Here is a 103,028-nt window from a genome sequence, read left to right as displayed (position 1 = left end):
GTTCCCGCCCCTGCGTGCCCATCCGAACAAGCCTAGGTGTAAGAGCCGCCTGGTAGCCACACCCGCCACGCCTGTCGCGTGGTTACACTGTTTCGTTTACCGTTTCTGGGTCGCTATGCTAATTCTGTTAAGGAAGACCCACGTTGTGTGTCTGAGGGACAAGTACCCCCTCCCTCCGACTGCCAGTGTACCACCCCCACCCCTTGTTGCACCTGCCGTTGGCCCTGTTGGTCCCACCCTTCTTCCAGTTTGCAGACAGATCCGGCCTATTATTTTATTTTTATCCACATTTTTGATTGGTTTGCTTTATCACGTTCGATAAGAGGGGTTTAATTATTTTTACAGTTTACTGTTAGCCAAAAAGAGTCTAGACTTTCCCTCACCAGCTGATATAAAGGTCTGCAGGTTCTGGCTTTAGCAGCATTTCAGTTTTGTGTTTCCGTTTCACGGCAAATCACTGTGTTGAAAAAAGTTGTGCTAATGAATGTTTTTCTCTTCCAGATTAATCAAATTTTTGCATCGATATTTTGTTTGGCTACTTCAAGCACTGCCAAGGCAACTTTTTTGTGTCAATAAAAACAAACTATTTTAAATATGCAGCATTTTCTTTTGGACAGAGAGCCTCAGTGAATAGGACAATGAATCAACCACTTATTTAAAAAGAAACAAGAATCTTCCTTATTAATCCAATTTTCATTTCACCTCCAAAGAAAGTCCTCGGACTGCAACTGCTTCAGACGACAGGCGCCGCAACACGTACCCCAAGGTTGTGAAAAGGTGCTGGTTGGCGGTCCGCGGACTTCTAGAACGTTATCGCCGCGCCACTAGGAACTTATTGCCACTCAGCCCCAACACCTGAGGGGTGCAAATGCTTTCCACAAACTGGCAAGGAAAGGAACTCAGTCGAGTAAGCCCGGGAACTGTTGGGTCGGCACGCACTGTTTCTGCGGGAGGGGGCGTTCGGTCCGCAGGTGGGGGAAGGGGAGGGAGGCGGTGGGGGAACGGGGGTATTAGGAAGACCTAATACCATTACCTAGGTCGGGGAGAACCCACAAGTGCAAAAGGTGCCCTAGACCAGGTGACTCGACATGGTCATCCGGGAGGCAACGGAAGGAGAGCAAGTTTGTTGTCTGTACTTGCCAGTTTGGGGCTGTTTCAACTTTTTCATGTCACCGATGGAATGTGTGTGTGGTGCTTGGGACGAGGGGCAGTTTACACTACTGAGGCAGCATTCATATTGAGAAGAGCGAAAAAAAAAAACGTTCAATGCCATGCTGGTTAGTGTTGGAGATGAACATCATTATCAAAAACGGTGGGAAAACCAAAACTTGCAAACATAACAAAAAAGAAAAAAATTTATTGGGTGTTTATACTGTACAATATTATCTCTGAACAAACATTCAGTCAAAGGGTTTGGACCCTAGCAATTTCATAAATTAGTTATTTCCTTTGAGAAAACAAAACAAAAAAAAATCAAAATACTGCTAGAACTTCGACAAAATGCATGGGAGGAGAGCAAGCAGAGAATTTGGTTTGGTTCAGTTTGACTGTTATAAATAATGTTAAAAATCTAAAATAAATTAAAAAAGAAATTACAACACAAAATCACCTTAAATTTAAATAAGTTCATATGGAATGGGAAATTTCAGTTTTACTGAAGTTGATTTTCCACTAAATCTCTTAATAAAATTGATTTAACTTAGGAATTACATAGGGAGAAATCATAACAAAGCACAACAAAATAAAATGGAATAGCTTCTCAGAAAAATTCCTTAACTTCAAACCTTCAAGCAGTTCTTGTTAAGAAACCAAAGATACATAAAAATAATGCAATCAGGTTGTTTGACAATTTAGTTGATGGGGCACCTGCCTGTACAAACCACATAAAATTAAACAAAATAACTAGTTAAGATATTTTTCTGAGAAGATACTGCATGTATTTATAATAAGATAAACACAATATTTGTTTCCATAGAGTATGTCAAGAAATCAGTCAAAGCTATCTGGGTGAAATTAATATCTAATAGATCTCTTAACAGCCAATGAAAACTTTAGTTTTCCTTCTTTAACTTTTGGTTAGAACTGTGCTGCTTGCACTAAATTTGCTAGTCTAACCATGCTCTACATTCTACAATCAGTCCACTATCTCAAAACAAAGCCAGTGGAGAAATGACAACAGCTGGTCACTTGGCGGCACAAATAAGCAGAAGCAGGTGACAAGCGGGTTGGTGGTTGCTGACCAGCACGGTCATGCTGAAGATTGTCCGCTAGATGTCGCTCACGTCCTACCTTGAGGGCCAGGATGCTGTTCTGAAGTAATAGTGGTGGTTGTTGATGAAACCTTAGTTTCCTGCCAATTTGGTTCAACTGAAACAGACCAAAAGAAAAATGCCATTCATTATTGAAACCAAACTATGATACTGATTGGGAAGGGGTAAAGCCTGTTCATAATTAAGTTTGAAGGGACTCGTCTCCTAGATGAAAGTTGACACACAAACCTGCATTACTTTGGAATTCGGCAGGACTAGGAGGAGGTGTTTGTACCAGACCTGGAGTCAGCAAGTCTGCAAATAACATACTCTGTGTCTACAAACTTACGGGGAAGACAATAACAGCACAGCTTCCCATTGAGACTGTCAAGATAATTTTCTTATTCATGCTTGGGATTTTTAAACCTAAGGGACATACTACCCCATAAAGGTCAGAAAAAGAGGACCTACCCTGAGCTTGAGTTGGCTCTGTGATGTTCAGTCTCTCAAGACCTTCACTGACTCCTTGGAACAGTTGCGAGTCTCGTCTCTGCTGCTGCTCATCCATCGATGTTTGAGACAGTCTCTTCTCGATTTCTTCAGTCCGTTCCCTCACTGACTTTCTCTTCTCTGCAACTTCTTTTTCCTCAGCTATGTATTTTCTTTCTTCGTTATCTTCTTGTTCCCCATGCCGCTTTTCAATGTGTTTTATTTCTTCTATTCTCTCTGCAAACAAAATTCAAAATAACAGATGGAACCCAAGCATGAGTTTGAATGAAACTGTAATTAATTGGATATCAACTCTTACCTATTGAAGGAACTTGCTTTTCGACCAATTCCTCCACAGATTCTGAGTCCTACAAGTGGAAAAGCAAAGAATTTATTAAAAAATTAACTTGGAAAATCAACAAGTTTGCTATGTCACACCAATATCCTTACCCTACTGACCTTCATGATGTCTTGCTCATCATAGGGCCCTCCAGCCTCCAGACTTAAGTTTCGCCGCAGGGAAGTCTCCCTTGAGACGTCTCTACTAACACCTAATTCTTCTCGAAGGTTATCAAAACCTGATTGGTCTAGACCTAAATGGCTTGAGGTCAAATTCATCTCTTGGTCATCACAACTTATCATACAACGATGAATTATGTCATCACGGCCAAGTCGCTGTAAAGCTTGTTGGAGCTCCACACCTGTCAAATTAACAATAAAATATTGTCCAAGATCTAATAAGAATAGGCTGATGAAATCTGTGAGTCGAGCAACACTAGTTATTTACCGGAAGCCTTATTTCCTAGTTTCTGAAGCCACAGTTTCAGCATGGCCATGGCGTGTTGTGGTGCAGCTGCAGCGGGGTGGTCACTTTTTATTCTCTCCACCTGTGACCGCGAAAGGCCAAGTTCCACTGCTAATGATTCCCAATCTGAGCCTAAAGTGTTACTAATATCGGACAACCTTAATTCTGGCCTAGCTGGTGCTGCAGAGCCTGTAACCAATAATTGGTTCAAACCTGACTTGAAGAGCAATGCAAGAGAAACACAAATTGAGAGAGATACATGGTATTGCAGGACGCACCATTAGTATAAGTAGTGAAAGAGTAGGTTTGTTTTTGAGGGGTAGATTCAGCAGTACTTGATTCTGGGATGATGTCATCAGGAAGAACGATGTTGAGAACACAAACAGGTTGTTGTGGGGGATCACCTTTTTGGACCTAAAATAAAAAGTAGGAATGAAAGACACAAACTATGTTAATAAAAATCAAGTTTCACACATGTTGAGCCTTTTATTCTTTACCTTTGCCTCCTTCATAAAGAGAATCCTTCCCACAGGGTCAGCATGAGGATCTTTGACCCTTGTAGTAAACGCAAGCCTATTTTCACGGAAACCACGGAAACCGAGTTGCAGCTGATCACCAGATTTTGTCACAGGAACTAGGTTACCAGCAAATTCTACAAATTGTCCTTTGCCCTCAAGAACCTGCCACAAAAAAATTAATTTTTAAGCTCAGAACAAGAAAATCTGTTAAGTAGATCACAAGGCAATTCACACATGCACAGTTCACCACAAAAAAAAACCATACATACCTCCACATCTCTGCTTTTTGCAACTTCAGTGAAGTGTTCTTGATGTTCAAGAGTTTTATCCTCCTTATCGTCAGTCATACAGAAAACTCTCAGACGAGCTTCAAGGAAATCAACTCTTTTGGCAAATACCACAAACCTAAATTCACAAGGAAAAATTAATTTTATCTTTTCATTTTAGGGCTATGGTCATTGGTGGAAATGACCCATGTTAACTTACTTAGCAAGGAATGGTACATGAATAGCTTCCTTGTAAAGCTCAGTTGCCATTTTGGTTGCTTCTGATATATTACGACAATCCATGAGCCAAAACCTTGCAGATACAGTTGTAGTGAATGAAACACAGTCATTCACAAAAGTTAGTGGAGTTGATCCTGTGACATCCTCCCACTGGGCTCTTGTTGTCCCTCCTGTGATAGTAAATAAAACAAAAATAGAAACATAAGTCATAATACACTTTTCAATGGACACACTCTACATCAATAAAGAGTGTGATCATCAACAAAGTGGCCCATGCCTGATAAGAATTTGAAATTTTGAATCAAGGAACCATTTACATCATGGTAAGGTAAACCATTTCTGTTTACCAAAACACAACTGCCTTATAAGGTATGCTTAGAGAACTCCTGCAGAGGAACAATTAATACGTACTTGCAAAACTATAATTACTCTAGTTTCTTGGGTGCAACAATGTACAAAGTGTTGAGTGAGTAGTACAGTCAGTAAGTTGGTACTCAAGTGCTAATTGAACATAATGCGATCTAAGGACTCTAGAAAAGGTAACACATGGGCAAAGCTTGAATAATTGTGAAAAGCATAAAGGAGATAGTAATTTTATAGCAAATACATATTAAATAGATGTAAAAGGTGAGTAAAAAAACACACATTCCACGCTGAGACTACAATCTACATTACTACATTTTAATTTTGATTATTTGAGTGGAAGACATTTCTAACTGATTTTAAGAAAAACAGTAGGACTCCAAATAAACAAACACTCTTTTCCCTTGTTTTTTAATTTGATGAGTAAAGGCTGCTTTACAAATGCTTGCACTCTAAGGGTAATAAGAAGCAGAAGCCGTCAAAATGGCAAGCAGAAAAATAATTCAAATACTTGTCTAATCAAGCAAGTTTCAGAAAAGACCCTCTTTGGGGGCTACTAGGCCTATTCTCTATTCTGACTCAGGAACAGGTCAGTTGCAGAAGTGACTTATTCATTAAAAGGAAATAGAAGCTGAGATCGTTTCGATGTAGGGATAACACCAAGCCCCACAGTTTAGTAAGAAGCATCAGAAGGAATTGGCAGTGTCTAGATTAGAAAATAAAGTACAGAAATCACAAGGTATAGCTTTTGACAAAAACAGAACTTAAACCAAACATAAGTTAAAATGTGCAATAATCTGGTGCACCTCATTGTAGTGCCCAGACTGTGAAACAAAATGGAAGCATGGGACATGCTTAATAAAATGGGCAATAACAAATTTTTCCCATCCAAGTAAAATGAAGCAAAATGTTTGGGAAATTTAATTAGTGAAAGGTGAACTTGGAAAAGTTTGTGTCATCTCTCACGTAAACCTGTGAGAGGAGTTGACAATACAACTCTCACATGAAAAAGATGTTACTATTATCAGTTAAAAAACTGCATTCCAGCCTTTCAATGTACTGAAATTATACTCAGATTAGGAAAAGAGTTTGACATTAACTAAGGACAGACTGTATAGTTCCAATGGAACAGGTTTGGAAGAGCAAAATCAATACAATGAATGAAGATGAATATGAATGTTTCAAATAATACAAGAGATATTTTTAAGTCATTGCCAAAACATAAATAACATAAAAGAAAACACTTGCAGAAGTGTGGTAGCGCTTCCTTTTTAAGGAAAGAGTGATAACTGTTGGTTGGTAAAAATTCAAGACAAAAGAAAGGAATATTTTCTAGTATTCAACAATAGGAAAACAAAAATATTTGTGACTAGTTTCATTGGGCCTTTACCTTTAAATCCTTTAAGGGATCTTTTCCGAAACAGGCCTGCCCATGCGTGCAGCGTTGCGCCAGAAGTGAGTACTCGTTAGTATAGGGAAACATTGCACCAGAGCAACAAGAAGAGGAAATTGGGAGGAAAAAAAACAAGGGGCTATGCATTAGGATTAGGAGAGGCCAAAGAGAGTAAAAAGTAAATTTAGGGCAGCATTACAGAAACTGTTGAAAGAGATAAGGTATAAGATAACAGCAAAAACTGAGTCGCAGCAGAGATATACCTAGGTAATTCACCAAAGAAACATCGCTTTGAAACTTTGAAAAGTATGATGATTCACAAAAAAATTGCATTGGCCCTTCTCCAGCTGTGCTTTTTAACATCCATATGTTTACTGAAAGGACTATTACGTAGCATCATATCATGGAAGTTCACACCTGCCTCTAATTCCATATTACCAAAAATAAACGCAATGTAAGGATAAGAAACAGGGCACCATGAACATTTCGAATTGAACAAAACTCAGCATTCCAGACAAAAATGCTAGTATCAGCTCACGATTTGTGAATTTTGAAAGTACAGACTGTCTTTCCCTTCCCATATACAATGTGTGGGTGTATGTGTTTGAAAGAGAGTGAGACTGTTAACAATAGTGACCATCATTGGACTTCGTGATTTTTTAACTATTTACTTGTGTTCAAGGGAAAAGGCCAAGATAATTTGGGAATTTCTGTTCGCGAAAGAAATAGCTTACGTACAACCAACGGCAGTCTGAACTCATGGGTACTCACTGGAGCAAACGGAGAGTTCTAGAAAACAACAGCAAAGCTTAGCTGCTAACATCATTTAAGTAAAAACATAAAATGACAATAAAATCTAATATCCAGACGCGCAACAGTCTAAGATCATTAACCGTGCACAACTGACTGTGGCTACTCTGCTAGTTACAGACCATATTTACTTATTACTCAATATTGTAAAATGCTTAAGCACTTGATTCTTATAGATGCACACCATTCTTTTGGTCTGTTCAAAGTTTTAAACATTAGAGTAAAGATAATATTCCATGCATGCAAGTGTTACCCAATGGTAAAACTCCAAACATCAGCTGTGTAAATCTTGTTAGTGCTGTATCAGCACACTAATTTGGTCTTTTCTGTCTACATAAACTACGTATATGTGAAGTGAACTGCATGTGCTGTAGATCAAATTCTTTTTACAGCAAAAGCAATCACTTAGCAGTTAAGTGCTAAGAAAAATTAGGGAGGATAATTATTAGTGCTAATCTAGGGACCAGTTTTATGAGAGAAAAACATTCCTAGTAAGCATATGCATTCTCTAGAACTTTCAATACATAATTCATTTTGACAAGTTCATTTTTTCACTTAGGTGTGGGTGTGTCATTTTAGAGATTTTACTCATTTTGGATCACTTTGTTTTCAGAATGTAAAAGTATCGCGAGGAAAGACGCTTCAAACTTAAGAAGCTTTAAAGAAATGTAAGTACAGTCAGAAAATGGTAAAGAAGAGTAGGCATGACACTGCTAATAGACATGCATGCAGCATGGTAGCCACAAGTCAAGGTAATGCAAACCTAACACACTGTACACACATTAATGTAATACTTTATACACAATTGTCCTGTCTCGTCCGATGATATTTATATTGTACTAATATAAGATATTTAAGTTATCACTGTGAGGCTTTCATTAACTTTTTCAATCCTTTTCTTGAACATATTGAAATGCCCATACCAACAAATTGTTTTAACACTGATCTGTGCTTCTGCCTAATGTAGTTGAGCAACTGACTACTGACACATTTTCTACATGTACACATCACTCTAAATATTTCTCTACAATATCATACTACATGTCGATTTGCAAGTGTTACTATCAACATGCATTTCCAAAAACAAAACATAAACCATGAATGCTTTTATTTTCATTTTACCCATTAAAATTGTTTGAAGTATGGTAAACTGATCAATGGTTTGCAAGCAGCAAAAAAGGCAATGTGTACTTGGAAAACCAAATTATTAAAACAATCTGATACTGATATGGATCTGCACATTTGGTCTGATAGAAAAACCTCTGTCTCAAATTCTACTTTAAGTTCCTGAACAAGGCTTTTAATCAGAGAACCTTTGTATAGAATACATTCACATACCATGCATTTCAACCAGCACTTTTTAAAATGTAGATTCTATAGTTTTGATGAGTATCAAAAATTTTTTTCATGTCATACCGAACAATCTACAAGCCTGTACAAACTGTGATAGACAAAAGAAGAATATTTGGCTGTGAAAACACATTGAATGTGCATTCAAATAATGCCATGTGGTATGTGTATATGATCACATTTCAAGTACAACAAGACAAGTTAAGACCATTGTTCAAAATGTTACTATCATGGCCCACACTAGAATATGCAAAAAAAAATCACCACAACACGGCACATGAGTGAGCAACCAGAACTTAACTTACCTGTTATGCTACACAGCAACCGCAACGTAGGTGCATCGCCTGAATATTGATTGATCATTCCTTTATTAGCAGCTTGGGGGACTGGTATTGTCAACGTGATAGGTTTATGGAATTTCCGCCGCCTCGGTTCTACTGTGACAATGGGAGAAACCGCCACTCGATTTCCAAGAAGTTTTGCCACCAAGTCTGCAGCAATGGGCTGGGCCTAGATTTAAAAAGACAAACAACAAACAAAAGAATAGTACAAAAACAAGCAAAGCCAAAATCAAGTCTAGAGGATCGTGCAACAATTGTATGTCTCGTTTCAAATGAAACATGACAAAACACACCAGCCTGCAGAAGTACAATTAAAAGAATATTGCTTTAAAAAAAGTCTTTACTTGATCCATTTCCCATAGTGATCTACAATATTATGTATTGCAGCAAGTAATCCTATTCATTGAGGCCAAAGGGGGGGAAAGGGCAGTGCTGGCACCAGTACATGAAGCTAATGCAAAAATACATACAAATCTCTCAGAGCAAATTCCTTGAAGTAATATTTCTGTGAAGGTTCTTTTCTAACACAATACCCACAATACTGTTGGTTATTTAAGGTTTGATGAAAGTGTTCACAAGCAATGTATGTGTAAAGGAACAAAAGAAAATTGACATGATTATCACTACAGGATTCAATCATGAAGCAGAACTGCATCATCTTTGATAGCATGATCAGCAATAACCGTAAGTATGATGTTCACTCTTGAAAGCAGTACTGAACAGTACTAATGTTAACATGCATCTACAAGCGCTAGAACTAATTTTTTTTTTTTAAATCAATGGAGAAAAGTTAAAGCAGAAAATGAAGCAAAAACTTAACTAGTCAGAAGGTAAAAATAAATGAAAGAGCAGGAAGAAACATTTGAGAAGGAGGGGGTGAAGTTCTAACATGTACTCACCTAGTGTTTTATCTAAATTTGACTTTATTAATTCCAGATGTAGAGCTATGTCATTCCTTGATTTTACAAGGCAAGGAGTATTGTGTAAGGTTTTGTAATTTTGTGATCAGTTTAAAGAAGTACATGTTTCATGAGAGAAAAATGATTAAAATGTGAGGTTTATAAAACAAACAGATATTGATTCGATCCATCAAATATCACACACACGACAAGAGTCGTGTTTGGCTTTGATTCAAAAACAATCAGAAACTCCCTCTACCATTTTCTTCTTTTTTTTCCTTTTCTAAATTTGGTTTGTTTTAAAGTGTTTTTTTTTTTTCTTTTTCTGAAATAGAATAAGGTGAAGAAGGGGGTAAAGCAACCAACAGCATACGATAAGCAGGGCTCGAAAATATATCGCACACACAAAGCCAGTGCAAAGCCAAATCAAGTGACAATGTTGAGCCACAAGCAAGGCGCCCAATAAAATTAGTTAAATTTTTTAGAAGTAATGTTAGAGTGCCAAATGAGAAACAAACAACCTATTGCAGGCAGGAATTCCAAACATTGGTTTAGTCATAATAAAATGCAAAACCTTTAGAAAGTCTAGGAAATACAGTAACATGAACGTACTACATTTCTATGAATTAGAGCATATAGTTTCCAAACAGTTATTAGGAATTCCTTGATGACAGCCCGAAAAAAATGAAAATACAATGCTACTTTTCGAACCATGCTATGGCATGCTCTTGGAACACATTAGGTTCATTGAGACTGTTTGTAACAACCAACACCAACAATTGCATATCAGACGCATTTTATTTTTTTTTTCTTGGAAGATAAACATAAATAGTTTATCAAATTTAACTAATTTCATTGGGCACACAAGTTAACATGGTAATACAGAAGCATGTTATTAAAGCAAGGTGCAAAGGGAAGTGTCTACAGAAGGGGTAGAAGGTAAAAGTGCAATCAGCAATCTGTGACATGAAATAACCATCACCCATCAGGTCCACAACCAAAACACAGGAAGAAGGAAACAACATAAAAGGAACAAGTCACCTTCTGTACAGAAACAATCATAGCTAATACTGGCAAAGCCAAGTTCACTTGGTCACTCAGTTAAAGGAAATTCATTAGAACCACAAGAAGCATGTTAAGTAAATTCCAAAATATAAACCACAAAAAAATTCATCGGAATTTTCAAACTTAATTTGAGGTAGACAATGAGATATTTGGCTTCAGAATCAGACAAGTACTTTACCCTGTGAATGAATATACTAAGTATAATCTCAGATCATTTTTTTTTAAATTCCTAGTTACCACCAGCAATTTTAAAATACGCCATTTTTCAGCTTTGGATCCTGATGAAAAAATATCATACCTCCAATTTAACACTATCAATACTAAAGGGCAGTTAGTGCTATGCAGAAAACTGACTCTTCACTGATTGAAAAATGAAGGTACAGTAATTCAAAACTGCCCCCCTCCCAAACATAAGAAGAAAAAAGAAACAAACAAAAATTCCTTAACGTTCAGTTGACATACAGACCATAAAATATGTTAAAGTCTATTCGAACAAAGCTACTTTGAATACATTTTGTTCAATTCCATGTACTCATGTAAGGACGCCTTTGTTTTGAGTTTGAACTAACACTAGAGGGTATAGCACAGGAACTAAAAGTTACAACATTGTGAATAATAATGAAGTCAATAAGTAGAGTAAGGAGAAGAAAAATGTCCGATTGGAACAAAATGCTTTGTGACTAGAATCAGTAGATAATGCAGTCCCAATTAAGTGAAACTTTACTTTTATAATCATACAGACAAGTTCCGACCTGAGATGACAACCCACAGAACAGGAGGGACGACTAGATTATTTGTACCCTTAGAGTAAGGAACTAAGTAAGGAAAATGGAAGATGTTGAGATCAATGGTTCTGGATAATTAACTAACAATTGTGATCCAGGTATCACCAAGAAACCTTCACCTCATGTCTCGATGGTTATATGGTACTTTGATATACATCAACATCTAAGTGGAACACATCAAGTTTCTACATGGATAGTTTAAAATTGTGACGCTGTCCAAGGTCTTGGCACATGCCTCAAAAAAAGAAAGGCAAATTAAGTACTGTGCAACAGCAATATGAAGAAGATACCTATCTTTACAACAACAATGTTTTTCAAGCATTATGTTAGTCAGCAAAAACAAATTGTGTGGTGTCCCAAACCAGCACACAAATGTTGCAGGCATCTTTGATAGGTAAGACAAATGAACTTTATTCCAAATGTATATGAGTTTTCCAGCCACCATTTACCAAACCAAAGAAAATCGCTTCTTTTTGGGGATGTGGTTAACTGTTATCTTTTTAAGCATAGTGGTAGATGTGATACCTTTGCGAGGCTTAAATAAATTTACCTGAAGGCCAACTTTTATCTTCTTAGTCAGAGCACCTTGAGGGAAAACTGCCTGCACTTGAGGTACTACTGACGATGAAACCATTCCACCTTCCGGTCCGATTGCATGAACTTCTTGGCGAACTCGGGATACAACAGCGAAGTACTGTGGGAAGTCAGTTGTCAGGATGCGAGTCAGGCGTCCTGAGTCGCAAACCTCAAGCTGACTGAGCTCTGGAAGTACAAGAAAGACAAACATATAAGTAAACAATTTATTTTCTAAAAAAGAATAGATTTTGCAAGTGGGCAAAGAAAAAAGCGGACGCAAAATAAAATCAAGAGGGAATCGGGTTGGAATGGGAAAGAAAAAGCGCTAACTGCGCAGTGCACCTCACCATTTCGCTCACCATCTTTCTCAAAGCTCTCATTGAGGACATCATGAACAGCATCTTCGCTTGCTTCGACAGTGTGCTCCCTCCACGTCTCACCATTATCAGACCTCAGGATAACAATCTCCCTTTCTCGACCGCGAAGGGAGCCAAAGTGAGGCACTTCGATAATCACCGGCCTAATCAACAAATACAAAGGCATCCAGTCAGTGACAACAAGAAAAACAATAAAGAAACCTTTGACTTGGCAAAACTTGGCTTACCCCAAAAATTTGGCACCAACAGGACCCAGTTCTAGAATACGGCTTGCCAAAGCTTCGCCCTCCATGAGGGGAGGAGGGTGACTCAGTTTGTCTCTCTTTAGGTAGCGACACGTCACACGCAGAGGTTGAGGGGCTTTACGTGGAGGTACAATGACTCGCACTCCACTGTGGCGGCATCCTCTCATAGCTCCGCCTCTTGCATCCACCAGGAAACTCACCAGGAAGCTGTTAAGAAATAGAATAAGATGTTACAATATACTTTTTCAGTCCAACAGGGGGGGGCCAAATTATAGATCAGGACTGTAATAAAAATAAAAAAAAAACGAATACAAAAAGCCAAATAATAATGATGAGGAGTAAGAATGATCCTGAAATTCTAACTACAGAGGTCTTAGCGCATATTAAGTAAAGAACTAGTCCATGCAACAGCATGTCATAAAATGCACTATGCATCGGTTTGAAACAGTATTGCAATAACAATATGTGCAAACAACAAATAATATGAGTTGAAGGTAAACCTGACAGAGTTCTGAACTAAAGCAAACTGAAATCTTCCAGATGCACAAAGATCAAATTTCAAAGCACAACCAAAACGCATAGCAAAGAGCATGCTGCACGAAATAAAATTTGTAAAGGTTACACCACTTTGTTGAGAAAAGAGTGTTAGTGTACAAAGGCTAAAGTCAAACATATTCATTTAAACAAAAAAAAAAAAGCTGTCTAGAAAAAAAAAACATGGAAAGAAAAAAAAATGTTCATCTAAAACAGCAGATAACAAGCTCTCAAATGACTTACTTCTTCCACTTGAGCTTTCTGTTTGATCCAAATGAGGTAAGAAAATAAAAACAAGAGAAAGTTTACAGGTTAGATGGTCTTCTTAAAGAGCCTCACAATATCAAAATTAAGAAAGCATTTGTGACATTTGTGAATAGCTTTGCACATTAGTTCAAAGGAAGGTTATTAATAGCTCCAGAAAATGCTACAAAGAGACAAAGCTCCATTTTTTTTAAGACACAACAATTTTTTAAAAATAATGTATGAAAAGAAAGTGAAGCTGAGGAAATGGGTTCACATTGTTAGATTGTCGATGGGATGTCTATGAAAGAGATACCCACCCTACGTTGACAGGATGGCGTGAAATGTCCACATTGTCTGATGCATAGTTCAGCTGGGCAGTGTAGAGCTCCTTCACATGTTGAGGACTCACTGGAAAACATAAAAGAAACAACAGTGAAAAAAGATTGCCAGAGAACACCAGTTTTAAATGTTTGAACACTAGGATTGTACAGTCGAACATACCAAGATCCCTGTTAGAATCATGACGATCGTCTTGAGTCACATCAATTGGAAGAGAATCGTCACCCAAACTCTTCATTTCATCCACAGTCAAGTAGTGGTATGGTTGCTCATTGAGGAGTGTATCTTCCCCTGTACAGAACAACAAAAATTATGCCACACAAGGCAAAAACAGAGTATTCAACTCCAGCCGCAAAACAAGAAAATTAATTAAAACAAAACCATGTATAAAAATGGGTCTGATAAAATACCAATTTGTTTCCCTAACAGTTTTCAGCTGTACTTGTAAATATTAATAATAAAGATTATAAGCTAAATTAACTTCTCGAGTAGGAAACAAACTAAAGTTCAACATATGTTTCAGATGGCATCCTGTGTAATTTGTCATGCCATGCAACCTTTGGCAACTTACATAAACAATTACAATTAATCTTACATTTTGTTCAGTATTATGTGCTACATCAACATGCTCATGGAACGCGTAGTTACTGTAGAGTAGTTAAAATTGAGTATCTGGATCTAGTAGTGAAAATTTCTTAATTAATGAGAAAGTGATAGAGGAAACCTGTAGACTAAAGATGATAGAGGGAGGAAAATTTAATGATAGAATCTGTGCAATGTGCATGCAAGCATATACATGAAGTGAAAAAAAAAAAAGCAGAGCACAAGGGAGTGACAGAGCATTTTTACAGAATAATTATATTGCTTATGAAATGAACTGAAGATGGTAGTACATGTTACTACAGTTCTGTAACTTAGAACTCCATGACATTGGAACAAATTTCACTCTTGTTATGCATCAAAATAAACATTGCTTGAGCTTACTGTTCAGAGCCAGTCACCACAATATACATTACAAACAAACTGTTAATTTTATTGAAGAAATTATTTCAATGCTGTTAAAAAAAAAGCTCAATATTGTTCTCTACAGAGAATAATCTAAGTAGTAAATGCTTTTTGTCAATTTGAACAAAGACACTTGTTGAAAAGCAACTCTTGATAAGAGCATGGGAAGCAAATGGATCCAATACGTGCAATGCGCAGTTGGGATAGGGGAGATGGGAGACGACTTACGGTTGAGCAGAGATTGCCCCTCATAATACGGCAAGTAGACATGCTGAGCGTGCGTGGGTTTTCCGAAGTACATCCCAGTGCACTCGAGGTCTTGGTCCCCTTAAATCACACCGAGATTCTTAAAATTCTTATCTCGGTAAAAATTTGTACAACCCCACAATGCCCATGAAGGTGAAAGTCAAAGTGCTTCACAGCTCATTAAGTTAAACAGTGATTAAAGATATGTTAATAGATTAATGAAGTTAAATTGTATTTACATTTTTACAGGACCACAGGCTTAAAGGATTGCCAATTTTTACGCAACCCACTGTACAAGAAAGATTGCTCGGGATGTACAATTTGATGAATTGTGAACAAATGGGTCTCTTTAAGGTACATGTTGAACAAAAGTGAATCATTTATCTACTGTGAGTGCTTGAAGTGAATCGAAGTATACACACAAGTTGTATAAAGGTGAAACTGGATTTTAATACCATTGCATTTGTGCCAAATATATTAACATCCAAATTTTGAAATTTGTTCAAAATTGGACTGAGAAATATTGCAGAAAGAAACAAAAAAATAATGGAGTTGGAAGAAGAGGGAAATATAACCATGAAGACAACCAGCTGAAGCAGAACTAAAAACAAAACATCTGTGCTTGCAGAAACTCAAACACACACATAAACAAAACCAAATAAAATGGATGAGAAATGAGAATTCATAGAATGAAATGAGTACGGTGATGAAATAATTGTGAAAGAGACAAGACAGAAAGCATAGCAGAAAATATTTGTGAGTGTTCTTGGTAGACCAGGTGGAGGGAAACTTTGCTTGCTTGGGCCCATGAAAACATTGCAAGACAAGTAACTTTCGGGTGGGCTCCACTCACACCATCAGTCAATGAGACACACATAATGGAACAAATAGTCCATATTATGTAATATTGCAAAACAGGATAGACGAGGTCAATAAACAAGGGGAAACTTTAAACGAAAGTTTTTGATAAACACAGAAAAGTAAACAAAATAACCAGCTTGAAAAAAAAATCAAACAAATAAGCAGACAATTATGAAAGAATTTCAAATTCACAAGAGACTACATAAAAAGCTTGTCCAGATTTGATCAATTTATTATTATCATTTCTGTATCAGACAGAATTGTGTATACTTCAAAATTAATGAATTTACTTTGTTCTTTCACTTTCTACAAACCCAACATATATCACACAACTGGGACGAGTGAGTGGAGCCTAAACGAAAGAACAATAAACAAAGAGACACCTACCTCCTTCCTCCTCTGAGTCTGACATGAAGACTTCCTGCATTGTTTCTGGAGCAACAACTCTGTATTTCTCCTCAATGGTGGTCGTGGTGGTTGTTGTGATGGTTGTGACTTCGGTTACAACCTTCAGTGTCTCCACTACACTGATGTACCCAAGTTTCTGTGCAATGGATAGAGCCGTCTGCCCTTGCTGTTGATTAAATTAAAGTCATAACATTATCACAACTTTAGAACCGGTCAAGAAAAAGGATCACATTTGGATTCCAAATTTTGTATTGTGAGTGAATTTTACCTTTGTTGTAACATTTGGCTGAGCCCCACTGTTAAGCAGAGTGCTCACCACTCCAGAGTGGCCCTGTTGAGCTGCTTGGTGGAGTGGAGTGTAGCCAACACTGGTCACAGCACTAGTATCTGCACCATGTTGCAAGAGGAATCGTACCATGTTAACCTGACCGAAGTGACTTGCAACGTGTAGAGGTGTGTAACCAGCCTGCAAATTGATATCAAATTAAATAAAAGCTCTGAGCAGGACAAATATTTGCTGTACAGCAAAGGGTTAAAACAGAGCATACCTTGGTTGTGGAATCAACATTGGCACCACTCTTCACAAGTATCTGAGCGACATTAACTCTATCTTCTTGTGCACATAAGTGAAGAGGAGTAAGACCATTCTGAGAAAAAAGACAAATTTCAAAATCCAGTTTGCAAAAAGTTAAAATAATTTTCAAAACCATCACAAAACTGTCCATACCTTTGCTTGGTGGTTTGTATCCCCTTGGTGTTCAATTAGAAGTGTTGACATATCAGTGTGACCTTCCTGAGCACTTAAATGCAATGGAGTAAAACCCGCCCGAGATTCTGCATTTGCCTTGGCCCCATATTCTAGTAAAGTGGTTGCAATATCCATCTGATTTTTTCTAGCAGCAATATGCAAAGGAGTATGTCCATTTTTGGCAGTGGCATGAGGAGAGGCACCTTTGTCTAACAACAACAGGGCCACATTTTGGTGGTCATAGTGGCTTGCGACATGAAGTGGGGTAACTCCATTCTAGAATACATTCAAAAAGGTTTGGTTAGAAGAAATGGTATGTTAGCAAAAGGAATTCCAAGAAAAATTGGCAGCGGAGATCCTCCTGACCTTGCCCTGGGAGTCAACAGGAGCATCCTTCTGCAGCAATAATCTGGCAACTTTCATGTTGCCATACTTTGCAGCGAGGTGCAAAGGAGTGCAGCCCTTGTTGGTTGTGGCAGTAAGCGATGCACCATTTTCCAGAAGGACAGCGGCAACCTGCACCAGAATTATTTTTTTCCAGATCTACACGTTTTAAATACTTTAGTTTACGAATAAAATCCTTTAAATCTTTCTTATCAGGGTAAGCTGATGAAAAAGATATTTAAAGAAACTGTAAATTTTAAGTCAGTTTGTGACACAAAATGAAACAAAGTAGAATCTGCTTCAGTAAAATCGGATTCACTGAGACAAAATGATGGATTAACTTTCCACAATACTAAGATCAAGTACAAGAAATGACTGGTAAAGCAAGGGAATGATTGGAGAAGCAACAAAGGAATACTTGCATGCATAGAGTACAAATAAGAGCAACCAAGAAAGAGAGAGAGCAGAATGGTAAAAGGAGTGCAACAGCTACTATTAGAATGAGGGAAAGTAACAAGCTAAAAGTGCAATGCACTAATTTTTGACAAAATATATGTGAAAGCAGTGCTAATGCATGAGGTGATGGTTACTTTTCAGTTTGAGCCACTTCATGGTACCTGCTTCAACAGACTTTCCCCAGGTGGAAATCATAATTCGAATGTGACTAAAAACTATTTATTTCAACAATGACAAGAACAAAGCCAAATAAATAAGTAAATAAATAAATAAATAAATAAATAAATAAATAAATAAATAAATAAGGAAGTATACAACATAGCACAAGAAATGAAAGATGATCTAGGCATGCAAGTAGAAAGTGGTTTATAAACCATCCCATAAACCATCCTATTTCTTTCCTGGACAAAGAAGATGACACTCCAGCTAAAAATGAAATGTGCCCATTGCAACTACGTTGACAAGAAGCTAAACAACAATTGAATCTACTCTCAGCAATTTGAAATGAACAAACACAAAGAAATATTCCAAAGTGAAAAAAGAAAAGACAGTGAGGAATAAACAAAGAGACCCAACACCTACTATACTGGTTCAACAAATGCATAAACCAACACCAAAGTACATAGAAAGTAAAGGATGGCAGACACCAACTGATTAATAGTGTAATACAGTAACTAAAAATTGTACAAGAAATAAGCATGCAGGCAAGTACGAATTGAGCTTCTCGGATGAGTCAGTGAAAATAAATGAATGTATTATAAGTTTCACAATAAAGAAGTGAACATGCAGATTCTACTAAGGTCACTTGTAATCACATTTATGCTCAGTAGATACCAATCATCTTTCAAAAGGAAGGATCGTCACAACCCTAATAGGCAGTCTTGACATTTATCGTAGCTAACACATAAGATTTCAGACTAAAGGAAAACTTCTGAATTGAGCAAGTGAATGACTAGCACAGATATGTAATCTCCCAGGATATTTGATAGTTGTTTCAATATGAAACAAACAGAAGGAAAGGGAGTAACTGCTTTGGTTAAGATTCTCTTTCCACTAGATCCTCATTGAAACCAAAAAGATGTGATATAGGTATCAGCAATTCCAAGCACTGTACAACCAAACAGTTTCCCAAACAGCACACAGCTTGGAAAAATAACAACTTGGTATTGTACACCTTTGATGGACCCACAAACAAAATCAAATAAAATATTCCTGACGTCTGGTCCAAAATCTATCCATTAGATACATTGTATCAACATGGTCCATGATACGGCGGCCTAAAAGAAACCTTACCTCTTCTTGCCCTTCCTTCGCCGCGATATGCAAGGCAGTGTAGAGGTCTTTGGTGGTCGAGTCTACGGCAGCACCATGTTGTAAGAGAAGCATTACAATGTCAACGTTGCCCAAACGAGAGGCAATGTGAAGAGGAGTTTGCTGTTCCTAAATTAATTGGAAAAAAACAAAACAAACATTAGCAAGGTCGCATAATTAAATGTGGAATAAATGGAGAAAAAAATGCTGAAAGAGGCTTACTCTTGCTCTGGCATCAACTTGTGCTCCGTTTCGTAACAAGATTCGGATGATATCGGTCTGATTGGCACGTGCTGCGAGGTGGAGGGGCGTCTCCCCACGAACAGTAGGAACATCGGGATTTGCTTCATTTTGCAGAAGATAGATTACAATGTTCATGCAACCCATGAAGCTTGCAACATGAAGAGGAGTCAAGCCAGACTGTAGGAAAGAAAGGAAGAAAAAATTAGATATAAGAAATTGTTGTTTCTAACATTGTGCTTTTACAAAACTAATTACTAACCTCTGTGGTGGCTTCAATCGAGGCACCATGCTTCAGGAGTAGCTCAACAACCTTTATTCTATTTTTCTTGCAAGCTATATGAAGAGGGGTGAAGCCATTAAGGGCACGTGCATTAGGGTCAGCTTTGCGATCAAGGAGCAGTTTCGCCACTCGCACATGTCCACAGTGAGCTGCTACATGAAGTGCTGTCAAATAGTCAACAGTGATCTCGTCAACTGGAGCACGGTGGTAGAGGAGAATTCTAGCCGCGTCTACATGGTCTCCCTGGGCAGCCATGTGGAGAGGGGCAAGACCATTCTGCAAGAATCAAAGACAAGAACAGCAGTGAATCAACCTGCACATCTAAAAATCCTTGTTCCTCAACGACAAACAGATAAAGAAACCATACCTTTGTCTTACAACTAATTGGAGCGCCTCTCTCTAACATCATGTCGACAACCTGCTCATGACCAGACCTGGCTGCACAGTGCAAAGGAGTAAGACCATCCCGTGTTTTGGCTTCTATGTGCGCTCCTCTCTCCAGCAGTAATGCAACAAGGTTGCTCTTTCCCCATTTTGCCGCAACGTGCAATGGGCTTATATTGTGCTGCAAGAAACAGGACGCAGATGAGATATAGTGCTTGCAAACGAGAGGCAGAGCCAGAGAGGTGTACAGCTATGGCAACAAACCTTGGCAGAATAATTGACATCCGCTCCTTTGCTTAGAAGCAGATTAGCAATAGCCTCATTGCCATAATGCGCTGCAATGTGCAATGGAGTGAAGCCACTTTTTGAGGTAACATCTGGATTGTGCTCATTCTGCAATTGAAACAGAGAAAAGCGCCCAGATTGGTTTACATGTATTGCGAATTAAACTCTGGGTTATTCGGAGAAAAGGTACCCACTTGAAGTAACAGAGCTGCAGCTTTGCAGTCATCTTTCTTGGCAGCGATATGCAACGCAGGAAGCCGCACCTTCCCACGAGTATCGTTTTCTAAGAGAACAGCGACTACTTTATCATGACCTTGTTGCATTGCAACAGCCAGTGGAGTAAACCCATCCTGGAACAAAACATTTTACATATTCAGCATAAATAGTCAGTGGAAGTGATGTAGAATGAGCTGAAGGCAGCATCCTCAGTCTTACCTCAGTTGCGAGGCTTTGGTTTGCCCCATTAGCGAGCAAGAACTTGACAACATTGTCATGGTTCTCTTGTGCAGCCATATACAGCGGTGTGAATCCATTTTGACTTTGAACGTTGACGGCTGCACCATGCTGGACCAGCAGTCGCACTACCTCCTCTTGGCCCGCTGAATCACAACAAACAAACAACCATCATGAGACTGAGGTTCAAGAATAGGGGTAGATTGAATAGAAGAAAAGAACACCGTATCTTCTTTACCTAAGGAGGCAATGTGAAGTGCTGTGTTTCCTTTCTTGGTGGAGGCGTCAACGGTGGCTCCTCTTGAAAGTAGCTCTGTGACTACATGAGTGTGGCCCTCCTTGGAGGCTAAGTGTAAGGCATTCAAACCATTCTGCAACGAGAAAGAAAACCTCCATTAGCTGAAAGTAGTTAAAGGTAAGGGTGGAAATTCAGGAGGTTATGTCTCCAAATTTCTCCAAAATGACAAACTTAAACGAGCCCTCAAATAATTTGTTAACCTAGCACCCAATTGTAATCAATCGCAGACAACCGAAAATTAACCACATTTGATAGTAACAAACCTGACCTAACTTCACTCGCGAGTCAGTAAGCCCCAAAACAAAAACAAACTCAACTAAAACGGCGAAAACAAGGAAGGAGACACCGACTACATAGGAGAATCTTCCGTCAACAAAGCCGTCAGTCAGCCGTCCTGGCGAGGCGAGGGCCTGGAGTGTAGGCAGCCCAACACACGCGTCTGCCGAATGGGTTGCCTGCCTGGCAGGCGTGGAGGCGTTCCGGTGGTTCGAATACCAGCCCATCCGGATTTTACTCTTTCGACTCGGCTTAGTTTCTGACAGACACTTACGGCGTTGGCGGTGTTGATGTCGACGTCAGACTTGAGGTGTTCGAGGACTTTGTCGAGGTTGCCGGCTCGGGCGGCCCGCAGGAACGCCGTGTTCCCGTCGGACTGCAACAGAGAGAGAGAGAGAGGCAATGGTGAGACAGGGCGAGCGAGATCAGAAAGAGACGGCGACGGTCACACTCATCAGGCCATCGGCAGAATGGCGGTCGTTCTGTCTCTCTCGCACTGACGGGGCGTCCCGTTTAGGTGCGAGAGAGACAGGGGAGGCGGAAACGGCAACGGAAACGGATCGGCCAGTGGGACGCCGCGGCGCTCCAGCAGCCTAGTCTAGTCTTAGTCGCAACCCCCTACCTCTACCCCTACCCCTACCTCCCCTACCCCTAGGCAAGCAAGCGGCACGTCAGCGCCGGGACAGTCGGGGCGGGGCCGCTGGGGGCGGGGCCGCTGGGGGCGGGCAGGGCGGGCGCCAGGACCAACAGGGCGTGTCCACGGCGAGGGTGGGGGCGGCGCGGGGCGGCGCGGGGCGGCGCGGGGCGGCGCGGGGGCGGGCAATATCGACCCGCTGGAAGGGGCCGACCCGGCAGCAGACAGCTCTCCCTCTCTCTCGCGCTCGTGGGGCATGGGTAGGCTGGGCCGGCATGGGGTGTGGGTGCGAGCGAGGCAGAGCAACGGGAACGGGACGTCCTGGGCTCAAGGGTGTGCGGCGGCGCCGCGTCGCCAGCCAACCCCCGCGGGCCGCGTCCGCATCCGCCACCTCGCCGACGAGCCGTCCCGTCACTCCGCGCAGCCTTCGCCTAGGCCGGCCTAGGCCGCGAGGCCGTCCCGCACAGTGGGCCAGAAGACCGGCGGGGGCGGCCAAAACTCTAGACGCGTTTTAAGCTCCTGAGTCGCTAAATGGGACTCGAACCGAACGTGTGACCCCACCAATGGATTGCTCTCCGAACGAGGAATCCATTGGTGGGGTCACACGTTCGGCTCGAGTCCCATTTAGCGACTCTGGAGCTCAAAACGCGTCTAGAGTTTTGGCCGCCTCCACCGGTCCTCTGGCCCACTGTGTCCCGGGTCCAGGCCAGGGCGGGCCGGGGCGGGCAGGGCGCCGGCTAGCCGGGCTGGCGCGGCGTAGCGCAGCGCGGAGGGGTAGAAATGAGGGCCGCGCGCTGAAGGGCAGACGGCCATTTGACCTGATTCCGGCCAGACCCCGCAGCAGACTCATTCCGAGAGTCGTTTTCGTCGCTCTGCCTCTCTCGCACTCGTGGGGCGTCCCGCACAGGTGTGAGAGAGACATCGGAACGAGGGTCAGCTCGCACAACGAGACGCCAAGGCGCGCCAAGGCACCCGCTGCTCGAAATCTGTCACCCTCCCTCCAGGGTGGGGCAGCCCTGCCACCCCCAGCCAGCACGGAGTTTGGTGATAATCGTTAATCCGAGGCTCCCCGCCTGCCTTTTGCCTTGCCGCTCGGCAGACTGATTCCGAGAGTCGTTTTCGCCGCTCTGTCTCTCTCGCACCTATACGGGACGCCCCATGCGTGTGCGAAGGACACAGCGACGAAATCGACTCACAGTCCGCACGCTGTGTGTGACCAGCTGTGCAGCCCGAGATCCGCGAAAGCGGCCCACAGTGGGCCAGAAGACCGGTGGAGCGGCCAAAATTCGAGACGTGTTTTGAGCTCCAGAGTCGCTAAATGAGACACCAACCGACCGTGTGACCCCCCACCAAGGGATTCCTCGTTCGGAGAGCTGTCCATTGGTGGGGTCACACGTTCGGTTCGAGTCCCATTTAGCGACTCTGGAGCTCAAAACGCGTCTCGAATTTTGGCCGCTCAACCGGTCTTCTGGCCCACTGTGCGGCCGCCGCCGGAGTTCGAAGCCGGGCCCGAGGACCCGCACCCGAAGCCATAGCGGTAGGCCCGGCACTTTACTTCCGCCGCGCCACTGTACTACGGTACCTGAAAGAGCATGCAGAGGGCGGGGCTGTGGCGGGGACGCTTTGGGCAAGGCAGGCAAGGCAGGCATGGCAGGTGTGGTGTGGTGTGCATGCCAGGATGCGACGGCGCGGCGGGGCGGGGCGTGGCGGCGCGCGGTGGTCGATGCGCGGCGCCCCGCGGGGCACGGCACGCCGCCGTCAGCACGCCCCCGTCAACGAGCGGCGCGCGGCTGTCACCGCGTCGTCGGCGGCCACAATCATGCCAAGCCCCTTTTCAAATGTCCCGCCGAAATGGAGACCTGCTCCGCTTTGCCGGCTTTGCCGCGCATCGGCTGCCGGCGGGGAAGTCCGCGCTGCGTCTCAAGGTCGCCCGTTTTTCCGCCTCGGCGACGTGACGTAGTGACGTGCGCGAGGTGTTATTACCGCAGGGTGCGCCGTGGTGGAGAGCTAGGCGGAGCCAGGTGTCCCTAGAGAGGCTCCAGAGCGCGAGGGGCGCCACCAGGCACGGAGGGTGCCTCTAGCGCGGTGCACAGTGGGCCAGAAGACCGGGGTGAGACGCGTTTTGAGCTCCACAGTCGCTAAATGGGACTCGAACCGAACGTGTGACCCCAACAATGGATTCCTCGTTCGGAGAGTTATCCATTGGTGGGGTCACACGTTCGGCTCGAGTCCCATTGAGCGACTCTGGAGCTCAAAACGCGTCTAGAATTTTGGCCGCCTCCACCGGTCTTCTGGCCCACTGTGTGGTGGGTGCCCTTGGAGAGATTCTGCTGGAGGCTCTCTAGCTCAACAAGGGCCTCCAGGTCGACGAGAACCCCTCCAGCTCGACGGCAGCCTCTCTAATTACTTCCCAATCAAGCTTCGCCACGGCGCGGTCGGCGCCTTCGCCCCTCTCTCGGCCGGAACCAATCCGACAACTCATTTCCATCCAGGGGCTGCCGCTGCCGGCCTTCCGCCCGATAACAAACGCGCCCGGCGGTCTGTTTTCGGTCAATTTCGGTCATTTTCGGTCGCTTTGCGTGACTGTACTGTATGCGGGAGGCGCGATGGCGAGCGTGACGGACTGCAGTGTAGTGGTGCTGCGATGCTGGGTAATTTGGGCCACCGCTGCACTTGAGAGAAAAACACGGGGCAGCCGCGTGAAGCATCGGAGTAGAACGCGAAATCTTGCGAGTCCAACGATTCGCCCGATAAGTTTTCCCGCCTTTTTCTTCTCGGCAGTGTAGCCAACCGACAGAAATTCGTCAACCACTTTACTCTCCGCGGCTCCCGGCCACAAACTGAAATGAATGGCTGCGGAGCGCGCGCGCGTGATTGAGGGAAAGGGGGAACAAAACGGACGAAAAAACAACAAAAACAATGAGGGAAAAAAACAAGAATATCGGAAAGGAATTCCTGTGGGAGGACAGGCCGCATCAAGCCCACGCCGAGCACGACGAGCACGCCGAGCTGCAGCACAATTGGTCGATCACCGCGTCCAGGAAACGGTGAGCAGCGCAGCGGACAGGCCGACACTCCGACACGCCCAAGGAGGCCGTGGTCATGCCGCGGTCATGCCGCGAGGACGGCCGAGACGTCCACAACAGCGCCGCCGCCAAAAAGCGGCCGCCTCATTTTTGGCGCGAGAAAGCAACCGGCCGGCGGCGGCGAGACAGTGCAGCCACAACAAGCATCGCACAGTGGGCCAGAAGACCGGTGGAGGCGGCCAAAACTCCGGACGCGTTTTGAGCTACTGAGTCGCTAAATGGGACTCGAACCGAACGTGTGACCCCACCAATGGACTCCTCGTTCGGAGAGAAATCCATTGGTGGGGTCACACGTTCGGTTCGAGTCCCATTTAGCGACTCTGGAGCTCAAAGCGCGTCTAGAGATTTGTCCGCTTCCACCGGTCTTCTGGCCCACTGCGCGGGGCTGCGGGGCCAGCGGCAAAGGGTTTGCCTGATGGAAGTGAGTGGCTGGCTCGCTGGCTCCAGCTGCGTCCCAATGGACCGAATGGATGCGTTGGCAGCGCTGCCGCCGCCGTCGCCGTTATCAATTTGGTCAATTAAAGAGTTCGGCAGCGACGGCTCCATGAACACAACATTGTTGTTGTTGTTGTTGTTGTTGTTGTTGTTGTTGTCGGCCGGATGTCGGATAGCGATCAAGGGCGCGGCACCGCGGCCAGGGTGGGAACGCGAGGAGGAGATTCGCACTTCGCACCGCCTTTTGCATAGAGGGAGACAGCAACAAAAATTCTTTTCTTTTTTTAATTTTTTTTTTTTAAATTCGAAGTTGGATTATTTCAGATCAAGAGGTAGCCCTCGCGCTGCTCGCGCTCGAGTCAAGGCCGCCGACTCAGATGACTCGGGCGACTCGACTCAGCCTCTGGATTATGCATAAAAACTTCGCCCTGAACGAACGCGGTGCCCCCAAAAGGCGAAAGGGAGATATTGAGAAAGTTGGCGGGCTGGGCCAAGCTTCGGCCATGCAGGCCTGGGCGTATACTAAACAGGTTCGTGTACTCCTATTCGCTTTTATATTCCTTTTATCTCTTTTTACGAGATTTTTTTTCCCGGCAGGCAATAGGGCTCCGCGGGCGCAAGGCGCTGGGGCGGCGTGTCAGTGGACCTTGATTGGCCCTGCAGGGGCGGATCCAGGGACTGGTTCAGAGGGGGGCGTAAAAGTTGCCCAAGGGCAAAGTGCGACTTTTTGCCCACCTTAGGGTACCTTAGGGTATCTGTATACCTCTTACCTTACCTTAGGGTGGAGTGACCCCCCCCCCCGACTGCCTCAGCGAACCGCGAGGGCGGCTCCCGTTACCGCCAAAACGCGGTATCGGAATTGGCAGGTTCGCCGTGGTTCCCCGTGGAGCACGATGCAGCAGGGGCCGGCAGAGACCGGCCGGCCGGCACTGACCACTGACCGAGCCGAAGGTCAGAACGGCTCTGATGTCACCGTCCGCGCGTCTGCCCGGCACTGCCGCCCGAGTGTCTGCCTGCCCGTCTAGCCACATGTGCAGCGCGCGCCTTGGCGCACTCACACACTCACACACAGACACACACGGCGCGGTGCTGCACTTTATGGATCGCGATGTGATCGTTTGCCTCCCCCTTCCTCGCCGAGCGTGACAGAGGGGAGCCGAGCCGGGATTCTGAGCGGAAACCCTCAAAGAAAACGGGCGGCCTTTTGCAGTGGACTGTACCAGCGCGGTACCGCCGCGTGATGCGGCGGACTGGACCACGCGCCGCGGCGGGCCTGGCAGTGCGTGGACTCAATTCCCAGTCATCACATGCACTGCGCGGTACACTGTGTGTCCACATGGCGCGTACAGTCCCGGCTGTGAGTCACTCTTCCATTGAATGGTCCAGCGGCCGGCGCACAGTGGGCCAGAAGACCGGTGGAGGCGGCCAAAACTCTAGACGCGTTTTGAGCTCCAGAGTCGCTAAGCAGGACTCGAACCGAACGTGTGACCCCACCAATGGATTCCTCGTTCGGAGAGCAATCCATTGGTGGGGTCACACGTTCGGTTCGAGCGCCATTTAGCGACTCTGGAGCTCAAAACGCGTCCAGAGTTTCGGCCGCCTCCACCGGTCTTCTGGCCCACTGCGTGCGGCGGCGGTACAGTGGTACAGTCCCTGTGCCTGGAAGTCGTGAATCAGTCCGGCTCCAAGGACCGCGAGGACTGGACGGGCAGCACACCGCCCCCCACGGCCTGCTATCGGTCCATTGTCCAGTGTGGGTGTGCTCCATTAAAGGCCCAGCCCGCCACGCCACGCCACGGTCACTTTGATTCTTTTCAATTAAAAAGGCTGCTTTGTGTGCTCGCCGGACGCGCGCGGCGTGGGTGGTTCTGGTGGCGGGCCCTCGACGCTCATCAACACATTTTGAATATCGAACGTCGCAGCGGGAAAGCTTCAGTGAAGCGTGAAGCTGGTGAGGTTGAGGTTAGGTGAGGTTAGGTATGGTTAGGTGAGGTTAGGTGAGGCTTGGCGAAGGGTTTCGAGAGAATCGCTGCCAGCCATCCATCATTTCTGGTCCAGTTAGTTGCTCCTCATGCCTTTACGGCGCCTTTTTTACAACATCCGCGTAGCAACGCGTAGCCGGTGGCTCACAATTAGCGCTCTGATTTACGAGACAGATTACACTTCAGTCTGTCTGTCTGTCTGTCTGTCCGTCCGCGAGGAGACCACCATCGGAACTCATCCTGCCTAGAGGAGGGAGGAAATTGGAGGACGAGACACGGCAGCCATTTCCCCGTCGGAAGAAAACGAAGTGTCTCCGGAAATTATGCTCGAAGCGCGCATTTCGGGCTTGACGTTTCTACTACACTCGAAGGGGAGGGGAGGGGGGACATGGAGAGGGGAGGGGAGGGGGAGGGGAGGGGGGAGGGGAGGGGGGACATGGAGGGGGGAGGGGAGGGGGGCACCGATCGGTGCGCGTGCACGTCGACGTGGCGTGCGCCGGTTTATCACAAAATTAGCCTTCCGAATCCGGCACGCGCGAGGAGCTTGCGGGAAAAAAAACGACAGAAAATGTGAGTCCGGCGGCGGGATTCGAACCCGCGACGCCGCGCCGCAGGTCGGCCGTCTTGATGACAGCGGGGCAGCCAGCCGCCCGGCAAGGTCAGGACATGGTCAGGACATGGTCAGGATGGCGCGAGACTTTCGCTTTCGGATCGATGACGCCGTTACATCACCAAGGCAGCAGGGGAGGGGGAAGTGCAGGGGAGGCTAACGATGCATGGTCACACCCCGCCACTGTAAGCGTGAGGGAGCGGACAAGGCACGCACGCACCACTCTGCCACACACACACACACGACTGAGTCACCACAACACGCCAAAAGGGGATATACGCGGCGATAACAACAACATCGCCAAAAATACACGCTCGCGGCCCGGGACCGAGTCTAGGACGCTCTCTGGCTAGAGGAGCCCTTCTAGGGCGCGACAGCCGCGGCGGGGGAGTGGAGGCAGCGGCATGGCATTATTTCCTGGCAGCCACGTACGCCCTGCTGGCGGTGACAGGACTCGTGGGCCGTAACGACCCCCGCGGGGGGGCGGGGAGGACTTCCAGGTCGTCTAGCAGGCCAGCAGGCGGGCAGGCAGGCAGAACCGTCGGTGTTGTGGCAGGTTGACGGGGTGCTCGCTGGCGAGGGGAGGCCGCGGTGGCGCCGCGGCTTGGGCGGCCCTCCCTACACGGCTACGTACTCCCGAGGGGGAGCACAGCGAGTTGGAATCGATACCGACCAAGCGGGCCGAGGGAGCCGCAAGCCCAGCCATACCGCGCACTCCAGGGCCTCTGGAGGGCCTGGCCCTTGGCGAGGCCCTTGGCCTGCTGTAGGTCAACACGGCCGCCACAGTGGGCCAGAAGAACGGTGAAGGCGGCCAAAACTCTAGACGCGTTTCGAGCGCCAGAGTCGCTAAATGGGACTCGAACCGAACGTGTGACCCCACCAATGATGTGATTAGGGAACATTCAAGATTTTGTGGTGTCAAGAGGCCAGCAGTTTGCATTATGCTTGCCGCCAAGCTCAACTTGCACCAGCAACCTCTTGTACGCACTCATGAACTGTTGACGTCCTTTGGGTTTCAATTGGTCATCATATTCATGAACATCATCTAAAGTAGCAAATATCGAAGCATCAAGTCTCATTTTGACATCTCTGATATAGTGAGGCAAACTTGTTGTTAGTGCCTGCCTTCGTTGTTTGTTCTCTCTGATGACAACCTCAGTCACTTTACATATTCTCTCCACATCATCAGAGGGAATAGCAAGCCCCCCCCTGGTTTTTCTCCTTAATAGAGCTGATTTTGAGTGAGTGCCAAACAGGGCTTTGTCACATTCCGTGCATTTTAAATGGTGGGATATTGACCTACTGACAAATCCTGCGATGTAACCTACAACATCAGAGACATATGGGCTGAGAACATTTAGATTCTGAAGAGGACAATTAGGATCATACGCTTTCATGAGCTCAAAATCTCCATCATCCTCCTCTTCATTATCCAAAGGTTTATGTTTGCTACGTTTAGATGATGTAGTAACATTCAAGATTTTTGTGGTGTCAAGAGGCCAGCAGTTTGCATTATGCTTGCCGCCAAGCTCAACTTGCACCAGCAACCTCTTGTACGCACTCATGAACTGTTGAAAAGGCCTTTTCTGCAGTAAATCTAGAATGAAAAGAGGCATGTTTAATATAATTGATATAAGGTGGTAAAATAAGGCAGTTACAAAATGTGACTCACTGGGATCCCTGTGTAGGAACAGCATGGTGAACAAGGCGTCCAGTTAGAGTGTACAAGCCCTTCTCGAAGTGGTCCTCACACAGAAATGCACCCTTGTTAGCTTTTGTAGTCCAGCCAGTGGTGCGATTGAACTTATTAACGAATGATATCCACTCTTCTCTGATAGCATCGTCAGTAGGAAACCTGTGAGAAATAATAACATTAAATTTCAAGAAAACGTGGAAAGGAGTGGAGGTTAGGATGCCCATCAACAAACTTACACGTGATGTTTAATCCCCGAAGTCTTCTTATTTTTGACATCTCTATTCTTGCACGCTAAAAGCGCACAAAACTTCATGCTGATCTCATGCAAACTTACAGAATAAAAACATCAGAACGATCAAACGACTTGGTGCCTGACGCTTGCCTGACGTTTCGCGTCACCGTCCTCCTCCGTCCGTAGCCTAGCAACAAGAGAACGTCCGCTGCCGTGTTTTGGTCGGTGGCGTGGCGCGAGGTGGCGTGGCGTAGTGCCGACCCTGCTGCGGTGGTGGTGGCGAGGCGGTCGGGGGCTCAGCGCCGCCCGTGCTACGGGGTACGGCTTCCTCCATCCATGGCTATGAGAAATACAACATCCTTGGGGGGGACATGGAGGGGGGAGGGGAGGGGGGACATGGAGGGGGGAGGGGAGGGGGGCACCGATCGGTGCGCGTGCACGTCGACGTGGCGTGCGCCGGTTTATCACAAAATTAGCCTTCCGAATCCCGCACGCGCGAGGAGCTTGCGGGAAAAAAACGACAGAAAATGTGAGTCCGGCGGCGGGATTCGAACCCGCGACGCCGCGCCGCAGGTCGGCCGTCTTGATGACAGCGGGGCAGCCAGCCGCCCGGCAAGGTCAGGACATGGTCAGGACATGGTCAGGATGGCGCGAGACTTTCGCTTTCGGATCGATGACGCCGTTACATCACCAAGGCAGCAGGGGAGGGGGAAGTGCGGGGGAGGCTAACGATGCATGGTCACACCCCGCCACTGTAAGCGTGAGGGAGCGGACAAGGCACGCACGCACCACTCTGCCACACACACACACACGACTGAGTCACCACAACACGCCAAAAGGGGATATACGCGGCGATAACAACAACATCGCCAAAAATACACGCTCGCGGCCCGGGACCGAGTCTAGGACGCTCTCTGGCTAGAGGAGGAGCCCTTCTAGGGCGCGACAGCCGCGGCGGGGAGGCAGCGGGGAGTGGAGGCAGCGGCATGGCATTATTTCCTGGCAGCCACGTACGCCCTGCTGGCGGTGACAGGACTCGTGGGCCGTAACGACCCCCGCGGGGGGGCGGGGAGGACTTCCAGGTCGTCTAGCAGGCCAGCAGGCGGGCAGGCAGGCAGAACCGTCGGTGTTGTGGCAGGTTGACGGGGTGCTCGCTGGCGAGGGGAGGCCGCGGTGGCGCCGCGGCTTGGGCGGCCCTCCCTACACGGCTACGTACTCCCGAGGGGGAGCACAGCGAGTTGGAATCGATACCGACCAAGCGGGCCGAGGGAGCCGCAAGCCCAGCCATACCGCGCACTCCAGGGCCTCTGGAGGGCCTGGCCCTTGGCGAGGCCCTTGGCCTGCTGTAGGTCAACACGGCCGCCACAGTGGGCCAGAAGAACGGTGAAGGCGGCCAAAACTCTAGACGCGTTTCGAGCGCCAGAGTCGCTAAATGGGACTCGAACCGAACGTGTGACCCCACCAATGGATTCCTCGTTAGGGGAGCCCCCCTAGGGGCAACCCCTTCCTGGATCCGCCCTTGACGGCCTCCAGGGCGACGCCAGGGCGGTGGTCCCACGGTCCCGCGCCTGCACTGCAATGAGCACGCCGACGGGCGGCAGCCATTTAATTTGCAGAGAGCCGTTTTTACGTTTGCCGCAACGGCCCGCGCGCACGCCACAGTGTGGCCACACGCCACACCACAAGGAGGGCCGTGGGTCGGCAGGTCGGCGTCACGGCGTACAGTGCCGGTGTGGGACAGTGGGCCCGGCCAAACCTCCGGACGCGTTTTGAGCTCCAAAGTCGCTAAATGGGACTCGAACCGAACGTGACCCCACCAATGGATTGCTCTCCGAACGAGGAATCCATTGGTGGGGTCACACGTTCGGTTCGAGTCCCATTTAGCGACTCTGGAGCTCAAAACGCGTCTAGAGTTTTGGCCGCCCCCACCGGTCTGCACGGCGTTCGCGGAAAGTCGCCGCTTGAGCGAAGCGAGCGAGCGAGGCTCGCGGGGAATCTTGGCGCCCGACGGCCAGCCGGCCGGCCAGCAGAAAGCGGCATTGTTCCTCGGCAAAAATGCAGAGCGCTCTCGGTATTCGAACGGGCACCCGCCGCGTGCCGGATAGTTTTCCCTTGTTCCTGTGCGTGCGGCGCGGTGCGGCGCCAACGAGCGTGTTGGGGTGGGTAGCGGTGGCGCGGCAGGCAGGCAGACAGACAGACAGACAATCAGACGGACAGACAGACAGACAGACAGACAGACAGACAGACAGACAGACAGACAGACAGACAGACAGACAGACAGACAGACAGACAATCAGACAGCCCCGGCAGTTTGATTCGGAGTGCCTCCGCGGCCGTCACCGCTGCTGCCGATTCGGCCCCTTGAAACCCAAGGAGTGCGACAGGCTAGGTTAGCCCAAGGCCGCCCGCCCGGCTGGGCCATGGCTGGCAGTGACGGAATTCTCTTTCAGTTACGACCGGCGGCTGCGGCCACGCGGCCATCGCCGCGGCTGACTTGTTACATTTCGTAGCGCTAGAGTTGCCCGCTGCCCCAGGCCGGCCCAGGCCGGCGTGGCCTTGGCTGGTTTAGCACACGGCTGCAGTGCGGGGCTCGCCGCGGCCGGGCGGACCCCCTACACGACGGCGGGTGCCCACGCGAGCCCTGCCAGCCCTGCACAGGCGCTTTACAACCGGCTCATTTGAATTTCGACCGGCAGATTGGCGTTGGCTACACTGTACGAACGGAACGGAACGGCACGGAGTCCCCGCGGGTCCGCAAGTCCGCTGGCATCTCCAAGGCGTCGCCGGATGCCGGCTCCACTCACCTGAAAAAGGCAGAGACAGGCATTAGTTACCGCGGTCGGGAAGCGAAAGGCCCCACCCCGCCACGCCACGCCCCGCCACACACAGTGGGCCAGCAGACCGGTGGAGGCGGTCAAAATCCCGGACGCGTTTTGAGCTCCAGAGTCGCTAAATGGGACTCGAACCGAACGTGTGACCCCACCAATGGATTGCTCTCCGAACGAGGAATCCATTGGTGGGGTCACACGTTCGGTCCTAGTCCCATTTAGCGACTCTGGAGCTCAAAACGCGTCTGGAGTTTTGGCCGCCTCCAGCGGTCTTCTGGCCCACTGGGTATACGCCCACCGAGGCACCGAGGAAGCGGCCCCGCGAACTTGGCCGTGCTTCGAGCGTAAAGAAAACACTTCCCAGTGTGTTTGCACACTGCTCCGCGCTGCTCCCTCCCCACCTGAGTCACCCAGAACCGCGGAGTCGCGGCGCGAACAGCTGACTGGCTGGCGGCACGCTGATAAGGTCACTGAGTCCCTCGCGGCCACGCGGACCGACAGCCTCGTCGCTCTGTCTCTCTCGCACTCATGGTGCGGCCCGTTTGGGTGCGAGAGAGACAGAGCGACGAGAACGACTCTCAGTCTGCAGGAGCCTGTCGCCGGGACGTGGCCGGGACGGGAGGGAGGACGGGATGAGTCACGCGGCAGACGGCCGCTGGAGAAAAGGGGAGGGGGGAGCAGGCGGTTGCAATCCCCAAATGGAATCTGTAATGTGGGAAATTGGGTAGGAACGAAGAGAGACTTGTACATACTTGAAAATACTTTTTCTAGGTATCATCTGCTAAGAATAACGAGTTGTCGCTATTTTAAAACTGAATTTATAGTGTACGTACTGCGGTTGGATCTGGTCACACATAAAGTAAGTCTTGAACCACATCCCGAAAAAAATGATAATTTTTAAAAAAAGAGTCTGGTGAAACTTTCTTTTCTTTTCTTTTTTCAGTGCCTTACTTAAAACATCCTCACGCCGCAGCGGGACTCGGACAGACAGGCCCTTTCGGATTCCGCGGTTTGTTCGGTTTCTCGGAGGAAGCAGCCGGGGCGCCACGCGGTCAAGGGACACGGACTCGGCCACGGCGAAGGGGAAGGGGGAAGGATGTGCGAAGCGCCTCGCCGCCGCGCCGGTCGCGAGCCGTACCGGCTGCCTCGTCTCGTGACGTCATCCGCACGCTTTGCCAGGCTTTGCCAGGGCGTTCGCGTTCGGGGCGGGGCCGCTCGGCTGTCATGCGACGCTTTGGGTCTGTGCACAGTGGGCCGGAAGGCCGGCGGAGGCGGCCGAAACTCTAGACGCGTTTTGAGCTCCAGAGTCGCTGAATGGGACTCGAACCGAACGTGTGACCCCACCAATGGATTGCTCTCCGAACGAGGAATCCATTGGTGGGGTCACACGCTCGGTTCGAGTCATGTTCAGCGACTCTGGAGCTCAAAACGCGTCCACAGTTTCGGGGTTTGGCGAGTTCGCCACTCGACGCCGCCGTCCTGCTCTTCCAGCAGACTCATTCCGAGGGCGTCGTCGTCGCTCTGTCTCTGTCGCGCTCGCGGGGCGTGCCGCGGGGCGGCGAGAGAGACAGAGCGGCGACACGCGGGCAGCACGCGGCAGCGTTTTGCGCCGTCAAACAACACTGAGCCGCTCTTCCTGTGGGGCCGGCGGGCTAGTCGAAAAAGAGAGGGACAGAGCGAGAGACAGCGCAATGCGAATAAAAGGCTCGTTATCCACAGCCGCCTCATTCCGAAGCACGCGGGTCTGTCTTTGCCGCACGCAGTGGCGTGTGGCGTGCCCCTCGGGTGTGAGAGAGACAGGTCAGGTTCCGGGCCGGTTTCCCTTTAAAAGGCGGGGATTGGGGGGGGGGGGTCAGGCTAGGCTGGCCCGGCCACCCTAGGGACCCTCTCTGTCAGAGATGCGCACGCTGGCCGCGAATCCGGCCTTCTGATTGGGCGAGAGTAAACTGGGGAAAAACAGCCCGGTGCGAGGCCAGAGTGGAGGTGGAGGGGGGACGCCGCCCGGCCGGGAGCCTCGCAGCGCTAGTCTCGCACGGGGCGAAAATCGCCCGGTTTACTCCAGCGGTCGAGCGTGCGCATCTCTGACAGAGAGGGTCCCTAGGCCACCCTAAGCAGGCCCGGCCTCGCTGGGCCTCGCTAGGCGTGGTCGCGGCGGTCGCGGCGGTCGCGGGGCACCTAGGGGTGAGTACGCCGTCGACCTTCGCATTCAAATAGGGAAGCCCCCCCCCCCTTCTTTCCCTGGCTGGGGCACTGGGGCCCCTCGGCTATAAAGTTACAGAACAAGGCCGCGAGTGGAGGCACGAGCCGCGCTACGTTGTACGTACACATGTCCTGCGCGTTCAGAGCGCTGAGCGCGTCGCACAGTGGGCCAGAAGACAGGAAGGGCGGACAAAATTCTGGCCACGTTTTGAGCTCCAGAGTCGCTAAATGGGACTCGAACCGAACGTGTGACCCCACCAACGGATTGCTCCCCGAACGAGGAATCCATTGGTGGTTTCACACGTTCGGTCGAGTCCCATTTAGCGACTCTGGAGCTCTGCACGCGTCTAGAGGTTTGGCCGCCTCCACCGGTCTTCTGGCCCACTGTGGCCTGCCTGTGACGAGCGCGTCGTTACACTTGGCACCGCGTCCTCCGCGGCGCGGCGTTGCGACGCGTTGCGTGAGCGCCGCGGCCTTGGGACGGCCTTGGGGCGGTGGAGCCTTGGTGGAGCGGGGCCGCGCTGGGGCCACGGCACGGCAAGTCCGGGCGCAGCTTAGGCGCAGCGTGCCCCAGCATCCAGCAGAGAGTCACTCTGTCTCTCTCGCACCTATGCGGTACGCGGCGTGAGAGCGAGAGAGACAGAGTGACAGGCTTTGTAATGACCAAGCGGCTAAGTGTACACTGTGCACCGCACACACCGCCAGAGTACACCGCGACGAGCCCGCGGAGGCCCACGTCAAAAATACAGCGACGCTTTTCGGCGCCAATTTCCCATCGCAATTGCCTTTTTCCTTTCGGCCGTCGTTCTGATTGGCTCCAGCGCGCCCCGTTGGGTGGCTGGCTCGGCTGCGCGGCCCCGTCCCCGCTGGGGCTCCCCGGGGCCTGGGGCTGGCTGGGGCCCAGGCCGGCCCAGGCGCCCGCCTCGCCGGAAATTCGATCGAGGTGCTGCTGGGCAGACTTGGCGCCCCCAAGCCAGGAGAGGGGAACAACAGGAACGAGAGGGGAACGAGAGGAACGAGAGGAACGAGAGGGGAACGAGAGGGGAACGAGAGGGGAACGAGAGGGGAACGAGAGGGGAACGAGAGGAAGGACAGAGGAACGAGAGAGGAACGACAGAGGAACGGCAGAGGAACGACAGAGGAACGGCAGAGGGAGAAACGAGAGAGAAAAACAAAAGAGAGGAGCAAGAAGGGAACGACAGAGAGGAACGAGGGAGCACGGGCCGGAGGTAGGTCCGCACCGTGCTGTGCCTGGCTGCCGCCGTGGCTGCCGTGGCTTGCCGCTCCCTCGCTGTTCACTGAGGCGATAACCACGAGCCTGGCCGCGTTGGGCCGCGTGGCCACGGCGGCGTTGCAGTCATTATGGCCCCCATCACGGTCTGGGGCCCTTCGCTCCCTTCGCTCGGCCCAGCCAGCCAGCCAGCCAGTGGGCCAGAAGACCGGGAGGCGGCCAAAACTCCGGACGCGTTTTGAGCTCCAGAGTCGCTAAATGGGACTCGAACCGACCGTGTGACCCCACCAATGGATTGCTCTCCGAACGAGCAATCCATTGGTGGGGTCACACGTTCGGTTCGAGTCCCGTTTAGCGACTCTGGAGCTCAAAACGCGTCTAGAGTTTCGGCCGCCTCCACCGGTCTTCTGGCCCAACCGGGGGTCGTCCGCTGGCGTCGGGCATGACGCCGGGGCTTTTCGGAGTCGGCCAAAGAAAGAAGAAAGTACGGTGCAGCAAGTGCAGTAGCGGCACCGCCGTCTGTCTGTCTGCCTGTCTGTCCGTCCGCCCGCTCCGAATCCGCGCCATACTCCGCCGCATCCCGCAGGACCATCAAGTAGGCCAGGACGCAGTGCGGCTGGAGGAAGCGAGAGAGGAAAGGGGCGGAGCAAGGCGGACAGCGAGAGGGAGAGAGAGGGAGAGAGAGGTACACTGCCGAAAAGGGCGACTCTTCGCTGCTAACACGCGGTCGTGTGTCCCAGAAGGTCACGGGGTACTCATTTTTTATTTATTTTTTGCACCCCGCCGCGAGGGGAGCGATCTATGTACAGGAATTCCGACACTGGCTCGCTCCCCTACACCGTAACCCCGACCAGCCGGCCAGGTGGGTCGACCTTCCGAAGCAACCCCCAGGTAAAGTCAAACACACCCCGCGGGGTTGAGCCGCGCTGGCCGCGCACAGTGGGCCAGAAGACCGGTTCAGGCGGCCACAACTCTAGTCGCGTTTTGAGCTCCAGAGTCGCTAAGTGGGACTCGAACCGAGCGTGTGACCCCACCAATGGATTCCTCGTTCGGAGAGCAATCCATTGGTGGGGTCACACGTTCGGTTCGAGTCCCATTTAGCGACTCTGGAGCTCAAAACGCGTCTGGAGTTTCGGCCGCCTGCACCGGTCTTCTGGCCCACTGTGCCGCGCGATTCGGGGCGAACGAGGCCGCCGCTTTCGACACAACAGCTACACTGGCCAGCCCACTAAGGCAAGGCGGGGTAACTGGCGGCCGCCGCGAGGGAAGTTACCCGGAGTTACCCGGGACTCGGCCTGCCTTCGCTGCCTGCGCTGCCTTCGCGCTCCGCCGCCGTGCTTCGCCGCTTCGCCCCGCAGTCCGCCGCGCGGACCAATCAATAGAGGGGTCCGGGGTGTCGGTGGTGACGCCGGGGGTTGGAGGGCTGGTCGGAGGGAGGCGTGTCTGACGTCATTTTCAGCAGTGACGACGGCCGCGCTTGTCTGTCTGTCTGTCTGTCTGTCTGTCTGTCTGTCTGTCTGTCTGTCTGTCGCGGAGATTGCCAGGGGGGAGGCGCAGCATCCATAAATTGGATTAACACGTTTTCGGGAAGAAAAGCGCCTCCCTGCGCGAGGTTCGCCCTCCGCGAGGCTACGGGAGGCTAGCCAGGCCGGCCGCGCCCTGCACTGTCGTCGTGGGAACGCGGCAGGAAACCCCACCGGACCCGATGCCCGCGGTGGTCGAATGTCACTCCATCAGACTCAGTCCAGAGTCGTTTTCGCCGCTCTGTCTCTCTCGCACCCACGGGGCGTCCCGTACGGGTGCGAGAGAGACAGAGAACGACCCTCGGAATGAGTCTGCTGTCCGGCGGGCACCGGCGGGCCGACCACCACCTGATCGGCTGCGCAAGGCTGCGGCCGGGATTCGAACCCGCGACCGCGAGGTTGCCGAGCAGCTAGCGGCACCCGAGAGGAGCTCCCCAACGGGACCGCCTGCGGAGCACCGCGGAGCACCGCGGAGACGAGCCTCCAGAGTCCTTGCACCGGAACTTTTTTGTCTCGCGGCTTCGGCAAAGGCGAGAGCAGCGAGGCGCCTGCAGACTACGCCTCGCTTCGCTCCGTCCTCCCTCGCACCCACACGGGACGCCCCGTGAGTGCGAGAGAGACAGAGTCAGTCCGCAGCGAGCCGTTAACTGCATTGTGGGAAAAGAGCCGGTCTTCCCTGGAGCTGAAGTCGGCGCGCAAAAAAAAACAACGATTTTTTAAATCTTGTTTACAGTGAAAGCAGAGTGGGCTGCGACAAATTAGACACTCTGCTCGCGTCGCTTCACATCCACTTTTACGATGTGGGAGTCGCGGCAGCACACTGATTCAGAGAGTCATTTTCGTCTCTCTCGCGCCTGAAGGGGGCGCCCCACGAGGGCGAGAGAAAGAGAGAGAGAGAGAATCAGTCTGCAGTGTCGCGGCGGGGGCGGCGGGCGCGGAGGACGACGCGAACCCATTAGAGGATGCAGGGCGGCACGTAGACGCCCACACACACACACACACACACACACACACACGCGAGCTCGCGCACAGTGCGCTTCCTTGTGAGTCACGCAGCTGTCCCCGGTTCCCCGGTTCGAATCCCCCCGCCGCCGTCGGCCGCCGTGCACCGCGCGCTCCCAGCTGAGCACACAGCTGGGGCACCTTGGGGCCCTCGGCCCGGACGCGTACGCCGCTAGCGAGAGGGGGCGGCGACGCGGTCCTCCCTGCGGAGGCTGCGGCGTCGACTGTGGGACTCGAACCGAACGTGTGACCCCACCAATGGATTGCTCTCCGAACGAGGAATCCATTGGTGGGGTCACACGTTCGGTTCAAGTCCCATTCAGCGACTCTGGAGCTCAAAACGCGTCTACAGTTTTGTCCGCCTTCACTGGTCTTCTGGCCCACTGTGGACCGCCACTCGAGTGCGAGAGAGACGGCGGTAGCGCGCTGCGATGGTTAGCGTCGTTAGCGCATATCGCAATCCGGCGTGTGCCACACAGTGTGCCACCAGCAGGCCGATGTTGCTCTCTCTCTCGTACTCGCGGTGCTTGCCGAGGGGTGCGAGAGAGACAGCCACACTGTCCGGGACCAGGCCGAGGGCGGTGCCGGCACGGTGCGGGCACGTACACGGCAAACTTTGATGAGTGCGAACTGGCCGTCGCCATGGCGACGGCGGTTTATCTTGATAGTGTACACGACGACGGCCACTATCTGCACTCCGGACACCGCGGCCGCGCGCGGACACCGAGTGACCCAATTACGAACACGGGGTGGGCCGAACGCGGACGCCGCGGCTCGCATCGGGTAGCAGGGACGCACAGTGGGCCAGAAGACCGGTGGAGGCGGACAAAACTCTAGATGCATTATGAGCTCCAGAGTCGCTAAGCAGGCCTCGAACCGAACGTGTGACCCCATCGATGGATTCCTCGTTCGGAGAGCAATCCATTGGTGGGGTCACTCGTTTGGTTCGGGGCCTATTTAGCGACTCTGGAGCTCAAAACGCGTCTGGAGTTTTGTCCGCCTCCACCGGTCTTCTGGCCCACTGTGGGACGCGGGGACCGCGGCCAGGTCGGCAGGTGCGCGCTGCACAGTCCGAAAAGGTCACCATATCGATTTTTGGGCCGCGCCGCCGCGTTCTGTCTGCGGCCCCGTCAGCCACACGGGCAGTCGTTTTCGTCGCTCTGTCCCTCTCGCACTCACGGGGCGTCCCGTAGGGCCGTAGGGGTGCGAGAGAGACAGAAAGAGCACACCGAGGGAGGACCAGGGAGGACCCGTTTGTTCCCACTTCCTGCCGGCGACCGATTTAGACCTTGTTTTCGGAGCAGGCACGACACCACGGCGCCTAGCCTAGGCCTTCCCTCCGCGTCCGGCCGCTGTGTGTGTGTGTGTGTGTGTGTGTGTGTGTGTGTGTGTGTGTGTGCGTGTGTGTGTGAGTTGGCTTCGACGGCGGTAGTCTAGGCTGGTCTAGGCCCGTCCAGCTGGAAGAGGGCTGGAGCTTGGAGTTCCGGGGTGTGTTCCAGGCCTAGCCCGGGCCCGGCCAGCACGCACGGTATCGAACGCGGCGAGGCGGCGCCCTCCCCTCCAGCCCTGCAGCCACCCCTCGCGGCACAGCGGCGAGGCGGCACCCTCGCAGGGACCCTCCCCGCCGCTCCAGGGCACTTCCAGGCACTTCCAGGAAGAAGGCCCTTCAGGTGTCCAGGGCCTGTGCGTCCTCCAGGCGCGCTCGCCTGGGCCCCGCCGTCCCCGCCCGCCCCGCCCCCGCGGCCCCCGCCCCACGCCCCAGCCGCCACAGGTCCAGGGTGCTGCCTGGAAATCCCTGCGCCCGTCGCGGCTCTGCGGCCGGCACACTGGCCGGCACAGGGCCGAGGGCACGGTGGGCACCGTGGGCCGCTTGGAGGGCCGGCCAGCCGCACGCCGCCGTAGGCCCACCGTAGGCCCGGCGATGTGGGCAGGTGAGACGGGCGTAGGCGGGGCGGAAAGGGGGGGGGGCTACCAAGTGCAGCGAAGCGGCCAGCCCGAACGGTGCGCTTCACGGCGTGCTCCAGACACTCACCTGGGTGACGGGCGCTTCCGTAACCATGGCGACGGTGCCCTGTCACAGCGACCACTCGCGGTGGATGGACACTCGAAACAAACGTCACTCTAGTGTCATCCTGACGGCGGCACGTCGCCACGAAAGTCGCGCGCTGTCACTGAACTGCTGCCCCGCCGAGCTCCGGACGCACACTGAGCGCGAGCGCGAGCGGTAGTTGAGGCGACCGCCGTCGCGGAGCGGAGCAGCACTGCGCACCCGAACCACCCGAACCGAACGAGTCCTGCGCCGAGCCGAGCCGAGCCGAGCGCCGCCGAGCGCAGCCGAGCCCCGCCGAGCCGAGCCGAGCGCACTGCAGTACGGTCCGGCCGTCCTCGGTGCGGCGTTCGGCTCCGCTTCGGGCGCGCTTCGGCGGCGCCCGACCGTCCGCCGACCCTCGGCCGCCGGAGCGGCGGACGCACGGACACCGGCAGACGTTGCCAACACGCGCGCACCAAACTCTCCAGCCGCGGGCCGCGCGTAAAGCAACCCGGCGCCGGGAGTATCTCCAGCGACCCTCCAGCGACCGCCAGTGGCCGCGGACGCGGCGGCCAGCGGGAGGCTCGCGATGGCGGCGCCGCGGAAGTGGACTGCGTGGACGCACGCCTAGCGGCACGCCCCTCGCCGGCGAGACCCCGGTGCCTCGGTGACTCTGGGTGACCCGGTGGGGGCAGTCCAGGGGCTTCCCGACCTTGACCACCGCCACCTGCCCGCGCCTGCGTGGCGGCGTGGCTGTCGAAATAAAAAGCCGGGCGGGCACGCTTGAGGCGCACGCGCTAAGCCTAGAGGCCCCAGAGGACCCGAGCGGCCCCAAGCGGTCCGAGCACACAGGGGCTTAGGATGCGTCAATGTGGGCCTAGCCGGCCTAGCCGGCCTAGCCGGCCTGGCTGCAGAGCCTTGTTTGACTTGCGTGCATACACGCCGCCTGCGTCTTGGGCTTGTCGTGCTAGTCGTGCCGGGCGGCTCAAAGCACTGCTAGAAGCACGCGACTGAAAGCCCGCGGCCGAAAGCCCGCGACTGAAAGCCCGCGTCTGAAAGCCCGCGTCTGAAAGCCCGCGTCTAAAAGCCCGCGTCTGAAAGCCCGCGTCCGAAAGCCCGCGTCTGAAAGCCCACGGCTGAAAGCACGCGGCCGAAAGCCCGCGTCCGAAAGCACGCGGCTGAAAGCCCGCGGCCGAAAGCCCGGAGCGGAAAGCCCGCGGCTGAAAGCCCGCGGCCGAAAGCCCGGAGCCGAAAGCCCGCGGCTGAAAGCGCGCGGCTGTGCGCCGTTCCGATCGGCGCACCGGGCCGGTGGGAGATAGCGCGACCGGTGAGGCGGCGAAGGCGATAGCGGCAACTCATTAAACCGCGAGATGTTATGCTGGCTGGCGCTCTGCCTGGCCACCCTTCGGCCTCACCCTGAACTTTACCTGTTTGCCCTTGGTTGCCCCGGCAACGCCCCGGCAACGCCTCACCCTGCGTACTCCCATGACAACGTAATGACTCTGTCTTTGTCAAGCGCGCCAGCGCGCCTCGTCATACAGCGTGCAAAGTCTATGACGTCATTTATGTATGCACCCACACTGGCAGAATTTTAGATGCCGTATCTCGCGAGGGGTGCGTCTGACGAGCGTCGCGCGTGGGACAACACCACCGCAAGGAAAACGGAAGCCGACCAGTTATTCTGTACAGAACGTCGCGAACGACCACCGTTTAGGTGATGGCGTTTGCCAAGCGGACTCCTCTGCCTTTTGTTGGCAGTGTTGGCACGGGCTGTTGAGTTGAACCCTTCCCAGCGGAACTCCGGGGCACTCCATCGCATTGGCTGGCACTGGAGTCCGCGACGTGACTCCCGCACTGCCCCAGATTCGGCTTCTTGCGGCCCCCGCCGCCCCCGCCGCCCCTATTCCCCGAGCCTGACCCACACGCGACCCGCACACTGTGATGGAGTGCGGGCCGATCGACTTGGACCACAGAGTATGCGGCACTGCCAACGTCGGAAAAGAAAAGCACCTTGCATGTACGCGGCGATCGATAGCAAAGTAACTCACAAGGTTCAATCGTTGGAAATTCGAGTTCCTGCCTAACCTAACCTCCGTGAGGCTCTACAGGAGGCGCGTTGGGGGTCGTAACTCGAAGGTCATCATCCAGTCGGACTTCCTGGTGGGAACTGGCAGCTCCCCCTGCCCCCGCGCCTGCCCCCGCAGACTGATTCCGAGAGTCGATTTCGTCGCCCTGTCTCTCTCCCGCTTCGAGACGCCCCACGAGTGCGAGAGAGACAGAGCGACGACTCTCGGAATCGGTCTGGTGTTGGCTGGTGCATCCGGAGAGCGCCCCTGTCAGGGCGTGGCGCTCGGTGGCAAGCGCAGCGGGGTTGGAGGCGAATGACGTCATGCCCCCAGTAAACACACAGACAGACACACGCACACAGAGACACACGCACGACGCGAAAAAGCAGCGCAGAAGCCCCGCACCGCGCATCCGCATTCTAAGTCGAGAAGTAGGCGGGGGGTGTTTGCGCGGACTTTAAAAGGATGTTCCACCGAGAGAGTGAGAGAGAGAGACACGCTGGAAAGCAAACTTGTAGGTTTTTGCTGCAGGGCCGGCAGGCAGGCCAGCCAAACTTCTGGCCGCGCACTCGCACGCCATCCGCCACACAGTGGGCCAGAAGACCGGTGGAGGCGGCCAAAACTCTAGACGCGTTTTGAGCTCCAGAGTCGCTAAAGGGACTCGAATCGAACTTGTGACCCCACCAACGGATTCGTCGTTCGGAGAGCAATCCATTAGTGGGGTCACACGTTCGGTTTGAGTCCCATTCAGCGACTCCGAAACCCAAAACGCGTCTAGCGTTTCGGCCGCCTCCACCGGCCTTCTGGCCCACTGTGCGCCAGCGCGTCCGCCACCGCCACCCGGCGGCCCGGATTCTGTTGCTTCCTTCGTGCCACAGTTGCATACCGCTCGTTCCGTGTAACTACGGCGGTACACGCTGGGGGCGTGGCGGGGCGTGGCGGGGCGCGGCGGGGCGCGGCGGGGTTGGGCGGGGGCGGGGCGGGCGACCGGTATTGAGCGGGTTGCTTTGTACCCTTTCCCTCCACACCCCGCCCCACCGCCCTGTTACAGAAAAGGCTTGTCTGAAAAACCGATCGCAGGGAGCCGGCGACGCGGACAACGTGGTCACCTCGTTTTGTCGGAGGGGAGGTCCGCCAACCGGAGAGAATAGTATCTGAATAGTATCTTTGAGGACCAGGACCTCGAAATCCTCATAACTTTAACGAGGTCGTGACAGCGTTCAAACTGTCCCAGCTCTGGGGTCGCGTGGCCGCGTCTGGGGACTGACGGTGTGATAGGGCCTCTCCGAATCTGCGTTTCAAAGGCAGTGTCTGGAACCGCATGGCCCGGAGCCGCCTGGAGCAGCCCGGGGCCAAGACAAACTCCAGCCCGCTCCAGCCACAGTATGGCTCACTCACCTGAGGCGCCTTGCGCCACGAACCGAACGTCAAACGGTGGCGATGAATAAAACATACTGAACGCCAAAGGGATTTATTTGCATGGAGCACAGGTGCGGTCTGGAACGGCTTTTAGCTGAGCAGGGCGGTGACGAGATTCGAACCCGCGACCGCGCGCCAACCCGCCTCACAGTGGGCCGGAAGACCGGCGAAGGCGGCCAAAACTCGAGACGCGTTTTGAGCTCCAGAGTCGCTAAACGGGACTCGAACCGAACGTGTGACTCCACCAACGGATTCCTCGTTCGGAGAGCAATCCATTGGTGGGATCACACGTTCGGTTCGAGTGCCATTTAGCGGCTCTGGAGCTCAAAACACGTCTGGAGTTTTGGCCGCCTCCACCGGTCCTCTGGCCCACTATGCGCCTGCCTGCGGGTTGCGAAGGGGTTGCGAAGTGCGGGGAAGTCCTCGAGCCTGCAAATGCCAGCGGCCTGACATTTGCCTCTTCCCGGCAGGGAGGGGGGAGGGGCGGGGAGGCGTTTACAGCCCCTTGTCCTTTGGTCGAGCCCCCCTGCCCCTCCCTGCACCGCCAGACCCTCGGCCAGGCTGTCAGGTGGCCGAACTTGAAGCTTGTCCGTGCGGCCCTCGGCGACCCCTGAGGTTCACGTAGTGGTCTGCGCGCGAGCGGTTCGCGTGGGCAAACTGTACGTGTTGTGTTGACTGGGTCGCGACTCTGGGCGGCAGGGGGAGGCGAGGGGGCAGTCTATACATATCCCGGCGGGCCGGTCCGCAAACGACGACTAGACAAGCCGTCCGCGTCGACCGACCGGTCGCGCGACTCCCCCAAACCTCGAATCCGCCAAACCAAAACGCGGCCGGAATTCGGTCGCCGGGGTCTTGAGTAACCGAGGCGGCATGCAGGGAGCATCTTTACCTCTGTTCGTGCCGCCCCGTCGTTTGACACGAGCGTCATCGCGGAGTGTCAATAAGACGGGGACCCGGGGGTCAAAATGGCGGCCCGTGCGAATGAGTGTTCCATACTACTGAGGCTGCGACACTGTGACACTCACCCCGAGGCTGGACAGGGAGGGGAACTTCTTCTTGAACATGGTGAGGCTCGGGGCACTCTACTCGGAGATCCAGCAGTCACGGATGCTGGACAAGACACACCATCACGCAAAGCAAACACACGCACACACACGCACGCGCAAGCCGCTCGGACGCGAGCGAGCTTCAAATTAATTCCGGGCCGCACGCAACAAGCTCGCACGCCCCGCGCAAGCACAGCACGCACGGCACGCACTGCACGCACCCCAGCGCACGCGTGCCGGGCCAGTGGAGGGGCCGAAGTGCCGCGGACCCGCCTAGGCCGCCTAGGCTGCGTGGCTTCGGTTCGGAAGTCTCGCCCTCGCCGCTCGACTCGCCGCTTGACTCGGCGGTCCGAGGGAAGGCCTGCAGGCCTGCAGGGAGATGAGGGACTAAAAATACGGAACCCCGAAAGCCCCTGCGCCCCCACCCTGCCCCACCGCACCACGACGGCGGCGCGACGACGCACAGTGGGCCAGAAGGCCGGTGGAGGCGGCCAAAACTCTAGACGCGTTTTGAGCTCCAGAGTCGCTGAACAGGACTCGAACCGAACGTGTGACCCCACCAATGGATAGCTCTCCGAACGAGGAGTCCATTGGTGGGGTCACACGTTCGATTCGAGTCCCATCGCGATCGCGACAAGAGTCCCCGAGAGCCATTGGACCGCGTTGGGCGGTGGACGGCGAGCTGAAGTCCATTGTCCAGCACAAAAACGGGGCACCGAAGCGCACCGCGGCCGCGGAGACGGAAGGAAAAGAATATCGGAGAATCGGAGCGCCGGCCGCGGAGATTTTTCAAGGGCGTCCTCCAAACTGAGGGGCGGGGCAGCAGGCCTCAGTAATTCTGTAAACACGCCTTGGTCTGGAAATTTTTACGCACCACGTGTTTAACCTAGCCTAACCGATTGGGGGATTCTTTCCGTAGGGAACCGACACACACACTCGCACACACACAGACAGACGCACTCGCGTGCGCACTCACGCAAGCACACGCGCACGTTCGGGGCTTGGTTCGCGGCGCCACGGTGGAGGCGGTGTGCCTCTGCGCGCGGCCGGCTGCACTGAAGGGGCGTAGAGTCTAGAGTCGGCAGGGCAGCGAGCAGGGCGCGTTGCCCGGCACGGCGGGGCGCGGAAGGTATTTTGGTCCTTGTCTCCCTCATCCGGCCGCGCCGTGGGGAGGACAAGGATGGCGTCACCGACGCCTCCGCCTCCGAGCGCACCGGGACAGCGGACAGCGTGGCGCTGACTTCACATCGCTTGGCTCCGGATCGGACACACGCACAGTGGGCCAGAAGACCGGTGGAGGCGACCAAAACTCCAGACGCGTTTTGAGCTCCAGAATCGCTAAATGGGACTCGAACCGAACGTGTGACCCCACCAATGGATTCCTCGTTCGGAGAGAAGTCCATTGGTGGGGTCACACGTTCGGTTCAAGTCCCATTTAGCGACTCTGGAGCTCAACGCGTCTGGAGTTTTGTCCGCCTCCACCGGTCTTCTTCCCCACTGTGACACGGCAACGGTTCAACCTTCAGTTAACCTCGCGCTGATTCTTAAATTTTCAACAACTCGGTGAACTCGGAGGCACTCTTGTGATGAGGGCAACCCCCATTGGACTTGGTTCCGTGAGGCCCCCCGAGAGCTGAAGGCAGGAAAGCCGACGGGAAGAATGCCCGTGACGGGAATAGATGGCCACTGCTTCCAAAGGCATCCCTGGACCGGCACTCACGCACTCCACGCGGAGTGCACGCGCAGCGAATGCCGGGGCAGGCCGTGGCACGGGGCGCGGAGGAGAGATTCAAGGCGCGGGCTAAAAATAAAATCCAAATGGAATACGGGATCGCGTCCAGCGCATCAAGAGGTGCTCGGCGTGTCTGGGGGCGCCCCACAATGGTCCAGAAGACCGGCGCAGGCGGTCAAAACTAACTCTAGACGCGTTTTGAGCGCCAGAGTCGCTAAATGGGACTCGAACCGAACGTGTGACCCCACCAATGGATTCCTCGTTCGGAGAGCTATCCGTTGGTGGGGTCACACGATCGGTTCGAGTCCTGTTTAGCGACTCTGGCGCTCAAAACGCGTCTACAGTTCTGTCCGCCGCCACCAGTCTTCTGGCCCACTGTTCGCCCTGGGGCTGCCTCGGCTGAGCCGTCATCCGGCGGACGCATAACTCTGGACGTCGCTCGAGCAGCGCTGCCACACAAGAGGGCGAAAATACCCACGATGCGCCAGTGTCGAAAGGGTTGCCAACCCACTGGGCAATGGCTTCGCTGTCGAGAAGTCGCCTAGTGGGCAGGCTGAGGTTGGCGGCCCTTCCGACACTGGTACATCAAGGCCATTCTGGCAGGACTGGGTGCGAGTGCAAGCAGGCTCTCCGAACGAGCAGTCCATTGGTGGGGTCACACGTTCGGTTCGAGTCCCATTTAGCGACTCTGGAGCTCAAAACGCGTTTAGAGTTTCGTCCGCCTCCACTCATCTTCTGGCCCACTGTGCGGGCAGCCGCCGCAATCGTGGCGAATAATCTGGGCGAACGCTCGACCTGCTTCGACCTCGTTCTCCTCCATCTCTTGGAATGACTCCACGAATGGAACCATGATGGAACGGACGGGGGAGGGGGGGCATGGCGGCGTGGGCGGCGTCAGTCGGGCCGCGGGTCGTTCTTCCTCAAGGACAGGGGGAAATGATGAGGGGTGAGGGGTGGGATTACGACCAGGGGAGTTGCAGACTTCCAGCAACTGGAATCGCTCCCTGGAGCGCGGCAGCAGCAGCAGGCGGCGTCCAAAGTCCAGAGCACTGTCGTAATTTGCATGGCGGGCCAGGCGAGGGGTGAATCACTCAGCGTTCTGGTGTACACATGAGTACATGAGTACGGGTGAGTACACCTTGCTTAACTCATAAATTTTACAATTTTAAACGTTGTGAGGCTTTATTTAGCGTTTTTAACGGCACTCAACGTTAAATTGGTCGAAAAACTAGTACATTTTTCCCTTTTTAAACTTGTGAGTACACTGAGTACGGGCAAATTAGTACACATGAGTACACTAGTAATTCACCCCTCGGGGCCAGGTGCTACGCGGTGCACACTGTAAATTCGCAGTGTAGGAAGGCGTGCAGTCGGAAGCGGCTCGCCGGCTGGGCGCAGCGGGCGCGGCGAGCGCCGCGGAGGTAGGCAAGCCCGTTGGCAGTGCAGCGGCCCGGCTGCCTACAGTGCCAGGCTGGCCGCCGCCACAGCCATCCCTCCAGAATCCCAGCTCTCCTCGCAGTCCTGCACACTGATTCCGAGAGTCGTTTCTATCGCTCTGTCTGTGTCGCTCCTAAACGGGACGGTCCATGAATGCGAGAATGACAGAGCGACGGAGACGAAGCTCGGATTCAGTCTGCTGGGGACTTTCCTCTCACCGAGTGGGGTTGCACAGTGGGCCTGAAGACCGGTGGAGGCGGCCAAAACTCTAGGCGCGTTTTGAGCTCCAGAGTCGCTAAATGGGACTCGAACCGAACGTGTGACCCCACAAATGTATTCCTTGTTCGGAGAGCAATCCATTGGTGGGGTCACACGTTCGGTTCGAGCCCCATTTAGCGACTCTGGAGCTCAAAACGCGTCTCGAGTTTTGTCCGCCTCCACCGGTCTTCTGGCCCACTGTGGGTTGGCTACAATGTCCCGGCAAGGTCAGCCGGACGGGGTGCTTCCCCTGCTCCAGGACGTGGCGGCGCGCGGCCGGGGCGGCGAAGCCTGGCGCCGTGGCCCATATACGGCCTGGCAACGTGGCGCCGGCGGGGCGCCCGTCGCGCAGGGTAGTTACTTTCCTCGAGTATTTCCCCTAATTCCCTGGCCGCCAAGCCATGGCCAAGCCCTCCAAGGCCGCGGCATTCGTTATCCCGTCTGCAGTCTCATGCGCTCTCATGGGCGCCGCGAAGGGGTGCGAGAGAGACAGGAAGCAGTCTGCTGGCTTCAGAGCTGCTCAAGGCGTTCGAGGGCGCGGTGGCGGTGCGGGGCTCGGCCCGGCCGCGCCGCCTCGCGTCAAACATATCGGGCCAAGGTTGACGTACGGCGGGCAGGGCCAAAGGCAGGGCCAAGCGGCGCCGCCACCACCACGCAGCACGCAAGAAGGAGCACTTTTGGAACTTCAGGCGTTCAGGCGTCACGCACGCTGTCTTTAAAGAACGGCAACGCGCAGTGTTGCCACCTTAGTGGTCAAAACTCCCACGATGCACAGGTGTCGAATAGGTTGCTGACATCGGCCAGCCCACTTCTCGGTTACAGTGGCCGGCTCAGTGGATTTGACCGTAGGACTCTACTTCTCGAGACCCACATTGACTGGGACGTAGGCAGACTGAGTTTGGCAACCCTTTCAACCGAGGGGGTAACCACTCGCGTAATACCCTGTACACAAAAACCGTGTATTACGCGTAATACACGTGGTCGTAATACCTTTTTCGGGTCAAATGTGCCAAATTTTTGCATTTTTAGACCGTAATACACGTGTAATACCTCCGTAATACAGCGTAATACCGAGTAGTCTGTACACGATTTCTTGAAGTGTTTACCCCCTCGCTTTCAACACTGGTGTATCATTGGGAATTTCCGCCTTTTTCTGCGGCAACACTGGCTACGCGTGCTCTAGTGACTTCCAACGTTTTGCTTACAGTGTACAAAACAGCCGTCGCACTGCGCCTTTCCAGGTTAGGTTAGGTTAGGTCAGTTTGCCCGCGAACGGCAGCGTGGCGGCAAACAAGCGCGGCCTTTTATTGGCCAGCCAGGCGTAGCCAGGCGGGGCTTAAGTCAATAAGCCGCTGTCTTCCGGTGGATGGAAATAGCCCCGCGGCGGTTTTCTCCAAGGACAACGCGGAACCGGCAAGGCCGGGCAAAGGCCGGGCAGGCAAGGCCGCCGCGCCACCGCCTTGCATGCGCCGCTCCAATTGGCGAATTGGCGGGAAATTCGCGGTTCGCGACCAAGGCGGTGCTTTTGCCGACCTCTCCGGATCGCAATCCGTCTTCTTATCTGCACCATCCCGCCCTTTTACGGGGCGCCGGAACGATTTGGAGTGACTATCACTATCGTGCGGTGACGTCAGGCCGTCGGGCAGGCCTGCCGGGTGAGTGTTCGGGCCGGGTGCCAGGGCGCGGGGGTTGGGTCGGTACCGGGGCGCACAGTGGGCCAGAAGACCGGTGGAGGCGGCCAAAACTCTAGACGCGTTTTGAGCTCCAGAGTCGCTAAATGGGACTCGAACCGATCGTGTGACCCCACCAATGGATTGCTCTCCGAACGAGGAATCCATTGGTGGGTCACACGTTCGGTTCAAGGCCTGTTTAGCGACTCTGGAGCTCAAAACGCGGCTAGGGTTTCGGCCGCCTCCACCGGTGCTCTGGCCCACCGTGGGGCGGTGTGAGGGCTTGGTGCAGGGCAGGGTGCCGGATGGGGTCGCCAGGTGGGGGTTGGGGTCGACCGGTGGGTAGGGGGTCGAGGGGTCGGGCACCACGGGCAAGGTCTGGAGAACGGGGCCGGCCGGGGAAAGGGTCGGAGAAGCGAGCGGTGCCTGCTGGTGGGGTTGGTGGGGTAGGGCGGGAGTGGGGGTGGGGCAAGAAATGGCTTTTCGTGCAAGAGGTGCGGGGGAGAGGCACGCGGTGTTTGCAGACACGGGGCGCTGGCTGATGGGGAGACATGCCAGCAGTCGAGGAATAAAACTTGATGAGGAAAAAAAGGAGGGGTGTCCGTCCACCCAGCCAAGGCAGGCCAAGGTGACATGCGTCGCAATGGTGTGCAGGAGTACGCCAAGTTCCAGAAAGGATTACTGTTGCGAAGGAAAAAGGAAAAGCATGCAAAACCAGGAGGCAAAATAAGTGCACAGATGCGCAACTTTACTGAAGCGTTTGTTGCGCATCACCAAAACATCCTCTGTTTTGTGTATTTTCCATAGCTTTCAACTGTTTAATCAGAACCCAAAAAAAGTGCAAATCATATGAAAACAGAAAAATATTCCAAAATAACGTATACAAAAGGACGAGCCAAAACAAACCACAAAATACAAGACATTGCCAAGAAAACAAAGTAAATAAAGGAATACACGCAGAGAGGCGACGGAATAGTGCGAGGTGGCGAGGCGTGGCGTGGCGGTGCTGGGCATGGACCGATGGGCCTTCGCCTAGGCGTTGGCGGGGCTACACCTGGCGGCCTGCATGTCCTGCAGCCTCCTGCACTGCAGTGCTAGACGCAGAGACCGCCCGGGCCGCAGCGCAGGGCAGCCCCGCGCGTTCCAAGACGGTCATCGCATGCGGCGCGTCCGGCCGCGTCCGGCCCGGCCGAGAACAAGACGGACTCGAGGGCGGCCGACCTGCAGTGGCGTGGCAGGGTAGGGTTGCCACCTGCAGCGGCCTGCAGTGGCGTGGCCGGGTAGGGTTGCCACCCTTGGTGCCACCTGCTCACCTTCTGCTGCTCCGGGGCGCGTTCCGGCGCGGGCGCGCTGCTGCCGCCGCTGCGGCCGGCCGATTGCTGTTGTTGCTGCTGCTGCTGTTGTTGCTGCTGCTGCTGCTTGAGTTGCGCCGCGCGCTCCTTGTCCTTGTGGTGGTCCTTGTCGTGGTGCCGGTGTGGGTGTGGAGGGGGGTGTCGGGACATGTCCGTCAGGGACGGCTGCAGCGTGGTGACGAACTGCGCCATGCTGCTGGTGGCCGCGCGCGCCGCGCTCGCGAAGGTGCCGGCGGTCCCGGGGGTCCCGGGGGGCACGCCCTAGGGCACGCCGATGGCCACGCCCGCGACGCGGACCCGGGACGAGGTCGCCGCCAAGGGTGCGGGGCGCAGAGCAGCGCGGCACCAGCAGGCTCGGCGGCCTCGGGGCGTCTGCAGTCGCGACGCGGAGCAGGCGAAGCGCACCGCCAGCGCGGCCAGCACGCTATGCTTCCTGCAGGGCGGGAGGCGCGGGAGGCGAGCGCCACGGCCAATGGCGGCCCGGGGCGGGGCGGCCGGGCGGGGCGGTCCAGCTGCCAGACAGAGACAGCGATGCTCCTCTCCGACGCGGCGCGCTGCTACGCCGCTACGCTGCGGAGAGGGAAGGAAAATCCATACGGACCCCATCCCTCTATCCCTCTCCCTCCGCTGGATCGCGGTCCGCGGCGAGGGTGGGGCGGGGGCGGTGCCGGGGCCGCCCGGTGGCGCAGGGCGAAGCAGGGCGTCCGGAACGCAACGCGGCAACGCGCTCGCAGAAAGCCCCCACCCACAAGGTCCATCCCCCTCCCGGACAAAGGCGTTGCCTGCTCGGGGCCTGCGGGACTCAGGGCGCCGCGGGGTGTGGTCGCCGTGCCGCGATTCGCACTCAGCATGACCATCAAGGCAATGACGGCTGATGACAGCCAAATATTTGTCCCTAGCGTTTGGAAGGAGGGAAACCCTCGGGGCGCACGGCCTTACTCGTGTCGAACACGCAGCGAGCCGCGAGCGTGCAGCGTGCGTATCGGGGGCAATTTGCAGAGGCCACTTTCGCTTTCTGGGTTATCGCTCGCTCTGCACCGCAGGGTGGGTCCGCCCCGCCTGCGGGGTAGGCAAGCCTGGGCAAGCCTCGGGCGGGCGTGTCCGGCGGGCAGCCTACCCGCACTCCGCACGGCGCTCCGACCAACCCCCCCCCCCCCTCGCTGGGGATAATCTGCACCGCTGCTCACTATCAGCGGAATGGAGTGGGGGGGCATCCAAGAGCAACACGATGACAGACAAGCTAAATTTTTATTCATCTAATTTATATGAAACAGAGTACCAAAATTTTAATATCTCAATTGTTTCCTCTTTGATGACTCATAAAAGCTAGACATGACAAAACAATTGACAAGGAAGAAGTGGGATTCAAGAAGAAACGTCACTATCACAAATTATTTGAGCTACTGTCAAGACAACACTGACTGAAGCATTTACTTCACAAGATGTTTAACAGTCTTATGAAATAGGTACATATATATTCCCTATTTAGTCACAGCACGTTAGAAAGAATCATACTTTGCCAACAGAGCAATTTTGAGAAATCTAGCCAAAATATATGTCCAGACTTCAGATGTTAAAATAACAACACCCACTATATCCAGACAGTACAGGGTTTTGTTACAGTTAAAAAAGTGAAAAAAAAAAAAAAAACAACAGATAATAAATAATAAAAATGGTATCAATAAAAAGTTAGACAGAAATTTTGTTACTGGTCTGTTATGCTACATGCAATAAACCGGTACACATTAGCTCAATTTGCTAACAGTATGTTCCATAAGGTCATAATGGAAGTGGGTTTCTAATGAAACTATCATTTACAGCAGTCATAATACTGATCACCAGATAGTCACATAAAAGTTTCTCTTAAAAGGACTTTATAATTTATGCATTGTGACACTATTCAAAATAGTTTATGGTATTTAGTTAACATACACCAAAAATACACGGTGAGCTTTACAGCCGCCTAAGATTCCTCACAACAATGGTACCCCACATATTAAATACGTAGTTATCACATGAAGAAAGATGCTTTGTTTTTCTTCAACACTAAAAACAAACACAAAATTAAATCATGACTACAGAAGCAAGATCAATTACGCATTAAGTTAACAACGCCTGAAGCACTTCAAGCACAACCATCGTAGTCCAAAGTTCAGGAAGAGAAGCTTTGAAAATGTTTCATTTGAACAAAGGCTTTGCAAGAATGATTGTTCTGCTACAAAGAAAAAGCAAGATTTAAAAAAAAAATCATAAGAGGTAAACTTGTCTTGGCATGATACTCAATAAATGCACTGATCGAACTTGTATAGCCCGTCATGTTTCATTTCAACAACAAAAGCAATGATGAATGTGGAATGCTGAAAGGCTGCAGGCATAACAAGCTCATTTGAGAAAGTTAACATCACAAATAACAATCACCAATTCCATACGATAAAAGAGAGCATGACCCGTTTCACAAATTATAATTTAAGTTAATATTTGGTCATACAGCACTACACTTAACAGTTTTAATCAACAACTATAAGAGCAGCTCTCAGCCAGAGGGGACAAAAGAATTTCATAATTGTTATTTTGAAACTCACCAGGAGTATCAACCAAATTTCAGGCCTAAAATTTCAATTTAAGTAAACTATCATTAATCATCATCCTCATCATCATTAAGGTCTTTTAAATTATTTCGAATATGGTACCCCTGGCCGTTATCACTGCTCGAGTCAACTCCCCTTGAAACTCCCCTTCTTGGAACTATCGAGTTGGAGGGTCGGGAGCTCTGTACTTCTTGGTTGACTTTCCCTGTAAAGAAAAACAACAATATAAAAATGGGCCTGGAAAAAAAAAGGACAAAAAAAGCCACAGGGCAATCATGCAAAAATGTAAATTTTTTTGAAATAGGGAGCACTTAGTTGTTAGAAAAGCATGGAAAATTAAGAGTAAAATTGGAGAAGGAAAAATACACACGTGAAAAATTAAGTTTTCCTGCCTTCTGCTTGGGAATAGCCCCAGTAGCTGACGTTGGTCGAGAGTCACTATCATCACTCCATTCACTTGCCCTGAAAAAGACGCACACACATTATTAACAGATACTTAAGTATGAAAAGCAAAGAAGCTGCTAACCCTGGTCCGTCTACTTACACAGTGAAGTTGCCACGTAAGTCATTGTAGGAATTTGATATATTGTTCTTGCCTCGAGAACCTGAAATTTCAACATTTGACCATTAGTAGATCATCAGCAAAGGGGCTGAAATATCTAGAAACAATTCGTCCTACAGAAAGATAATAAAAGGGCTACAATGTTGGCAACAACAAGAACCTGAATCAGGCTTCATTTGTGGGGGCACCACTTCGGTCGCAACATGTTCAATTTTGTGGAAAGGTTTTTTCTTACCCAACATAATAGATGATGACACTTTGCCTGAATGAAATTCTTTTTTTGTTTTGGTAGTGGTAGCAAAGAGATCTTGAGATGCTCTGGTCTGAGCAACCTTAGGTGTGTTACTTGATGGCTTTGTTTGGTAAAATGCACTTAAGCTGATTTCACCAGGTTTTTTGAAAGAAGAGCTAATGGTGGTTCCAGGGACTTTGTTTAAAATGTCACTGGATTCATGCCTTGTGTTCCCGGGAGCTTTGACAACCAATTTCTTGTCACAAGACTCCTTTTTGAAGTCAGTAGAAAATTCCAGGGATTGAATTGGTTTAAACCATTTTGATACAATCTCATCTATTGGGTCAGTCTGGCAATGTACTTCATGTTGCCGAGGGGGACTTTGGGGAGTTCTCAGGAAATGGGGATCCTTAGGCTCCCCTTCCACTGGAAAACATATTTAGAGTAAAGCCCAGTGCATGCGTCCTTGCTGAGCCTCTACGTATGCAAAAATCAGGGGCAATTCATCTGAGGTAGGTTGTGGCTCATACTTCAGTAACAGAGCAAAAAAAGACAAACAACTCAACTTACTAGAACTATTGGGTTGATCCGAGTCTACAAATGTGTTGTAGTTGTTTTCATCATATTTACGGGGACGTAATGTTTCTAGAGTTTCCTTTGATTTTCCAGATGGAACATCCTACAGAAAAATCGAAGAAAATTAACAACACTCATTCAGTTGTAAATAATAATCAAATTCTTTCCATTTGCCTGCAATGCATACCTGTGGCTCAGACCAAACAGGCGTAGCTTCAGATATGTTTTTAGGATTGTATTCACATACATCCTGAAACAGAAGAAAATAATGAATGAGTGAAATTGGAAATCTGATTAAGATTAAAACCAGATTATTGCAAGAAAGACAATCAAACAGACCTGATGCTCAAGAAGCAAACTTGGAGGATACCCTTCTTCACAGAATTCACATGGTAAAAAATAAACACCATCTTCTTCTAACTCATTTTTTAAAGACGCTTCACTTCCTTCATCAATTGCGTTTCGACGCATGTCAACATTGCATTCACCTATGTCATTTCTGTGCCTGTCAACATTCACCTTCCCAACATGAGCAACAGCATTTCTCCTCGAGTCACGCATGTCAAATGACCCAGCGTTTTCTTGTTTATCCCTGGAATCTTCCCAAAACTCATTCATCCTTTCCAAACTGCCTCTGGACAATCCTCCATCAACTTCATTCACAACAGACAAGTTTTTCCTCATGGTGGAGTCATTTTGACTTTTCTTCGGTCTACCAAAACTGGCAATATCCATTCTGCAACCAGTCTGCGAAGAAATAAAATACAACAATAATCTACACCACGTCATTGAGCCATGAAACTTCTCTAGTATAATCTATGTCTGAAATCTGAAAACTTACTTGATGAAGAATTAACTGGTTAACTGGAATCATCGCCTCACAAAACTCACATGGTAGAGCAACCAAATCTGAAGTGTCATCCAGAACATCTTGGAATGGTGGAGGTGATCTTGAAACATATCTTTGAGGTTCCCCAGATATAGGATATGCCACACCCGGATAATGAGTAGTTGAACCAACAGCATTTTGCTTCTTCAAAAGATTGGCAAATAAGCTGTGCATGTCATCTACATCATCATCATCATCAATAAATTTTCCAATATTGAGCTGGGGCTTTGAGTTGTTGTTTGATTTTGTTGGTGTAGAGCGACCCTTGATGTCGTTTTTAATCCAAGTGGCAGTTGGGCCTGGCTCTAAAAATATATTAAAATTAAATTATGTCCAAAAAATTAGAACATACTACCAAATACAATGTTTAAGACCTAGAGGAAAAAAAATCTCACCATCGTCAAGTTTCAAGAAACCATGATTTGAATCAATGTGCAATTGCTCATATTTCAGCATAACATACTCTCCACAGTCCTCACACTTCTTGGTGCGGCTTCCACAATAGTCTTCATGATGGCTAATTTCGCTAGCTGGCATTTCCAGTTCACAGTAAAGACAACCCTGCTGACGGGACCGGCATACTGTTTTCTATGGTAAAACAAGTCAAAGATAAGATTCAAGGCTTATCAGTCGTACAGATGACATTGTAAATAATCATGATATAACTACTTCAATTCAAAGAAGTTGTAAGCATACCTTGTGAGTGTCTAATTGAGGTCTCTCAACAGACATGTGACAGTCGGGACAGTTGACTTTTGAATGAAACTCAAAATCATGTTCCTCCAAACCCGAACGGGGCACAGCTTCACCGCATTTGTCACATTTCATTAAATTGCGTTGACAGTGAAGGCTGTGAATTACATAGTTGCTGGCTGCGATTGGGCGTTGACTGAAAGTAAAACAAGCGCCCAGGTTGAATCTGATGATTTAATGAGTAATTAAGAAAGGGGAATACCCTTATCAAGAAGGGAAATGCAGTCGAACAAGCTATAACCAATATTGCAGTCTCATAGTGGGACAGGTGGGACCATCATCTCAAACCAGATCAATACACCAGTAGATAAGCTGCCAGTTAAAAACGGAATGGTTGGGTAACATTCATTCTGTGCCTACTTTAAATAAAATAAAACCTCACCAATTGGAACACAGAGTGGTTGCTTCTTCCATGATCTGCGGGGACTGCAGTGCGAAACGGACAGGAACTAGGCAGGACGGTTCAAACGAGTCGCAGTCACTAAGCAACCGAAAAAGCTACGCTGTGATGACTGAAAGCCGCACTATCAATGAATGCTCGAAGCCAAGATCACATTTATCGCCGCTCCAGTACAGCACTTGCGCTCGTTGCTCGTTCGTTGGAACTGAACAATTGACAAGAAGAGGTGGAAAAGAAAAACAAACCGAGCCTTTGCGAAAAATTCGCAAACGTAAACTCAGTACAGTCTCACAAAGTTTCCTGAATTTACTTGTCTAGAGCAAAAGTTAAGGTTCTGTAAATATTTTAAATAATAAAAACAGAGTTTTTGATCTGAAAAGTAAGGTTTTTATCCCTGTCACGCGAATTTCTTTTCTAAAAGTAAGACCGGTTTCCGACCAGTCAAACTGTTAGTGGACAGCACCCAAGTGGGTGGACAGATCTGCAAATGGCGACAACCGTCGAGCATTTGGACTAGAAGAGCGGTTTGAAGGATCCTTTCGGCAGTGTTGGTGAAATTACTCATCACACAATAGTTGCACTGTTTTGTCGAGTGAGTGCCCGTTTGCTTGGTGTTGCGTTGGATTCGTTGGCCTTACCAACGGGCCCCGAAATGTCGGCCAAGGAGTTCGTTGGGGGGAGTGACTCTGTGCAGATTCAGCGCCAAGTCGTTCATTCATTGAATTGATTCAACGAAGCGCCCCCGAGCTTTATTTTGCTGACATTTGCTCCCGTCGGTGGACTTTCATTCATCCCTCTCGGACTGCGGTAGCCAGGCCGCCGCGTTGGAGCGAGCGAGGTTGGACGCAAAATTGTCAACGTATGAGCTACCGATGTGACGTGCCTTCGCCCTGCCGGGGCGGTGGGCTGCTGCACTGTCAAGTGGTCAGTTCGGCTTCGGCCTGTCAATTTTGAGGCGGGGCGGCGAGGAGGGTCGCCCTGACAGGCACACTGGTGGACGAGTCTGTTTTGCTCGTTGACTGTCAAGTGGCACCGTTGGAGTCCTGTCAGCACCGTCCCTCCAGTGCTGTTCCTGTTGCTTGACCAGTGCAGGGCCCTGCTTTCCCGGTCTGCTACTCTCCCTTTGCGCTCCCGGCGTTTGCCTCGTTTGTGTTGTTCCCGAGGAAATCACTCCTTTATTTCACTTTGCGTTCGGAGAGGCGATTTTCTCGAGTCTGGTTCGCTGTGATGCATGTGTCTGCCGTCAGCATAACCTCAATCTGTCAAAGTCAAAAAATCAATAATGTCAGCCTCTCACATTTTTTGTCTTTCGTCCTCTTTGGTATCACCAAGTTGTCTTGAACAAATGATTTTTGAGTGATACCACAGATTTATCCATCAATTTCATGTTGAAACTTTTGATTCACCATTTTTGTAAATCAAAAATTAAATTTGTTGAATTTATTTTTCAATTTTCAAATTTTTTTTTCCATCAGTTGACATTTGCTCTTGGCTCTAATTTTAAGATGTTCAAATCTCCTTGTTTTTTCTGATGTTATTCCTAGCTATTTATATTTGTTTAAATGTTGGCACTTGGATGGCATAAATTCAATATAAATTTGGGCAACATTTAGTCAGCCATCCTCAATGTTTTTGTTTGTATTGGCTTCTACTTTGTTAGCTCAAGGTGACTTCATGCCTCACAGGTCTGGCTGTTGTCAACTGCTGTTATTTTTAGTGAGGGCTAGTTTTGACCTAACTATGTCCTTCAATTGTTGAGTACCTCATTAACATCATAAATCATTGGAACCATCTGTAACTTGTTATCAAATTCTTTTAAGAGGACAGCTTTGCCATGTGATGCTGGTTTCCTTACCTTAGTGGTAACTGAATAGCTTATCTGTGCGGGTGTTTTCCATGTTTTCTTATCTGGAATGACAAGTCTTAGCCTCAAATTCTATATCTAGAGCAATGTGTTGATTTTATCTGATCATATGAGTGACTTGAATTGCATTTTCTTTTTTCAGGTCAAATAAGGTGCAACCATGCCGGCCGTCCGTGGGGATGGTATGCGAGGCTTGTCTGTCTTCATCTCAGACATTCGCAATTGTAAGTTCATATTCTTTTGCATGCAGTTAGTTCTTTCTATTGTGACTTTATTTTGATAATGATGAGTCTTTTGTTTTCAGGTAAGAGTAAAGAATCAGAAATTAAAAGAATAAATAAAGAACTAGCCAATATAAGAAGTAAATTTAAAGGTGATCGAACACTAGATGGATATCAGAAAAAGAAGTATGTCTGCAAACTTCTTTTCATCTTCCTTCTTGGACATGATATCGACTTTGGCCATATGGAGGCTGTCAACCTGCTATCTTCTAACAAGTATTCAGAGAAGCAAATTGTAAGTTGTTTGTTTTGTTGTTTTTTAAAAATGATTTTGATGTGCTTTTATTTGCATGTGGATGGCCTGTCGTATTATATTATTTTTTAGTTTCAAAATATCTCTTATTGGTCATTTTTTGTCCTCCAGGGTTACCTTTTCATATCTGTGTTGGTCAACACAAATAGTGATTTAATCAAGCTTATTATTCAAAGCATCAAGAATGATTTGCAGTCCCGCAATCCTACTCATTTGAACCTAGCTATGCAATGTATTGCCAACATTGGCAGCAAGGAAATGGCTGAGGCCTTTGGCTATGATATTCCTAAGCTTCTTGTTTCAGGGTAAGCACTGCCAATGCCATTACCCATTTCGCTTCCATATTTGCTGTCATAATTATTGTGAGCTTTTTTTTTCATTCATAGGGATACTATGGACGTGGTGAAGCAATCTGCTGCCTTGTGTCTTCTTCGATTATTCCGTACTTCTCAAGAAATGATTCCCAGTGGTGAATGGACTTCCCGCATTATTCACCTTCTCAATGACCAACACATGGGGGTGGTGACTGCTGCAACATCGCTTATTGATGCCTTAGTGAAGAAGAATCCTGATGAGTACAAGGGTTGCATCAGTCTTGCTGTATCTCGACTTAGTCGGGTATGTTGGGTTTGATTTTGTTTCTACGTTTGTCTATAGTTTATCGATTAATTTGTAACCTGCAAGATTTTTCTTATTGCCCATAAAAAAAAAATTTTGCTTTCAGATTGTTACTGCTAGTTACACAGATCTTCAAGATTACACATACTACTTTGTTCCTGCACCATGGCTGTCTGTCAAGTTGTTAAGATTATTGCAGAATTATTCACCCCCAGGTACATGATTTGTCATGTAGGTAACTTGTTCTTGTTGCATTGCTCCAGGCTAACAGTATGATTTATTTTTACCCCAGATGACCCAGGTGTTCGTGGCCGACTAAATGAATGTCTAGAAACTATCCTGAATAAAGCACAGGAAGCGCCAAAGTCGAAGAAGGTTCAGCACTCCAATGCTAAGAATGCTGTTCTGTTTGAAGCTATCAGTTTAATTATTCACAATGACAGGTAATCACCTTTACTTTCACAACCTAGATTAAATGGTATGTAGTGGTGTTTAATTGTTCTTGGTTTGTCTGTGTAGTGAACCCAATCTTCTTGTGCGTGCGTGTAACCAACTGGGGCAGTTCCTATCAAACCGGGAAACTAACCTCAGATATCTTGCATTGGAATCAATGTGTTTACTTGCCACTTCTGAATTTTCTCATGAAGCTGTGAAGAAGCATCAAGAAGTTGTCATCCTCTCCATGAAGGTTGGCATTGGCTTTTTTTTTTTCCACCTCATGTATGAGTCTGTTGTATTTGTATGCTTATTAACATTTCACTTCCAACTTGCAGATGGAAAAAGATGTATCAGTTCGACAACAAGCTGTTGATCTCCTATATGCTATGTGTGATAAGAGTAATGCCGAAGAGATTGTTCAAGAAATGCTCAACTATCTTGAAACAGCCGACTACTCCATCAGAGAGGAAATGGTATTGTATTCAGTTTCCATTATTTTGAAGAAAATAAATTGTTCAAGCTTCCTCTCTAGAGACAATAATTACCTCTTCCTTTTTTTTATGTTGTAGGTTCTGAAAGTGGCAATCTTAGCTGAAAAGTATGCCACGGATTACACATGGTATGTGGATGTCATATTGAATCTAATCAGAATAGCTGGTGATTATGTGTCTGAAGAAGTCTGGTACCGAGTCATTCAAATCGTTATAAATCGGGACGATGTACAAGGTTATGCTGCTAAGACTGTGTTTGAGGTAAGGCTGTTGATGCAAGTGCCTGGTTTCCCTCGACAACAAACTTGATTTTTACTATTTCAAATCTGAAATTTCAGGCTCTTCAAGCTCCTGCCTGTCATGAGAACATGGTGAAAGTGGGTGGCTATATTTTAGGTGAATTTGGTAATCTCATTGCTGGCGACCAGCGATCTTCACCCCTTGTACAGTTCCAGTTGCTACATTCCAAGGTATTTCACTAACTTTCTTTCTTTTCGTCTATTTTAGTCCTCAACTTTTGCTGCATTGTGTGTTCATTTATTAATAATTTTGTTTCTTCGATTTCCTTTTAGTATCATCTTTGCTCTCCAATGACCAGGGCTCTCTTGCTTTCAACTTATGTGAAATTTGTCAATCTATTCCCTGAAATTAAACACAACATTCAGGAGGTATTCAAGCAACACAGCAACTTGCGAAGTGCAGATGCTGAGCTACAGCAAAGAGCCTCAGAATACCTACAACTCAGTGTGATTGCTTCCACAGATGTTCTAGTGAGTAATGCAGAATGAGCTCATGTGTTGTCCTGAAGGTCCCAGTCAGTACGTAGTGCCTTTTTGTTTCCAGGCCACAGTGTTGGAAGAAATGCCTGCTTTCCCTGAGCGTGAATCATCTATTCTTGCTGTCCTGAAAAAGAAAAAACCAGGCAGAGTTCCTGAAAACGAAATCCGTGAGGGTCGTAGCCCCAATCCAGCCCTAGCTACAAACCACAACGATTCGATTGTCTCACATGCCAAGCCGTCTGCTGTATCAGCTAATGCCTCTGCCGATCTTCTCGGCCTGTCCACCCCTCCAGCAAACCAACCAACTGCTCCAAGCAACACTGGCATGCTTGTGGATGTGTTGGGTGACATGTATGGTGGGCAGGGTGGGCAAGCACAACAGAACAGCAGCTTTACTGCTGCCCAATCCTACAATCCTAAAAAGTAAGTTGTTACGACTACGGCTTGGAGAGCATGTTCATTTCAGATCATTCTTATGATTGCATTTTCTGTTTTACTTAGGTTTGTTTGCAAGAATAATGGTGTTCTTTTTGAAAATGACCTTGTTCAAATTGGTGTCAAGTCCGAATTTAGACAAAATTTGGGCAGGATAGCTCTCTTCCATGGCAATAAGACTCCGTTCCCTCTAGTGGTAAGCTGTGTGCTTTTTTTTTTTTTTTTTTTTTTTTTTTTTTTTTTTTCATTTTTGCGATTGCAATTTTCGGTTTCTTTATTATCTTACCTTTCACTTATTATTTCCAGAATTATGAGACCACTGTTTCAAGTCCAGGTGATCTGGCAAGCAAATTGGTCATTCAGATGAAACCCATGGATTCTGTCCTGGAGGCTGGTGCCCAGAAATTGCAAGTGTTGAATGGAGAATGTGTTGAAGATTACATTGGTAATTTAATTACTTTTCAGTAAGATTTGAAGGTGTCATGCTTTCTTTTAATTAAAGTTGTCTTGACCTTATTGTTTTCTCGCTCTTTCTAGATGCACCCAGTATGAACATATCTTTTATTTACAACAATGTTCCTCAGAAGATAACCATCAAGCTTCCTTTAACTATCAATAAGTTTTTCGAGCCGACAGAAATGAATGGAGAGTCATTCTTTGCTCGCTGGAAAAATTTGGGAGGGTGAGTTGCACCTCTCTGCCGCTCCGCTTTACTGAGTGCTCCCTGATCTGTACTTCATGGTTTAGTGTGGTTTGTGTTTCAGTGATAAGCAGCGTGCTCAGAAAATCTTCAAAGCTTCTCCACCTATGGACCTAGCATCAGCGAGAACCAAGGTGATGGGCTTCGGCATGCAATTGTTGGATGGAATAGACCCTAACCCTGACAACTTCGTCTGTGCTGGAATCATCCACGCCCGAGCAGCTCAGATTGGTTGTCTCCTTCGTCTTGAACCCAACAAGCAGGCTCAGGTGACTGTTTTTCACTTTCGTTTTGAATCAGTACCTTCCTAGGAGCTAAAATAGTAAATAATCTCTCTGTGTGTTTTTCAGATGTATCGCCTGACTGTGCGGTCCAGCAAGGAGACAGTATCGCAAGAAATATGTGACCTTCTTGCTGACCAATTTGAGTGAGCTTCTTTGTCGGAGTTTTATGCACTGAAGACGACCGTCATCCCATTCTTTTAATGTTGCCACTATTTTTCAACATTGTCATGAATAGGATAGATAAGTCATCAGTGCCTTCTAACTGTATAATTTTTAAAGTCAGTTTGTTATCAATGAATTTTGGAAAGAAGAACCATTGTCTCATTATTCTTTGTGTTGATCCTCATGTATACTTGGAATTTTTTAATTTCCAAAGTTGATGTCCCCTTTGATATTATTCCTCATTTGGTTTGAATCCAAGTGTCATGGTTTGCATGAAAAAAGAAGTTTGTATGTTGATGTTGTTGTTAAAGTTGTATTGAATTTTAAGCTATCCGTACTACAGAATTGTCTTAATCCTGAGTTTTTCCTTTGTATTGTTTTTTTAACTGATATTTTTCATTAAATGCAATGTATTTCTGTAACTGAGCTTTATTTGTGCAAGCTTTCTTTACAAGACTGGATTGAAGTTCTGCCAAGAACATTTCTGGTCACTACTGAAGCACAAACTGTTGTATGTGTATATCTTGAACCAAAGCCCCAGCAATACCAAGTTAAATTTGTCTTCATGGTTATCATAAATTTTATTTTCATTTACTTTTGGGGGGAAACTTCAAGTGAAAAAGGAAATGAAATAAGATTTTCACTTTATTTGATGAATATGTATAAAGATTTATATATATGATATCTATATATAATTGTATATCAATTTGAACCAATTATTCTGGAAGTATTTGCATTGCACAGTCGTAGGTCCGTAGCGTTGTGCCTTTTTTGGGGTGTGCTTGTCACTAGCAGTGTGTAGTAGTTGGCATGTTGTGCTGTAAATACTGTTGTTGTTCGACTCAGTCATCTAGAAGAATATGCCATTGTTCTGTTATCATCCCTTTGCTCCACATTACGGAGTATTCTTCTCAGTTCATTTCCCTTAGTCTTGCGAACCTTGTTTTATGGGTATTCTTTCAAACACATTTTGTTTGTTTTGCTCAGTTATCTTTGTAATCTTAGCAGACTTTTTAAGTGCTCTTATGTGACGATGAATAAATTATCTTTAATGTGTATAGCTATTGTATTTAGACTAGTCTTTATTATTTTAAAGGGAAAGCAGCCCTTGTCTTTATTTTGTTTGTTTTATATATTTTTGTCCTTTAAATTTGATCTTCGTATTACTGATCATGCCAGTTAAGTAGGTGAATCTCCAACCCCAGTGAGTTTAGAATTAGCTTGGAATTTTCAACATCATCTGTTGACATGCCCCCTGTGTGGGCTTACCCATGAATTTGAAACCCTAGATTTCCTGATTGATTTTGTTTTGGCTGTTTTGTGCCTTGAAAGTGGAGATACCATAGATTTGATGTGCACTGTTTTGTGGTTCTAATCTTAGAGTGACAGCGCTACATCTTTTTATGGCTTGTTCTGCTATTTATTAAATCCAGTAGAGGCAATTTTCATAATCATGTCATGTAACTACATGAAGGCAATAATTGTGGAAAGTTTCCATTTCATGTACATGTGACTCATTTTCTGCCTTTTGCTTTTGAAGCTTATCTTTATGAAGATTGTGTGGCTGTCGCACTTGCCATTCACTGACAATGTATTTGCTTTGAATCAAAGCATTTTGATGTTATAAAGAGGAACAGCATGTAATACCTTGGTCACCGTTCATTGTTGGTTCTCTAGCTCTCGGGCAATTTGGAAATGTATTGCTTTGTATGTGTATTTGAATTCAGACCTGTTAATGTTCGAATCAACTATGATAAGATAAAAAATGTGTATCAAAGTTATAAATATATATATATGTTACAGTTAATGTCCGGTCCCCGGTCAAAACGCGTTTTAACTAGCTAAAACGCGGATTAACTGGCCGGGCCGGGTAAAACTGATATAGAAATTATTTATTTTATTTTATTATTATTATTCGGCTGTTAACTGGGTAAAACGGGAATAAACCGACCGTTTCTTTTCCGGGTCGGGCAGTAGAGTGTCACGGTACCATTGTCGCGGGAAGGGTGGGTCGCGGCCTGGGAACCTCTTTCCCGTTACACCTGATTGGTAAACTCGAGAGGGAAGAGAGCTTGGAGGTGAGGCAGGCCCTTAATGGTAATTTGCTTACTACTGTGGCCATAACTAATCAGGTCCCAACGTCAGGACTTCATTCGGAACATGGGGGTAGAAAGGGATTCTTCAACTCCTCCCCAGTCACCTCCATCCAGCCCAACTTCCACCCTTCAGTCCCCATCCAGTTCTCCTGGAACCTTCCCTGGTTCAAGTCCATTCGGAGTGCGACCATCAGCACGAGTGCAGCAGCACTTGGCCAGGAAGACCGTCACCGTCAACACGTCGACACCTCGGACACCCCTTTCCTCTCGCGGCGTGTCCTTCGCTGGTAAAAACTAGCCCATACAGTAATTAGAGCAAAAAAGGAAAATCAGTACAGCTTTACCGCGTTTGTGGGTACAGTGACACCACCGTCCCGCCTGGATTTCCACGGATTCACCCATTCCTCCCTGGGCCTGGCACTTAATTTGATCTTCGTATTACTGATCATGCCAGTTAAGTAGGTGAATCTCCAACCCCAGTGAGTTTAGAATTAGCTTGGAATTTTCAACATCATCTGTTGACATGCCCCCTGTGTGGGCTTACCCATGAATTTGAAACCCTAGATTTCCTGATTGATTTTGTTTTGGCTGTTTTGTGCCTTGAAAGTGGAGATACCATAGATTTGATGTGCACTGTTTTGTGGTTCTAATCTTAGAGTGACAGCGCTACATCTTTTTATGGCTTGTTCTGCTATTTATTAAATCCAGTAGAGGCCATTTTCATAATCATGTCATGTAACTACATGAAGGCAATAAGTGTGGAAAGTTTCCATTTCATGTACATGTGACTCATTTTCTGCCTTTTGCTTTGTTGGAGCTTATCTTTATGAAGATTGTGTGGCTGTTGCACTTGCCATTCACTGACAATGTATTTGCTTTGAATCAAAGCATTTTGATTTTATAAAGAGGAACAGCATGTAATACCTTGGTCACCGTTCATTGTTGGTTCTCTAGCTCTCGGGCAATTTGGAAATGTATTGCTTTGTATGTGTATTTGAATTCAGACCTGTTAATGTTCGAATCAACTATGATAAGATAAAAAAATGTGTATCAAAGTTATAAATATATATATATATGTACTGTTAATATTGTGTTATTTCATGATAGAATGTACAGAGCAGCAATGACAATAATTTTTGTTTCTAGTTCAAAACATCTATGCACGCTTTTAGTTGTGTAAAAGAAACTGGTGTTGCATGCCTCTGAAACCTAAATCAGCCTCTTTAAATTGGGAAGATCAATATTATTTTAGGGGGATGATTCAAATATACTAGCTCAATGTTCCAGCAGTATTAGACAAAGAAGATTGTGCGTTGTTGTTCCCGGAACGTAGCCTTTGAGACCTCTGCATTTATTCCATGCGCATGGCAGTTGTGGTTTGCATTTGTTCCTTTGCTGCGAATTTGAAGTACATATTCTTAATTTATACAGGGTACCTAGTTAATATAGGTCAGATCATTCAATATTAATGTTCTGGTTACACTCATTTTATTTTATTTTCATATTTTAGTGACACATTTGTCATCCACTTCATAGTAGTCATTTTGGTGGGTTCCCTGTGGGGTTATGATACTTCATTAAAATTTGCTGTTTTGGAAAGCTTGATTGTAACTATGTAAACATACCATTGATATGCACAAGGAATTCTCCGTTTCAGGAAGCAGTATGTAGGAAATGTGCATCAAATGCATCATATTGGGAACTCCTCTGTTGGTCTTAGAATTGTTTCCTATGGGCTGTGCAATCTTTCATTTCAGTGTGGCCATGGCCAACAAAGCAATGTAAAAATTATAAAAAAGAGTCTAGTTAACTTTGTAAGTGTAATGTTAAAAATAAAATATTCACACATTCCGCTATAATAATTTTTAATAATTTTTTGTTTTTTGTTTTTAGATGATCTTTGAGAGATAAATCAATTGAAATGAGTCATGTTCTAAATAGCTAATTGCACTCATGATCTGTCAAGATCTTGAGAACCAAATGTTTAGATTTATCTCGCCATTGTTAATTGTGATTTATTTTCCTCCTCTATTCTTGTGAAAATTGTGCAATATGAACCTTAAAAGCATTACAAGATTTGTTGATCCTTTACCTGATTTTTGACTTGAGAACAAGCATGGATGTATGTTGATAACACTGAGCCAACCGTTAATTATTTCAGGTTGTATGCCTTCTAGTAGAATGAATTTTGAAACAATTGTGTTTGTAATCCAGCTATTTGAGGTTCTGTGGTATGATAGTGATGAATTCTTATCAAGTATAAATTTGGATTTATGATACATAATATATGGTACTGAAGTTTGAGGAGTATCAGAGCTAAATGGATAGCCACTTTGCATATCCTGTGTATAAGCATCGTATGTCATGTACCAAATTTTGCTTATACGAATTGATGCAGTAGGCTTGTCTCTGTCTCTGCAACGGAAACTTTGGGTCTGTTGCAAAATATTTTCTGCTTTGCATGCCGCTTTAATTCAGGTATCAAGAAGGAATCATGTGTAACTGTGGAATCACATAAATCAACTTGTAACCTGAATTAATGTCATTATTTTATTTATCTATCCTGAGAACAGCACAGTATTACTGTATACAATCAAATCAATGAATACAATCCAAGGGAAAAGGTTGGTTTTAGAGATACCAGCCACATTGAGAATTACCAACTATACAAGTTCTTTCAACAAGCATCTATGGCCTAACTTTTTACATATTTACAAAATAAGACAACTAATAGAGAGTACCATATTTCATAACTTTGCTGCTCATTTAACAAAAAAAAAGAAAAAAATATACAGTCACTGGCCGTCAGCGCCGCCCCGCGGGTGTTGAATACCCGTTGAACGGTTTTTTTAAATCCTAGGAAGTAAATGTAAGAGTGGCTGCCAGGGCCCAGGGTACCCCAGGTACTTAGTATCACACAAAGGAAAACTTTGCACACACATCTGGAGATCAAAAGTAGAAAATGGTGGCAAATAACTAATTTTTGAGTAAGTGGCGAGTGCCTAGAAAGGTTTGTCCTGTGACCGACGAGCTCCCGACCGAATGGGACTTGGAAAGCGAAAAGAAACTTGCGCTAGAACCCTCCTAGACCGAAGGATGAGAGGAGAACGCAGGGAATTCCGCGCGAAGTACAGGGAAGTGCCAGAACGAAACGAAGACTTTGATTCGGACCGAGCCGAAAATGCAAGAAGGAAGAGTGACGAATTGCGTAGACTCCCGCAGCCGCACGTTGAGATCGGGGAAGGGGAAAGGCCCAAGAGGGCAAAATGCTGCGGGTGCCGCCGGTCTTATCCTAGATTCAAATTCGTATTCGCAGTGGCCGACTGCCGAGAAGCAGAGCGAGCAGAGCGCTCAGACTAGATTCGTTTCACAGTGTCACAGCAACGCGCCGAGTGCGTCACGCCACGCCTCGGCCTTCTATCTGCCGTTGTCGTCCGTCTTCTTGGGGATCGCCGACGGCGGCCGCGCTGCAAAGTGAACATGTTAGGTTAGGTCAGGTTATGTTAGGTTAGGTCAGGTTATGTTAGGTTAGGCCAGGTTATGTTGGCTGCCACACTGCTTGGGCGCCACTCACTTGGACAGGAACCCGGGCTGAGGGTGATGTCGTCCACGGCGAAGCCCCCGTTGACGGCCTGGCCCTCCAGCAGCAGCGTGAAGTCCTGGCCCAGGTCCAGGGGCACCTGCGCGGGCATCCACACGGGGTGCGCCGTGTCCATGCCGGCGGACTGCAGCTCCCACAGCTGCAACAACGGGGCCGTCAACATCCGCGGCACCGCGCCCCCCTTGGCACAGTGGACTAGAAGACCGGCGCAAGGGGCCAAAACTCTAGACGCGTTTTGAGCTCCAGAGTCGCTAAATGGGACTCGAACCGAACGTGTGACCCCACCAATGGATTGCTCTCCGAACCTGGAATCCATTGGTGGGGTCACACGTTCGGTTGGAGTCCCATTTAGCGACTCTGGAGCTCAAAACGCGTCTAGAGTTTTGTCCGCCTCCACCGGTCTTCCGGCCCACTGTGCGTGCTCGCGGTGCTCACCTTGTCCAGCGTCAGCTCGCCGCTGGAGTTGTCCGCCTTGACGACGCGCAGCTCGGCCGAGTCGCCCACACCGAAGGCCGCGTACCAGAAGGTGAGGCACTGCAAGGGCTCCTCGGTGGAGGCCTGGATGAGCGGCGACACCAGCCGCGCCGTGTCCTTGGAGCCCTTCTTGCTGGCGGCGAACAGGTCGAAGAAGATGTAGCCCTCCGGCGCGCCGAAGGTCTTGTCCGGCAGGCTGGACGGCCGCCGCGCCAGCGACGCCAGCCGCCAGGACGCCGGCGAGATGCCGTTGGTCTCGTTGGACCAGTTGCACGTGTCGCGCTCGAAGTGGCACTCGGCCTGCCGCACCGCCGCCGCGGCCGGCAGGGCTGCAAGCAGAGGACGCCGTCAGGCAAGGGACGCCGTCATCAGGCTCGGGCTGGCCCCCAAAAGGCCCTTCATGACCAACTTTGTGAGGCTACCGCTCCAAAACTGTTTGCGGTCAATAGCCTTCCCGATACAGGGCATGAAAGAGAAGGGTCTTAAGAATACTAGGCCCTAGTAACTAGGGCGTCGAGGGAAGCCTTTTACGCCGACTAGATTGGACACAGTGGCCACCCAAAGTCAGCAAAATCAGCAAATTTCCGAGATTCGACCACTTTTTGACCAACTTGGTCGGAAAATCGTTGCGGTCAAAGCCAAAATCGCTGTGGTCAACGTCTTCCCGATACAGGGCATGAAAGAGTAGGGTCTTAAGAATACTAGAACGTCGAGGGAGGCCTTTTACGGCGACTAGATTGGACACAGTGGCCACCCAAAGTCAGCAAAATCAGCAAATTTCCGAGATTCGACCACTTTTTGACCAACTTGGTCGGAAAATCGTTGCGGTCAAAGCCAAAATCGTTGTGGTCAACGTCCTCCCGATACAGGGCATGAAAGAGTGGGGTCTTAAGAATGCTAGAACGTCGCGGGAGGCCTTTTACGGCGACTAGATTGGACACAGTGGCCACCCAAAGTCAGCAAAATCAGCAAATTTCCGAGATTTGACCACTTTTTGACCAACTTTGGTCCCAAAATCGTTGTGGTCAACGTCTTCCCGAAACAGGGCATGAAAGAGTAGGGTCTTAAGAATACTAGGGCGTTGAGGGACGCCGTTGGCCGCTACTAGATCGAACGCAGTGGCCGCCCAAATTCAGCAAAAACGGCTACTTTCGGAGATTCAACGAGATTCAATCACTCTTTGACCAACTTAGTGGCGTCACTGCCCCCAAACCCGAAGGCCCCGGCCTGTCTGCCTGTCTTCCCTGGCCAGTCCGAGCCTGGCCGTCAGACAGGGATGCCGTCAGAAAGGCCAAGCGAAAACTCACTGGTGCACTGGCTGGGGAAGATGGCGATGTCATCGATGCCAATGATGCCGTTGGCTCTGCTTGAGCCCCAGCTGCCTTCGAACGTGAGCTGCGGCCAGAAACGGGGAGATGAGTTGATTCAGACAGACAGACAGACATACGGACAAACAGGAGTGAGCGAGTGTCCTTGCACTGACCGTGATGTCGCGGGTGTCGGTGATGGCCACCTGGGCGTACTTCCAGTCGGGGCCCTGGTTGTTGTACAGGCGGAACACCGCCTGGGCGGGGGTCCCCGCCGCCGCCTCGCCCAGGCCGCGCACCAGCACGGCCAGCGAGCCGAGGCTGGGCCCCGCCGTGTCCACGAAGGGCTCGTTCATGATGTACCTGCGGGCAGGCAAGGCAGGCAAGGCCGTGACGGCGTGCTCGACAAGGTGGCTGGGTAACACAGTGGGCCAGAAGACCGGTGGAGGCGGGAGCTCCAGAGTCACCCCACAGGACTCGAACCGAACGTGTGGCCCCACCAATGGATTGCTCGCCGAACGAGGAATCCTTTGGTGGGGTCACACGTTCGGTCCGAGTCCTGCTTAGCGACTCTGGAGCTCAAAACGCGTCAAGAGTTTTGGCCGCCTCCGCCGGTCTTCTGGCCCACTGCGAGCCGCCCCTGCTGGACTAGGCAGGCTGCATTACCAGAACGACAGGCAGCGCGCTTGGGAGGATCCGTTTATCTTCTCGGAAGTGAGCCACGCCCTGCTGCCGGGGCGCTGCACGCTCGACCGCTCCAGCGTCATGAGCGAGCCTGCGGACAAAAGGAGCGAAAGGACGCGCGGGGTCACGCCGTCAGAGCGTCACAGCGGCGGAAAAAAGGCGCGAAAAAAAATAATTAAAATATCATCCGGCGGCGCCGGGATTCGAACCCTTGTCCGAAGCGACGGTGTGGTCGCGCAGCTGCGAGCGCTGGCCCGCGCCGGACGCGCGCTCCCAGTCCATGTCGTCGCGGCGCTCGCGGGGCGCCACGTTCACCCAGCCGCACTCGTCCACCTCGAACGTGCAGTCCACGCGCGAGGACGACGCCACCTGCGGCGCGGCTGCGGTAAAAGGGAAAAAAGATTAAAATTAAAAAAAAAATGTTTCTGTGAGTAGTGGTTGGAAACCGCAGGGCGCTCGCACTCACTCGGGCAGCTGCCGGTGGAGAGAGACACGTCGTCCACCGCGATGTCGCCGAGGCTGTTACGCCCCACGCGGCCCACCAGCACAATCTGCGAGGTGGAACGACACCGCCAAAAATGAAATGGTTCAAAAGCGACGCGGACTGACGCACAGTGGGTCGGAAGACCGGCGGAGGCGGCCAAAACTCTAGACGCGTTTTGAGCTCCAGAGTCGCTAAGCAGGACTCGAACTGGGCGTGTGACCCCACCAATGGATTGCTCTCCGGACGAGGGATCCATTGGTGGGGTCACACGTTCGGGAGTCCTGTTTAGCGACTCTGGAGCTCAAAACGCGTCCGGGAGTTTGGCCGCCTCCGCCGGCCTTCCGGCCCACTGTGTAGCGCGACCCTGGGCGCGGAACTGACCCTGAACGGGTTGGCGGACGACACGGTGACCTGCGCCTGGTACCACGCGTTGCCCGACTCCCCCGACAGCGTCCACAGCACCTGCTCGTGGCCCTCCTCGCGCGTGTCGGTGAGCTGCACGCTCAGGGTGCCCACGCCGTTGCCGTACATGTGCGTCCAGAAGCGCAGGCACAGCGGGCTGTCCACGGCCGTGGGCTCCAGCTCGGCGCTGGACAGGCGCGCCATGTCTCCGGGTCGGCGCGGGAAGCTGGAACAGAGGCGACGGCGTCAGCGTCAGCGCGTCAGCCAAGGCGGCCAAGGAGCGCCCGTCAAGACGAGGGTAGGCAGGCCCGCCACGCAGGAGCGCGCCGCGGGCGGGCCTGCCTCACAGGCGCCTTGGCGGAGCGGTCAAAACTGCAGGCGCGTTTTGAGCTCCAGAGTCGCTGAATGGGACTCGAACCGAGCGTGTGACCCCACCAATGGATTGCTCTCCGGACGAGGAATCCATTGGTGGGGTCACACGCTCGGTTCGAGTCCTGTTTACCGACTCTGGAGCTGAAAGCGCGTCTCGAGTTTTCGGCCGCAGGCGGCGGTCTTCTGACCCACTGCCCTGCCCGCAGCTAGCTTGACTTGCCTGGAGTCGATGTAGGCGTAGCCGCCCTGCAGCCCGCCGTACGCGAACGAGGACCTGTCGGTGGCCGGCCCCGTGGACGGGTTCCTGGAGCCGCGGCCCAGCGTCCAGTCGAAGTCGTCGTCCTCGTCGTTGACCCAGCCGCACAGGCCGCCCTCGAAGGTGCAGTGTCCGCGGCACTCGGAGCCCGCCTTGAGCGCGATGTCGTCCACCGCCACGTGGCCGCGGAACTTGCGCCGCGGGTCGCTGGCCTCGCGCGCCAGGCCCTCGAACACCACCTGCAGCAGGACGACGCCGTGGTGTTTCCGAGTCCACCGCCACACAGTGGGCCTGAAGTCCGGTGGCGGCCGAAACTCCAGACGCGTTTTGAGCTCCAGAGTCGCTAAATGGGACGAACCGAACGTGTGACCCCATCAATGGATTGCTCTCCGGACGAGGAATCCATTGGTGGGGTCACACGTTCGGTTCGAGTCCCGTTTAGCGACTCTGGAGCTCGAAACGCGTCTGGAGTTTTGGCCGCCTCCTCCGTTCTTCTAGCCCACTGTGCGCCGTGCTGTTCCATGGCCGTTCCCTGCACCTTGACCTGGACCAACCTGGTGCTCCGTGTTGAAGGTGTACAGCACGGCGGCGGGCAGCCACTGCTTGCCCGTCGAGTCCCTGGCGGCCCACAGCTCCCGCTCCGCGCCCGCGGGGCCGCCGTCGAGCCTGGCGGGCCGCAGCAGCACGCGCAGCCCGGCCGCGCTGAGGCCGTCGATGGCGTAGCTAAACGTCAGGCACTTGCCCTCCGCGCCCGTCGTCTCCAGCGGCGCGCTCTCCAGGCTCGCCGACGAGGGCACGCGCACGTCCGCGCTGCCCAGCAGCGACGTCTCGAAGAAGGCGTAGCCGCCTGCAGCAGTGTGCCATGGCCACTCACGCAGGCCGAATCTCCCTCACAGTGGGCCAGAAGACGGCCAAACCTCCAGACGCGTTTTGAGCTCCTGAGTCGCTAAATGGGACTCGAAACGAACGAGTGACCCCACCAATGGATTGCTCTCCGAACGAGGAATCCATTGGTGGGGTCACACGTTCGGTTCGAGTCCTTTTTAGCGACTCTGGAGCTCAAACTGCGTCGAGAGGTTCGGCCGCCTCCACCGGTCTTCTGGCCCACTGTGCATTGCGTGGAGTGCAAGAGGTGCACGTGGAGAAGTGGCTGGCAGACACAGCAGACGTGTACGGTGTACCCACCCTTGTCCGTGCTCTCGCCGCCGCCCGCGTCCTTGGGCGGCCCCCCTATCCAGTTGGAGAGCGTGCCCGCGCCGCCCTCCCAGCGCGGGACGTGGCCCTGCCCCGGGGTGGCGTTGCGGGTCGACCAGTCGCACAGCGTGATGTCCACGTCGGCGCCGAAGTCGCAGATCTCTGCGGAGGACGAGACCAACACGTTTACAGACATGGTTAGGTTAGGTTAGGTTGCATCAGAGATTCCGCTGCTCTGTCTCTCTCGCTCCCCTGCGGGACGCCCCGTGAGTGCGAGAGAGACAGAGCGGCGAAGCACAGCTCGACATGCAAACGAGGTGGTGACTCACCCGCCACCTCCTGCCGCTTGGACCGGAACTGCAAAACGAAACGAAACGAATGCTCAGTACAGTGTAAAAGGCAGCGACGGTCGCGTGACGTCCTGGAGCCGTGTTCAAGGACACGGCTCTGGCCTTTACTTACGTTGTCGTCGAAGGCGGCGGGGCTGGGCGTCGCCACGTTCGCCTTGGCCCTGGCGGCCACCGCCTTGGCGGCCCCCGCGCCCCCCACCGTCGGCAGGGCCAGGTCGGCGGGGGCCAGCACCACGGCCAGCACGGCCACGGCCAGGCTCCACCTGCGGCACCCAACACACAGCGTAAAGCGCGGCTTTTCATTGTTCATTTGCATCCCCAGGGTCGCAGTGCACAGTGGGCCAGAAGACCGGTGGAGGCGGCCAAAACTCCGGACGCGTTTTGAGCTCCAGGGTCGCTAAATGGGACCAGACCGGAACGTGTGACCCCACCAATGGATTGCTCCCCGGACGAGGAATCCATTGGTGGGGTCACACGCAGGGTTGCCAACCTCAGCCTGCCTACTAGGCAGCGCCCAAGCTTTCGTGGAGTTGTCTGAGGTTGGCAACCCTCTCGACTCTCGTGCATCGTGGGGCCTTCCGCCTGCTCGTGTGGCAGCACTGCCTCGGCTCTGCCGCTCTGCCTTTCGAAGGCGAACCGCGCCGCCGCGCGCGCGCCGCATCCGGCCTGCGGTTCTATTTGCACGCCAACTTGACCTTCTCGGCGTGCTCCGTCTCGAGGCGCAGCGCGCGGCGCGCGGCGGGCCGGGGCGGCGGCACCTCGGGCGTCGCGGCGGAGCGAGAGAGACGGCGCATCATTAGCATAGCACTCCAGCATGCAAAACCACCGCGGCGTCACGGCACTGCAAGGCACCCCCAGCTCGCCGAGGGGGAGCCACAGTGGGCCGGAAGACCAACGCCGGCGGCCCAAACTCGAGACGCGTTTTGAGCTCCAGAGTCGCTAAACAGGACTCGAGCCGAACGTGTGATCCCACCAATGGACTGCTCTCCGAACGAGGAATCCATTGGTGGGGTCACACGTTCGGTTCGAGTCCTGCTTAGCGACTCTGGAGCTCAAAACGCGTCTAGAGCTTTATCCGCCTCCACCGGTCTTCTGGCCCACTGTGGGAGACCCTCAGGGCGTGGAGGGAAAGGGAGTGGGGTGGAGAAAGCGCGCCAAAATGGGTAGGCCCGCGGATTGGCCGGTCCGCCGGGCGATGCCACTCCACTGCCAGCCTATCGGCGCTTCGAATCGGCCAGGCCGACCTGCCTGGCTGGCCGTCCTGGCGCGGCGGGTCGGCGGGGGCCTCATCATCGAAATGAGCACAAGGACGCGCCCCGTCGCGGCGCTCTGTCTCTCTCCCCGCCGAGCCGAGCCGCGTGAGTGCGAATGAGACAGAGCATTGGCCGGAATGGGTGCGCTGCCGTGCTGGCTATCACACGTAGAGTCATTGCTGCTTGCGGTGTGGGGCTCGGCCTGCTCGCCGGCCACCCCGATCGAAGCAGCGGCCGGCGCAACGCGGCGCAGCGGCGCAGTCTCTCTCGCACTCATGGGGCGTGCCGTAAAGGTGCGAGAGAGACAGAACCACTCCGCAGCGGGGTGGCCGGGCCGTCGTCCCCGGCGTCCAGGAGGCGTTCAAGTGCGCCGCCATCATGGGCCGCTTGACCCACATAACCCGCACAACTATTCCCAGCCCCGGCAGCGCGGCGTGGCGCGGCGCGCAGACGACGGCAACTTATTTTGTTATAGCCCCCCTCCCCCCTTCCCCGGTGTCCGGGACGTAGCACAGTGGAGGCGGCCAAAACTCTTGAGGCGTTTTGAGCTCCAGTGTCGCTAAATGGGACTCGAACCGAACGTGTGACCCCACCATTAGATTCCTCGTTCGGAGAGCAATCCATTGGTGGGGTCACTCGTTCGGTTCGAGTCCCACTCAGCGACTCTGGAGCATAAAACGCGTCTATAGTTTTGGCCGCCTCCGCCGGTCTTCTGGCCCACTGTGGGTAGTATATTCAGAGCGAATGCCGGGGGCCGTATCTGTGAGCGTCCGCGTGACTTTTGGGCGTTTTAACGCCCGGAGGGATCGCTCACGTGAGTGCCTCGCAAAGCAACCTCAGGAGAAAAGAGAAAAAACAGACACAAAAAGAGGTTTTGGAAGCGGGATTAGAACCCAGTGCTGCTGCACGGCGCCGTGGCAGTAGGTAGGTCAAAGCACGGCGGGGCCGGAACGTAGCGGTACAATGGCGAGCACATCAAATGTGTCAACCGTCACACGGAGAGCGCGACGGCAATGGGAGAGGGGGGAGCCCTCCAGCAAACGAAGACCGTGCGACCCCACCAATGAATTGCTCTCCGAACGAGGAACCCATTGGTGGGGTCACACGTTCGGTTCGAGGCCTATTTAGCGACTCTGGAGCTCAAAACGCGTCTAGAGTTTTGGCCGCCGCCACCGGTCTTCTGGCCCACTGTGGACCGGCAGACCGAGAGTCGTCCTCGTCACTCTGTCTCTCTCGCACCTATACGGGACGCCCAATGGGAGCGAGAGAGACAGAGCGACGAAACGGGCTCTCGGTATGAGTGTGGTGCCCCGGAAGCGCATTGGACGCGAGGGCCGCGAGGGCGAGGGGGAAGCACCGCGACGAATCGACGAATGGGCCGCGCCAGCGCGAGTGGAGAGTCGCAGGGTTGACAACCTCGCCACGCTTTTCGGAAGCACGAAAAGCAACGCGAAGAACGCGGAGCAGTAACTAGCACTGTCACGGCGGCACGAAAAGCAGTGCACCTGCTGGGCTGCAGTGCGACCGCACCGGACCGCGGCGTGCGAGCGCTCCTCGAAGGTGCGCCTCCTCGTGGCCGCCGTGCCGCAGGGCGTGGAGGCGGCCAAAACTCCAGACGCGTTTTGAGCTCCAGAGTCGCTAAATGGGACTCGAACCGAACGTGTGACCCCACCAATGGATTGCTCTCCGAACGAGGAATCCATTGGTGGGGTCACACGCTCGGTTCCTGTCCCATTTATCGACTCTGGAGCTCAAAACGCGTCTAGAATTTTGGCCGCCTCCACCGGTCTTCTGGCCCACTGTGCGTCTGCGCGTCGAACCGGGGTTCGGGCCGGTCGAGCAAACAGAACCACGTGGAAGCACGTGCCCGGGTTGACACTGGCAGGACGCGACGTTTCAAAGCGGCACTGCTTCTGCTGGACGGGGGGTTTGTTTCGTGCCATACCTGGCGGTGGCTGTATCCATGTCTATCGCGGTCCTGGCGGCGTTCCGGTGGCCGTGCCCTGGCGGAGTCCCCGCGCCACACCGGAGCGCGCTGGAGTCCAACTGGAATCCAACTGGCCGGCCTGGCCGCGCTGGAGTGCTGCAGTGAGTGTTGGAGTCCGGCAGGCCGGCAGGCCGGCAGGCATCGCGGCGCCGGCCAGTGTAGGGCCAGGCGTGCGAGTCCAGTCGCCCCCTCCACAAGGTGCCCTACGCAGCCCCCTGGCGGTATTAGTTAGTCAATGGGCACCCCGCCTGGCCAGCCCTGGGCCAGCCCTGGGCCAGCACACCCCGGCAACCCCACCGCAAGGCTACGCAAGGCTTGCGTCAAAGTCTCTCGACCTCGGCCGTCGGTCGTTCCGTGACGATTGCTCGGAGTCACTCACACCACGAAACGGGGACGGCCGCCTCGAACAGGGTCAAGCACTCGTCGCCAGCGCGAGAGGTGGTCAAAATCGCGTAGGGATTCGGACTGATTCGCTGTATGTGAGCAAACGCCGCTGGGAGTCTCAATAAAACATGAAACCGAATTCGCCCGGAGAGTTTTTAAACGAGTGAAAAATAAAAATTATGTCCCGGTTGGTGTGACACTTTTAGCCCCCGTTCGCACCCCCTTCTCCTTCCAGCTCACTTGTCGCGATTCTGTTCTCTCTCCCCTTCCCCCTGCCCCTCCGACCCGAGGGTGGCGTCCGAGGCCGAGGCCCGGCCGCGCTCCGGTGCGTGTGCCGGCGTGCCGGCCGGAGCGACGGAGACCGGGAAGGTCCGGTTCCGGTGCCCCGGACGCGGCCGGCCCGGCGCGGCCAGTGTTTGGCCGCGGCGTCGCCTGGCAACGCGCAGCAACGCGACGGGCTGCCATGCCACTGCCATGCCGGCCACTGCCGGGCTGGTCCACTCGGCACGGTTCAATGCACCCGCGGCTCGCCGTTGAGCCCCGCACCGCCCCGCAACGCCCCGCACCGTACGCGAAGCGCGCGCGCACGCCCCATGCCACAGTGAGTCACACACACACACACACACACACACACACACACACACACACACACACACACACACACACACACACACACACACACACACAGAGGCGTGGTGTGAAGCAGCCCGCCCACACTCCGCATGCTCGTTAACTGCCGCCCCTCATTGCGCAAGCCTTGCAGTGTAATGGCTTGTCTACAGAAATCAATTTGAAGGGGAGGGGGGGAAGTCCCGGAGGCGCTTTAGGCCCGGCCCCCGAATGTTTACAAGCGCGGCGTCGCTGATTAGGCCTTACGGACGGCCCCCTCGAGACAACGCCGTCGAAGATAACGGGGCTGCGTCCGAGGCCTCGGCGACGGCGGCGCGTCCTGGCCGTGGTCCTTGGCGCGCGGCGGTGACGGGGACGCCGCGACGCGCCCCGGACGCGACCGCCAAGACAAGGCGACGGCGGTGCGCGGTGCGCGGTGCCAGGTGCAGTGGCAGGCACTAGTAGTGTAGGCGCCACGCCGGGGGACACGCGGGCACGCCGACGACGGGGCGGGACGAGCGGGACGAAAGTGTACGCGACGCGAACGGGGACTATGAGCTGCCGACTGCGTCTGCCCTAGGCCTGGAGACCGCCTGGACCGCCTGGACCGCCTGGACACCGGCACCTTGCCGTCGGCCACCTCGTCGGCGGCCACCGCGTCATCGAGTAGCGTCGGGTCTCCGGACCCAACCTCCGCCCGGCCATGACCATGGGGAAGCACAAGCATCCAGACAAGCATCACCTTCACAGTACGTGTGTGCGGCGTGACCAGGCGTGACCCAGCAACTTTGCACTTGCAGCCCCAGCCTCTCTGCAGACTGATTCCGAGAGTCGCTCCCACCGCTCTGTCTCTCTCGCGCTCAGAGGCGTCCCCTGCAGGTGCGAGAGAGACAGAGCGAGGAAAGCAACCCCCTGATTCAGGCCTGATGTCTCGTCTCCTGTTTCGAGTTTCACCGTTTCGGCGTGCAGCGCGGCCCGCCTGCTTGCCTGCTGGCGAAACGAACAAGTTTGCACGGTTTGATGGGTTTGATAGCCAGTCCACCGTCCACTCCACCCCAAGGACGCCGTCGAGGGCATCAACCCTGTGGCTGTCACGCGAGCATACGTGCACCCCGAACAGGAGCAACCCGCCCAAACAGGGCCCACCCCGCCCCGCCCCGCCCCGCCCCGCCCCGCCCCGCCCCGCCCCGCCCCGCCCCGCCCCGCCCCGCCCCGCCTCACCCCTGGAACGCCCGGAACCGGCACATCTTGATAAGAGCGCCACTTTGTGACGCGGCTCGCTTCCCGCCGCGACAGCTCACCGTGTGTCGATTTCGTCGCTGCGTCTCTCTCGCACTCACGGGGGCTCTCCGTGCCGGCGCGAGAGAGACAGCGGGCAGTGCAGCGGAGCGCCGTGCGGCGGGATCAGTCTGCAGGCTGGCTGGACATCGGGAAGGTGTGTGTCGGTCCTTGCCTGGATCCGTACTGCCTGTCTCTCTCGCTCTCACGGCGGCCGCGTGCGCGTGCGAGAGAGACGGCGCGAGCAACGCACAGTGGGCCAGAAGACCGGCGGAGGCGGGCCAAATTCTAGACGCGTTTTGAGCTCCAGTCGCTAACCTGGACTCGAACCGAACGTGCGACCCCATGAATGGTTTCCTCGTTCGGAGAGCAATCCATCGGTGGGGTCACACGTACGGTTCGAGTCCCATTTAGCGACTCTGGAGAGCTCAAAACGCGTCCAGAGTTTTGGCCGCCTCCACCGGTCTTCTGGCCCACTGTGCGGTGCGAGCGGCGCGCTTCCCTGGACATTCCCTCTCCGTCCGTCAGGTTGGCAGCGGTCCAGCCCTGATTATCCCGCCAGGGATTGGCATTACAAGGATTATGCAAAGACGCGGCGCGGCGTCGCGGGGCGGCTGAAGAGCCACGGCATTAGCATGCGCGGCTCGGTACCGGTGGCGGAGGCGCCGGGGCCCAAATGACCGAATCTGGCTGGCGTTGGCAGCACTGCGCGTCTCGCCTCACAGACAAGACACAAGGCAGAGAGAAGGTCGTCTGCATCTGCATTAGCAAGAAATCGTCAACTTTGAGGAGAATGCATCCGATATTTACTTTTTGTCTCAAGAAATAAGTAAGGAACTTTAGCCCTAGCTGGAATGCTGCCCTAGTCGAAGCAACATGCGCCGGTCGCGTGCTTTCTCGTTTATGACTTGCAGACGTTTATTTTTACGGCGAATCTTTATACCCGATATGGTCATGTACTGCAAACAAGTCCCATTTCTGGGTTAATGTGTTTCATTTGGTTTGGCGTTGTGCTACAGGACGAAATACATTGTCATGTCTTTTATTGGATGATCTGTTTCGAAGCATGCTACTAGCATGCACGATCCTCACAAATTTTACGTCTGACAGAGTCGTCTAGCCTAACCTTGTCAACATTCGTAGGTTATATTTAGCTGTTGATCATTCACCATGAACTAGTCCAGGTATATTGTGGTCACTTGTAGTGTATTTTCTCACTGATCACACTAAGCCGCAGATTGAGTCAAAAGTGGCTGGAGTGCATCCCAGCCACTTCTCATTGACTGTCATTAATGTAGAAATTATTATGAAAATTGCTATGTTATACAGGTGAAAAACTTACAATTTTGATGCTTTGCAGCAAAAATAGGTGTCTTGGTGCGATAAACGTCAGCTTAGTCTGTGGAGGAGGGGCAGGGTGTTATTGGTTCCCTTAATGAAAATAAAATAAATACAGCCATGGAGGGTTTGTACTGTTATACATAAATGTTGTGCAGTGTGATCACCAACTTACACGTGTGCGTTAAGCCTCATCCGCTTTCATACCAGCCAAACAGTATAAAGCTTTTAGATGTGCGCACAACCCTGGAGACACCGTGATAGGCCTCGTTCCCAATTTCCTCTCTGTTATGGCCTGTCTAATTTCACATCCCAAAATCACAACTCCTGATGAACGGATTGGCCCAAGTTATCTCTCCTATATAGTTCTACTATTCTGTAATTAACATTTATGAAGCTCATTTATACTTCTATCGTGTATCTTAAACCTACAAAAACAAAATAATGACTATTTTTTTGTACAATCACTTTGCACGACCCCTAAATTTTGCATGGTTTGCCATCACTTCATTTGAGACATAGGCACTCTAGGAATATTTTACCTATAAGGTATTTTATTTGGCTGATTTTATTTTGGCATTTGTTTCAGGAACCCATCACCGGTCTCTAAATGTGGGTTCTATGAGAAGGCCAAGCACTATGGGGGATATGAGTTCAGCTAGTTTCCTCCACATGGGGGACATTGTGTCCCTCTATGCGGAAGGGAGTGTGTCAGGCTTTCTGAGCACCTTGGGGTAAGCATTTAGCATTTTACACAACTCTAATTAAGGTAAAAAAAATCTCTGACTTTATTTTAATTTCTGTTTTGTATTTCAGTCTGGTTGATGACCGGAGTGTTGTATGTCCTGAAGCTGGGGACTTGTCAAACCCCCCACAGAAATTCAGAGGTACTGTTTGTAAAATTAATTTGGTTTCTAACTTCATTTGTCATTTTTAATCTCCTGTCTCTTTTACAGACTGTCTGTTCAAAATATGTCCTATGAACAGATATTCTGCTCAAAAACAATTCTGGAAAGCTGCAAAGCAAACTGGCAGTTCTTCAACAGATGCTGTCCTTCTAAAAAGATTGCATGTAAGGCATCTTTGGAACTCCTTTAAATTAAGAAGGCACTCTATCAAATTTGATATGAAAATTATTTTTATCTTTATCCCTCTATAGCATGCTGCTGAAATTGAAAAGAAGCAAAATGAGTCTGAGAATAGAAAGTTGCTGGGAAACATAGTTCAATATGGAAGTGTAATTCAGGTCTGGCCTCCCACTACTACACCTTTTCAATTTTCCTTTTAATTTTTCTGTAGTTTATATTGTAATAACTCTAAATTCTTCTTTCAGATACTGCATCTAAAATCAAACAAGTTCTTGACGGTCAACAAGCGACTACCAGCACTTCTAGAGAAAAATGCGATGAGGGTCTATTTAGATGCAAACGGGAATGAGGGTTCCTGGTTTTACATTCTTCCTTTTTACAAATTACGAACCACAGGTGACAATGTTGTAGTAGGAGATAAGGTTTGTTTTGTTTTTTTAAAAATAATATTCTGACTCAATCTGTTGTTTGTGGTTCCGTTTTCTGACAAAGCTTTTCCTTCAGGTTATTTTGACCCCAGTAAATGCTGGGCAGCAAGTGCTTCATGTAGCTGCTAACTTTGAACTGCCTGATAATCCTGGCTGCAAAGAGGTGAATGTTGTCAACTCCAGCACCTCCTGGAAAGTGAACCTTTTTATGGAAAACAGGGAGAACCAGGAGGAGATACTGAAAGGTGGTGACGTCGTGAGACTTTTCCACGCTGAGCAAGAGAAGTTCCTGACCATGGACGAGTACAAGAAAGTTCAGCATGTCTTTCTCAGAACGACTTCTCGGTCGTCTGCGACTGCTGCTACTAGTAGTAAAGCTCTCTGGGAAGTAGAGGTTTGTAGTTTGCTATTTTTTAATTTCAAAAAGAAAAAAAAAAGCCTTTTTGACTTGTTTAAATTTATTATTACTGTTATTACAAAACCAACTAGCCCTACTATAATTCTCAAAATGATTTCAGGTTGTGCAACATGATCCTTGCCGAGGAGGTGCTGGGCATTGGAATTGCCTTTTCCGCTTCAAACATCTTGCAACTGGTCAATATCTTGCCGCTGAAATTGATGAGGATGATACTACTGACCAGATGAGATCACATCTAAGAGGTGAACTTGAAAACTTCCTTACCAAAGTTTTTCATGTAATTTAGTAAATGCCTTTTAAAATTATAATTTTTATTACAGGTACAGCAGGCAATTGCCAAGTTTATCATCTTGTCTCTGTACCACATTCGGTTGAAATAGCATCTTTGTTTGAACTGGATCCCACCACTCTCACAAGGGGCGATTCTCTTGTGCCACAATCATCATATGTGAGACTTCATCATCTGTGCACCAATACTTGGGTTCACAGTACTTCAATTCCCATTGATAAAGACGAGGAGAAGCCGGTGATGTCTAAGGTATGTATATCTTACTAGAATGAAATTTACAGGTTTGTCTGTTGTTTTGAGCCTTGATATTAACTAAACATTTTGCAGGTTGGTTGTGCCCAGGTGAAAGAAGATAAAGAAGCCTTTGCTTTAATCTCGGTGTCACCAACTGAAGTGAGAGATTTAGACTTTGCAAATGACGCTTGCAAAGTTCTTGCTTCTATCTCAACAAAACTTGAGTCTGGGACTATAACTCCCAATGAAAGAAGGTAGATTTTTTGAAATGACCTTATGGTGTGGTGAAATTTGTGTTTGATCTCTGCCTAATTCTGGCTTTTCACTTTTCCCCCCTAGAGCTGCAACCTGCCTTCTCCAGGACATAGTCTATTTTCTTGCTGGCCTTGAAAATGATCAGAACAAGTCAGAGGCATTGGATCTCACGGTTTCAAATTTAAGCAGAGACCGACAGAAGCTTCTGCGAGAGCAATACATTTTAAAACAATTATTCAAAATTCTTCAAGCTCCTTTTTTGGAATCACAAGGCAAAGGCCCATTTCTGAAGATTGAAGATTTAAATGATGCCCGCCATGCCTCGTACAAATACATGTTCCGCCTATGTTACCGTATTTTAAGGCTCAGTCAACAGGCTTACAGAAAGAATCAGGTATGGCTGTGCAAATATTTTTATAAATTTTATTTCATACTTCTGTCTCACAAAAATGTGCTAATTTCTTTCTCTTATTTTTGGTGGGTTGTAGGAATACATTGCCAAACATTTTGCTTTCATGCAGAAGCAAATCGGTTATGACATTCTTGCTGAGGATACAATCACAGCCCTACTGCATAACAATCGTAAACTCCTTGAGAAACACATTACCGCTGCAGAAATTGAAACCTTCGTGAATCTTGTGCGGAAAAATATGCCCTCCTGGCAATCAAGATTTTTGGATTATCTGTCTGATTTGTGTATTTCAAACAAGAAAGCAATTGCTGTCACTCAAGAGCTTATTTGCAAGAGTGTTTTCAGTGAGAAAAATGAAGATATTCTTATTGAAACACGGTACTTTTTTTTACTGACATAAAGTCACCTCTACTATTGCTTGATCTCACCAATAAAAAATAACATATCAATTAACTTTTCATTGCAGAATGATGAAGACTTTGGAAGTGGAGGAAAGGGATGATGAAAACAATGATTATGCACCTCTTGTTGAGCATGAGGATGTTGTCATGTTCTGGAACAATCGCCAAGTATGTCATCATCTAATTTTCCTTGAAACTTCAATTGTGCCTGATCAAATATCTTAATGCAATTATTTTGCCCTTAGAATTCAATGTCTGTGGTGGAGCTATCTCAGAAAGCAAAGGAAGGAATTCCCCAGGAAATGGCTCTGTTGGAGTACTATCGACATCAGCTAAATCTCTTCTCAAACATGTGCCTTAACAGGCAGTATCTTGCACTTAATAATCTATCTCAGAATCTCGATATCGACCTCATTCTTAAGTAAGGATATTTGACTCGTCTTTTGCAAAAATTAATTTTTGCTATTTATGTTAGTTAAATTTCAATGTTGTTCATGTTAGGTGCATGGCTGATGATGATAATGTGCCTTATGAGTTAAGAGCATCTTTCTGCCGCCTTATGTTGCATCTACATGTGGACCGTGACCCTCAAGAGCCTGTTACACCAGTAAAATATGCTCGACTATGGCCAGAAATTTCATCCAAAATGACTATTCATGAGTGAGCACTTTACTCAATTTGCAAATTAGTGTCTATCTTTGGAATCTGTTTTCTTGAAACTATGGTTTTTTTCAGTTATGATTGCAACAAAACAAGAGATCCTAATAAGGAAGCAGTACGTCAGCGTTTTGCTTCAACTATGAAGTTTGTTGAAAATTATTTGACTAACATCGTTGGCAAAGTGGGAAGCTTTTCAGACAATTCACAGAACAAGCTTACATATGAGGTTTGTCACAAATTCTGAGTCCTGCTTGGAAGCACCTATCCTCAGCTTGTCTTTTGAAACTAATTTTTTGTTGCAGGTTGTCAAATTGGCTAGAGAGCTGATTTACTTTGGCTTTTATAGTTTCAGCGACTTATTGAGCCTTACCAAAATGCTTCTTAATATTCTTGACTGCGTATCAGAGACTGACTTTTTTGCTGGAAAATTACCTACTGAGGAAATAAGCTGTGAGTATATTTTCCTCTCTCTGTCATCCTGTTGTACAGTATCACAACTCTTAACCTCTTGAAACCTTTTCATCTCAAACTGATTCATTTTTGAAGCTCAAATTTTGTTGTTGACTGTAAAACAAATACTGGATAGGCCTACTCTTGTCGGTTGCAATGTAACATAGCGCCTTTCTCAAAACTAACCAATTTTTGACTGTGACTGTACTTGCTTGATGCAAGCAGCTGATGAACAGAGTGGAATTGAAGAGGATGTAAATGAAAGGATCATCGAACAGGCAAAATCATTAAAAAATCATAAACCTTGTAAGTCTGTGTTGTCATCAGTAAGCACGTGCATAGTTAGTTGCAGCAGGAGTACTCCTCATCTTCTGTTGATGTATTTTGATGGATGGTTGTGTAGTCGATGGTATGAAGATCTGCAATACATTTATTCATGTTCACTTGTTTTTGTACCTCTATCTTGCCTGCTACGTACAGTTGCACTTGCTTGTAGACCAGAACTTGTGGCTCATAGTATTTGGTGCTTTCAAGCTATTGTATCATCACTCTTTATGTTTGCATGACCTACAACATATAGACTTTTCTATTCACACCAACCTTATGCTAGCAAGATTTTAAGATATTTCCTTTCTTTTCTTTACTTTTTATTTTCTTTGCTGAATGTTGTATGCATTAAATTTTTCTATTTCAGAGAAACATTCTACTTTTTTAGGATTAATTGTCTAGTTGTACAGTAGTTTTGTTTCATTTATTTTAGAAATCTTCCATACTCTAGTCTAATAATGATTTTGCTTGTGACATTCCAGCCGAAGGTGGTGTTTTACGTTCAATTGGTGATATGGGAGCTGTTATGACAAGTTTGACTCTGGGAACATCAGGGCTGGAAAGAAGCAGCAGTGTTCAAAACAAGAGTAGTCAAATGAAAAAAGAGTATCCTCTTGTAATGGATACCAAACTGAAGATAATTGAAATATTACAGGTGTGGCCAGTCTTCAGAACTAAATTTTTACTTTCCCCAGTAAATGTATGAATGTACTCACTTGTTTTATTTTTTCTAGTTTATCTTAGATGTTAGGCTTGATTACAAGATCAGTTGCCTTCTATCTATATTTAAGCATGAAAATGAAAAGGAGAAAAATTCTGGAGATGCCCTAGACCTAGAATTAATAGGAACTCAGGCAGAAAGTATCTTTGGTAGCAGGTTAGTCTATCATAGATTAAGATTGAATTTGTGCCAGTGTATCCTGTATGTTGTACAAAAATGTTGGTTTCAATTTATTTCCCAGTGCTGATTGTGCTGAACTTGATTTGGATGGTCAAGGGGGTCGCACATTCTTGCGTGTTCTTCTGCATTTATCAATGCATGACTATCCCCCTTTGGTGTCTGGAGCATTGCATTTACTGTTCCGACATTTCAGTCAGAGACAAGAAGTCTTGCAAGCTTTCAAACAGGTATCTTGTGTTTGCTCTCATATATCTATCAGGTCAATAAATTTCCTGTGCCTTTTCTTTAATGTTTCGTAAATTGTTCTTCAGGTTCAACTGCTTGTGTCAGATAGTGATGTTGAATCTTATAAACAGATCAAAGCAGACCTGGACACTCTACGGCAGTCTGTTGAGAAATCTGAACTTTGGGTTTACAAATCAAAGAGTGTGGATGAACTGGGCAACAAAAAGGGGGCGGAGGATGAAGAGGACCAGGAGCGACAGGAACGCAGCACCCCTGCTCCTGCCCTTGGGTCCCAGACGGAAAGCAAGCAAGGTTCGCTGTTAGAGCTGGATGTGGGGCCTCCGCTGCACGAGGAGCAGGCCCAGGAGTACAAGAAAATCAGAGACGTATGTTAGATCAGAACTCTTGCAGTAGCTTTGTTGTAGGTTTGAGCAATAATAGTAATTTTTTTCTCTTCTCTGTCTTTTTAGATTTTGATCAGAATGAATAAGCTATGTGTTGCAACTGACAAACCTCGGAAACATGAACAGCGACTTCTCCGTAATGTGCATGTTCACACTGTGGTGTTAGATCTGCTGCAGATTCCATACGATCAAAAGGAAGACACTCGTATGAATCATTTGATGGGCCTTGCTCATGAGTTCCTCCAAAACTTTTGTCTTGGCAACCATCAAAATCAAGTATTATTGCACAAACAGCTGGATCTGTTTTTGAATCCCGGGGTGAGCATCATACTAATAATAATAATAATAATAATAATAATTAGCTAAATATCTTCTTTAGTGTTTTAACCTTCACCTTTTTTTTCTCTCTCTTTAAACAGATTCAAGATGCTCAGACTGTGTGTAGTATTTTCCAAGACAATCCAACTCTCTGTAGTGAAGTGAGTGAAAAGGTGATCCAACATTTTGTCCATTGTATTGAAACTCATGGGAGGCATGTCCAGTACCTCAAGTTTCTGCAAACTATTGTCAAAGCGGATAATCAATTCATTCGCCGCTGCCAAGAAATGGTCATGCAAGAACTCATAAATGCAGGAGAAGATGTTCTAGTTTTTTATAATGACAAAGCTTCCTTCAACTCCTTTGTTGAGATGATGCGCTCTGGCAGGCATCGTATGGATGAGAGTAGTCCACTGAAGTAAGCTGCCTTGAATAATAATTTTTACTTCTGCGTTGTGTGCCAATTTTACTTAGTTTTGAATCCTTGTCAATTTTTTACAGGTATCATGTTGAGCTTGTCAAACTATTGGCTTGTTGCACCATGGGAAAAAATGTGAACACAGAAATCAAGTGCCATAGTATGCTGCCCTTAGATGGTATTGTGGATATGGTATCCCACGACGATTGCATTCCAGAGGTAAGTGGCAATAGTTCTTTTTATTATTTGTGTTTTAAAATTTGTGCAGTTTGCAGCATTATTTTTTATCTCTTTTGGTATTTTACTTTCAGGTGAAGGAGGCTTACATTAACTTCTTAAACCACTGTTATATTGACACAGAGGTTGAAATGAAAGAGATTTATACATCTCATCATATGTGGAGCTTGTTTGAAAGGAGCTTCCCCATTGATCTGGCAACTGTTGCAAATCACACTGCTGACAGGAAACATGCTGATCGTGCTCTTGAAAGTTATGTTTGCAACAGTGTAATGAATGTCATCACAACATTTTTCAACAGTCCGTTTTCGGATCAGTGCACCACTGTGCAGGTAAATACACATCTAATGTAAATGGTTCTTTAAGTTATGTGAATTTAATTCTTATATCTGGCTTATTTATGTTACAGGCTCGCCAACCGATCTTTGTTAAACTTCTCCAGTCAGCTTATAGAGTTTCTCAGTGTTCATGGCTTGATCCCACTCAGAGAGTTCAAGTAGAAAATTGTATTCGTACTTTATCTGAAGTTGGTAGGTTGCTCTAATATGTTCAAGTTAAAGAGGGTCAAGAAGTCTTTGAAGGTGTCTGCTATAATGTTTTTCTTTTATCTCTTAGCCAAAGTTCGGACCATTGCTATACCATCTGATTTGGAAAGTCAAGTGTTGGCTATGTTTAACAAGCCAGCTCAATTGATTCGACAAAATACAAAGAGGATGATGCCATTAAAGCCAAAAATGGAAAGATCTCAATCTCAGGTAAGTGGTTGATACAGCTGTGGTGCTCTTTGATTGAGGAGGATGTTTTCATTTGAGTAACCAAAGGCAACATATCTGTTTCTTACTTCAGCTCATCAAATTGGATCGCAACATCATTGAAGGTCTTCAGGACATCGTCTCTCTTCTTGAGGACCAACTCAAACCTCTGGTTCAGTCAGAATTATCTCTTCTTGTTGATATCTTGTATCGACCCGAACTTCTTTTCCCTCAAGGGTCAGAAGCTCGCAAGGGCTGTGAAAGTGGAGGTTTTATTCGGAAGTAAGTTAAAGCAATTGCAATCTATAAATCGCAGCCCAAATACTTCTTTTCTTCTGTTTATTTTTCACATGATCTTGTCTTTCAGGCTTATTAAACACACTGAAGAATTACTGGAGGAAAAAGAAGAGAAACTGTGTGTTAAAGTTCTGCGAACACTTCGTGAGATGATGTCCATCGACTCTGATTATGGGGAAAAGGTACATTAGAATATCTCACATCTCTCCTCTGTTTCACCCTTATTTGTTACTATGTATGGCACTTGATAATTAACTTTAGACATCATGATCATTGTAATATTTTAAAATAGGTCTGTGTTCATTTGTGTTTAGGTACTATTAAGTAAATGTCCTGTATTATGTTTCTATCATCTGTCCGCTTTATATGGTCAATGTCTGCTGAATGTTGTGTCATGTCCACTTGCACTCAAGCTTTGTCTAAAACACAAAATTCAGTGTTGTTTATTATTCTTTTCCAAGGTGATAGTAACAAGCATTCTTTACGTGTTGTTGCTGCTGCTCAAAGGAAGAACCTCTGGTTCTAGGGATTGAACAGTCACGGGTATGGTTTTGGCCGTTTGGAAGTTTGTTGGTTTTGACCCCTCCTTGATTTTAGACCTTTGAAATTTTTCCACTATATCCACAGGTTGATGCTTTGCCACCTTGTTCCTTGTTCCTCTTTCTTTTCTTGTGTGGTGTTCCTGTTTGTGTGATCCCTGCTCTATGAATGTCTCAAGCTGTAGCCACTCCTTGCCTATCTACTCTGTTTGTCTCAATTTCTTCTCATTGTGTTTGTTTTATTAAAAGAAAAAAAAAAGGTCAGTTGTAGTGGCGAAAACAAAGTTCTGCTCCAAGTCTTACTTTTCTCTTCTTTCTGAGCTATGCCAGCATGAATTTCTTATTCATACTCAAGTATTGAAATTTCATGGAAACCCCATGGATAAGATACTATCCCTATAGATGTGTCTTTTAACGTTTTGATGTGTGTTAGCTAATGGTGTTTTATACCTTAACTCCTAGCGCCAATGAAATTGTGGTCTTTTTGGGACGTTAATGCTATGTATTATAATTTTTTCAGGGTGATCAGCTGAGACAACTTCTGTTAACAAGGTATTTTGACAACTGCCAAACTCAGCGGCAGGAAAATCTAGATCCCTCTGTGTCCAGGAATCTTCCGCAAGTGATGCATGGTCCTGGAGGTTAGTTATTTCTTTGCTGCATAGTTCAAATCATGTTGCCTTTCTATTCATTTTCAAGCAGAGTATCTAATCTAATTTATTTATACAGCAAAGGTGCTGAGTCGGGCTGGATGCACATTACATGAAGTGCAGTGCCACCTGGACCGTGAAGGCGCATCTGATCTTGTTGTGGAGTTGGTGATCAAATCAGTTCACTCCCCTTCAATCTTTGGCGAGGCAGTGGAGCTGGGCATCGCACTTCTTGAAGGGGGCAATCCAGTCATCCAGAAAAGCATGTATAGTAAGCTGTTAGGTGGGGACCTGAGCCAAGCCTTCTTCAAGGTACATCCCAACCAATGTGTTTTGTTGATACAATTGCTATGACAATGCTCAGTAAAATAACTTAAAATTTTGTACTAGGTTTTCCATGATAAAATGCGAGATGCTCAACAAGAAATCAAATCTACTGTCACTGTTAACACGTCAGATATTGCAGCCAAAGCTCACGAAGACAAAGACCAAGGGAAGGAACAAGAGAAGATTTCCAAGAAACGAGGTGGTGAGTTTCTGTTCTTGTTCAAGTTTATTGAAAGGCTGTTTTAAGACTGAGTAATTTTTGTACATGTTTTAACTATTTTTCTCAATCAATTCTAGCCAAAAGTAATGGTATAGTAATATCTGAGGAATTGAATGAAGAGTTAAATCAGGCAGCTGTAGCAACCACTCAAGCTTATGCTAATGCAAGGAACGCATCTGCAGGTAAAATAGATTTGACACAAGTTGTATCCATGTGTGCATGGATGTTGGTTTTGAAACTCATTTTTCTTTTTCACAGCAGATGACCCAAGTCTAGCGACTGGAGGTGCTCACAGCTCCGCCTTGGAAGATATGATTGCTGAGAAGGAACGTTACAGAGATCAGGAAGATCCCAACCGTCTCTCAAGTAAGGTGCTGGTGATGCAACCTATTCTACGTTTCCTGCAACTTCTCTGTGAGAACCACAACCGGGATCTCCAGGTTAGGATCTATTCTTTTCTTTTCATCACGGGACCCTTGTATTGCCAAAAGCTGGGTAAAATGAAAAAAAAAATGATCTTTTCAGAACTTGTTACGAAATCAAAACAACAAAACCAATTACAACCTTGTATCTGAAACACTTATGTTCTTGGATTGTATTTGTGGATCCACCACTGGTGGCTTGGGACTCCTTGGACTGTATATCAATGAAAACAATGTGGCTCTGATCAACCAAACACTTGAGACTTTAACGGAGTACTGCCAAGTAAGTTCTATTTACTACAATCTACAATTAATTAATATACATAGACAAATTTTTTAAAAGTAATATCTAATGTGTCTCATTATTTTTTCAGGGCCCTTGCCATGATAACCAAAACTGCATTGCCACTCATGAATCAAACGGGTTGGACATTATTACAGCCTTAATCTTGAATGATATAAATCCACTGGGGAAGACCCGCATGGATCTCGTACTGGAGCTGAAGAACAATGCTTCCAAATTGTTACTTGCTATAATGGAGAGTCGGGGTGATTCTGAAAATGCTGAGCGAATTTTGTACAACATGAATCCGAAACAACTAGTTGATGTTGCATGTAGAGCTTTCCATCAGGAGGCTCTAGATGATGATGATGATGACAATGATGATTCATCCACAGGGGATGAACAGGGAGTTTCTCCAAAAGAGGTCAATAAACCAGCAACTATAGCCTCTTAGCATAGTCTTTGAAAACATAGCTTAATGGTGATTGTGTTCTGTCGTTTATAGGTGGGCCACAACATCTACATTCTTTGCCACCAACTGGCCCAGCACAACAAAGACCTTGCTGCTATGCTGAAACCCTCTGTGTCCAATATTGATGCTAAAGTAAATCAAGCATTAGAGTATTATGCATCCCATACTGCGCAAATTGAAGTAACTATCTTTGTTACCTTATGAAGTCTGTCTGTTCAAGAACACACTATGAAACTTGTGTGGCCTTCTTGTTTTTCAGATTGTTCGTCATGACAGAACCTTGGAACAAATTGTCTTCCCTATACCAGAAATGTGTGAGTACCTTACGGAGGAAACAAAATTGAAGGTTTTGCATACAGCTGAGAGAGATGATCAGGGCTCAAAAGTCTCTGACTTTTTTGAGCGTACGGAAGACATGCTTCATGAAATGCAGTGGCAGAAAAAGTTACGAGGTTAGTTCAAAGATACTGTTGTCTCTGTCATGTAGAAAAAATAATGCAGACCTCCTGACCACTAATTTTTGCTCCTCTGATACAGGACAGCAAGCTTTGTTTTGGGTTGGCAGTTACATGTCAATGTGGAGTAACATTGTCTTTTATTGCACTGTTGTCATCAATTTCATAATAGCTGCTTATCATCCCTTCCAAAACACTGTTGATGGTATTAGAGTGAAATTTACCTTTAAGTCTTGTCTTACTCTTTGAAGTTTTCCTGTGGTAATGAATTTATTTCTCTAGGCCTTGGATCAAGCTTGTCTGGAGTTATTTGGGCGCTCATAATGGCCTCTGGAGCATTGGTCATGTGGGTTCCTCGTAAATCTGGAATGATAACGTTCGTTGGCTCTGTTACATTTAAACTTATATACTTCATGGGACCTGAAAGCACTTTAACAATGTTAGGAATGCTGACTGTAAGTATTGTTTGTTTAAGACAACCTACGTGATTTATTTCTCATCATCTTTCCCTCTAAGTTTTTGCCACCTTTCAACACTTTTGTAGGTGGGGCTAAAAACGGTACATCTAGTGAGCATCATGTTTAATCAAGGCACATTGACAAAAACATATGAGCAAATAATGACCGATACACAACTTCTGTATCACATTGCGTACCTTCTTCTTTGTGGTCTTGGTCTTGTCATGCACCCATTCTTCTTTTCTGTGTTGGTACGTTATATGGAGGTCTATTCTACTACAAACTTTTATTTTACTCATACTTGACTCTTTGATTAATACATTGCATTTTTTTTGTTTAGCTTCTCGACGTTGTTTACCGGGAAGACACCCTCATTAATGTTATCCGGTCGGTGACAAGAAATGGGCGATCCATTGTATTGACTGCCGTGTTGGCTCTCATCCTGGTGTATATGTTTTCAATTATTGGATACATGTTCTTTAGGGATGACTTTCTTATTGGGGTGGATTCGGAGCTCAGTTGTAAGTTTACTATTATAGCAAGTTGGGTGATTGTTATAATTGTTTTGAATGATGTTAAATCATTTCTCTTTTTCTAGCTGACATTGAATCAAACAGTACTGCTGAGGAAGAAGTCAAGGAACGTGCTTGTGATTCTATGGCCATGTGCATTATAACAACGTTAAACCAGGGTCTGAGAAATGGAGGTGGTATTGGTGACATATTACGAGCCCCCAGTAGCAAGGTATGGTCAAGCTCCCATTTAAGTATTCATTCATTTTTGTTTCTTTCAAGAAACTCTTTCTACATTTTTAATTTCTTTTTGCAGGAACCTCTCTTTTTTGCTAGAGTTGTGTATGACCTTCTGTTCTTCTTCATTGTTATCATTATTGTGTTGAATTTGATTTTTGGTGTCATCATTGATACATTTGCCGACCTCAGAAGTGAAAAGCAACAAAAAGAATTAATCCTTAAGAACACATGTTTTATTTGTGGTAAGTAATTTTCTTTCTTGTTACACAGTTTACCTTCCTATTCATGTTCCTGATATTTTTTTTATTTGTTTGTTTCAGGTTTGAACAGATCTGCATTTGACAACAAAACTGTTAGTTTTGAGGAGCACATGAAGTGTGAGCACAACATGTGGCACTACCTCTATTTTATCGTTCTTGTGAAAGTCAAGGATCCCACTGAGTTCACTGGTCCTGAAAGCTATGTGTATGCCATGGTCAAGGTAAGCTTACCTTCTGTTACAAGATCAGGGCCAGGCAAAACACTAGACAGTTTGTTTATATCAAAACTATTGATTCTTTTGTAGGATCGCAATTTAGACTGGTTCCCCAGATTGCGTGCCATGTCGTTGGCCGCCGATGAAAGTGAAGGGGAGCAAATGGAGTTGCGCAGTCTGCAAGCACAGTTGGAAGTGACGCAGAGTCTTGTACAACATTTGTCACAACAATTGACAGAGCTGAGAGATCAGGTATGTTGCACGTTTTACCTCTTTGTTTGGAGCACAAACTCATCCGGTGACAACTAACATTTTCTTTTGCTTACAGATGACAGAGCAGCGGAAACAGAAGCAACGTATTGGTCTCCTCAATTCCACCACAGCTTACCTGCACCAGATGTAAACCGTTATTTGATGGTCCCTCAGTCATAATCTTCGAAGCTTGCAGCGTAGAACTCGAGTAGTAGTAAAAGAAATTCAGCAAATAGATGAATTGATTGTTATTATTTTACAAACTTTATTACCTTAATTGTTTTTTTGGGCAGAATGACTTAACTGTCGTAATTGCATTCATTCCATAATGTAGAATCTACTTTGATCTTGATATAGAAGGGGAAAAGCGCTAGTGGCAGTAGCTGGCCAAATCGCAGCAAAATATATGTCATGGCTCAATCATGAACATAATTAAGAAAATATTTAGTGGCGTTACTAAAATGAACTAGTCACAAGGAATTGACGCATACTCGAAGTTTGCAATGCCAAGCTCAACTTGTCATCACAGGGTCTGTTGCTGTTGGCTGTGAGTTGGGGCACAGCACGTTTACAAACTGAATGTTTACTGTTCCAAGTTTGCTGTTACAATATTGGCTTGTGCTAAAATAAGAGCACTTAGTTGCAATGCCAACTTAGCAGTTGGTTCCTTTGTTATCTGTAAACAGAGTAAATATTTTTGCCCCTGTCTTTGTATGAGAATGATAAAATTTTACCTTGGCTGTCTTTAGAAGGGTGCTCAGGAGCTCTCCTTTCCCCAAAATACAACCCTTTACCTCTCATTAGTCGTTCTCTTTCTCACTGTCTGAACTTTATATCTACTCTATTTTAATTACTTTGTATAATTTTGTTGACTCTCTATTCTGTTATATCAGTACCCCAGATGATTGGTACATATCCTTTTGTGATACATCTCGTTTATCTTGTACCTTCTTTTAATGTTTCCCCTGAATGTTTGATATTTTTGCGAGCACAAAGGCATGTTAATTATTTTAGGAATAAAAAAATTCAATTATAGTGGTCCTATTGTTGTTGCCTTGGTTGTAACAGGCCTGTAACCAGAAGCCCAATTGAACCTTTTGGTTGAGGGCTTTCCATTTTATGTTCTGTTTCACCTTTTAGTTTCTGAAAGATTACGAATTAGTTTTTAGTTATGTTTGAGTTGTGGAAGTGATTCATAGTCTAGATAGTGATAAGGGTGTCTTCTCATATTGTTTCTAGCTGCATGAGCTTGCCAATAGATTAAAAAAAGGCAAGTGTCTTTTTTTTTTTTCAAAACAATCCACAGCAATGGTTGGTGTACCTGTCAGAAATCCATGTAGTTTCAAGATGAAGTGCCAAATAATGTCTCCCAACTGACATATGTAAGCTATTACTAGCACGTTTTTATAGGAAACCATGCGCTTTAGGGTGTAATTCTGATCTGAATTGTACTATTTTAGAAGTTAATTCTAAATGCAGTAGTGTTAAATCTTGGCAGAGCCATGCATTTATATTCGTTTTTTGTGTGCACAATCCATAGATTAGCATAACAGTTAAATTATTTTTTGAGGTTTAGAGAAACTGTTTATCATTGTGGTTGCAAGACAATGATGAAATATTCAGAAAGCATCTTTCTCAATTGAGATGAGTGTTCATTTTTACCTACTCTTAGATTTTTGAATTTTTGTTCATTAACAAAGCATTTTATTTTCATGAAGTCTTTGTACCATATTTATAAATATATATGTATATGCTCGTTGTTGTTCATAATGGACTTTTATCTTTGAAGCCCTACCATTTAAATCCTGTTACAAATAGATTGTGTTCTTTTTATTATGACATTATAAATCTGTAATTGTGTTAAACCTGTTGGCAACTGAATAAATCCTATAACTTTGTTCACAAAATTGTCTTATTTAAATACCCGGGCACGATTGGAACTGCACTACGCAAGTGGAGTCGGGCTCAAGGGGCGACAAACACTCATTTGAAAGAAATATTTAAAGAAACAGAACTACATACCGTTGCCTTTTCTATGGCCGGAGAGCGCCTGGAGGTGCCGCAAAACTACGGACGTGGTGCACGGGAGCGGAGCGTGCTGCCTACCCCGCGCATCACAGGCGCTACTTCAACGCACAGTGGGCCAACAGGCCGGCGAAGGCGGCCGAAACTCTCGACGCGTTTTGAGCTCCAGAGTCGCTAAATGGGACTCGAACCGAACGTGTGACCACCAATGGATTCCTCGTTCGAGGGGCGGCAATCCATTGGTGGGGGTCACACGTTCGGTTCGAGTCCCATGTATCGACTCTGGAGCTCTAAACGCGTCTAGACTTTTGACCGCATGCGCCGGTCTTCTGGCCCACTGTGCGTCGCGCTGGCGTCAGTCATTTCGGCGGGAAACCCGATTCGCAACGCAACGCGCCCTTCCTTCCCCGTCCTGTCCTTCCCTGGCGCGCAGGCGGAGCGCTGGCGGAGCGCTGGCGCCCCCCGCGCTGACAAATGCCGTGTCGCGATGTGTATTGCTCAAGCTCACCCTTCCCCAACACGGTCCGCCCTGCCCGCACCCCACCCCCACCCCCACCGCCAGAGGGGCGGAGCGAGTTCCAGGCCTTCCAGGCTCCAGTTGCCGCTGGAGCGCCGGGCCGGCAAGTCGCAGGGGGAGGCCGCGAACGCCGCCGAGCGAGCAGCGAGCACGTCGCCGAGCGAGAACACGCCGCGCCGCGTCCTGCGTCCTGCGTCCGGGACTTGTTGAGGGCGTCGGGCGGCCGTCGCTGCGCACCAGCAGTGCCGCGTCGCACCGAGTGGCACGGAGTGGCTGTGCTGTTCGCGGCGGATTATACCAGTGGGGCGCCGGGGTCGCGGGCACGCCGTCGAGGCCGTCGAGGCCGCCAGCTCGGCCGGCCGGCGGGGTGCTCCGGCGTGCCGCCGTGCCGCGGCGTGGCAGCGTAAGTACCGCTTCAGCTCCATCCGCAGCAGGGCGACGGAGACAGGCAGTGGTTTTAGTGCCCCAGGGTGGCGGGCCGGGCCGGCACGTCCGAGAGAGAGAGAGAGAGAGAGGAAGAGCCCTCGTCCCGGCGCTGGTTTAGCAGTGCAGCAGCGCGGAAGGTGTCGCTTCCTGTGGGCTGGAACGCCGAGTGCCTTAAAGCAGTGCTGACGGTGGAGTGGCCACCAGGCGTCGTCCTCGAGCAAAGCCACTGGCGTGGGTTCAAAACCCGTTCACCGCCGCGGCTCCGTTTTGTTTTCTCGAATTTGGCGGATCCCTCCGTCAACACGCCACTGTGGCGGCCGGCCGCGCGCTTTTTGCCTGGGGCTTAATCCGGCGCTGTCGACGTCGGCGACGTCGGCGACGTCGAAACTCGGGGCCGGGCTGCCCTGCCAGGGACGAGGACGCCGTCGAGGGCTGCTGGACGGCCATAAATCAGAAGGCCTTGGGGCAGGCCGAGAGGGCCGTGAGGCTGGCCGGGGCTTTGCCGTGGACGCCGTGGGCCGCCGCCAGCCCCTCGCTCTGTCTCCCTCGCACCCCCACGCGACGCCCCGTGAGTGCGAGAGGGACAGAGCGACGAAACGGGGACACAGTGTCGATGGTCGCGGGGCGGGGTGGGGTGGGCAGCAGGGCGGCACGCTCCGTCTCCCTCGCACTCCCGCGAGCCGCGCCACGAGTGCGAGAGAGACAGCGCTTTTAGGAATCGGGCCACAGGCAGCCACAGGCCGACCGCTCTATGATTTGTCGGGGTGCCCTTTTGTTTTGCAAGTTGGGGGCCTTGAGGAATCATTTCGCCATTTCGCGCGGGCCGGGCCGAGCTGGGCGACCTCGTTAGCCTGGGAAGCAGGAAAAAAGGAGGAAGATAAACAGAATCAGGCGTGGGGATTTGAACCCCGTCCCAGCGGCAGCCCCTTCATATTTTTTTTTCGAAAAATTGGAAAAAATTGTTTGAACCTTGTCGGTGCAGCAGACAAGAAAAGGGAGCTCCAAATCCCAAACGCCCTCGCGCGGAATAATGCCTGGACTGGCGTGAGCAGCGTGCGCTGCGAGGGGCGGCGGGGCCCTTGGCGGGGCCCTACTCGGCTTTGGGTGCTTTCAGCGCGAGCTAGCGCCAGCTAGCGCCAGCCTCCAGTGCTGTCAGTGCTTCCAGCGCTAGTCTTCGGCTGCTCATAAAGCACTCGGTGCAGCCCCGTGTCTAATCCCGCGTGCAGGGTCTAGCCCGCTCTAGCCGGCCTGCCCTCTCGCCCTCGCCCTCGCCACGGTCTGGCTGGCTGGCTTGCTTCGGCCCTGATTTCGGGGCGCTCCTGCTGAGTTACGCGGCACGTACACACACACACACACGCTTCTCTCTCTCTCTCTCTCTCTCTCTCTCTCTCTCTCTCTCTCTCTCTCTCTCTCTCTCTCTCTCTCTCTCTCTCTCTCCCACACACACGAGAAACAATCAGCTAATCGCAGACACTGAGCCGGGTTCTCTTTGGTCTGGTTCGCACCGCTCCGCACCCGCCCGGCACCGCTCCGCAGCAAAGTGCCAAACATTTCCGACCTCTTGGGCATTGCCAGGTCAAGCGGATGCGTTCGCTGGCTGGCTGAACTAGACGCTCCACGGGGCAGTGCTGCCACACCAGCAGCCGAAAATCCCCACGATGCAGCGGTGTCGAAAGGGTTGCCAACCGTGCCAACCTCAGCCTGCCTGGAGGCTACTCTGCTTCTTGAGCCTGGATGTCACCCGGGAGGCTTTGCCTATTTGTGATGGCAACGCAGGGACTTTCCCGACGGGTTGCGCCCACCCTGGGCAGCACACTGCGAGTATCGCGTTAATAGTTTTCCCGCGCGTTTCTCATAGCCCGCGCGCGACATGGGACGAGGCTGCCATGCCATGCCGTGCCGGGCCGGGCCGGGCTGTCCGCCATAAATCGACCAAAATCGACCCCCATTTCAATGATAACGGCAGCGTCCCAATCTAGCGCGCACTCCACCCACCGTTTTTTTAGCCCGTCTCCTCTTTGTTGTTGTTGTTGTTTTAATTTCGTTTTCCAATCGCGGGCCGTTGATGGGTCGCGTCGCTATCTTGGCAGTTGGCGGTGTCAGCGCGGAGTCAGCGCGTCAGCGCGCGTCAGCGACTGCCATCCCATGAGAAATTCACCCGTCTGCCAGCCTATGAGAAATTCACCGCGACTGCCAGCCTATGAGAAATTCACCGCGCGGCGGAATGAGGCTACAAAGATGAGGGAAAATCGGTCGCGGGTGCAGGGTCGACGAGTTGTTGTAGCGCTCGCTTTTCTGGGGCCGACAGGATTGCCTACCTGCAGGTTGACTTGGTTTGGGTGAGGTTAGGGTGCGGCCCAGCCTCGTCGTTTGGTGGACCACCACGGCCACCACGGCCACCACAAGCACACGCACCGCCTTGCTCGTGACAAATGGTCAGCAGGCCGTTGTTGGCCATTCCAGGCCTTCCAGGCCTTCCAGGCCCCCTTCCCGGCCCACCTGACTTTCTGCAGCTGAAGCCTCGCCGTTACTCCTGGCGCTTCTAGCGCTCCTAGCGGCGCCGCTCCTTAAATGTTTTTGCGATAAAAAGATCAGCGATACCGTGCCGCCGGTCGCTGGGCTGGCTGCCCTGGCTGGCCGGCTGCTCCGCCACTGGAAATTGGTTCTGGAATGGATGATGCCGCTAAAGCGGGCTAAAGCGGGCCGGCATCGCTAGGAGCAACAACAGGAAGAACGCACGGCAATCGCCGTGGCTGCGAGTGAAATTCGACTTTCCCGCGCTTTTTGGCCGGCTAGCCTCGCTCGAGTCCACGCCCACGCCCACCTCGCCGCGGGGCAGCCCAGACTTATCCCCTCGTAGTTTTTTTGCAGTGTTGTTTGTGGCCGCTGGATTTGGAGCAGTGGCGTAGCCGCGACCGCAGCCCGACCAAAAACTTGGCCGTCTTGGCGACGTTGCGGCGTTGCGGTCGTCGCGGCTACGCCACCGTTGCTCCCCCCTCTCTCTCTCTCTCTCTCCTCTCTCTCTCTCTCTCTCTCTCTCTCTCTCTCTCTCTCTCTCTCTCTCCCCCTCTTTTCTCCTCTCTCTCTCTCTCTCTCTCTCTCTCTCTCTCTCTCTCTCTCTCTCTCTCGCTGTGTCGGTACCCCTCCGTCAAAGACCCGATTATGCAAACGAGGACACTAGTCTCCTGAATCCCGAGGAGGAGGATTCAAATGGAAGTGTGTTTCCCTCCTTAAGTCGCGGTCCGGCTGCCAGAGGGCCGCAGCGCCGCGCGCCGCTGCCGCCGCCAAGAAATGGCAAATTACAAGAGTCGTTCGTTAATTTTGGCGGGAGTTTTTGACAGAAAGGGGCGGGGGGCTCCGCTGCTGCGGCTCGCTGGCAGGCAGCGGTGGCAAATGGAGTGAACCCCGGTGGAAACGTGGAAACACAACAGCAGCGCGCCGCCCGTGCCGCCCGTCTCCCCGGGACTAGTTTTTGCCCCCCTCTCTCTCCCTCCCCCCTCTCTCTCTTCTCCCCTCTCTCTCCCCCTTGCAGCTTTTTGAGGCGCTCTATGCGACGCGTGGCTGCGCGTGGCCTACACCGTAATGGATCCGTTTGGCGGGATTATCCACTCGCTGATCCTCGCGGCAATTTGTAGCGCGGGGCCGGCCTACAGTGGTGTGGTTAAGGCAGAGCGGGCCTGGCCGCGTCATTAAATAGGGCTCCGATCGGACACTCCACGGGGCCGACGGATTGCCATCCGGCCCTTCCGACGAGGAAACCACAGTGGGCCAGAAGGCCGGTGGAGGCGGCCAACACTCTAGACGCGTTTTGAGCTCCAGAGTCGCTAAATGGGACCCGAACCGAACTTACCCCCATGGATTCCTCCGGGGCC

The 103,028-nt window shown here is 49.9% G+C and overlaps 6 protein-coding genes across 15 annotated transcripts; 2 read left to right on the top strand and 4 right to left on the bottom strand.

Annotated features, from left to right (window-relative positions):
- Window positions 1–1,337: 1,337 nt before the first annotated feature.
- Window positions 1,338–45,796, bottom strand: LOC117645322 (ankyrin-3-like). 5 transcript variants are annotated; one of them, XM_034385413.1, is made up of 33 exons: window positions 45,526–45,794; window positions 21,803–21,904; window positions 21,193–21,325; window positions 20,937–21,100; window positions 20,696–20,851; window positions 20,481–20,609; window positions 20,200–20,397; window positions 19,812–20,108; window positions 19,532–19,729; window positions 19,292–19,438; window positions 17,525–17,674; window positions 17,138–17,434; window positions 16,959–17,057; window positions 16,679–16,876; window positions 16,390–16,576; window positions 15,124–15,222; window positions 14,053–14,181; window positions 13,869–13,959; window positions 13,549–13,566; window positions 12,754–12,978; window positions 12,497–12,669; window positions 12,124–12,335; window positions 8,789–8,993; window positions 4,548–4,737; window positions 4,331–4,466; window positions 4,041–4,223; window positions 3,822–3,957; window positions 3,526–3,732; window positions 3,189–3,439; window positions 3,058–3,106; window positions 2,721–2,975; window positions 2,499–2,564; window positions 1,338–2,367 (listed from the first exon to the last, which is right to left on the bottom strand). In XM_034385413.1, the coding sequence occupies exons 1-33, from the start codon at window positions 45,562–45,564 to the stop codon at window positions 2,279–2,281; spliced, it is 5,208 nt and encodes a 1,735-aa protein (XP_034241304.1). In that variant the 5' UTR covers window positions 45,565–45,794; the 3' UTR covers window positions 1,338–2,278. The 5 variants fall into 5 exon arrangements, with proteins under 5 accessions (XP_034241304.1, XP_034241305.1, XP_034241306.1 ...); XM_034385414.1 differs by having other exon boundaries at window positions 2,508–2,564; XM_034385415.1 differs by lacking the exon at window positions 2,499–2,564.
- LOC117645323 (THAP domain-containing protein 6-like) lies at window positions 29,660–30,535 on the bottom strand. Its single transcript, XM_034385418.1, has 3 exons — window positions 30,208–30,535; window positions 29,948–30,130; window positions 29,660–29,872 (listed from the first exon to the last, which is right to left on the bottom strand). Exons 1-3 carry the CDS (start codon window positions 30,282–30,284, stop codon window positions 29,806–29,808), a joined length of 327 nt encoding a protein of 108 aa, XP_034241309.1. The 5' UTR covers window positions 30,285–30,535; the 3' UTR covers window positions 29,660–29,805.
- Window positions 45,797–53,224: 7,428 nt separating the features above from the next.
- Window positions 53,225–58,231, bottom strand: LOC117645483. 2 transcript variants are annotated; one of them, XM_034385726.1, is made up of 11 exons: window positions 57,978–58,231; window positions 57,539–57,731; window positions 57,238–57,430; window positions 56,795–57,147; window positions 56,293–56,700; window positions 56,141–56,203; window positions 55,948–56,056; window positions 55,381–55,803; window positions 55,128–55,188; window positions 54,954–55,045; window positions 53,225–54,788 (listed from the first exon to the last, which is right to left on the bottom strand). In XM_034385726.1, the coding sequence occupies exons 1-11, from the start codon at window positions 58,007–58,009 to the stop codon at window positions 54,631–54,633; spliced, it is 2,085 nt and encodes a 694-aa protein (XP_034241617.1). In that variant the 5' UTR covers window positions 58,010–58,231; the 3' UTR covers window positions 53,225–54,630. The 2 variants fall into 2 exon arrangements, with proteins under 2 accessions (XP_034241617.1, XP_034241618.1); XM_034385727.1 differs by lacking the exon at window positions 55,381–55,803 and having other exon boundaries at window positions 57,978–58,230.
- Window positions 58,232–58,450: 219 nt separating this feature from the next.
- Window positions 58,451–64,722, top strand: LOC117645482 (AP-2 complex subunit alpha). Of its 4 annotated transcripts, none has more exons than XM_034385722.1 (18): window positions 58,451–58,587; window positions 60,002–60,083; window positions 60,164–60,375; window positions 60,505–60,698; window positions 60,780–61,011; window positions 61,118–61,226; window positions 61,304–61,454; window positions 61,531–61,699; window positions 61,785–61,922; window positions 62,019–62,201; window positions 62,279–62,410; window positions 62,513–62,710; window positions 62,784–63,142; window positions 63,221–63,350; window positions 63,461–63,599; window positions 63,692–63,836; window positions 63,919–64,123; window positions 64,205–64,722. In XM_034385722.1, the coding sequence occupies exons 2-18, from the start codon at window positions 60,020–60,022 to the stop codon at window positions 64,283–64,285; spliced, it is 2,841 nt and encodes a 946-aa protein (XP_034241613.1). In that variant the 5' UTR covers window positions 58,451–58,587; window positions 60,002–60,019; the 3' UTR covers window positions 64,286–64,722. The 4 variants fall into 4 exon arrangements, with proteins under 4 accessions (XP_034241613.1, XP_034241615.1, XP_034241614.1 ...); XM_034385724.1 differs by lacking the exon at window positions 58,451–58,587 and adding an exon at window positions 58,645–58,833; XM_034385723.1 differs by lacking the exon at window positions 58,451–58,587 and adding an exon at window positions 58,876–58,919.
- Window positions 64,723–68,923: 4,201 nt separating this feature from the next.
- LOC117644671 (MAM and LDL-receptor class A domain-containing protein 1-like) lies at window positions 68,924–76,087 on the bottom strand. The gene is made up of 15 exons (XM_034384283.1): window positions 76,025–76,087; window positions 75,633–75,695; window positions 75,500–75,527; window positions 75,162–75,332; window positions 74,531–74,823; window positions 73,941–74,215; window positions 73,328–73,574; window positions 72,929–73,013; window positions 72,672–72,842; window positions 72,445–72,553; window positions 71,955–72,141; window positions 71,779–71,866; window positions 70,433–70,800; window positions 69,971–70,136; window positions 68,924–69,863 (listed from the first exon to the last, which is right to left on the bottom strand). The coding sequence occupies exons 1-15, from the start codon at window positions 76,085–76,087 to the stop codon at window positions 69,814–69,816; spliced, it is 2,364 nt and encodes a 787-aa protein (XP_034240174.1). The 3' UTR covers window positions 68,924–69,813.
- A 4,156-nt stretch (window positions 76,088–80,243) lies between these two features.
- On the top strand, window positions 80,244–96,339 carry LOC117644439 (inositol 1,4,5-trisphosphate receptor). 2 transcript variants are annotated; one of them, XM_034383931.1, is made up of 48 exons: window positions 80,244–80,502; window positions 82,959–83,103; window positions 83,186–83,256; window positions 83,326–83,441; window positions 83,529–83,615; window positions 83,703–83,879; window positions 83,962–84,279; window positions 84,404–84,545; window positions 84,624–84,841; window positions 84,920–85,080; window positions 85,166–85,475; window positions 85,570–85,871; window positions 85,960–86,062; window positions 86,140–86,315; window positions 86,396–86,554; window positions 86,630–86,780; window positions 86,857–87,004; window positions 87,230–87,310; window positions 87,814–87,986; window positions 88,066–88,208; window positions 88,294–88,459; window positions 88,544–88,843; window positions 88,928–89,179; window positions 89,281–89,597; window positions 89,681–89,816; window positions 89,909–90,166; window positions 90,244–90,364; window positions 90,450–90,589; window positions 90,681–90,868; window positions 90,954–91,065; window positions 91,943–92,063; window positions 92,152–92,384; window positions 92,463–92,601; window positions 92,697–92,801; window positions 92,878–93,059; window positions 93,145–93,324; window positions 93,416–93,748; window positions 93,830–93,976; window positions 94,056–94,248; window positions 94,334–94,456; window positions 94,534–94,706; window positions 94,796–94,960; window positions 95,050–95,230; window positions 95,308–95,453; window positions 95,538–95,703; window positions 95,782–95,942; window positions 96,027–96,188; window positions 96,265–96,339. In XM_034383931.1, the coding sequence occupies exons 1-48, from the start codon at window positions 80,457–80,459 to the stop codon at window positions 96,337–96,339; spliced, it is 8,202 nt and encodes a 2,733-aa protein (XP_034239822.1). In that variant the 5' UTR covers window positions 80,244–80,456. The 2 variants fall into 2 exon arrangements, with proteins under 2 accessions (XP_034239822.1, XP_034239823.1); XM_034383932.1 differs by lacking the exon at window positions 87,230–87,310 and having other exon boundaries at window positions 80,245–80,502.
- Window positions 96,340–103,028: the final 6,689 nt, after the last annotated feature.

The sequence above is a fragment of the Thrips palmi genome, unplaced genomic scaffold (assembly GCF_012932325.1).
Source record: "Thrips palmi isolate BJ-2018 unplaced genomic scaffold, TpBJ-2018v1 HiC_scaffold_18, whole genome shotgun sequence".
Taxonomy (NCBI): Eukaryota; Metazoa; Arthropoda; class Insecta; order Thysanoptera; family Thripidae; genus Thrips; species Thrips palmi.
Note: the sequence above shows the minus strand (reverse complement) of the source record. Positions and strands in the feature narration are given on the sequence as shown.

Coding starts and splice junctions, on each gene's coding strand:
- LOC117645322 (XM_034385413.1), bottom strand. CDS start 45,564: ATGTTCAAGAAGAAGTTCCCCTCCCTGTCCAGCCTCGGG. Junction 17,675..19,291: donor CGAAGGAAGGGCAAGAAGAG/GTAAGGTTTCTT, acceptor ATTCTGGTGCAG/GTTGCCGCTGTCCTTCTGGA. Junction 3,440..3,525: donor ACTAGGAAATAAGGCTTCCG/GTAAATAACTAG, acceptor TTAATTTGACAG/GTGTGGAGCTCCAACAAGCT.
- LOC117645323 (XM_034385418.1), bottom strand. CDS start 30,284: ATGAAGTTTTGTGCGCTTTTAGCGTGCAAGAATAGAGATGTCAAAAAT. Junction 30,131..30,207: donor TCGGGGATTAAACATCACGT/GTAAGTTTGTTG, acceptor TATTTCTCACAG/GTTTCCTACTGACGATGCTA. Junction 29,873..29,947: donor GTTCCTACACAGGGATCCCA/GTGAGTCACATT, acceptor TTTTCATTCTAG/ATTTACTGCAGAAAAGGCCT.
- LOC117645483 (XM_034385726.1), bottom strand. CDS start 58,009: ATGGAAGAAGCAACCACTCTGTGTTCCAATTG. Junction 57,148..57,237: donor TTTCTTGAAACTTGACGATG/GTGAGATTTTTT, acceptor ATATATTTTTAG/AGCCAGGCCCAACTGCCACT. Junction 55,804..55,947: donor GGATCAACCCAATAGTTCTA/GTAAGTTGAGTT, acceptor TATGTTTTCCAG/TGGAAGGGGAGCCTAAGGAT.
- LOC117645482 (XM_034385722.1), top strand. CDS start 60,020: ATGCCGGCCGTCCGTGGGGATGGTATGCGAGGCTTGTCTGTCTTCATC. Junction 61,227..61,303: donor GCAGAATTATTCACCCCCAG/GTACATGATTTG, acceptor TTTTTACCCCAG/ATGACCCAGGTGTTCGTGGC. Junction 63,837..63,918: donor CGCTGGAAAAATTTGGGAGG/GTGAGTTGCACC, acceptor TTTGTGTTTCAG/TGATAAGCAGCGTGCTCAGA.
- LOC117644439 (XM_034383931.1), top strand. CDS start 80,457: ATGACCATGGGGAAGCACAAGCATCCAGACAAGCATCACCTTCACA. Junction 87,005..87,229: donor ACCTACTGAGGAAATAAGCT/GTGAGTATATTT, acceptor TGATGCAAGCAG/CTGATGAACAGAGTGGAATT. Junction 95,704..95,781: donor GAACACATGTTTTATTTGTG/GTAAGTAATTTT, acceptor TGTTTGTTTCAG/GTTTGAACAGATCTGCATTT.
- LOC117644671 (XM_034384283.1), bottom strand. CDS start 76,087: ATGCACGAGAGTCGAGAGGGTTGCCAACCTCAGACAACTCCACGAAAG. Junction 73,575..73,940: donor TACGCCTACATCGACTCCAG/GCAAGTCAAGCT, acceptor CCTCTGTTCCAG/CTTCCCGCGCCGACCCGGAG. Junction 69,864..69,970: donor CAGCCCGGGTTCCTGTCCAA/GTGAGTGGCGCC, acceptor TTCACTTTGCAG/CGCGGCCGCCGTCGGCGATC.